At 36.4% G+C, this 144,179-nt stretch overlaps 1 protein-coding gene across 2 annotated transcripts; it reads left to right on the forward strand.

The window, feature by feature from the left end:
- Positions 1 to 18,837: 18,837 nt before the first annotated feature.
- On the forward strand, positions 18,838 to 95,650 carry LOC131061667 (uncharacterized). Of its 2 annotated transcripts, none has more exons than XM_057995482.2 (5): positions 18,838 to 19,351; positions 26,043 to 26,976; positions 94,592 to 94,687; positions 94,898 to 95,034; positions 95,187 to 95,650. In XM_057995482.2, the coding sequence occupies exons 1-5, from the start codon at positions 19,152 to 19,154 to the stop codon at positions 95,218 to 95,220; spliced, it is 1,401 nt and encodes a 466-aa protein (XP_057851465.1). In that variant the 5' UTR covers positions 18,838 to 19,151; the 3' UTR covers positions 95,221 to 95,650. The 2 variants fall into 2 exon arrangements, with proteins under 2 accessions (XP_057851465.1, XP_057851464.1); XM_057995481.2 differs by having other exon boundaries at positions 18,841 to 19,351; positions 95,224 to 95,650.
- The last annotated feature ends 48,529 nt before the right edge of the window (positions 95,651 to 144,179 follow it).

A 144,179-nucleotide genomic window follows, 5' to 3' on the forward strand; every position in this document is an offset into this window, starting at 1 on the left:
CTAAAATGATACATCCGCAGAGGTAAAATCATGAGGAGGAGCCCGAAATAATTTTGAACAGAGAAGCAATCGCATACTCTACAATCAAGATCTCTGACAGCTCATAATTATTAAGACAACAGGGGGATCTTGCCACATTTTAATATTATTTAATTCATAATTTTGGGTTGATTGATCCTTAATCTAGGGTACCTCGCCTGCCCCAATAATGATCGGTCGCATTTTAAGTTATGGACTGATTATTCCCGTGACAGAGATCTTCTAGAATTTAAATGCAGGGCCATAATCATCAATGGTGACCGATACTATCTTTGTTATTTATTGTGGCAAAGATAGAGATCAGATTAATTATTGCTATTTGCTTTGGGTAATGATCTCAATTATTATTTGATAAGAGTTTTTTTCCCTTCTTCTTTTTCCTTTTATTTTTAAAAAAAATCTAAAGTCTCTTCTTTGTTATATGATTGTCTGAAGATATTTGAGGAAATCTTTATAATTGGTCGGGGTTGGTTTTATTCCTAATTTTGGATATTTAAGTTTATAAAGGTGGTGAATATATTTGTTTTTAAATGGATGGATTATATAGATACTTGTGTATATACATAACCTTCCCCTTATATTTACACACAGGTATCTTTATATACCCAATGCATGATTTTTAGATGGATTACTTGATTCACTATGTAGTGAATAGATTTTATACCAGTATACGAATTTATATATATATATGTATATCTATATATATATGTCCGAAAAGTGTATATATATATACTGATATATATGTGTTATATATCAATATGTATATATACATATATTCTTATGTATATGTATATACCTATATATATTTGTAAATGTATATAGTTATGTATAAGCATATTTAAGGTGATAATTGTGTATGGATACAAGAATATAGGGTTTTAATTATGTATCTGAAGTATTAGTGATTCTATATGAAATGAGGCAGAAATAGGAGAGTTTTGAAGATTCGGTTTAGTTATAGAGGTTTATATACAGAGACATCTGTTGTAACAGCTTATTGTTTAAGGGTTGCTTTTGGGAACAACGTGAGTCAATGTCTTACCATCTGCTCCCAAATTGGCAAGGAAGTCATCTCTCCTATTGCCCTCCCTGTAAATGTGGTTAAAGATGGTCCTATCAAATGTTTTCATGTTTTTCAGGATTTTTTCCAAAGAGGCATTAAGTTTCCAGTCAGGCATAGACCCCTTTCTGAGGGCATTGATGATAATAGCCGAATCCCCTTCAATGACAATCTTCTTAATATTGAGTAAAATGCTTAAGTTAATCCCTGCATCCAATGCTTGCATTTCGGCCATATTATTGGTACTAGAACCATAGGGTAGAGCCATGAAGGCCACCTCTTCCCCATTTGAATTGTGGATGCTACAGCCTAGACCCGCCCGTCTAGGGTTACCTCGCGAGGCACCATCAAAGTTCAATTTAAACCATCCCTTGATAGGAGGGACCCATTTACAATTCTTACGAGATAGCTCATTTTCTAGGGAACCCCTACCCATGAAGGGGGGGATTATTAGGCCTTTCCATCCGAGTCTCATTTTTTCATCCTAGTAAGACATATTGATGTCTCTCTCGAGATTTAGGGTTTGGTTATTTACTAATTCAACTACTGAGGCTTCAATTTTATTGACCAGTTGATTCCATTGCATTTTGCTATTTTTGAAAATCCTCCTATTTCTCTCTTTCCATATTTCCCAAATCATGATAGATGGGGTTATGATCCATGAATGTTCAAACATGCTGCCAATATTCCTGATTGGCCAGGCATAAAAAAGATCCAAAATGCTATTAGGGATGGGGGAATACCAAATCAACTATTTTCTTAACCAACCCCAACAATTATGAGCATAATCACAAGTCACCAGAAGATGATTAGAAGATTCTTCTGCCTTTTCACATAAAGGGCATCTACTTGGCCCTTCATATCCAAATTTCTTAAAAGTTTCAGAAGTGAGGATTCGGTTTTGAATAGCCAGCCAAGCAAACAGACCTGCTTTCAGAAGGCACCTTTTATCCCAACATAACGATAAAGGTAGGTTGGAGTGAGGGATATGTTTTTTGTTAAGAATATGTTTGTATCCCTCCTTCGATTCATATCTTCCCTTTTTAGAGCCAGCCCATATCAATTTGTCAGAATCATGAGTCAGGGCAATATTTCTTGAGGCCAGAATCTGGGATAAGGAGGAACTTTCCATGGCCGGAATATCAGGAAGCATTACCGATTTCCATCTCCATTTTTTCAAATGTCCAATGCTAAATTCTTCAATGTAGTCTTTTACATGAGATCCCCACAGTCCTTCCAGGGTGGGAATAATTGACTTTAGGTTAGGAAGAGTGATGAGGGGAGGGAAAGCACCCCATGAGTCTCTCCAAAACAGGGCATCCTGTTCATTGCCAATGGACCAAGTTAATTTATCAGAAATGATGCTTCTACAATCTAGCATAAAGTTCCAAATTTTGGAACCCTTAGGAGGGTGGGTAGTTCTGAAGATGCTTATTGGGTCTGGGATGTGCAAATACTTGTTGAAAAGGGTACAGGCCCATTTAGCATTGGGGTTAGAAAACATTTGCCATACTAACTTGGCCCCTAACGCTTTGCTCTGAATAAGAAGGTCTTTGATGCCTAAACCACCCATTTCCTTGGGTAAGCAAATCTTGTCCCAGGCAATCAGCGGAAGTCTGGCTTTATCTTCCGAACCTTGCCAAAAAAAGGTCCTGATATGACTAGTTATTTCCTTCCTCTTGGAAGCAGGTAGGTCCATACATGACAGTTGATAAATAGGCATGGCTGAGAGGACCGCCTTGATCAAAGTGGCCTTTCCAGTAGATGAAAGCCATTTGCCTTTCCAAGAGGATATTCTGTTTGTAATCTTGGTCACAACCTAGTTCCAAAGACTGGAGGATCTAGTACCTTTGTCTAAAGGGAGACCCAAATATTTACAAGGCAATTCTCCTTCATTAAATTTAAGGATTTTTAGAATGCTTGTCCAAAGTTATTTGTTTGTGTTAAAGAAAGTTATATTAGACTTAATAGTGTTGATTTCTTGACCGGAGATATTAGTGTAGTTATTCAGAATTTTTTTAATTCCATAAGCCTCCATATGGCTACTTGATCCAAACAACATGGTGTCATCCACAAATTGCTGATGGGTGATAGGCTCCATGTTAGAGATACCAACGAGCAGAGCCTTTTCTCTGGCCTTGTTGATCAACCTCCCAAGAGATTCAGCCATTATAATGAAGAGGAAGGGGGAGAGGGGGTCCCCTTGTCAGAGGCCTCTGGAAATTTCGAAGAAGCCCTCCGAGGCCCCATTGACAAGGATTGATATCCTTGGAGTTGCGATACATTCGAATACTAAATTGATCCATTGCTTATTAAACCCAAAAGCATCCAAACATTTACATGGAAAGTGCCAATCCACTTTGTCATATGCTTTCTTGATGTCAAGTTTTATCAGCATGCTCGGAGATTTGCTGTTTTGTATCGAGTGAATAGCCTCCTGGGCGATGATTATACCATCATAAATGGATCTATTTGGCACAAATCCTGTCTATTCCTCACTGATAATAATGGGGAGGAGGGTTAGTAATCTATTTGCCATTATTTTAGTGAGAAATTTATATAGAGTATTACATAAAGCTATTGGGTGGAAGTCCTCAAAACTTTCCACGACCTCCTTCTTGGGGATAAGGGCGATGAAGGTATTATTAAGTTCTCTGAGGATTTTCCCAGAGTTTCTCATCCCCTCCAAGGCCTCAGTGATTTCCCCACCCATGAAGCTCCAGCATTTTTGATAGAAGTGAGTCGGGAACCCATCGGGGCTAGGGGCCTTGTCTGGACCCATTTGAAATAAGGCTAATTCTACTTCTTCTTTTGTTAATTTTTTGTTGAGCATTAAATTGTTTTCTTCTGATATTAATTTTGGAATATTTTTTAAGAAATCACTCTCCTTGGTCCATTTAGAGCCCTCCCAATTATTAAGGATAGTCTCAAAATACCCTACAACAGTTTTAGCAATGATTTCCAGGTTGTCAGTAAAGTCCCCTGATGCCAATTTGATTTTGTTGATTCTGTTTAATGCTCTGCGATGTTTAGTGCTATTGTGAAAGAAACTCGTGTTTCTATCACTAGCATCAAGCCAGTTATCCCTAGATTTTTGTTTCCAGAAGATCTCTTCACGAGCTAAAATCTCCTCATAACGAGCCAGATTGCTTTTTTCCTGCTGATATAAGAGGTCATTCATCCCATACTTTATCACTTCCTCATTAATAATCTCCATCTCCTTTTCAATCTCTGTTTTTTGTGAAAAGATATTTCCAAAGTGCTCCCTGTTCCACCTTGTTAATTGTTGCTTGATCTTCTTAAGTTTAGTTACTATTTTGAAGGTTTTGGAGCCAATGACGTTGGTGTCATTCCACCATTTTTCAATGAGTTGTAATAGATTTTCATCTTTGAGCCACATTTTTTCAAAGCGAAAGGGGGTTTTAGTCTGTTTAAGAGCTTCTGTTATAGTTAATTGGACCGGGAAATGGTCTGATCCGGAGATGGGAAGGACACTGGTATCAAAGGATTGTGACAGATTACCAAATAGAAAAAATCTATCTAGTTTTTCTGCAATATTGCAGAAACCTCATCTTCTGTTATTCCAGGTAAAGACCTCACATTTGGCTGTTAAATCTAACAAGTTGCAATTATGCATCCAGTTCCTGAAGTCTAAGCATGTTTGAGTCATCTTGTTGATACCCCCCCATTTTTCCTTGGGGTCCAGAATTGCATTGAAATCTCCACCAATGAGGCATGTTTGATCACATTCATTAAGAAGGAAATTCTCAATTTCCTCCCAGACTCCCTTTTTTGCATGGGTTTGTGTAGGACCATAAACATTAATTAATGTGAAATTTAAGTTGCTTTTGAGGCTCACAACTCTACCACACATCCAATTCGGGGTCTTACTTATTATGCTGAAGGAGACTAGCCTCGGATCCCAAATGATGGCTAGTCCACCAGATGCTCCAGAGGCAAATTGCCCTTCAAGTTCTCTGATACCTATTTTTTTCTTTAAGTTTGTTAATTCACTGCTATTAAGTTTGGTTTCTTGTATTAAGAATAATTCTGGATTGTATTTGGCAATGCATCGTTTTACGATACACTATTCCTAACATTCCATGTAAGGAGTTTCATGGTTCATTGCGAAGGATCTTCCCCTTCCCTGCCTCAAAAATATTAGTGATTTTAGTCTGGCTAGCTGCACACCCAGCCTGAGAGAGTAATTTAGTCATAGTTTTCCTACCCCTCTTCTTATGGTTGGTGGCAAAGTCAGGGGGGGAACAATGCTCAATAGTGTTAGCTATTCCTAGGCCGTCCACGATATCAATTGCCGCATCACTAGAGGGAGGGGTGATCATAACCTCAGAGAAGGGCGTACACAATTCTCTGTCTAGTAGAGATTTCTGTAGTGCAAGTTCTTCCTCATCAGCGATTTCATTAATAAATAGCTCCATAAGATCATCTGTAACAGAGTTGCCCACATAATCAAGTATGCACTTATCTTCAAGGGCTCTTCTATTATCATCATCATCCTTCATGATGGTGCTCTCGTCTGTTAATTGATTTTTTTCCTTTTTATTCTTTCATTTTTTGTTTCTATCTTTGCTTTTTTTGTTCTTTTTCTTCCTCTTTTCTTTTTTCTTTTTGTTTTTATCCCTATTTTCTAAATTTAGGGTCAGATCACTTGGAGAGTCATTCTGCCCCAAAGTATTCATAATATGAGCTGATAGAGCTTCCTGGTGACTGGGGGTGGTTTCCAGAATAAGGGGGCCTTTAGATACGCCTGTCGTGTTCAGGTCATTAATAATTTTGTTGGTTGTAGGTATAAGGATCGACGAGAGACTCTGTTCGTTCGCAGGGTTTCTCCTCCTAATTTCCACTACAGGATCTTTGAGTGAAGTTTCTTTTCCCTTGCATTCTAACAACCTCAATGTGTTATTTGAAACCACTGATCCCAAATTTTGTCTATTTAACATGAAACCTCCCTTAGAGTTGAATTTAATGTCCAAAACCTCCCCCTTTGGAGCTTTAATGCATGTTATTTTTGACCCATAATCAGAGGAGAAGCAAGTCTTAGGAATGAAATCATTCGCATTGATCTCTGGTTTGATTTCATAGATTGAGTGATTTGTAATAATTTTAATGGGAACAAATTTTGATTTACCTATCTCTATATTAGCTAAAATATTGATATCAGAGGATTCCAGGTAGTTATCTTCTAGACCCTCGAATCCTTCTAAAAATTCTCCTAGTTTTTTAAGGATCTCTTTATGGATTAATTCAACTGGCATGTTAGGGAGTCGAATCCACTTTGGAACCCTAATTTTCTTGACATCTTTAGGGGAGAAATTAGGTTTCCAATTGAAAAATTTAAAACAGTAACCCTTAAAAAATCTTAGATTATTTTTAAGTAGATTTTCTTTAAGATCCGCCGTGTTGCAATTGATAAATAAAAAATTGTTTTCTAACTTCATGATACTTATCTGGTTCCCCGTGAGGGATTTAAGCCATTGTTGAATCTCCGAGGATGGGACGCCATAACTAAACCATTTGCCAAAGGGCCCGCGAGCGTTGTAACAATCCCATAATTCCTCAGTATGATTATTACTTATAATCATAATATTATCTGTATTGAAGACCAGTGACTTTTGAAAGTTAGAAGGGCCATACTTGGGAAAGATCTCCTCCCCTGTTCTGGTAACAGAAACTGGATTAAATGAAGAGGGTTTCCTGACCCCAAGTGTGGTTTTGTTAGCCTCCGAAGCCATGTTTCCCTGGAACTTCAACAGAGTCATGGGTCGTAAGACGAGAACTTTTTTTGTAAGGGCAACCCACAATTGATCTATATCTTGAGAGAAAGAGGGGCGCATGCTTATTCTGAGCAAAAGTAGATTTCTGATTTATACAGGGCGACCCTGCCCTACTCATAGGATAAGGCCGAGAGTTCTTTGCCGAAGAAGCTGAGGGGGCTTCTGAAAAAGGTAGCTGGTCGGACAACGCCCCCAGGGCTCGTCTGCTGATATTATTGAGATTTAAAGAAGTTAGGTTAGCCCCTGTAGCTTCAGGGATTAGGGCATTTAGACCATTCTCCAAGCGTGTGTCAATAAATTGTTCTTCCAGAGGAGCAAAACTGTTCTTCCATCGCCCCAGATGCCTCCCGGACCCTGGAAAAAACCTCTGAGGTTTCGCAAGGGGGTTTCTGCTTTTCGCAGTTTTATTTGATATTTTCATTTTTTTTTAATAACTCTAACAACAACTTTATTTGAGAGGAAAAAATGGATTACTTATTGTAGATAAGAGCATAAAGACATCTTTTATTTTTAGATCTATGTAGCTATATTTTATAAACCAAACTTGCTTGGAAAAATGGATTATTAATTGTAGATAAGAGCATAAAGATATCTTTCATTTTTAGATCTATGTAACTATATTTTATAAACCAAACTTGCTTGGAAAAATGGATTATTTATTGCAGATAATAGCATAAAGACATCTTTTATTTTTAGATCTGTGTAACTATATTTTATAAACCAAACTTGCCTGGAAAAATGAATTATTTATTATAGATAAGAGCATAAAGACATGTGGAATAATTTCTTTTATTTTAGGAGAAATCTGTATATTGTTAGGATAATCGATGAACAACTGAGAGGGGGGGGGGTGTGAATCATTTGTTAATAGATTATGAAACTTTAAGCACACAAAACCTTTTACCGAAATGCATAAACCAAATACTAGAATAGCAGATATACCATGCATCCAAAACACATAACACCAAGATTTGTACGTGGAAAACTCGATAAAGGGAAAAAACATGGTGGGAAGCCTACCCACAGTCAGATAATACTTCTGCAGTAAGTATGTGATTACAATAAGGGGCCTCCACATGCAAGAAGGCCAACAACCTAGAGCACAATGCTCATCACAAAGGAGCCTCACTAACTACAAAATAAATCCAGACTACAATCCAGAAATAAGAGTGAACTGCAAGAATAATATCTCCTATGCCTAAGTACAATTCCGGTTAAGCTCAATACCGGAGGTCTAAAACCTCTTACACAAACCCAATTCGATCACCTCTGATCAACCAAACCTCTACATATGATTACAACTTTATTCGCACACAGATAATCCATAATCCCATACCACAATCTACAAAGAGATCTTACATCATATTTATACTAGCCCGAAACCTAAACAATTAGGTCGGCCACCTAAGAGATAATACAATAAATCCATTACATAAACCCGCAAACCAATCCAAAACATAGCATAATAAGAACGAACCTAAAATAGGTCGCCATAAGCCAAATGAAATGCCACCAATCAACTAGAACGCAAACACGATAACCATCAACATCCTGAAAACCTTCTAGAAGCCTCACCAACACCACTTATCGAATCCATCAAAAGATCTTCAATGAAGCACTGCTGGTAAAACCCTTACTGGTAGCCAAAAGACTTACTAGAACATATGATAGCTTCCAGATCACCATATCCCGAACCAACTGAATGTGACAAGCATCTGAACCACATTAATGAGCGAACCAAACCAATTCCACCAATAAGAATATACCAGAGACAAATCTCCTAATCATCATCAATGTCCAATCACTCTACCAAAATCTGGTAGACAACCAAATAAGCTAGTGTTTGATGAATACTAAAAGGGGGGGTGAATTAGTATACAAAAAAATATTATAATCAATCTTTTAAACAGTTTAGCAGATAACCAGTGCAACAAATTCACTAATAAACTGGTTAAGATAAGTGCAAACCAAATAGAAAACAAAGCATTCACCCACAAAATCACAATCACCATAACACAAGATATTTGACATGGAAACCCAAATGGGAAAAACCACGATGAGCAGAAACTCACAAGTAACTATCTGTAGAATAGTAACCAGACCAGTTAAGGTCATACAATGTTCTTCACCAGAACAGATCCAGTTAGATCTCTGCTAGGAGGTAAGTCCTATTAAAGACTACCTTGTTAAAGGATTTTAGATCCACATTTGTGAACCACCTTGTTAGAGGATTTACAAAGTCTTTGCTGGGCCTACCCGGTTAAGGGTTTCAGACTTGTCGAAGATATCAGTAATCAACAAGTGAATGATCTAGATAATAGCACAGTATTCTTAATTAGATCCTCGGCAACTCATTGTTAATGCATTTCAGCATTACTTCAGTTTTCTATATCTCCACACTCTATCTCTTCACACAGACCTAATCTTCTCTTCAATGATCGCACATAATAACCTTTTCTTCTCTATCTCATACATGCAAACCCTAGACATGATGTCCTTATAAAGGAATCCGATTTCATGTCGATCCAATATAATTAGACTACAAGTTCCTAGGTTTAGTGCATCTACACACATTTGGTAACACGACACAAAAATCACTGTCAAAGTGTCGGTGGATGATAACTCATCACACATTACAGAAATACCGGTTGGTAACTCATCACAGATATATACCGGTTAATACAATATATCGATTACCGGTTGTCAAAAATGAAGACTCGAATATCGTACCGCTTGGGTCCTTCGTACCGCTTGAGATCCTCGAACTGCTTGGGGTCTTCATACTGCTTGGGATCTTCATACTACTTGGGATCTTCAGTCAATCTATGACCAGTAAACCATCTTCTGCAAAATACCGATAGTCTAAAGACTATACATTCAATAATACACAATACCGGTTGGAACAATTACCTATTGAGCATAACTCATACATCAAGAAAGTGTGTGTCCATCAATGACAATCAAAACATCACCAAAATGCCAAAAATCTCCCCCTTTGGCATTGATGACAACACTTAGGAAATTTTTGACATCTAAGTGTTTTTACAACAATAACACAAAAGATGCTACAATCAAAATTACTCCCCTAGCATATACACTACCCCCTTTTGCAAAAAATACATGTAAGTGCACGAAATGGTAACATTCACCAAAATTTTAATGTACACTACTCCCCCTTTGCCAACAATGACAAAGTAATGCAAAACTATCCTTTTTATAAAACAACATAGAGTAGATGTTCATGACAATAAGGAATGAAATTTCTCAAAAACAGATTTAAAGTTCTGCACAAAAGTTTTCATGTCCAATGTCCATGACTCAAGTAATGAGGTAGCAACCTCACTTTCAGTCTTCATCTTGAATGTCGGTTCTTCCATTGCATCGATGGTACTCAGCTCTTGAGTTACCGTGATGGCTTCCAAGTTGAGAAAACATCTCTGAAGAACCTGCAGTTTAGGTAATAGGAGCAGTTGAAGCTCCTGCAAATCTCGAGTCTGGTTGCTGATCTCTAAGTCCATCTTGGCAATTTGACACTGAAAATGATGAACAAATTGTCCATAGGCAGTGAATAAATCATAGGGCATCTTGAAGTTGTTGATATATTCCTGTAACTTCGATTGGAGTTGAGCTTTCTATTTGAGCACATCTTCACAAAACAGATGGGGTTGGCAGATTTTACTCAGAAGTAATTTACCTTCACCCATAGCAACACTGATATCATTCTGCTGCTTCAGTAGTTGTGTCTTGAGTTCATTTATTTGCTTGACTAAGGCAATATTAAGTGCCTTTTCACAGTTCTTACTTCCAGTTGCTTGAGTAACATCCTCCAAGCATTGTACCCGGTCCTCTACTACGGTACAAAGAAGTTTGAGCTTGGATAGAGAGGAGTCGGTATTGGGGGGTTAGTACTGGGAATTAGACTGGTAAGGGTGTCAACTGCAATTTGTATGACATCTCGTTCTTTCTTCTTCCACAATTCTTCCAGTCTCTCCTGTGCAAGTTTGATGCCTCAAAGTAGCTCAAACTCATCTGTTGATTGAGTCAGACATGCAAGAGTTAGATCAATAGGACTGGTGGAATCAACCTACTTGGTTTGATCACCAGTTGCCTTAGGAGTCTACCCTCCTTCTTTGGTCTTGATCTCCTCTTGTTTTCTCTTCTCTGCTTCCTTCTCCTCTTCCACTCTTTTCTTTTGTTCTTCTTTCTTCTTCTCCGACTCTTTCTTTTTCTCCACTTTTTCTCTTCTTCTTTTCTCTTTTTTCTTCTCTCTTCTTCTCTTCTTCTTTTCTCGTATCTTATTCTTGCTTTTTATTTTCCTCTTTTCTCTTGTTTTCTTCTTGCCTTGCTTTTTCCTCTTGTTCTTTCTCTGCTTTCTCTTTGTCTTGTTTCTCTTTCTCATCCTTTTCTTTGTCAGGAGTGACATCCTCATTATCTAATGCATCAACATAAATAGGGTCAATTTGTTTTGTCACTCTTTCACCTTGACTATCAAATACTTCATCCAGTTTGTCTGAGGATAGGTCAGGTGCTTGATTAGGCTGCCTAGCGGCTTCAGATACTCGGTGCATATTGACAGCAACTTTAACATGTATGTGTGTATCCTTTTCTACTTCAGAAGTTTTACCTTCTAATAACCCGAGTCGCCTCCTTCTCATAAAGAAGATGCCTTTGTTCTTATCCATAATTTCAAATAACTCAGAATTTGAAGCATCAAGAAAGTATTGTGCAAAAAATTTCTCCCTGATCTCTTGTTCTCTTTCAATGGCAATGCACCATTTATTATCCAAAGAATTTGGAGTAACAAATTTAATCTTAGAAGGTGACCGATCATTAACACATAAATATTTAATGACCTCCTGTTCTACCTCCTCTTTCTCACTATCATTAAAGTCATCAAAATATTCCTTTAAATCATTAAGCACTTCCCTCCTAATATTCTTTATTGTCCTCTGACAATGTGTCATTGGTTTATAAGAAGAAATATCTATATTTACCGGTGTAGAAGTTGCTGGTACATTATTAGTAGACTTCGACTTTTTGCTTGATTGCCTTGTCTTCTTTGTTCGAATCTCCGGTTTAGTGTCTTCTACCTCCAGTGAGTGATTCTTGGATTTCTGCTTCCTCTCGAATACCTTTGCCGGAATAATCTCAGGTTTCTTTTTGGTTGGTGACCGCTTGGTCACTTTCAGACTGGCAGATGTAACTGGTGCAGATACCGATGGCACTGCTTTGCCCTTTTTCTGCTTCGGTTCTTCAATTGGTGTAACCCTCTCCAAGTAGGTACCGATTCTTTTCTTCTTTGCATCTAGTAGTGAGGCAAGTAGGGTAGAGGCATACTCGATCAACATGTCATTTACCACTTCATATCCCATAGGGCCAACTACTTCCTTTCTCGGTTCCATCAGTTCCATTATGCAGTCATCTGTCCTTATTGTGAAGCAAATGTCATCTTCATACTTCTTCACAATATCATCAGATATCCTTATTCTATGGCTCATCTTTTGTTTGAATTCATCAAAATACTTATTTAGAACCTCAGGATATGCAGTTCCCACTACTTGTAGACTCTCCTTAATCTGTCTGGAAACCGGTAGGTCAATAGACCATTGAACATCACCTACTCCAGGGAAATAACCTTGAAAATAGAATAATAGACCGACCAGAAGTTGTTCAAACTTGAACCTCAGAGATTTATCCTGTTTGATGGATTTCAGATTCACCAACAATTGCTTCTGTAAGCAGGTACATAGGTCATATTTGGTGTCTTCCTTGATCATCCTGTAAACAATATTCACCGCAGCAGCAGGGACATAATTCATTCCGTTGGCATAAAATATCTTGTAACCAATCACCATGCAAGCATATTTTACCGGATCATCAAAAATGGTGTTGACGGTCATTGCCCGTTGGTCACTCACAGAACCGGTGAGCTGTGTCATTTGAGTTTTGGTGACCTTCCATAGAACTAGTACTTCTCTAACATTGCAGAATCTGGTGATCGCATGAATTGCTTCTGGTGTGATGTCATGTGTCTGCTCAAGATACATCTTGTCACCATGCACTCTGATGAGGATAATGCGAATATGTTATTCTATAAATTCTTCCAGAAAGTATACTGCATTGTGTAGTTTCATCTTCTTGAGGATGCTATACTTTGGTTTGATCTTCTTGTCATCTCCACAGAACAAACTTAGTTGAGAGTGAATTACTAGGGATCCTAGGTCTTCCAACTTACAGTCTATATACCCTGAAATATCTCCCTCGACAATAACTCTGGTGGGAATTTGAGATAGGGCATTGCATCTCATTTTCTTTTGAAGAAACTCAGGTGTATCTTCAGGTGCATTAGAACTAGAATGTGATGCATAAGCCATAACCAAATGATAAGAAAGAATTTCAAAAAATACCTTCACAATCTGAAATTTAGGTTTTCCAATATCGCGCACGGTACACCACTTCGGTTGCTAGTTCACCGCTTAGTGTTCTTCACTGATTGCTTGAAGATGATTGCAAGATTTCACACAAGATTTCTTCAACTGCTAAACAAATCGCTCTGGTTTCTCTGCTCTTGAAAATTCTTCTTTCAAAAATAGATAAGTGAGAATGACGATGAAAACCCTTTTAAACAAACTCTTACCTACCATAATAAATGCATCACAAACCCTAATTTTGCCTTTTACCGCTTCAAATCTTCTCCAGACTGATAGGTAACATACAGCGGTAAAGGTCTTTACCGATATAAACCAGGGGTTTGAAGTATTTCACTGATATGTTCCCCCTAAGATTTTTTGAAGCTCAGTTTGTCGGTTCAGAGACTTCCATACTAGGTGCAGAAACAGGTTCATCCTTTGACTCTTCTTCTGATTTCTTTTTCTAGGTTTTATTCATTTTCGTTTGAATGGTTTCAACATCAATCTTCCCTTCTGGAGTGATCGGTATATCACCCGATAGGTTCTTTCTCAGTCTACAAGTTCTGGCAGTGTGTCCCGATTTGTTGCAATGATAGCATACCATTCCAGGTGTTCTCCATGGTCCGCTATTCATACTTCCATTCTTCCTTCTGCATGTTGCAATAGTGTGATTGCTACCAGGACAAATCAAACAAGTTGCTCTCCAATTAGTTGCCGCTTGATAACCACCTGACCGATGGTCATAGGTATTGTACTAGTTGGGATTCTAGTTCACAGAAAGTTTCGGGATAACTCCTTGAGTCATTGGAGGATATCTCCCAATGTTGTGCAAAACCGACCTGCATTCAAATGCTTTATGCCCAAACTTGTTGCATGCATAACAGTTTCCATTGAATTTATTGGATCTAGGCATATTGTTCTGAAAATAAGGAAAATTGTTGTAGGCCTTGCTTCTACACACATCGGCAGTATGTCCTTCTTTGAGACAATTAAAGCAAACAGGTTTAAATTTTTGCTTACCTTTATCCTTGGATGTCGGTTGCTTCTTTGATGCTTCAAATTTTGTTCCAGAGGTCTCACCTTCCTCATATCCAGAGAAGCCAAGTCCAGTGGTATTCTTTCTTGGCTTTGCCGATTCTAGCTTTTGCTCTAGCTTAGTAGTACTCTGATTGAATTTGGCAAGTATCTCCTTTGAATTAGTAAGTTCCTTGGAAATAACAGTATTGGATTCCATCAAGGTTGCATTCTTAGAAATGGCCATGTTTAGTTCACCTTGCATTTCTTCTTTTTCCACTTTACTTTCTTGGAGATGAGTAGTAAGGGTACTGATTTCTTGCTTCAGCTTGGAGATCTCATGATCTTTGTCTTTTACCGAATCTTCAGCTTTCCTTCTGTTCTCAAGCTCTTGACATATTCTGATAGTCAGTCCTTCCAACTCCCTTCTCAGGTTGGCTTTAGATTCATTCAGTTTTTCAACTTCTTCAACTAGGGCATCCATGTCAGCTTCATCAAAAGAGCCATTTTTAGTAAGTTCCATCAGTTTTTTAGCATGCTCTCTTCTCTTGGCCAAAGAGGCTTTATACTTGACTTTGAGTTCATCATAGGCTCTCTCGGGCTGAGTGAGACGATGAGTAAGTTCCCTCACACTGTATTCCCCCATATCTCCTTCCAAGTGGTTAGACTTATAGAAAGTTTGGCTTTGATACCAATTGATGAATACTAAGAGGGGGGGGGGGGTGAATTAGTATACAAAAAAATACTGTAATCAATCTTTTAAACAATTTAGCAGATAACCGGTGCAACGGATTCACTAATAATCCGGTTAAGATAAGTGCAAACCAAATAGCAAACAAAGCATTCACCCACAAAAGCACAATCACCATAACACAAGATATTTGACATGGAAACCCAAATGGGGAAAACCATGATGAGCAGAAACTCACAAGTAACTATCTGCAGAATAGTAACCAGACCAGTTAAGGTCAGATTGGTTAAGGTCATACAATTTTCTTCACCAGAACAGATCCTGTTAGGAATCTAGATCTATGTTAGGAGATAAGTCCTGTTAAAGACTACCTTGTTAAAGGATTTCAGATCCACATTTGTGAACCACCTTGTTAGAGGATTTACAAAGGCTTTGCCGGGCCTAGCCGGTTAAGGGTTTCAGACTTGTCGAAGATATTAGTAATCAACAAGTGAGTGATCTAGATAATAGCACAGTATGCTTAATTAGATCCTTGACAACTCATTGTTAATGCATTTCAACATTACTTCAGTCTTCTATATCTCCACACTCTATCTCTTCACACAAACCTAATCTTCTCTTCAATGATGGCACATAATAACCTTTTCTTCTCTATCTCATACATGCAAACCCTAGACATGGTGTCCTTATAAAGGAATCTGATTTCATGTCGATCCAATAGAATTAGACTACAAGTTCCTAGGTTCAGTGCATCTAGACACATTTGGTAACACGACACAAAAATCACGGTCAAAGTGTCGGTGGATGATAACTCATCACACATTATAGAAATACCGGTTGGTAACTCATCACAGATATATACCGGTTAATATAATATACCGATTACCGGTTGTCAAAAATGAAGACTGGAATATCGTAGTGTTCCGATCAAAAGTTAACTACCGCTTGGGTCCTTCATATTGCTTGAGATCCTCGAACCGCTTGGGGTCTTCATACCACTTGGGATCTTCATACCGCTTGGGATCTTCACTCAATCTGTGATCGGTAAACCATCTTCTGCAAAATACCGATAGTCTAAAGACTATACATTCAATAATACACAATACCGGTTGGAACAATTACCTATTGAGCATAACTCATACATCAAGAAAGTGTGTGTCCATCAATGACAATCAAAACATCATCAAAATGCCAACATTGTTGACATCAATGCCAAACATCAATGCAACACATAATCAATTCCTCCAAATTGCCAACATATATATATATATATATATATATATATATATATATATATATATATATATATATATATATATATATATATATATATATATATACATACATACACACATAACCATATATATGCATATTGTTGTTTTACAGTTGAATTTTTTTTCAATAGGTATAAAAATTAACATGCATGTATTAATGGGATTTGATTGACGTGTGTATATAAGGATGGATAAATTAAGCTATTCTTATAAATGATAAAATGCATACAATCATGTAGATTTTTTAAAAGCATGAAAGATAGATAGTTGAGTTTATCCTCTTATGCATGAAAAGAGGTATTCATTTAAGAAATTGTGCATGATTCACAATAGGAAAAATGATGCATGTAGATTTATAATCTCGTCAAAAGGAGAGATAGCTCTCCATCACATGCATGTCTGTTAACTATATCATTATTGAATAAATGAATTTATGCAAAATACATGTTTGCTTAAGTGTTTCCTTTAAGGAGAGGAGCTTTCTTTTTCTTTGTGAGTTATGAGTTTATGCTTTTGGGAATGGGTGTCGAATATGGAATAACAAAGAAGGCTGATCCTCTTTTCGAGATCTTGCCTGAAATATTAAAGTACTTTGGCCAAAGTCATGTATTCATTGAAATATATGAATTAGCCTAACAAAATTTATTAATATATATTTCTCTACCATATCTTGACAGTAAAACATTGCATTTCAGACAAACAAATGCATGTAGGTATATCAAGTTGCACAGGGTTTCCCTCTTGCCTATTCTTTCGAGAAAGCTAGGCATTTTGTGCAGGGTCAGTGGTTCTTCATGTCAGGAAGAACTCAGGGGAAGCGTAAATGCTTCATGGTTGGGCTGAAAAACGCTTGAGCCATGTTCTCGATTCTCAAGTTGCGGATGACAAATATGGTTGATGACACTTAGAGGCACATGATTACTTTTCATATCTTTATTATTTTTTGTATATGCTAGTACAATGTATAATATTTTTGTATTGAGTTATCTCTTAGGCATGTGGGCCTATGATGTAATTATTATTCATATATTGTACATGTTCTTACACCAGGATTAAGCACTACTTAATGGAGATGTATTGACATTAATTGTGTACATTGAGATATTATCTTTTATTTTTTATATTTTTGTAATTATGAGTAATTATTTAATTGTGAGATTTAGTTTAAGGACTGTGTTTCTTACATATATATGTATATACATATACATACACATATATGTATATATGTATATTTATACATAATACGTATGGAATAATAATACTAGTTCTTGGCAACTAGAATGAAACAAATTTTAGCGATTTGAAAAAATATAATGAAAAACACACAATTTGTTTATAACTGGAATATTCTTTGAGTTAGTGGAATTATTTGTTGTCTATTATTTTTTTCTAGCTGTAATAACGTATCATTGTGAATAAGATGAAGTGTATCGAGTAAACTTTTTAACGTGACCAATGATGTTGACACAACACTCCCTTTGGTACCACATGGGCTAGGGGGAGACTGGACCTCATGACCTCATGCCTACCACGAGAAGCTCTCACCAATTGAGCTAGGCCCCCAACCCATCCCATTCTAATGACAAGTTTGAGAAAGAGGCGTGTGAACAATTATTCATATATTTGTATAAAAATGCAATTTTATATTTCAAAACTTTGGTCAAAGTAATGCAAATGCTGCTTGCATCATCAATTCAATGTGTTCAATAGGTTGCATTTTAGTTGGAGTTGTCATACTTAGCTAGAGGGTTGCATGCGACAAAGTCAATGCACTACACTAGTTCTTAGATGGCATGATATGGTTACTAATTTCTTTATCTTTGCCCTCGTGAAAGGTAAGACCACTTCTAATTGGAAGGTGTGTGTGGGACCACTAGTTTATAGTTGGAGACAAAACACCTTGATAATGCTTTCCCTATTGTAGTTGAAAATTGTTGAAGACCCGCTTATTAAAGGATTCATTGTATTCCCATTTATATTTGTTGAAATGCAAATTTTATGCAATTAAAAGTGTAGATTTGATTGACAAGGAAATATATGTACATGTCAAATGAATTATAGTTAAATTTAAAATATAAAATGATTTTATTATTGAGTTATAACAATGTATATTTATTGATATGTATTTTATTATTATTAGTTTGAATATGTCTTTACTCATATCTTTTTATGTGTTAATTTGATAGTTTTGTTTTTAATAAATGATATTTAATCACATAAAGATTAAAATTAATCATTTAAAAATTAAATCCAAACTACTTGAAAACAAGAATTCAAAATTTAATACAAATTAAATGCTAATTATTACACATTAATACACTAAAAACACTAAATCATCCCATAAAAGTAAAAAAATCAAAATACAAGTAAAACAAATATATACATCACAACTGACAACATGTTATAAATTTGACCTCATTTATGTTGTTACCATTGAAGAAGCCGATTTCACCAATACCTAAACTCGACGATTATTTAACAGTGAAAACACTAAACTATTACACTAGAGAGTCTAAAACAAAAATATAGACTACAAAAAGGTAACATCCTATAAATTTGACCTCGTTGTGTTGTCACCATTTAAGGGGACGTTTATCACCAGAACCTAGGCTTTACCATGATCACAATTCCTTCCCGCTCGCCTTGAAATAATCCTGAATTTCGCTGCGCAGGAGATTAGTCAACACTCTTCCTTTCCATGTCACACATACGATACGGGGGAGGCCGAGGTCAATACCAGGCCAAGGAATACAAAAATCTATTCACACCCATTGGCGGCCCCGCCGGATTACCGAGATATGTGAGATCAATTTTAGGAAATTGAATTGAATTGGGTTGAATTGAATCGAATCGAATCGAATCGATGCGATGTCGATAGAGAGGGTCGTGGGATTATTAATTATAGCGTTTTTGCTTGGGGCGAAGGTGGATGCTTCTATTCATGCGTATAACAATGGCAGATTTTCTGCGCAGGGGAACTCCTTTTTCTTCTACGGTGGAAGTGAGGGGCTCTACGCCGCCCCTCAAACTGGCAAAGATGGAGAAGCAAAGGGCAAGTCATTCATCAAGTATTTTCTTACATCTTCTTTTCCAATTATGTTACCGTGCTCTTGCCGTTTTACGAGAAGTGTTTTCTCTCTTGGTTGCTTCTTTGAATTATTGCAGTTGACGGAATTGAAAGCAAATTGTTTTTGCTTGAACATGGAATAGGTAAATTAGGATAAATATTCGATTACATTCATTCCAAACGGTACGGCAGTTTCTGAATTATTTCTGTTACGGGCAACATCACATTCAAATTTATTGATTTTGATCACATGAAACTGATGGTTTCATGCCAAACCTAATGTGACTAGTTAGTCTGAAACAACATGTGTAAGACGGTACGCCGGGTGACCTGTCAGGATAAATCAGATCAGAAATCTCTCTGGAAATCAATAAAATGTTTTTGCTGGGCCTTTGTTGAATGCGTTGTACAAATATGAGTTTTAAAGATAAAATTGGATCTTCCCAGTTTTAAGCTGGTCTAACAGGGCAAATACCTGACCCCTATTCTTAAGGGTTTTGAACATATTCTACATGCGTCGGTAAATTAGCAAGATTTAAATATTATTTACTTAAATATAGAATTATCTGTTCAAATTAGAAACAGCAGGAGCGGATTTTATATCTTTCCATGGTTTAGTTAACGGAATCCAAGGATTGCTTTAGAAAACGGTTTAGATTTCCACTTTTGTTAAGTTGCTTATATTTGATGTTTCATTATTATAAAACAAAGTCATTGTACGAGTCTTGACGTCCTCAAATTTTTTAGGTTGGCTGTCGAGTATCATCTTACTTCTGTAGTAAGCGATGCATATCGCCAAATATTATTTACAGAGCACTCAACTTGGGCATTTTTAAACAGCAAGTGAATTAAAAAAATTGAATGCAACAATGCTTGGTTTACTTTATCCTTAAATAAAGGATGTGAAAAAAATTCCGAGCAAACAATTAAAAAAGATGCATCTATAACTCATCTTTATTAACAAGACTCTATGTCATTATCCTTTACACACAAAAATAAGGTATTGATCATCCAGTTCTGCTGCTTCAAAGTGATCCTCTCAAGGAATCTAGTTAATATAAACTTAAAGTGAATAGAATATAAATTATATAATTTCTATATATTATAGCCTTGTTAGTAAGTAAACAGGTTGCTGCAGTTTCTTAGGTCATTTCCTTGATGCACCCAACAGGCAGCCACATATACTTAAAATTGTGGGAGAAACCACCATATGATGTGTGATTTTCTTTTTCGTTGAGAGGGAAAGTTCCCTTTTATGATAAAGGTTTTGTGGTTTTTTTGAGTACTTTTAACTTGAAAATATAAAAAGGAAACAAAATAGGAAAAATGACAGAAGGAGACAATTGAAGAAACTAGGGATGGATTAAATACAGAGAGCCATCTAGATTACTCAATAACAAAAGGGAAAATGGGAAAAGTTCCCCCACACACCATAAATAAATCAGCTGCATCTTTCACAAGTTGTAATATCTACCTCATTTTCTACCTTGATACTGACTTTAAATTCTTCTTCAAGGGCAATCACTATCTCCATCTCATCAAGAGAGTCAATCACTCAAATCTGTAAATTTGGACCCATGAGTTGAAGTTTTATCATTTGACAATGCTAAGTGGCACTTCACAATTTCACATGCTAATCGATGGTTTCCTGACTTGCCCAAACTTAGAACTTAAATCAAAGTTGCTAAGAAAATACTATGCATGCACCTGTAGCATTGTAAGATTTTCTAGACAGTAGCTAATACAAGTGCAAACAAACTATGCTCCTAAAGCTGAAATAGGACACACAATCATTTCTCTTATTAACATTTGAAGGAGATAATCAGATCAATCAAATCTACAAAGATTTTAGTAGTGTTCCGGCATGTAAATTAATAAAATTCCAATTACGATAACTAATTTTCTAATGTGTAAATAAACAATAATTTAATCACACGGATTATTGAAGTTCAAACTGGGGAAATGAACACAAGGATGCAACAATTTGCAACTTAAAATCTGCTTTCCATTCCTTCAAAAGCTTAAAGAAATCTCCACAGCTATCAACTACAAGTACATGGAACTGTACTAAGTTATTGAACTTCTATTTTGCATCTATCTTTATACCAGTCAGCAAAAAAATTTGATCGTCCAAAATAGAAATCTTATCTCACACAGAGGATGGCTTGGAATATAAGTCTAAATCATTAGCAATTATCTACACTTTATTAGACTTAAATTAATAAAATAAATGATTTTCACTTTAATCACCAAAGTGAATTACAAAATAGAAATAACTAGAACTACTTACATGTTCACATTGAATCTGTGTACAAATTTTGAATTGAGCTAAAAACTCAAAACTCTCTCTTAGTGAGGAAGGAATTTTCCACCACTCTAATTTTGTCTCTGCATGCGACTACTCCAAAAATTAGCGGATCAACAATTAGCTGATATATATTTTATTAGTTTTACCATACAATTTTTGCAAGAGTGAATTGATCCATGTTAGGTGTTTTACAACTTTCAGAATGAAATGGCAAATTAGGAGACACAAAATGCAAAGATAAGCAAGAGCTATAACATGAATGTCTTCTCACTCCTTTGCACTAGCATCAGTATATTTAGGTTTTGTTCCATCTATATACTTAGAATAAGAAAGACACTTGAGATAATTCCATGCTGATGTTTTCTATGAGGAATCTTTATATGGAGTTAGGAGAGGAACTATAAAAAGAACTATAAGAAAATACAAATATAAGAGCACCCCCAAAAGCAAACACAAATACAAGAGTACCTCCCAAATTCACTAATTCAAGAGATTCCCCCAACAAAATACGATGATGACACTTCTTACTTAAGTATGTTCGTAGTTGCCACTTGCTAAATAGGCAATAGTGGACTTGATCTCAGTGAATCCAAATGCCTTAAGAGACTGAAATATCGAAACTACAATTCTGATACAAACTGGAAACTAATAAAGGACACCATTTGAAAGTAAGCGAAAAACATTTTCTTTCAAAAAATAATACCCAAAAAAGAGTCATATGAGCCCAAACAAAACCTTAGAAGTTCCCAAAACAAGTACGAGGCAAAACCTCTGAGAAACTATAATTTTTGGAATGTCCAGACATCAAATTCACAAACGGTTTGCACCACTACAAAGCTCTTAGAAATTACCAAAAATAAAAAAATTACTTGAAAATTGGAGTTTGTTGTATGGCTGAGAATGGAGCTTTCAAAGTTGGAGTGCAAAAACCAAATTGCCAATGGAGAGGGGTCAAGAGTGGAGGAGTGATGATTTCATGCTGATGTTAATTGTTGCCAACAAATGAAATATGCCCTACAGACGGAATATTCCCATGTAACCACAAAACCATCATTAGAATCTTGCAAAACTGCCTTCAGCACAGAGGTTGGTTTTGGTGTTACTAATTAATATGCATGGAGCAGCCTTGCCTGCAGCGTTGGAGATTTGGCATTGTGGCTGGCTATAATTACCAGTGGTGGCAAGGCCAAAGGCCACCAATGGCAGGTGGTGTGATCCCCATGGTAGGCTGGTCATGTGGAGCCCTATGGGGTTCATTCCAATTGGGAGGCTAGCAGGGTGGGAATTGGACCCTGCATGTAGACTCAATTTTTTACTTTTTTTAAAATATGAAACATATAAAAATTAAATTTATGTTTTACCTCTTGTACACCAATTACACAAACACTTGCACAAAGAATATTTTACAAACAGTATTCTACGGGCCATATGAATGATGAAGTGGTGAATTTTGTTTAGGCCTTCAGACAAAGTTGTTGAAGATTGACGAATTGACAAATGATCCTATCGTTTTTGGTGTTTTAGAACACCATGGTAGGGTCAGATTTGGCCCATAATGCTCCAAAGGTCGAGTCATCTATGAATGCTTAATATAAAGATTAAAGCCCTTACTTAAAAACCTTACAAGAACAATAATTTCAGATCCTTTGGACACAATGATGTTCTCTATGAGCTGCTCCACCATTCACTAGATGCATCTTCAAAACAATGCTACAAATAGGAAACTTAGGATCCCAATCTCTTTTTCAAACTTTTTTGATTCTCTAGATCATCTGAGGATGCAAGAGAAGAGCATTCTAGGTTCTTAGAGAGATGAGCCATCCTCAATGGAGATGGGCAAGATTAGAATCACCAACCATTTTGATACCATGTGAGATTTGTTGAGGAGGCAAACTTCTCAGAATTTGATGATAAGAGGAAGCTACAAAAACAAATGCACAATTGAAAATTGCAGAATGCTATATGTTTGTTATTTGAAAATAGAGAGGATGCAATACAATGAGATGAGATGGTCATATGAGAGCGAGAGGTGGTATATAGAGGACACACCACCAATAGATGTGAATCTACAACCAATGTGGGATGAAAGACAATGTACAATGTGTAGTACAAGTCTTCACCAAACAAGGAAAGAACAAGTGATGATGCAAGTACAATCTACCCAAGTAGATAACTACCTAAGTAATCTTATCCTATCCTAGGTGCATGTAATGCAATATTGTAATAAACTAAATACAAGAAAAATAAAATGCACCAACAAATGGAAGTGCAGACTGTAAATAGGACTGAAGTAGGAGTTATAAATAAGTGGTTGAATAAAGCAAGAATCTTTTATGGTTTAAGAAATGAGTAAAGCCTAACGGCTCTAGCATTTGGAGGCGAGTTTCCGTTTTTGTTGGAGAATGAAGCTGTTCCGTACTGTGATGCCAATGTTTATCGTGTCCATTGGAATGGGTATGTTAATGTTATTCATGAAAAAGTCTTGGGACAGGGAAGAAAAGTTTATGGTATCCATTGTTTCCAGGTTTTGTGTATCATCTTGTCACAAGATGGCTGTTCCATTTGGAGTTGTTAGCTATAAGGGTGTTTCTAGAAATAATTTCACAAGTGATTTAGAATTTTTGTCATGATTTGTTGCTTGCACATGTGCTGACATAAGAATATTGATTGAGAGGTGGAAAGGTTCAAGCTTGTCCTAGATTCTCAAGTTGAAAATGTCATTTACAAAACTGTTCTGTTGAATCCAAATAGTAAACTTGGCATTTGCACATAAATTCTTGCCATCTCATTGGAAATTGTATCCACCATGATAAAGGGAGCAATTGGTGGTTATCTGGAAAATTGGTAATTTTTCCTTCTAGATGATGGAATCAATTAGAGAGAAAATTTCCAATTGAAATGGTGCTCATAGTCACCTTGACTTTCGTAACTTGCCTTTGAAGGCTTTACATATTTTTTAGAGTAAAGCATCCATTGTTTCCAATTTTTGTTGCAACAAGAAATTTTGGCTTTCTGATTAAAAAATAATTGTCATGATTATTATCAAGTCACTTATGTTGTCTATTTTTGAATTGAGTTAGGGTGGATTCTTCTTAACATAAAATCGTTTCTTATTGATTCACAAGTCACTTAAATTTGGAGGGTCGGTTGGTTATTAGTTAGCTAATAAAAGGGTGGATAGTTAGTTAGAAGTTAGTTACAAAAATAGTTATATTCATAATTACTTGGGATTTTTATAAAAGGAGATTGTATCTTTCATCAGAGAAGCTTGAAACCACCTAATGTTGTGAGGCTAATGCTTTGAAGTTACATCAATTTTGAGAAGAAATTGTATGGAATATCTTTGATTGAAGTAATGATAGATGCTTTCCAGGTTTACTTGTAATTGAAAGAAACCTGTTATAGTGTGTTGTCCCTTGGATTACCCTCAGGCTCTGGATTGAACAACTACTTATAGCAATATTAGTTTCTCCAACATGTCCCTGATAGTATTTGTTGACACTGGAGAACACTAGAGTAGATCAACCAGGTGCAATTATACAAGTTTGCTTTTGATCTTTTTATTTCATTTCTGCTGTTTGCAACTCAGTTAAGTCTACATTGCTGCATAATTTGAGCAAAAACATTGTGGCATTAAACATATGTAACTTATTTATTCGTTGAAGTATTTCTATTTCAATGTTCAAAACGACCACTATTTCAGTCTATATTGCTGTATCCAATTTTGTTGGTGTACTAAGTAACACTATAACTGCAAAAACACAAGGAAAGTTTCACTTTGTGCATTTTTTAACACCTTGTAGGTGTAGATCTTACCATACAGCTTCTCTGAATAGAGACATGGTTGTGGATAATAAATATCGATTCTGTTGGGGATGATCTGTGCAGTAAAAGTACTCCTTAAATAAAAGATTAATTTTTAACATTTTCTTAATGTTAGCTATATTTTTGTTTCCAATCTATTTATTGCTTATTCTTATTTGTTTTGGTCCCTACGATCATAGAACAGAATGGGTTTATAGAAAATTTTTGCTAAAACAAGAGGCTGTGGTCTATTACAGTCCTTTTATTTGGGCTTTTGGCAATGATAAGAGATAAGAGATCAAATCAACTGTAGGTTCTTTCATGTAGCTTATCTTATGCTGGTTTGGAAAACATTGAAGAGTATTTCTTCCCTAGTCAGACAGTCTTGTCTTTGTTTTGGTCTAGCTCTTCTGAGCATGGTGAGCATACCTGAAATTTGTATGTCTTTGGGTTAAGTGACTTATACTGTTGTCTATTTGCTGCTTTCCTTTGACATCTTTTGTGGCTTGTGTGCTGATGTTTGTTATGAATTTTGTCCATTATGTTTATTATGTAACGTACAGTGTAACTTTTATGGCAGATTTGAATCAATCATTTTCACGAGAACTAAGGATTCTGCTCTTCGTCACCAAGAAATGGAGCATAACACAGGACTTATTGAAGCAATAGTGTTCGAAATAAAAGACAGGGATAAGATTGGGGGATCCATTTCTGTGGGTTCCACTGCCCTTTGCTGTACCCATGATCTTGCCAAAGCAGATGGTTGCACACAGGGGGAAATTATTGTGCACCAATCTGAGGAAGGAGGTTGGCCTAAACGCATATCCATTGTTTTTAGGGGAAATGATGTGACTGCAGTGATGCCACCAAATTCTATCACAATCAATAAAACTGGCATGTACAACCTGTATTTTATGTTTTGTGATCCAAAACTTAAAGGCACTGTAATCAATGGTAAAACTATCTGGAAGAATCCCATGGGCTATTTGCCAGGGAGAATGGCACCCTTCCTGAAATTTTATGGCTTCATGTCATTGTCTTACCTTATACTTGGACTCATTTGGTTTGTTCAGTATGTTCGTTGTTGGAAAGATATATTGCAGCTTCAGAACTGTATTACTATAGTGATTGCTCTTGGCATGTGTGAGATGGCTATGTGGTATTTTGAATATTCCAACTTCAATGCAACTGGACACAGACCTATTGACATCACTATCTGGGCAGTCACATTTGGGTCTATTAAGAAGACTGTGTCTCGTCTTCTTCTTCTTGTGGTGTCCATGGGCTATGGTGTCGTAAGGCCAACACTTGGTGGGCTTACATCAAAAGTGGTTTTTCTTGGAGCAGTTTACTTTGTTGCTTCGGAAGCACTGGAGCTTGTAGAAAATGTTGGGAACATTAATGATCTTTCTGGAAAAGCAAGATTATTTCTTGTTCTACCAGTTGCTGTTTTGGATGCTTTCTTTATTCTATGGATCTTCACTTCATTATCGAAAACTTTGGAAAAGTTGCAGGTATTTTATTTGCTACACTCTTCTGTCTATGTGCATAATACTAAAAAGCAAAATCGTAACAAGAAAAGATAATAATGAAGAATTACAGGTGCCACATCAAAATTTTTAGTGATTAAATGTGGAAGGATGTTGGATTTGGCCTCATTTTATGTTAATACTTTGTTTTGAGTTCTTTTAGGACAAGTATACTCATGGCAATGATACTGGATTTGTTTTATTTTATCTGGTTCCATGGTTGAGATACAAAATTTCAGCAAAAGTTTTTGAAATGCTGTGTATGTGTAGTTCATGAGTGTTAACTCCAAGATATCAAATTTTTGTTTCTTGATAATATCAGAAAATATGCCCCGGAAAATAGAGATGTTATCAATTTCAAATACTCTGAAGCACTCAAAAATAGATGGACGGATTGTCCCATGTTATAATGATTTCCAGATTTTTAACTCTTTCCTAGGTAGTCAAACTACATTATGTTGAGTTTTGCTTGGATAGAAAGTTCCACACAGGTTAAATGTGAACATGCAGGGAAAAGTTCAAGTTATTAAAGTGAAAGTCTTTTATTCAGCTAAATAAGTCTAAATAAAGTGTAGATGAATATTTAGAATTATCTTCCATCTTGTCCTTGGAAGTTGGAAGTGATAAGGATGCTTTTGTAATTAAAGCTGATTTTTGAAAGATTATATTTTCAGCTGAATTAGTATAAAGATAGAGCAAGTTAGAAGATTGTAAGCAACCCTACAGATTGTCTTTCGAAGGAATGAGAGACTAAGTTTTCTGAAGGACTGGAAAATTGAATGTAAGATACAATTGATATCCGTGCATCTGTGAGTTGCATCAGTTGCTGAGGTTTCCTTTGTAAGTTTTTGAAGGAATGAAAAACAGATTTCAAGGTCTAATTATCTGTGTATGTTTATGCACTTTGAAGTTTTCATTATTATTGTGTGATTTATGAAATGTTATTTAGCATTAGGACATAATCATCAGATATTTTGAATAATTTCTTCACATTGGAAGAGAAGTCCCATGAATTCTCCATAAGTGAATGCTATCAACGTAGTTATTTGATTGGATTTATGGTTTCCAATCAAAACTTTAATCAAAGGTAGAAGGATGTGATTGCAATAGATTGCATGCCAAGGTGTAATTGGTGGGCAAAAGTTGCCTTTAGATATCCATCGCTACAAAGAGTTTTATTGAGGAACCATGTAAGATCTCTAGGATGTGTGTCAGTGGGCCATACACGATCCCTTCCACCACTCATTTGTTATGTTTAGGGGAATTTCTATTGATAGCTATAAACGAATATTTATTGGTGGTACAAAGTGTGTAATGGCCCTTTTTGGGATATTGCTGATTTTTGCCTTTAAAATAATAATATTTACTCAAAATGATAATAGCTTTATAAAAGATGAAGAATTTATAATAATATTCAGATCAATAAATCATGGGTCAATTCTCAAAATCAATCATATCGTGAATTCTTTGGAAATACTTACAACTGTAGAATTAGAGGTTTTCGTCGTTCCAACGCTTAGTCCACCTTGGAGGGTTTTCATTGTCCTTGATTAAGATTTGGGTTTTCGTTCAAACCTGATAAGAGCAATAAGAGTTTTTGTCCAAACTGGATAAGAGCAATAAGGGTTTCGTCCTTGTCCTCTTGTGAAATTGAAAGGGATTTCGTCCTTCCTATTTGCATGACATTTCCGCAAGTTCAAAACTGATTCCTTGATGTATTTGCTAGATTATTGCTGATTGCTTTGGCTGATTGACATTTCTTGATGGATTGGCAAGTCAATGTTTGAATGATGCTTGAATTGCTTTCATGGAATGATCTCCATATATATATATATATATCTTCTTTAGGGAAGAGTCACACCCTTTCACATACAATCACTACTCTTGAAAACATAATTTAATTTACTTGCAAAGTCACATAAGGTTCTATTCTCAATTGATTGATTGAGTGCTTGTTTCCTTTAGGAATTGATGATTTATTCAATGAATTCTTTTGCCCTTTATATCCATTTCTTGAAGGAGTCACCACCCTTTACAAGAAATGAGTTACCACCCTTCATTGCTGCCTTTTGAAAATAATCATTTATTTCCAAATTGATTGATTGCTTCCTTCATTACCAATTGATGATTGATGCAATGATGATGATCCATGGATGTCCTTCTTAAATGAAATGATCTCCCTTTTATATCTTATGTTTGTTGGAGTTACAACTCTTCATTTCATGCCTTTTGACCATTCATTAAACTTTATAAAATTTTAATTATATTATATTTTATTTTTTATTTTTTTATATTTTAATTTATTTATTATCAAATCCCATTTGAAAAAAGGGACATTACAGTGTGGTGTTAGAGAATGAGACAAAATATCTGAATGAAGTCACTAACCATACATTGACAGTGTTTTTAAGAGAGATCAAGCAAAATAGTTGAATATGTGTTGGTTGAAAATTTTGTACACTTGGGGAAATATACAAAATTGTGGTTTCAACCTGTTGTGACCATTTCACACATCGCCCCATTAGAATGGGGACCCCCTCTTTTTGCTTTAGGTTTTGCTTTCCTTTTGCTTGTTTTTCTCTCTGCTTTCTAGGTTTTTTGAGTGAGTGAGTGGTTTGCCTGGGTTGGCTAGATTAGGGCTAATCCTTAGAAGCTCATTTTAGGGTTTCTTTCAAGCTGAGTCTAGCCTAGTTTTGGGAAGTTGTTGGTCGTCTGCCTGAAACCTCAAGTTTGCCATAATGAAGCATGCCTTTCAGGGGAGTCAAGTGGGTTAGATCGAGGAACAGGGTGAATAGGTCTCAGGTCAGGTCTAGATTGAAAGAAGGTTTTCTTGTCAGGGTCTTGTTTGTTTCCGGGTCTGAGTCAGTTGAGCAGAGTCAGTGAAGAAAGGAAGTTGATTTGATCAAGTTTGATGGAGAATGAAGTGAACCAAGGTAAGATTTGGCCTGAGATGTCAATTTCGCTCCTGACCCTTCCAAAGGGTCTAGAGTGAAATTTTTGAAAGCTCTCATTTTTACCTAGTTAAAAGTAGGATCTCGATGGAAACGTGTGAAGGAAAATCTGTGTTTGCCTTTCAAGGAAAAATGGAGTTCAAAACGTCCAGAATCAAGCTTAAAACAAGATTTTCGCTCCTGACCCTTCCAAAGGGTCCAGGGCGAAAATCCTTATAGACCTCCTTTTTCTTCTCATTTTTGACTAAGTAGGGCGTGTTTGAAGGTGAATTGATATGTTCTTGCCTGAGGAAGGAGTTGGTGGATTTTGAGGAGCAAGATTGATGCCTGAAGGGGAATTTCGCTCCTGACCCTTCCAAAGGGTCCAGAGTGAAATTCATCATAAACCCTATTTCTTGCCTTGGATAGACTTGCAGCCTTGTTCCTAGCCTGGAAAATGACCTAACTTTGCCTTATGAGGTAGTTTGAAACATGAAAAGTGAACGATCTGGCCTAGAATGGAGATTTCGCTCCTGACCCTTCCAAAGGGTCCAAAGCGAAAATCTTATTAAACCTCATTTCTTCCTAACTTTGGCTAAATTTTGATGTGCAGGGTATCTTGGAGGGAGGATTGAACATTAGGGAGGATTGAACATTCTTGTCACCTTTGAAGATTTGGAAGCATGAGTAAATGAGGAATTTTGGACAAAAAGGGAAATTTCGCTCCTGACCCTTCCAAAGGGTCCAGAGCTAAATTCCCAAAAGCTCTTATTGTGCAGTGAAGAAGGTCAAATTTTTTGGCATGAATGGAAGGGAGATAGCTTGTTTTGCCTCTTGAAGATGTTTTGAATTGAAAAAATGAAGGATTTTGCCCAAAAGGGAGAATTTCCTTCCAAAGGGTCCAGGGCGAAAATTCTTCAATCACTTGTTTTTCTTGCAAAATCAAGTCAAGCTTGGGTTTTTATGGCTTGGATGAGAGAGGACTAGTGTCTTCTTTCCTTGAGAGGTGAATTCAACTTGAAATGATGGTGGAATAAGCCTAAATTAAGAAATTCGCTCCTGACCCTTCCAAAGGGTCCAGAGCGAAAATCTCTATAGGAGACATTTCTTGCCTTGTTTGGTCAAATTGAGGTGTCCAAGACACAATGAAAGGAAGAATGAACATATTGAAACCCTTGGGCATGTTTAGAAGTTGTGAAAATGAAGGATTCTGGCCAGGAAAGGAAATTTCGCTCCTGACCCTTCCAAAGGGTCCAGAGCGAAATTCCTTATAAACCTATTTTTTAGTCTTTCTTGGACATGAAACTTTATTCCTAGCACAATGAAACATGAAATCCTACCTTGCAAAGAAGTTTCAAGTTTAGAAAATGATGATTTTTGGTCAAGATTGAGAATTTCGCTCTTGACCCTTCCAAAGGGTCTAGAGCGAATTTTCTCAAAAACACTCTTTGCTATCAAGTTCTGCAAGGTCAAGTGTGGGATAAGGTAAAACCAAGAAGGAATTGCCCCTGGGAGTGACTTGAAGTGCTAAGAAATCATTGAAAAGTGAAGGAATTGAGCTAAATAGTGAATTTCGCTCCTGACCCTTCCAAAGGGTCCAGAGCGAAATTCCTAAAAACACCTATTTTTCTTGCAAGGTCAAGACAACTTTTTGGTTTTTATGGCTTGAATGGGTGTGAGGAGGTGTGTTTTTGCCTTTTGAAGATGATTGAGGTTGAAAAGATGAAGGAATTGAGCCTAAGAGAGATTTTCGCTCCTGACCCTTCCAAAGGGTCTAGAGTGAAAATCCTAAAAACTATCCTTTCTTCCAAATTTTGGACAAAACTAAGCTTAGACATGGGTATGAGAAGGCATTTGGATTGCCAAGAATGCAAGTTTTGAAGCCAAGAGAGAATTTCGCTCCTGACCCTTCCAAAGGGTCCAAAGCGAAATTTCCAAATTCTCCTTTTTCCTTGCAATTTAAGACAAGATTTTGATTTTCATGACTTGGAAAGGAGTGAGGCAAGATGTTCTATGCCTTGGAGGTGATTTGAAGATGAAAGGATTGGAAAATTGCCCTAAAATCTGATTTTCGCTCCTGACCCTTCCAAAGGGTCCAGAGCAAAAATCCTAAAACCAATGTGTTCCTTTTAAGTTTGTGCTAAGACAAGACTAGACCAAGGTAGAAATTGCCCTGAGACCACCTTTCAGTTGATGTTGGCTTCCAAAAGTGATGATTCTAGGTCAGAGGAAAATTTTCGCTCCTGACCCTTCCAAAGGGTCCAAGGCGAAAATCCTAAAATCCCCTATTTTGCCTTGCAAGGACAAATCAAACTTGGATGGAGTGAATGAAGAAGACTATTTCCTAACCTTGTGAGGTGGATTGAAGTTAAAATGATGGAGGAGTAAGCCTAAGCAAGGAAAATCGCTCCTGACCCTTCCAAAGGGTCCAGGGCAAAAAACATCAAAGTCACCTTTTCCTCCAAGATCTGAGTAAAACTAGGCCTAGACTATAGTGAAAAAAGCCATTTGGAATGCCTTGGAGAGATTTGGACCTTCAAAAAGTGAGAATTTTGAGCTCAAGAGAGAATTTCGCTCCTGACCCTTCCAAAGGGTCCAGAGTGAAATTCCCAAAAAAGCAGTATTTCCTTCAAAATATTGATGAGTCAACTCAGTGATTGAGATGAATATACCTTGGAGATTGCCTTGAAGGAGGTTAATGATCAAGCTAAGGTAAATTGTGACCTAAAAAGAGAAAATCGCTCCTGACCCTTCCAAAGGGTCCAGGCCGAAATTCACATTATCATCTAATTTGCTCATGTGAAATGCTAAAATTTGAAATGCAAGACTTTGATTAGGTCAAAACAAATGTGAGCTTGCCTTCCGGAAGATTTTGGAGTCAAGAAAACAAGGTATTCAAGTCCTAATTTGAAAAATCGCTCCTGACCCTTCCAAAGGGTCCAGGGCGAAATCATCAAAAAGCCTATATTTCAACCTTGTTAGAGTGAGTCAAGGGTAAATTGCGAGATTGTAAAGACAAGGGCATGGGAATTTGCAAATCTAGGTTGTGAAAATTTTGACTCATGAAGTGTGCAAGTTTGGATGTAAGGTTCAAACAAGCTTTGAAAGTAATTTAGACCTTCATCGCTTTGGATATTTCAATGCCTAAGAAGGAAAGAAGCTTCATTAAGCCTTGATCAAACCTTAATATTCCTCAATTTTCACTAAATTTGCCAAATTCAAGACATTTGGCGAGGCTAAAGCAAGTTCGCTTGAATTAAGGCATTTGCAATTGAATTAATTAATTTCAAGCCTTAAAATAAATATAAAATTCACCTTGGAAGCCTTATATTTAATTTTAAAATTAGAAAAAATTAAGGTGAGCGCTCAAGCCTTTTATTTTGTCTTTTTAGGCAAGTCGGCCTCCTTTTAAGTGGGATTTTATTGTATTTTATTGCTAATTGACCTAAGTCGGTCTCATGAGGAATTAGGGTGAGCGCCCTATATAAGGGAGGTGTATTGTGGACAAAATGCAAATCATTCATTCATTATTCACATGCGAATTTGAGGAGCAGATTAGAGGAGCAAATTTTTATTAAGTTGGAGGCTAATTTCCAGAATTTGCTAAATGTTTGGAGGCTGGTGGAAAGCTAAGTTGTTTTGAAGGCTGATTAAGGCATAAGTTATCCAAAGGAGGACCAGAAATTCAGTCCTTATCCAGCAAATTTTGATCTCCTTTTCTTCATTTTCCAAGGTTGATAGTTAAGCTTTCAAAGAAGAGGTATGAAGAATCAATTTTTTCGAAGTTCTTATTCAAGACTTATTTTGATTTCATAGCAATCTTTTAAAATTCAAGTCTTGTAAAATCTGATTTCCATTCATAATTAATTTGAAAATTTATAATTCTTGGATTTATCTTGTTGTTTTCAAATTAATATCTAAATTATTCCCATGAAAGGTCTTAGATTCTATACTTTAAGATATTATGCTCAAAGACTAATTTTAAGTTTTGTGCAGGCATCAAATGACGACCCCCAAAGCCGGAGGATCTACTACTCAACAGGCTCTCATCAAAGAAGATCAGAGGAATGATGAATTGGAGACCAGGATCGTGTCCAAGTGGAGTAATATCGGAGACACCAACCTAGGAAACTTCAATGTGAGGAAGTTTCGAGAGGCTCCTTACATTGGAAAGCCATCACCTGTTGCAAAGAAGATAATTGAGAGTGGCATCATCAAAGCTGCAGGTTTCCCTCCCGTAGTCAAGTGTCATGAGTTGATGATTGAGTGCGCCCGGCACTATGATTCACACTCAAGAACGATCGTGGCCGATGATGGAACTATCTTAGCCTATCTTTCAGAGGAAGCTATAAGTGAGATTTTTCATCTCCCGGAACATAGAGACATGGTCTACAAAAGTCTAGAAGGAGCTAGGTCGATCTATGAGGATGATCCTGATTCCTGCCTGAACTTCATCAACAAGAATTGGCTACTCAAGAGCAGACCTCGCCTGAACAAGATTCCAAATACACCGCACAGAATCGACTTCCAAGAAGAGTTCAAGGATTTGATAACCTTGCTTAATCAGGTCATAGGTGCTTCTCAAGCTTTCTTCTTTGATAAATGGATGTTCTTCTTCATACAACTGATTGTCCAAGGAAAGGCAATGCTCAATTGGGCTAGAATCATTAGCAATAGTCTGGACGTGCAGTTGAGAAGACTAAGGCCTACCAAGTCATTCCACATGAGTTCATATGTTGTATATGCCTTGATCAGAGGTTTTGAGTATGCAGGACTACCTCACAGAGGAGTTGTTGAAAGAGGACCCGGAGAAATAAGAGTTTGTGATTCTTATGTTCAACTGCATCATCCGCCTAGAAGTGACTACAAGTTAGTCAATGATACCTTCACGATGAATATTACCAGGATATTGCAAGGTGGGATTCACAATCGACTGTCTAAGGACGCACAAGAGCTCGTGAAGAAGCATGGTGCATGGTTCATTCAGTTTCCAAAATTCACATACATCAGAGTCCATGGGTGTCCTTCACCTCCCTACATGTTGCCAAGATATCCAACAGACAGGATAGTATTACTTGAGGTGACTAGACATTTGGCAGCTTATGCGAAGACATCCAGACACAAGCATGGAAATGGAATTTCCGTGCCCATCATACTAGGGAACTCAGTTGAAGTGTGTCCTAATACTCAAGCCGCGGAAGATGCAAAGAAGGAATTATCTCTATACTCATTCACATCCTTTGCCTCGAGAGAGAATTTTGACCCTCATGGTCATATAGAAGAAACAGTTGGGAAGAAGTACAGGCATGAATCTCAGGTGGAGGACTTTTCGATGAATGTCCAAGATGATGTCGAGGTCAAAAGAAAGATGCATTCCAGGTTGCCTTTGGATCTCATCAGGAAATGCAAAATTTATAGAGTAGCCGATCAAGCTCAGGATAATGGTAGATACCTCCAGTCATCCTATGAGAAGGAAGACAAAGAAGTGAAGATAGATTGGAATGAGATCGAGGTTTTAGACTTGAGAGCTTTGATGGCTCCCGTTTTATCCTGCACTCGCAGATGGGTGGATGTACAACATCAAAAGTTGAAGGAGCAGAATGTATCTATGACATTCACCTTGGAAGCAAGACCAGAAGAAGGAGAAGCAAGTGTGAGTGAGAATACTTCTCATTCAAAAGGCTCAAAGAGGAAAGAAGGACCTGAGAAGAGAGAACCTTCCAAGAAGAAGTGGAAAACGAATCCTGATCGCCCACCAAGCACATCTTCTAGGCATGAAAAGGAAGCAAGTCAAGGGGAAGATCAAAGGCAGATAGTATATGAAATTGATGAGTCTATGGAATCCATGGTACAAAATGATAAACAAGGGAAAGGACAGACACCCTAGCTTTCATCAAGTCAATCTCCCCAAGTTGGTGCTAATGAGCAACATGAAGAAAAGAATGATGATGAAGCAACATCTCCTTTCCGGGAAGATAGACCTCTATCTAAAGAAATACAAGTGAGGGAAACAAGATCTGCTATTCCTGATTGGTCGAAAGAGAGGTTGACGAGGGTAGTTGTGGTCGAAGAGGAAGAAGATGTATTTGACTTGGAAAGCCTTATAGGAAATTCTCATGAAGTAATAGAGAAGAAGAAGGCCACGAAGATGTCTAAGGTAATTAGAGATGAGACAGGATCCAGAAAAGTGCAGATAGCTACACCAGTAGTGGACAAATATGAGGATGAGATTCTAGCGGAAGAATACGATCTAGAAACATTTGATCTTGGTCCACTTACCATCGAGCAGGCTATGGAAGAAGCAATTGATTCACTGAAAACACTCAAAGACAAACTCAAAGAGGAAGTGGAAAAGAATAAGAAGCTTGAAAAGGAGGTCAGTGCTTGGAGGAATTATTTTAGCCATCTTAACCAGCCTTTGAGACGACAGGATCCAGCAATATCTCCTTTACATGCACTTCCTCTTGAATCAATAAGTGAGGCAGAAAGGGCGAAGAACCTAGTTCAACTCATGAGTTCTTGGATTGATGAATCTCACAAGGTAGCCGTTGAATTTGCAACAAGAATGATGAAGACAGTTCATCGAGCTATCCAGGTCCTTGAGATTATCCATAATCTAATGATAACTGTAGCTGCATTCACCCACACTAGAAATGTTATCATCTCGGTCTTACAAGTGATAAGAGAAACACCAAGACGGATTCTGATGCAAGAAAAGATAACGGATGGAGGAACCCATAGCCTCTTGCAGTGGTCAATTCTGCTCCAGATGAAGGAAGTCCTTTTTGAAGATGTCAACACCAGATGCAGCCGAGTTGAAGGCATCATCCATCCAATTCAAGACAAGGTGTTCAAGGTGTTGTGTACCATCCTTGACAGGTGGATCGAGATCGAGACAGATGTGGACATACAAGAGTTGGAGGATAGAATCAAGGTCATCTTTTGCAAGGAAGAGAACATCATCATAGAAAAGCAACGAGATCAAATGTATACTACTATGTTTCTGATTGAGAAGACCAAAGAACTTGAACCTGGATGGGAGACGACTCTTCTCACTGCTTTTGATCAAGTCCTTCACTTGGAAGAACGAATGAAGAATTTTCCTGAGATTCCCATTGCTGAGATTGAGGGAATTGTGTCCAGATTCATTGAATATGCTAAGAAAGAGCATAGGAAAGGGAACAAAGTTCTAGATGAAAAGTTGTTATAGGATGATGTGGCAACTTAATTCCTATTGGTCTATGTCTCCTCGGTATTTGTGCCAATTTTTTATTGGCTATGGATTAGTAATGTTTATCTAAATGGGGACTTTTTTGTAACAAACCCTAATTAGGGTTTAGGTGTCAAAATCTCAGCCGTTGATCTTCTTTTGATCCGGGCCATTCATTGTATTTGAGGATGCTATATAAGCACTCACTCATTTCATTTTTAGCGGTTAGAGAGTTTAGAGTGAAGAAAGTTAGAAAGTTGGAGAGAAATAAGTTAATGTTGTAGCAAAATTGAGTAGTGAAGAGAGAAATTTGAACAATTGTTGTCCATTTGGTTATGAGATCAATAAAATATTGAAGTTATGGTATTTTATTGCAATACTTGTGGCTATCTTCATGATTGTTTATCTTCTTGAATCACTTTCAATTGAAATAGCATTTAAATTTTAAGTTTGAAGGACGAATTGTTGTGCTTGATTTTAGATAAGATTCACATTCCAAACCACCAGCTTCTTACTGATTGTAAGAACGCCTTGTGTGGTGAACTGGAAACACTGAGATTGATTAAGAATTCAATCATCATTAGAAGTATTGATATGTATCTCCTTGATAATATCTATATCCTTGATGATTTGAAAGTTATTGAATCCCCTTAGAAGATCGCATCAATTCCAATAGAGTTGTAATCTCTTGGCGATACTGAAATTGGTAGAATCTTATCAAGTCTAGCCTTCATTGAGTCATTCTTAGGATTAGTTTAAGTATCTCTTCTTTGATTCCTTATCTTTTGATATATTTGAAAATCTGTCAGCATTAGGAAAATCTTGTTCCCTCATTTGAAATGAAGTAGTATGGACAAGCTTTCTCTGAAAGTACGTAAGGCCCCTTGAAGAAACAACAAACACAACGACCACTGTTGCTTATCCACAAGTAGAGATCCTACAAAGCAGAACCTTGAAGTCATCCCGATTGATCATTTTGCGACATCTTCAGCATTCGGAGACTTTATTCAAGAGAGGATAAGATACCTCTGGGTATTTTATTCTGTGTTTGGTCGTGTACAAAATACACATCAACACAACCACAACACACGAGTAAAAACTCTCCTAATTAAGGGAAGGCTCCCCCTATCTAACTAAAACTGAAATAAAAAATAGGATGGTATAGCAGTCTTCCTTCTTTCTTCAAGAAAGACAATATCCTTTTCTCTTCACAGAAAAGGATAGCGATTGAATATGAACAACAGTAACTACTTTCAAGTGAAATGAGAGAAAGGAAATGAAGTTTCCTGAAAGCGCAAAGACTTCCGTCACTTCCTTCGGGACGAGACGATAATATCAAGCTCAAAGACTTGACTATTGGAAATCCTATCTACCCTTTGCTATACTAAATTTTACAATGAATAAAAGACAACAGCTCAAAGACTGGAATAATCTATTCTTTCAACATAAAGACAAGAACTAATGCAAACTCAAAGACTTGCTGATATTTCTTATCAAACAGTACTTTTTCCTCAAAAATAGACGCAATCTCAAAGACTTGCTGCTCCTTCAAGAGATTTTCCTATTTTAATTAATCTTCTCTACTTGCAGCTCAAAGATTTCAAATCAGATTGGACTAAGCTCCTTTAGAAACACTTTGCATAGAAGAAATAAAAAGATTAAAACTCAAACATGTAGCTCAAAGACTAAAAACTTGAGTAATCCTTCTTTATTATTCTTCAAAACCTTCAATTCACATACATAAGCTCAAAGACTTCTTGCTATAAATTTGGTAGAGTTTTTGCTTGCTTTCCAAAAGATAAAAATTACAATAGGCCCCTCAAGTATTTATAGAAGAGGAGCCTTGAGAAAAAGGTGGGAGGATCTTAGCTAACTTGAGAGATTCTCTCAACCACCAAGACTCATTCAATAACTAACTGAGACTTCATTAACTAACTAAGAGTTATTCCAACTAACTAAGACTTATTCCAACTACAGTCCTAATCAGACACAACTTGTAGTTGCCTTACATGTAATTACAAAAGTGCAAGTAATGTGTAACTTGCTTTTTACAAAAAATACTTTTACATGTAACTTGTCAAAACAAAATTACAAATGCATAATTAAAACTATTCCATGTGTCTAAAGACACGACTCTAACTGCATCATCCTTTGTCTGTGATGATCTTCATGTCACTTCAGGATGCTAGAAGTTAAAGTATTCTGGATTGGTAAAGACATCTTGAACCGGAACGGGAACTTGCATCCTTATCTTCTTACTTGGGGTAGTATTGGTTTTTCAAGAGGGAAAGGGCGGCCTTCCTCTTTTTATGTCATGACCATCTTTGTCTTGAAAGCATTATATGTTCTCAACCATGGATTCTTATCGTATCTCTTCTTTGTATCATCCTTCATTCTTGAAATCTTCTTGCAAAATAAGGCCCATGCCTTAATCCATTTATTTGGTAGATCGTGTGTGCAAACCGGATTGACAAGGGAAGAGATAAATTGATGCAAAAATGGGCTCACAAGTGAATTTCGGGTTTTGGAAGTTGCATTACATGTGTGGGGAAAACAAGAGCATTAACTTGCAATTGCGGGGAACAAAAATGCAACTTCATATGTTTAATGGGTAAATACAAGTTTGCTCTTGTAATTGGACCTTTAAAACTCATTATCAAGTGTTTTTTGAGTGCATTTTGGACCAATTTCGGGTTCTGGATGGCTGACTGCAGGTAGACTTTAAATGGGGAAAATGAATGAAGGTGTGAAATGAGTGGATGAAATGGTATGTACAGATGATGGACATGAATATGAAAAGATTTTAGGAAGATCATCTTCAAGAAAATGGGAAGAACTTTCAACATGTAGTCGAGTTCTAAAAACTCGATTTTGAAAGGATGGGTATTTCTCATCTTTGCAACTTGGAATTTCAACAAAAGATGGTTAAATCTTTTATCCGTAAGGGAAGAACAATGATTTTCATCCAACTTGAATCGGGATTTAAAATCCCGAATACAAGTAAAGTGGGAAAATGGGGAAGAACAACGCAATTCACAAATTGCTATCAAAGGGGAAAATCTCTCTCACCAAAACCGATTTTTGGGGAAGAACCAACCATTTACAAATTTACATCTAGAAAGGAAAAACAAGAAAACAAGAAAACAAGAAAAATGAAACAAGAAGAAAATAAATCTTACCTTGCTCCAATCTGAAAATGACTTTCCAAAAGATAAATAATCTTTGAAAAAAGGAAGGAGAACTCTTAAAAAGAAATTAACTGCATTCCAAAACCCTAGCCACGTTTTTGAAAAAATGCCCAAAACTGAAAAACGTGGCAGCAAATGCATGAGAAATGGCATGGAAAATGGCCAAGACTCTTTCTAACCTCAACGCCTTAGCATACCAAGCCAAAACGATTCATAACATTGCTGATTCGTGGCATCCCAAATGGCAAAAAAACGTGGCTGCTGTTATAAAGCTAAAAACCAGCAATCTTAACCTCCATGTGGCGTGAAAGGTGTTTGAAAATGCATAAAAATAGGGAGGAATCCAAAACGCCTTCTATCTCCCAAAAAATCTCAACAAAAATTTGCCTAAAATCCTCAAAAAAAACATTTTTCTTTGCAATTTGGGTTTTTTGGAACAAATAGCAAGTTTAAAATGCATGAAACAATGAAAATCGGGTTTTTTGGAGGATATAACAAGTTTAAAATTTCACTTTTTCAACATGTTAGGCAAAATCGGGATTTTTTTGGCCAAATAGCAAGTTTAAAATGTCAAAAATGCACTTTATGAGCAAAATCGGGTTTTTTAGACCAAAGTGCAAGTTTTAAATTGTCACTTTTTCACTAACAAGGCAAAATCAGGATTTTTGGAGAGAGATGCAAGTTTTATGCACTTGTAAAAGGGAAATAAAACCCCTACAAGAAGTTATAACTTATTTGCACATATGTAATAGGGGTTTAAAATCCCTATTACATGTAAAAACCATTAAAGTAAGGGTTTTTGGAGAGAACTACAAGTTTACTTGTAATTTAGCCAAAAAATCCCTATTTTAACTAAACAAGACCAAAAACAATAAAAATAAGAAAAACAACAAAGGAGAAATTTAAAATAAATTACAAGTAACATCTTTTAAATAAAAATGCACATGTAATAAGCCAAAAATTCCCCTACAAAGACCAAAACAATGGAAATCATTAAATTTGCAGTTCAAAAAAAATTCTCCACCTGCAGTTGGGATTTTAAAACCCGATTGAAGGAAAGACATAGCAAACGAACCCAGAATTTGACGAAATTCGAAACATAGTTCGAGGATGGACTGAGGATTAAAACAGTCCAAGGATTAGTCGAAATTTTGCCTCGGGAAGCGTGCCACAGAGTAATTTTTTTTCATTTTTTCACAAAAAAATCATGTAATGGTCCTTCATTTTTGAAAACAAAAATGAGGACAACAATATGCATTCATCAAGTATGGCTTACAGTTCTTCACTGGCTGGTGGTTCTACTGTCTTAAGAAAAAAGGGCATCTTGCTCCCCTAAAAGTGAGTTACTCATGATTGCTTGATTGGTAAACATTGCGGTGAATTTTGTATTGAAGTAGTTTGCCACAATTGCATTCTAACTTCCTTGATAATCCATTGCAAGGGGTACCTTTCTTGGCATTTGAAAGTCTTCAACTGAAACTTCTTGACCAATGCATCAGGGATTAAATCTTTTTGGCTGCATAAGTAAAGATTGTAGTGACATTCATCTCCCTGATTTAGATTACCACACGAAATAACTACTAAACCTCTTTTGTTGGTGATTCTAGATTAGTGTCTAGGTCAGCTACCTTCAGCACATATTTCTTGAGTTGAATGGACTCAACCTTGTTTAGTGTGGTCCTGTTTAAGCATGATTTTATTTGGCACAAATTTGTTTGATGCAACTTTTGTAATGCATTTGATGTTGGGATGACTTTTGCGGGCATGTCTTCTATCTCTGCTAGAGTATACATGGTTTTTGGTTGTGCTAAAAAAATGACCTTTTGTAATATGCTGCTCTGTTTGCCTTGCTTTTTTTTTATGTTTTTGATTTGTTTGTAATAGTTTTGGAATGGCGAGTAAAGTGCACATAAAAGAAATACTTGTAGAAAACTAACAACTTAGAAAATCGACAATATACAGAAAATAGCCAAGCTGAAAATATTGTCTTATTTGAATATACAATATTTCTCCAAAGGAAGAGCAACTTAATTCATAAAATAGCATTACATATTTATTTCCAACATACCCCAAAATACAACAATGCCTTGAGCTGTTCAAAATATATGCAAACTAGCACTGTAGAAATAGACACTAAACTTCAAGAAATCCTCCCAAGGTTGTGTGGTGGATAGGAATAGCTGAGAACACTCCAAACGCCACCCAAGAAGTTATTAAACCAGCTTCAAACCCTAGCACCCTCCTCTTCTAGCAAACACTTTCCTCCTTGAATGGTACGACCAGCCTTAGAAGGTATGGCTATGTAATGTCCCCTACTTGATTAACATAATTAATCTATTTTAATATACTAAAATTGATTGAGAAACTAATCATGAAGCCAATCATTGATATTCTTCAACTTATTAGTTACTAAAAAGTGCTTATTTATTTTTCTCATTAGATGATTAATTTTATTTTTTCATAGTTCTTAATATAAATATCAGACCCTGCTACTACTTCAGTTCAAGGGAGAAGGGTCTATGTATGTTGCCAAAGCGCTTAGAGACCAAATACAATAGGTTCCCTCAAAGTTTATAGATCCAAGCCCTTATCTATCTTGGGTCTATACCCTCAAGGCTTATGGGTCGCTGATCCCCACCCTATCTTGGGACTTAACCATTGCTTGGATTTAGACTGCCCCTCTTTGGAACATCTCATGCCCATCTTCTTAAATAGTGACAATAATAACATGATTTAGACTATAAGTATACTAATTTCTTATGTATTATGAATATATGAAATTAAGTATGACTGTCATACATATTGTAGTCCATATTAATATTACTATTAATTTTGCATAAGAACGTTATCGGGCTTCATATATTAAGCATGTTGGTATTTTGGTATGGTTTTGTCATTGATGTCAACACCTACTAAAACACTAGCACTTTGGAGATCCAGAAGCATTCACCGGCAAGCAAGTAACTATTGCACAATTACTGGTATATGGTTCACCGGCAGGATATAATGATCACCGGCACTCGGAATTATGTGGAAGACACTTGGTAATGTCGAAGACATCTTTTGGACATCTTGTCTTGGAGTTTTGTTCATTGGTATATTCATATTTGCATATTTGCTTTCACCGGCAAATAAGTCCAGGGTTACCTAGGGTTACACTGGCAGGTTTATCTTTTCCAGATCAGCATGGCACGCTAAGGAAATGATTAATTATTGTTGTAAATGCATTAAGCCGACATGTTCAATCGGTTATTGCATCGGACATTATATTGTTTCTAAAATGTTTTTATTGTAATATCTTGTAGAGCCAACCTACTAAAATTGGTCTTAGGTTATGGTATAAATGTAAGATCTTAATTGTAAGATCGAATGTGGAATGCGAAAAAGAGTTGTGTGAAGGTATATGCGAGATTAAGCAGAGCTATACACGAAGACATCATTTGAAGGTGAAGCCAGGTTTTTGTGAAAGCATATCAGCATTACATCGGTACTGAATCCAGCATATGAAGATGCTATTTTGTGCAGTACATTCTTATTGGATATAACCATCCAACTGTAGTCAGTGTGACTCCCATTTTGTGATTGAGCAGTGAGCTCTAGGCTGGTGGCCTTTCTGCATGTGCAGACCCCATTTATGTACACTTACTATCTACAGTGATTGTGGGTAAGGTTTCCCACCGTGGTTTTTCCCCTTATAGGGTTTCCACATACAAATATTGGTGTCATGTGTTGTGGATGACTTTGTGTTTATGTTTCATGCATTAATCTTTACTGGTATAGCTATTAACTGTTAAAACTGGTTACCGACATACTTAACTGGTTTACCGGTATTAAGCATCAAGTTGGTTAAGTTGTTTTTGGTTTGAAATTTGTTGACAACTGATTCCACCAAGAACAAGGATGTTACTGCCCGTAACTGAATAACAGTTTTGATCTGATCCAATCCATGGTGATGTTACTGGATGCTTTGATTCCTTTCCTTTATATTTCTCAATATGAGGGAGAGGTCACACCTCTTCATCATACATGCCCTTTGGCAAGAGACACACCCTTTCACCATTAGGACCTTTTGAAAGAGTGCAACTCCTCATTATTTCTGCCCTTTGAAAGGTACATAACCTTTCATAATCATAGCTGCAACTCTTATTTAAATCAGATTTGCACTTCTGATTTCCAAATTATTCCCCTCTCAAATGAGGTTCTCTTCTCCCTTTTATATCTCATTGTTGAGGGAGTCACAACTTTTCCTTCGATGTTTTTTGACCATTCATTAACTTAATTAAATTTTGATTAATTATATTTACTTATATTATAATTTATTTTTAATATTTTAATTTATTATTATTATTTTTTATTAAATTCTATTCCAAATTAGGGACATTACAGGCTAGCAGAAATCAGACCCAAACATATGCAATAAGCTCTGAAAATCCTCTTAATCAGCCGTTATGAATAATCCTTGAAGATATGAAGCTCTAAGAATTGAAGAAGAAGATTTCAAAACATCATTATGGCTCAGCTGTGATCTCTATGTTAAATCACCAAGATATTCTATAGATTGTATCTTTCAACAACTTAGAGAATGTTGCTTGTAAGGGATTTTGTCCTCATAGACCTTGAGAAGAGCAGTCTCCTCCATAAACAAGAACAATATCAAATATCAAATCCAACATATGAAATGAACTCCACAAATTTTCCTTTGTAGCTATTCAATGTTGAGACATGGAACAGCTAGGACTCGAACCTAGGAGCTTCCATACGCTGCTGGAGTGCTCTACCACTAAGCTACTGGCCCCTCTTGGACCAGTCCATCGTCGGTCCGGGTGTGGCTTATTTCCAACATCAACACCCCCCCTTAAGCCACACCTCTCGTGTGCTTGGGGCTCCTAGCCTGGACCTGGCTCTGATACCATGTTGAGACATGGACCAGCTAGGACTCGAACCTAGGACCTTCCATACGCTGCTGGAGTGCTCTACCACTGAGCTACTGGCCCCTCTTGGACCAGTCCGTCGTCGGTTCGGGTGTGGCTTATTTCCAACACCAACATTCAAAAGGTTCGACCATTTTCACTTTGTCTTTTTAATTTAATTAAAAGTCACTTTTATTCTTCCAATGTGGCGTCCAAGTCTAGAAAGGCCCCATTCATTTAAAATAAAACATTTTCACACTATAAAACATTTTCACACTATAACTGGCACCATATAGTTCTTTTATTTAATAAATTAAAATAACAGTAAAGAAACTTTATTGATTTTTAACTCATTGTTATTTTATTTAAAACCACACAACTATATTAAATGTAGGGAACACCAAAAATTGAATCCATCGACAATACTAAAAATAGTAACCTTGCGAACTGACTTACTAAAAATAGTAAGTATTGGAGAACTCACTCAAAAACACTTCAGAATAGGGCATTATGCTCATAATATCTACTTGAGCTCAACTAAACATCTGATATTGCCATCCTGCTAGATAAACTATCTCCAAAGCTCCCTAAATCTAACACATTATCCTACGAGAACCAACTGGATGGGCTAACTATCCGCTCTATTGAGTTGGTTAGGAAGGGGACATTACAATCTGCCCTTCCCAAAATTGCTTGTCCTCAAGCAATTTGAACTCTGGGTGCTGCAAAATCTGCTCATTCTCCCACGTTGCATCCTCCACTGGCAAGTTCTTCCATTTGATCAAAAACTTCTTAATGACCCCCCTTTGAAGAGTTTGTTCTTTGGTGGCTGTAATGGTCTTTGGAATTAGTATCGACTTCCCCTCATCTAATGGTGGCAACTCAGATGAGGGAACCACATCATGCCCAAGTGCGTTCTTGAGCTTTGATACATTAAAGACATTGTGGACTCTAAGATGTTAATTCAAGCTCATAGGCAACCTCTCCAACCCTCTTGGACACTTTGAATGGACCATAGAATCTGGGCTTAAGCTTCTTTGCTACACTCTTCTTGAGAGTAGATTGTTTGTATGGCTAAAGCCTCAAATAAATCATGTCCTCACCCTCGAAATTGCGCTCTACTTGGTACTGATCAGCATATAACTTATGCTGACTTTGTGCTTGCTGCAAATTCTCCTTCAGTGATTTCATGATGTCCTTACTCTCCTATAATAAATCCTTTGTCTTAGGCACTCGGCTATTCCCAAGTTGTAAATCAATGAAGTTGGGTGCATCATATCCATACAAAACCATGACTGGCAACATCCTGATGGACACATGATGAGTAATATTATAGAAATGCTCACCAAGGTGCAGCGATTTGATCCAATGTAATGTCCCTAAATTTTATAAAGTGACTTAATAAAATTAATTGATTAAGTTGTCAAAAAAAAAAATTTATATTTTTGAAGGATGACATTAATTAAGTAATTTGATTAAAAATAAAGTGAAAATAATAAAATAATAAAATAAGTCACTTTATTTAAATTTCTCCAGCTGTGACAAAAATGGAACGTAGCCTAATATGGAGAGTATTTAAATTTCTCCAGCTGTGACAAAAAATGAAATGTAACCTAATGTGGAAAGTATTTAAATTTTTCTAGCTGTGACAAAAATGCAATGTAACCTAATATGGAAAGTAACCTAATCTTCTAGATGTTTCCTAGTCGTTAGAAGTTTCCTGGAGTTCTTTATAAGGAGGTTAGCTGAGTGAAGTAAGGGGCTCATGGACTTGATATGATTAGATTTATGAAGCTTTGAAGCAGATTTGTAAGGACGAAAACCTTCAGAAGATTGATAGAAGGATTGGACGAAAACCTAGCTCTTCCTAAAAGGTGGATTCATGACGGAGTTCACATTTGGGCAAATTTGTGAAGTCTCCATTGGAGACAAATTTGTAAGGTTTAGGGTTTGTTTCAGAAGCAAGGATATTTGCATCTATTTCTTATTTAGAAACAAGTTTATTATATTCTGAATATTGTAAGGTGTATCAAAATTATATTTTGGAAGTGGAAATATTATTATATTCAGAGAATGATAGTGTGTTTGAAACTTCAGCTTGAGTGTTTTCCTTTTGGACCAGCGACCTCGCTACTGTGAGGAATTAATTTATATCTCAATCTGATATTCAGTGGTGAATACCTGTAGCAATGATGCGAGGAGTGATAAAGGCAGCACAGAACTTGGACTTATATTTCTGCAGCATTTTTCACGTCAGAAGTTTGCATAGTATTTTTGTAGCATTTCCAAGTCAGAAGTTTGCAAGGATTTATATTAATCATTTTCACATAGTACTGTAGATTGGTCAATATTTATATCAAACTCAGATTTATGAAAGTCTCTTTCAAAGTTATTTCTGCAAATCTATCCAATAATAGCTGCTCATTTATAATAATTTAGTTGCTATTCAGTGTGCAAATATCTCTATTTAGTTGATTAAGATTGAATGTTGAAGATACAGCTAATAAGGTGCACCATGTTGTAATACTTTCAGTTATAAAATGTGAAGCTGTTACGATCCAAATATGTTTTACAAATATTTTTTTCTGAGCATTAGACATTTTGCAACTGTTTGTCAAAATTGTTTGGAAAATATTACAAGGATTTGGGGTGAAATTAGTAAGGCTATCTCACATCCAAGCTTTTTGCTGTCCAGAAATATAGTTTCTAAGATACCCTTCCACCCATTTGTTTTTACTATTTTAGTCTCTCCATCTGTCTGTGGGTTGTACCTCCCACCCATTTGTTTACTATTTCAGTCTCTCCATTTGTCTGTGGGTTGTACCTTCCACCCATTTGTTTACTATTTTAGTTTCTCCATCTGTCTATGGGTTGTAGCTTGTACTAGGAGTGAGTTCAGTCCCACTCAATCTGAAAAGCTTCTGCCAATAGATACTTAGGAACTTGCTGTCCCTATCAGTCACAATGCTCTTGGGCATCCTATGCAATATGAAAATCTCCCTAAAGAACAATTTAGCTATTTGTGTTGCTATATATGTTGCTGAAATGCAAAGAAATGTGCAAATTTGGTCAACCTGTTGGCTACAACATAGTTCCTTGTACTTTAAGTAGCCCCGTAATGAAATCCGTGGAGATGCATTCCCATTTATGATTAGAAATGGGCAAGGGCTGAAGTAGACCAGCTGAATGAGTGCGCTCATTCTTATTCTATTGGCAAGTGTAACACTCTCTGATATACGTTTTTTAAGTCCTTTCCAAGTGAATCTCTCCCTAGTCTGCCTACAGGTCTTGTAGAAACCTAGGTGACCAGCCATAAGTGCATCATGAAAAGTCTTCAATATCTTCACCTTAAGTTGTGAAGAAGACACCAAATAATCTCTCCTTATACATAATCAACTCTTTAGTCATCGCGTATCTATTATCATGAATTATGCCCTCTGTTACTCTTTATTTTCATGAATCTTTAGCATACTCTGCTGCAATTAACCCCCTCCAATCAGCAGAAATCTGTAATGTCCCTTTTGGGGATATTACTATATTTTGACCTAAAATTACAAGGTCAATTAAAATAAGAGATATGATACAGTTAAGAGTATACATTTACCATTTGAAATGTCTTTAACAAGATTAATCTTGGTTTAGGTCCTGCAATTATGTTAGTCAACACCTGAAACGTAATTCATGAGACCAACTATTTTCACATGGGTTGGAAATCCAATAACATATAATTACTTATATAATCAATAGCATTAATAATTATCCAAGCATATTCCTATAGTAACTGTATTAGGAATTAGATAGAAACTTCACAAGCCCCAATCTCAAGGATAGTTATCCTTGTATTGTGAGAGCATGGGTGGAAAATGGTCCACTCCATCCCTTAGTCCACCTTGGAGGTGCTCCATTGTAAGAACCTCAAAAGGCCCTCAACTGAGACAACTAACGTTTTGCTGAACCTGTTGCGTTTCAAGTGTGTTCCTTACAAATAATGACAACAAATAGAATTTTGACAATCTTAAGCGCAAAAAGCAACTAATGGTATTTGCTGGAAATCAATTTATATTCGACAACACTGATCAAACCCTCATTACATCCGTTCATCATTTATTTAATACTCAAATAAAAATAACAAGAAGCTAGAGAAGAACTGATAAATACCAGTATATTCTGTTAAAACCCTTATTTTCCTATTGCTGGTCATGCACAGATTTTATGACAGCAAGCTGCAATTTATTTTAAACTGACCCGAAATACTCGCATGTTAGCCCGATGGAAAGACATTGGCAAGGCGTCCCTTCTGGCATTTGTTTCGGAATTTTTGGACGACTCCTCAGCAAAAATCGTACCCTTTCAAGGAAGAAAGGTATGGCAGATCAGCAAGCTGTACATGCACAAAACCCCCATCTGTCACACACTTATTCCTGCCTCTGTTCTGACTCTGCGGCTGCAATCAATCTTTTGCATAAAAATTAATAAACCCCTTTCCAATCTGTCCGATCTTGGTTTCTGGATAAAACCAACTGAGAGAGCAAGATCAGCTGATATTTCACAACCTCTGATGCTGTTGCACAAGAATCCCACGTTTTCCTGTACCGATACCTCTGATCACTGCAGAAGAATCTTCTGCTGAAACCCTAGGCCAAAACTCCTCTCAGAGCTCCAAACAAAAATATCAAAACTTAGCATAATGAAAAGAAGACCTAAAATCTTCTTTAATCTTTTCCATTTAGGGTTGGTGCGATTCCCAAGAAAGGTGCGACTTGGCCTTTAATGATGTTTTAACTTTTATTATTTATTTTTGACTATTGAAGTGTCAAAAATAAATCATCTTCCATTTAATATAAAAAACTGGCCCCATCTGATGAGAAATAGACCCTCACTTAAGTTATAACTTAAAGTGACTTTTTAAAACATTAAAACATTAAAGTTCGCCATTTAATATTTAATTAAAAATAATTAAATATTAATATCTCTCTAAGTATTCATCAGAAATGCCTGTCGTCTGAACTGGAGACTGCCAAACCATAATCTGTCCTTGCCCAACCTACTAGCTATAAATAGCAAGACTGCTAAAAATAGAAAGTATCTCAAACAGAGTCCTGGAGACCTCAAACGAAGACCAGACCTGGAGTGCTTGCTCTGAAGGTGGTGAATCAAACTGTGGAGGACCCTCTACCCAACCTCATCAGCCTACGAGGGTCAGTGATAGGCTAATCTACTCAGCTGACTGATGTCAACTAGAAGGGGACATCACATCCATCCTCCTTGATACAACCTAGGAGCACTAATCATCCTCCCAAACCACGAGCACTCCATCTCAGGGTGGCATACTTGGTGAAAGTTAGGTCGGGTCCTGTTGTGACGTTTTCACACATCGTCCCATTGCAAATGGGGACCCCTGCTTTTTGTTTTCTAGGGTTTGTTTTCTAGGTCTTTTAGGGTTTTGTCAGTTAGCCTTTGCATTTTGAGTGTCGCCAAGGGGATCACCTGGATAGCAGGTCTTGCTGGAGTGATGTCCTGATCCTGAAATTTGGCTAAGTCTGGAATGTCCTGATCCTGAAATTTGACGAAGTCTGGAAAACTGAAAAACCTCCAAGAACTAGATTTTGCAATATAGCTCCTGGAGGTCTGAAACCACTCTCAAACATCCTGAAAGTATATTGAATATAACTTAAAGTATAAGAAAGAAGAAGGATAGAAGGAAATGTCACTTATACTTCGAAAAAACTTATGGAGGTCATTTCTAGCCTTATTTGGTCGATTTGAGATGTCAAAGGCATGGTGGAGGATAGAATGAGCATAATGAAGTATCCAGACTTGATCAAAGATGATAAATTGAAGGAGTTTTGCCCAGGAAAGGTAAAATCGCTCCTGACCCTCAGAGAGGGTCCAGAGCGATTTTCTTTGTGTGCACATTTTTGGACCTCTCTTGGACATGAATCTTTATTCATAGCATGAAACAAGATGACATCTTCCTTAGCAAAACAATTTTTAGATGAAAAGTGAAGCATTTTGGTCTAGGTAGCAAAAATCGCTCCTGACCCTCAGAGAGGGTCCAGAGCAAGATTTTCAAAAATGCATTATTCTTACAAGATCAAAGTATGTTTTATGATTGGAAGGGATGAAGGAAAGCATGTTCTATCCGTTGAGTATAATTTGGAGGATCAACACAAGATGAAATCAACCCAAAATCAAAAAATCGCTCCTGACCCTCAGAGAGGGCCCACAGCGAGAAACCTAAAATGGGAATTTTTCATCCAAGTTTGAGGAAGGCTAAGGTTAGGCATGGGTTTGAAATGATGTTTGAAAAGCCTTGGAGTGAAAAGAAATCGTTGAGAATCAAAATTTTGAAGGCAATTACAAAAATCGCTCCGAACCCTCAGAGAGGGCCCATAGCGATTTTCTAGGTTTCTCTCCTTTGTTTGAAGAATTGAGACAAAATCTTGCTTGGACAGGAGGAGGACGTGATATGTTATGCCTTGGAGGTGGTTTGAAGATTAAAAGATAAAGGAATTTGCCTAAAACCAAAAAGTCGCTCCTGACCCTCACTGAAGGTCCACCACAACGAGATTTTCAAAAAATGCATGTTTTCTTCAAAATGGTGCTAAGGCAAGGTTAGGATAAGGAGAAGAGACCTCCAAAAACATGATGAATATTGTTTTGCCTTTGAAACTTGATGATTTTGGTCAGAAAATGAAAAATCGCTCCTGACCCTCAGAGAGGGCCCAGAGCGAAATTATTGAAAATCCTCATTTTACCTTGCAACAACAAAGCGAGTTTGGATGAGATGGATAAAGGAAGGATGTTGCTTAATGACGAATGAAGTTTCAATGAAAAATGATGATGAATCAAGCCTAAAATCAAAAAGTCGCTCCTGACCCTCAGAGAGGGCCCATAGCGATTTTTCAGGATCCTCTCCTTTGTTTGAGGAATTGAGACCAGATCTTGTGTGGATAGGAAGAAGAGATGATATTTTATGTCTTGGAAGCAATTTGGAATCCAAAAGATGAAGGATTGAGAGCAAGATTGAAAAATCGCTCCTGACCTTCACTGAAGGTCCAGGGCGAAATTGGTGATATCCTTCATTTTTACATTATTGAGCGTTGATATTCCTTAAAATCCTCAAAATTGCTCACTTCGAGGCCTTTGGAAAGATTAAATCAAATTCGCATTAAATTAAAGGCATTTTAATTTAATAAATTAATTTTTAGGCCTTGAAATAATCAAAAATCCACTTTGGAGGCATTAAAATTAATTTTCAAATTTTAAATGAAGGTGAGCGCTCAAATACATTTATTTGCTTTTACAAGCAAGTCGGCCTTCTTTTGAGGGGGATTTTATTTCATTTTCATTTCCTTTTTGGCAAGTTGGCCTTGGAGGGAATCAAGGTGAGCGCTCTATATATGGGTGATGCTTTGTTCAAGTTTAATCATTCATTCATCCTTTCCTAAGTGCGAAATTGGAGAGCTATTTGAGGGGCGAAATCCAGAGGTTGAAGTGCAATTTGGAGGAGCGAAATCTAGCTAGAGTGGAGCGAATTTCTACTAAGTGTTGAAGATCAAAGAGGGTGGAGTCTATTCTTTTGAAGCAAGAGGAGGCACAATTCATCCAGGGGAGAATTTTGATTTAAATTTTGCCTAGCAAAATCCATTTTTCCTGCATCATTTCTTAGAGTTTAATACTCAAGAGGAGGTATGGCAAAATCATCTTGACACCCTTGTTCAAGGTTTGATTTTTAGACACATTTTTAGAAAAGTCTAAGAATTGCATGGTTAATTAGGAAATGATAACTCTAGATTTATCATGAAGTTTCCTAATTAAAATCTTAAATCTTCCTTTTAAGTCTAAATTTCTACACTTCAACATATAATGCTCAAGGACTAATTTTGAAATGTTGTGTAGGTGTCAAGATGGCGACTCCAAAGCCCGAAGGATCTACAAGTCAACAGGTTCTCATCAAAGAAGATCAGGTCCAGGACAAAGATGATCTCCTCCAGCTCAGTGTCATCAAAGAAGATCAAGCCTTCTTCGGTCAAGCATCATCAGTAATAACTTCTTCCAATCCAACATTCCAAGGCGAGGTACATCAATCATCCTGCACATCAAAGAAAAAAGAAGTCAGAGCAAGGGGTCGTTGAAGAAGCAGATAGTTTCAGAAGAGTTAATTAAAGCTAGCTTCTCAGCAACATCAAATTGGCATCAACCAAGTGTCAGACGAGGTGGCATCTCAGTCATCACTCCTCCAGTCGGATTGGTCCACCTCAGCATGTCCAGATTCAATGTACCTAACTCATGGGAGGTGGCACAAACTTCTATGTGCCTACCCCAGCTATCTATTGGTCGAATTTTCCAGAGAAGACATGTGTTCCTAAAGATGTAATTTTATCATTGGTCAAGCATTGAATGTTATGTAATGGTTGTAACAAACCCTAATTAGGGTTTTCATTATTGAATCTTGGCCATTGATCTCAAATGGATCTGAGCCATCGAATTGTATTATGGGCACTATATAAGCCCCGACTCTTCATTTTGTAAAGGCAGTTGGAAGCAGTTAGAAGGTAGGGAGTGAATAGTTAGAATAGTGAATTAGTCAGTTGATAGAATAGCAATTAGAGTAGAGTAGGGAGAGAAGGCAAAGATTGTTGCCAAGGTGTTGTTGTAAAAGACTTGTAAAACTTCATTGAAGAAATGGTGAAATTCATGGGTCGATTCAACAATTTGCATGGTCTCTATACTTCTCATATTTGATTTCATGTTATTAGATGAGTGGAAGAAATGTGCTTGATTGATGGTGAAATTCGTATATCCATACTACTAGCAGTTTGTTGATTGCAGACTTGCCTTGTGTAGTCAACTGGAATCATTCAGCTTAAGCTTAACTTCAATTGTCGCTTCTTCATTGATATGCATCAGCCTGATGGTGTCTATGCCTGTAGTGATGATTTGAACATCATAAAGCTTTCCTTCAAAGATCGCACTAACCTTGTGGAGATGGTCCTGGGATGTCAAAACAAGACTTAGTTAGAATTTCATCAAAGATCATTCATTGCTCTTACATTCTTAGTATCAGAATTAGATCCTTTCCTTGCCCTCGTCCTTTTTCCTTTTTTTTCAAATCTAAGCAAGTAAAATCCTGTGATTCTAGCAAATCAGACGTTCAGGTCATCAAGTGTAGGTCCCCTTGTGATTCCAGCAAAATCACATCATACCACAAAGAGCTTATCCACACGTAGAGATCCTACAGCAAAGAACCTTGAAGTCACCCTGATTGATCCTTTTCGCGATATCTTCAGCATTCAGAGGCTTTACTCAAGAGAGGATAAGGTACCCTTGGGTATTTTATTCTGTGTTTGATAGTGTACAAAATACATGTCAACAGGTCCTCATCTCTCCTGAACTGGAAAGGCTGATTGACCTTCCTGTTTTGTAGCCATTTTTATTCAATTCAAAATAGATTAACCATATGAATATATTATAACATATTTATCAAATAGAAATATAATTAATTTTACTTAAATTGGGAAACAATACTCAAATTAGAAAATAATGCAAACACTTACAATTATTCCTATATAGTTTCAGCAAAGAATAAATATTGTATTCAGACACTCATATCATATTTTGACACATGACTTTCTAATTTTAGCCTGATAATAATAAATCAGATTCCTGCTCTTTGTTGGCTGTTTTCTGATTGCAAGTCAAATGTCTATTTAATTACAGGTCAGATTGTTTATTTTCTGATCTCTTTTTCTCATTCCATTCATGCCCTTCAAGTGAGGCTTCAACTCCCCTTTTAAATCTTTCATTTCAGGAAAGCTTACATCTCTTACTTTGAAGGAGACACCCCTCTTCTTGTGCAACTGTTGCCTTCTCACCTACACTTGTTGCCTTTTCATTACCACCCAATGACCCTCTTGTTAAGGATGATAATAAACAATTAAGGGAAGTGCTGATCAAGGGTGACAATTAGTATGTCTTCAAGCGAGGCCGCTCAGTAATGTTTGATCTCTACTTATGAGAGACTCAAGATAAATCGCTGACCTGATGGTTTAAGTTGGCAACTTGTGTTCAATTTTTTTTGTATAATTCATATGCGATGGGGCATGACAGTCCGCTCTTCCCAAGATTGCTTGTCGTCAAGCAAATTGGGATGATTAAGTTGACTTCCCAAAAGGAAAATGGCTTGATCTTTACAACTTTCAACCTTTTTGGGAATCAATTCATCTTTTGCTGTGCTTCTCTGATATTATCAGAAGTTGCAGTTTCGAACTGAGACATATTTTTTTACTTTTAATTCGAATGGTGGGTTATAACCAATTATTGGAAATTGGCAAGGTTTGTGATTTAAGACAAGTTTTCTTTCATCTTTCTGAGAGAAGGAACAAGGCCATCTTGTAATAGCATCAATTATATTTGTAAGAACTGATTTGGTTGGCCCTATGTTTGCACAATGGATATCCTTTGTGTGTTGAAGTAAGAGTTAGTTTTCCACATATTAAGATGAGGATTAGAAGTATGACACACATCTACATAATGTTCTTTGTCAAGAAGGTTTTGGGAGCTGACTTTTTGTTTCAAAATCTTGCTTGTTTTGTGTGACTAAATTGGATTGATAAGGGGTGTGATAGTTCTTGTATTATGTTAGATTAGACATGTAACCTGGTAGGGTAATCTCGACTGAAACTTCTCATTAATTTGAAAAATCCAAAGTTCATGACCTAGTTACATATGGGGTAAGTCTGATTCGGTTTGGTGTTTGTCTTTCCGATTCTATTTGATTTCTAAGTGAGTTTCCCTTTACAGGAATGTTAGGGCTAGATTGCAAGTTGATACCTTTCAGAATTTGATGTTGAGATCAATCTTATTGATTGGATAGAGTTTTCCTAGATCTTGAGGAATTGATTTCATTATGATATGAGTAAATTTAATTAGTTTGTGGTATATAACATTGAGCTCTATATCATTGAATTTTGCAGGAGCCATCAGATACAAATTTTGGTGATATTCAAATATATGCTTGTGTATATCCTACACTATCAGTTTAGAGATAGATTTGACAACTTGTTTTTGGCTTGTATGCTTCAATGGATTTTTACAAGATCTAAGTGATTTGGGGTTGGTTTTCCATTAGACCATATTTCTTCCAATGATTGTTGTTTGCAAAAATGTGGTTAAAAGATATCCTTATAACATATTTGTAGATGGGCAGCTGTTATTGGATATTGCTTCTGATATTGAGAGGATATTTATTTTAGATGCAATTTTAACTTTAGCTTTGTTCTGAATAGACTTGTGAATGTATTGGAGGTAAATGCTTCAGTGTGTTAAAAACCTTGGTAGCTAAGTTCTGCAAAAATAAGGGAGAATCAGTGGAGTTTGTTTTGGTGGCTTCTAACCTTCAGATTGAATAATTCCAGTTTCAGTTTTACCATGTATCTCATCTTTGATCGGTTTATCAATTAATGGTATACTTAGCTCAAATGAGTTAGTCTTGTTTGAGGTGAGGGAATATAAATAAGATGTGAAGACTAAGAGTCAACAGACATGTTCCCACAGTTAGGACACAACTCTTCCTAACTAAGTATGTTGGGATCCTTAGATTCTTATTTTATTTTAACTTCAAGAATATGGAAGAGGGAGAAACTGAAGGTAAGTATTTCAAAGATAAGACAGCCATGTAACTTGTTTGGCATTGTAAATATTAAATGCAATGTGAGCTAAGTTGCCGGGTTCGTGGGTTTTAGGCCCCTAACATGGACCGGGTCCGTGTGGTTTCAGGTTCGTGCTGGGTTCATGCTTGGTCTGGCCAGGGTTCACCTGAGGGGCCCTGGGTTCCTTGGGGTGAACCCTGGTCAGACCTGAGTGAACCCAAGTGCGAACCCAGGGGACCAGCTGGGTTTAAGTCACATCAAAGTGACTTTTAGCATAAAAAAATTAATGAATCTAACTTGGACATATATGAATCTATGATACATTGATATATATTATATGGCATATGAGTATATGACATAATATGATATTATTGAAATTTTGAACTATCAATTGAATTGTTATTTGGCATTGATCAATGATGAAGTAGCATACTATTAAATGTATTTAGATATGTAATTTTGTGTATTTCTTTAAATTTTTGCAATATATATACACCAAAGAAACGAGACTCGGACTCGGCAAGGCCGAATCGTCTCAGGACTCGGGACTCGGAGTCAAAGCTCGGTTCAGACTCGGCTGGATTCGGCAAAGCGAAAAACTCAAGAAATTTAGAGATTTTTAGAGATTTAAAACTTGTTTCATGCACCCTTTATTAAATACACCTTAAAGACACAATAACATCATCAAACAGAAGCTATTTTGATTACATACACAAGTATGCATCAATCACATAAGCATAAACGCAAATTGTAGCTGAGTTGCTGAAGGAAATAACAAACATAGATATATAAATATTGTCAAATGTATACAATATTACAAAACTCATGGAATAAAAAATCCATGTCATCATATGATCAAATCTTCCATACAAATACCAAAAGTAAAAACAACTACAAGCCTATGGCTCAGAGGAGCCTGCATCCTGTTGTGATGTATTCAGACATCGCCCCATTGCAAATGGGGACCCCCACTTTTTTCGCTTTCTAGGTTAGTTGTCTTAGCTTAGTTGGTTGTTGTCGAGTCTTTGCAATTAACCTTTTGTTTGTAGTTGCTGAGGAGCTGGCCAAGTCTTTCTCTTTGAGATGAAGTGAGGTTTAACATTCCCTTTGCCTAGCCAAGGCATAATCCCTTCCACTTCTCCCGATACTGTCAGTGGGTGCCCAAACCCAATCACTCCCATTTCCTTTTCCTTCCATTTCCACCTCCCCTAACACTCTTCACTTCCATTTACCATACCTTCTAACTCACCTACTTCCCTATCCTCTATCCTCTATCCTCTATCCTCCATCCACCTTTCATACCCCATACCTTAACCTCCTTCACATCTCTACATAACCTACCACTTCCATGTCCCTTACCTTACATCCCATCTTCTAACCTATACCTTTACCTACCTAACCCTCTCCCCATCCTAGTATACTCATCCACTACCCTTCATCTACATTTACACCTACCTTGCCCACCCTCCTATCTCTATACCCCTTAGCCTACCACATCCTAACCTCCCTACCTACTTAATTATTCCCATTTCCCACCTTTATTCCTAATTACCTTCTTCCTACCCACACCTTTCCACTTTATCACCTACCCCCATTCTAGCCTACCCATATCCTAGCCTACCCATATCCTGTCCCTATCCTAACCTACCACCCTACCCCCTTACCCTTTTTCCTTGCCTCTTATAACTCCCATTATAACCTACATCCCCTTTACCCTTTCATTACCCCCTTATACCTCCCACTCCACTTTATTCCCCAACATATCCTAACTCCCTCCACCCACTCTTACCTCCCACATCCTAAACCTCATTCCCCTCCACGTATCTCCTACTTCCATCATTTATATCCCTTATGTCCCCCTTTCCTCCAACATCCCATTCCCCCTTCTTTCTCCACGTAGCAGCTACCCTTAACATTTCCTACCACTCCCCCCTCATATTTCTCTCCACCGTATCATATCATCCTTTTGGGCCCCACACACTCCACAATGAAGAATTAAATAAGTTTTTTTTTTGAAGGACCATCCTGCTGGCCCCACAAAATCTGAGATGGAAATTTTAAAAGTTTTCACATACCTTTTCCACATCATTGCAATTTTGGAAAGAGGAAAAAGTTTTTAAGGCATATTTAATAAGAAAAGAGCCACCTTATCATTTTATTTGGCTCCTAATATTCCCAACACATGCCACGATGAAACACAATGTAAGGTGTGGCACTTAGGAAATAAACAAGCTGGCCTTTGAAGGGAAAGATGTGTCACATGAACAAAACCATTTGGGGGATTTAAATTCAAAATCAGATCATAAGGAGAGCATAAGTAAATGACAAGGCAAAGATACGAATTCATATTTGAATTGAGGTAATCAGATTTTAAGGAGAATTCAAGAGGTGCAGATTTAAGTGAATAATCTGACAGACATGGATTTCAATCTACATCGGATTCTGGAAACAAGTATATGCAGTCCTGATATGAATTCAAGCAGAGATTAATGCAATCTAGTGAAGAAGATCAAACTTAAGCCAAATCAGAGAAGAAGGGAAGTAATTCTTGAAGACAAACAAGCTGTTCATATTCAAATCCAGGTGTTTTCCTCCCTAATTTTGTACAGGTCCAGATCTGATATGTCATTGATAGGTCTAAAAATGCAATTGCAGATTTGAATTATTATGTGCAGAGCCCATTGATGCTATTTCCAGATATTGAAGAATTTCATGAAGTGAATCCCGTGAATTATCTCACATTTACTTAACCGGGTGTTTGTTCACAATTTTGATTCGAGTGTTTTCTTGGTCTTTCAGGTTTGATGGAAAGATGAGCATTCAAGGAAGCATAGAAGACCAGTCACGTGGAGAAGTCAAGAAGATCAAATTCACAATAAGCAACTCATAGTTCAAGACAACATCAAGCTGGAAGATAGCTATCCAAAGATGACTTCTGTTGCCACTCCAAAAAAACCTGGAGAATTTGAACAATATTGTCAAATTTGCTCCTGTCCCTTCCAAAGGTACAGGAGCGAATTTTTCCTAGAGCCCTCTATTGCTTCTAACTTGGATCAAAACCTTGCTCCTATGGCGTGATTGAAGAGGAAATGATGTATGCATGCCTTGAAAGTGAATTGAAACAAGTTTGAATAGCAAAACATGAGGAATTTGAGCCAAGAAGCAAAATTCGCTCCTGACCCTTCCAAAGGTACAAGAGCAATATCCTTAGAAAGGCCTAATTTCTCACCAAAAGCATTGAATGGACATCACTTTGAGCAATAACGGAAGCTAATCCACTTGATTATGATGGAAGAAGCATTCAAAAGTTGAGTTCAAGGTGAAGTAATAAAGAATGGTGAACGAATTGAATGAAAAGAAAAATTTCGCTCCTGACCCTTCCAAAGGTACAGGAGCGAAATCCTCAAAAGGCCTTAATTGCTCACTCAAACAATTAAATGGATCCTATCTTGAGCTAGGTTGAGGGCAAATGGACTTGATCGAGGTGGAAGAAGGACCCAAAAGCTAAGTTTAAGAGCAAAGTTGAAGGAATATGAAGTGTTTGAATCAAAAAGAAGAATTTCGTTCCCGACCCTTCCAAAGGTACAGGAGCGAAATCCTTGAAAGGACCTCCTATCTCACCTAAAGCACTAAGAGGCTCTTATTTTAAGCAAATTTGGGAGGAAATTGACTTGAGCACGATGAAAAGAGAATCTGGAAAAGTCAAGTCTAAGGCAAACTGAAAAGAATTGAGTGTGAATGGAGCAAAGAGAGGAATTTTGCTCCTGACCCTTCCAAAGGTACAAGAGCGAATTATCCTAAGGGTCCTGTCCCTCTCTAAGGTACTAGAGCGAAATTGTTTTCAAGGACATGTACCTCTTGAAGGTACAAGATGTTGGTGTTAAGCCACACTTGGACTGACGATGGACTGGTCCAAGAGGGGCCAGTAGCTCAGTGGTAGAGCACTCCAGCAGCGTATGGAAGGTCCTAGGTTCGAGTCCTAGCTGGTCCATGTCTCAACATGGTATCAGAGCCAGGTCCAGGCTAGGAGCCCCAAGCACACGAGAGGTGTGGCTTAAGGGGGGCTGTTGGTGTTAAGCCACACCTGGATTGACGATGGACTGGTCCAAGAGGGGCCAGTAGCTTAGTGGTAGAGCACTCCAGCAGCGTATGGAAGGTCCTAGGTTCGAGTCCTAGCTGGTCCATGTCTCAACACAAGAGTGAAGTTTGTTGAGAGTAAAGTGCTTTGTGATAAACCAAAAAGATCAAGAGAAGACTAAGTGCAAGTCAACCTAGAAACATTTGATGCATTAATAAACCAATCTCACTTTGGCGGCAAAAGCAAATTCGAATTTTCAAATAGAAGTCAGCCAGCTGAAGGGAAATACAATTGATTTATTCATCCAAACAAAGTCCGATTTCATCAAATAGGTGCATTCTCCCATAAAGGCGCCTATATAAGGGAGGTTGATTCATAAATTATTCATCATTCATTTCAAACATTCTTCTTCAAGGAGCGAACCTAAAACAGATTTAAGAAGCGAATTTCAAGTATTGAAAGTGAATTCCAAATCTTATGAAGGTGAGATAATAATCTTCACTAGACATTTTTCAAGCCTAGACCTAGTTCAATGAGAGCGAACTTGAAGAGTGAAATGCTTCAGCAGTAAAGAAGCAAATTCCAAATTTGTCAACAATCTTCACAAGCTGAAATCAACAAGAGCGAATTTGAGGAGCAACTGAATTCATCAAGGCGAATTTCAAAAGCAGATTTCATTAGACAGATTGGTGATTGAGGAGGCAAATTTCAGGTCTTATAGAGGCAGGTCAAGACAAAATCAACACTTTTAATCTCAGACTTGATTCTCTAAAGGGCAAGTTTGAAGATCAGTGATCCTCCTAAGATTTTTTTTTTAATATACTCAAAGCAGATCAGTCACTTTAAGGGGCGGAGTACATCCTAACAGCAGCAAAATTCAACAAAGGAAGGACTGAATTCATCATAGCAAGAGAAAATTTGCTCAAGCAAAGGACAATCTCCCCTAAACCTGCACCTATCAGACCTGCAAATCACATAAAACCAGAGATTATATCAAATTAAGAGATTGTATAAGCTATATATCATATGTGCTTGATGTTCATTTGTTTGTTTTGCAGCAGGAAAAGAAAGAGATCAGAAGAACCAGGTTGGAGGGAGATTGGAATGAGGACCTCAAGAAGAATATTTCAACATCAAGGTCAAAGGAAGACCTCTTCAAGAGGATCTCATAGGCAAACACAAGGGAGTCAAGGAAAGGTACACCATTCATCAAGTATATCAAGGATGAAGGAGGATCAACCAAGGTCAATGCAAGGGTACGTTGAAGAAGCAGATATTTTCAGAAGAGTTAATCGAAGTCCTCTTCTCATCATCATCACTTTGAGTATCAAGAGATATTGCTCAATGTTCCTTAACCAAGCACAAGTGCCAAACAAGGTGGCATCCTAGTCACTATTCCTCCAGTCAGAAAGGTCCACATCAACATGCCTAGATTCGGTGAACCATGCTCATGCATGAAGGCACAAACTCCGATGTACCTACCCTTGTTTCCTTTTGGTTCTCATGCATTGAATGTAATTTTCTCATTGGCTAAAGGAGTTTGTTGTAACAAACCCTAATTAGGGTTTTCATCTTGTAATCCTAGCCATTGATTGTAAATCAATCTGAGCCATTGAAATGTAAAGAGCTCTCTATATAAGGCTCTGGCTCTTCATTTGTAAAGGTTAATAGTTGGTTAATAGTTAATAGTGAATAGCTAATAGCAGTAGTTAATAGATAGTCTAAAAATAATAGAATAGCAATTAGAGTAGAGTAGGAGAAGGCAAGAGATTGTTGCCCAAAATTGTAAATAAACTTCATTTTTCATTGAAGTTATGGTGAAATGTGTTGTTTCTTGCAATACGCATGGTTTCTTGTTGGATCTTCATGTTAAATGGTAAATAATTAGATTGAATGGAGAAAATTGTTGAATGCACTCGTGTGGAATCCGCCTAGTCCATACCACTAGCCTCTTACTAATTGTAAGTGCGCCCTGCGTGGTCAACTGGTATTGAATGAGCTTAACTTCAAATTGTTATGCATTAACTTGAATGGTGATCGGTGTTTGATGGTGATGATTTGAACATCTTTAAAACGGCCTTAGAAGATTGCACTGAGCTGGTGTCGAATTGTTCGGTCTGATGGTGAGACCTAGCCCAGTAGGACTCCACCTAGTCATTCATCTATCTTCTTGCATTCTAGGTCTTGGAGTAGACTTCCTGAACCCTCAATCTTTTGCCATTTCTTTATCTCCCAGTGAGTAGTTAGGACTCAAGTTCTAGCTAATTAAGCGTTCAGGCATTCAAATGTAAGTCCCCTTGTGAATCCAGCAAAATCACATCACACCAACAGAGCTTATCCACATGTAGAGACCCTACATATAAGAGCCTTGGAGTTATTTCAATTGATCCTTAGGCAAATCTTCAGCATTCGAATAACTTTGTTCAAGAGAGGATAAGATACCTTGGTATTTTATTCTTTGTTCGCATGTGCATAAAAAACACATAAACAAAATTGGCGCTAGGAGGGTATGATCGCGATGATTGTTTGAACAATTGAAATTCAATTCATATTTACAAGGAGCAATCTTAAGGATTCACATCCTTCTCTTCACACTCAACAAAATTGAGGTAGGAGAGAGGCGTCAAAGCAATTGCGAACTCTTGAATCCAAGGAAGATCAGTGGAGAGCCTTTTCTCAACGCTCAGCAGAAGTGGTACAAAGAAAGGAGGCGATCGATGGGTCGTCAGTTGGACTTGCGGAAAGAAGCACTTCATGTAGCTGGAACCAATTGAGCTTTCAAGTTGAATTTGAGATATGCAAGATCTCTCTCTATTCCAAAAATCCAAAAAAGAAAAAAGTAAAAACCAAAAAATCCAAAAAAATTAGAAAATCAAACAAAAAAAAGAAGAAAGATTTCGCGATGGAGCAACAACAGTCTTACGATGGGCAACAAGTTGATATTCTTCAACTTTGGTGGAGATTGAATGCACAACTTTACCCACGCTGATTGTCCGAGTTTGCAAGGCCGGGGCAGTGTCGAATCCGTGAGACAAATGAACATGATGAGATGCATTGTTTGACATACCTATCAAGGTTGGAATTGGCAGCGCAAGGAAAGATCTTCTTTTGGGATGTTCCTAGACCAGAAACGGAAGAAAGCAATTTCAGTGTCCTAGAGAGAAGAGATCCTCTTTCAAGCTTTTTGTGGATGATTGAAAATCAGCTTGTTTTGAATGGTGAAATGCGTTTAGAAGACATATTGCTACCGTTGTGGTGTAGGATTCATAACACACCCCACTCCAAATTTACTTGCCCGTTGTGTGAGATGGTTATCAACCAAGTCAGATATCAGTTTGAATTGTCAGCCTTATTCGAAGAAGAATGTATCGCGAATAGATCTTGGAGTGCATACCTTGCATCTAAATTCAGAACAACATATGAACAAGGCATTGCTACATCACCTGAAAGTGAAAGAAGACAGTTGCAAGTTGATGATACAATGTATTGCAATGGATAGCTCACCATGCCTTGCACCTAAAGAAGAAGACAATGGAATGAAAGTTGAAGAAGCAGTTGAGAATGCTCAAGTAGTGATAAGGGAAGATCAAAGTGTTGAGCAAGCAATTGAGGGAGAAGATGAATCATTCCTTGAAGAATTTTCATTACTACTACAAAAGGAGATCCTTGAAAGCGAATTGCAAGAGGTTTCAAATAGCATTCGTAAAGAGGACAATCAAATTGAGATATTGAACGAAGAGCTACAAATCATCGTATGTGAACCCAAATATGAATAACAACTTGAAGAGTCACTCAAAGACATCCTCACTCTCATATTATTTGAGGGGGCGCTGAAAGATCTCATGGAAGAAGTACAAATAGAATCATCGCGAATTTTTTTTCAAGACAAACAAGTTATGGTGAGTGATGTGATTCATCATCAACTCGGCCTCCCAAAACAATGCTTGAAGATGAAATGCTACCAGAGATTGTATTTGATCAACTAGAGGAAATGTTTGAAGCTCAATCTATCAAGAAGTCCCTAATTTTTGAAGATATGCTCACAAAATTTCATGAGGATGCATGGTTTATGCAAGATGTCACTATGAAAGAAAAGAATGTTGAGCTATTCGAAGGGGCGCTAAGCTTGTTTCAAGAGGAGCTTCCAAATCAAGATCAACATGTTGTGAATGCTCGTGGAATGGTACATCACCAATGGCGACCTCTTGAAGCAGCTGATGATCTCACTTCTAACAATGCATTGAATTGCGAGCAAATACTTCCATTCGAGCAAGCACTTCCATTTGAGCCTGAAATATGCCAGGTTGCCTCTTTCCTTAATCCTAGCTTTGAAAGTTATTTTGATTTTGATTATGGGGATTTCGGAAAAAAAACTTGCATTTGGATAGATCATTGTCCTAATGAGTTGCCCCAATTGATTATCTTACATGAAACCTTGCCTGAATATGAGAGATGCATGGTGAGAGCTTGCTTTTCTGTATTTAAGGATGAATTTGCTAGGCTGAGAACCATCACCTTTGCCATGCTCCTGTTGCATATCTTGAGAAATCATGTAAAGTCATGTGTATATTTCGCTTCTTCGAGTCGTATTAAGTTTGGGAGTCTTGTATATTGTTTTTAGAGTAGGTTTTCTTTTCGTGTGTTTTTAGTTAGAGGTCTTTTGAGCCTTGTTCTTAATTTGCCTTGAGTAATTTGACTCATGATCCTGAATGGCTCAAGTAGTTAGTTGCTTGCTTTCTTTCGTTTGCTTTTGGTTTGCCTTTGTTTGGTTTGTTCTTGTGTGCTTTAGCTTAGTTTGCTTTGGGTTTGTTTGCTTTTGAGTCGGTCATTTGCTTAGATTAGGTGTCCTAAGTGGGAACCTTCATTTGTGAGAAAGGCGTTTGTGTTGTTTTCTCACCCACTAGCAACATTTTGGATCTTATATTTTGTCCATTTCTTAGGTATCTTTTCATGAAGTGCTTTGAATCTGAGGTTATTCCTCTCTGACTTTATCATTTGGTTAGGACTTGTATTTGACTTGGAAGAGAATCACTTTCTATGTCTCGATACCAACATCTTTTGGTTATTATATCTTAACACACTAATAAACTCCGAGTCATTATGTTTTTTAGGCGAAGCCGTGATTAGTGAAAAATCCAAAGTCTAGCTTCAACGCCATTGTAATTGTCAAGGGGAGTTCTATTTCTCATATCCGTCCAACCATCAGTCATGATGGTGCAACCTGTCCTACTCCATATGTGGCGTTGATCCTCTAATTCCCTCTTCACATCACGCACTAAATCAATCAAAATTGGTCCCCTTAAATCAGATTCAGAAGGGGCTTTGAACCCCGCCTCGCATATGGTAAGGGCATCAACCATGTCTTGCCAATAAGGAGACCTGTCACAAATAAATTAAATGAGATAAGTTAAGTATGTACTATGTAGTTGTATGACAAAAAATCGAACAAAGAATATATTAAAACAATCAAACAAAAAATATTCACCTGGCTGCAAAGAATGGAACACGACAGTAGACCCAATACTTGCCAACTGCCATTTTAGTGGCATCATGGACCTCCTTGTTCCAACCCATGCTCTCAAGTGACTGTTGGGACCCAGGAGTAGTGCGAGGCTCAAAGAAGGAATCCAGCCTAGATTTACGAATTCTAGAACCAATGCTAACACTCTTACTACCACTGGCAGTGCTAGGAACATGAGCAGTAGCACTAGCAAAAGTAGAAGCGCTAGCACTGTGAGTGCGAGGATATGGAGGCATGGAAGAAGGCCCTCCAACACAACCTAAACCAATGGCCACGAAATCATCCTTCGTCTTCTTTGCCATTTCTTTTTTTTGTTCAAGTGCTTCAATTGCCACATAGCACTCACGTGTAGCCTCAGTAGTTGCTCCAGGGCATGGGTCGACATCATGGCCACGTACGCCAACAATATGGTATTTCGATCTATATATGCCTGTTGGTTGAAAATTTTGTACACTTGGGGAAATATACAAAATTGTGGTTTCAACCACAGCGTGTGAGTAAAACTCTCCTAATTAAGGGAAGGCTCCCCCTATCTAACTACAACTTTGAAAATAAAATAGGATGGGACAACAATCTTTATTCTTCTTTCAAGAAAGACAATATCCTTTTCTCTTCACATAAAAGGATAGCGATTGAATATAAACAGCAGTAACCACTTTCAAATGAAGTGAGAGAAAGGAAATAAAGTTTCTTGAAAGTGCAAAGACTTCCGTCACTTCCTTCGGGACGGGACAGCAATATCAAGCTCAAAGACTTGATTATATGAAGTCCTATCTACCCTTTTCTATACTAATGCTATAAAGGACAAGTTATAACAGCTCAAAGACTGAAATTTCTTATTCTTTTCTTCTTAAAACAATGAGAAGTAGTGTAAGCTCAAAGACTCACAGCTATTTCTCACAAAATCTACTTCTAAATTCTGTTAAGAACAAGTGTAAGAACAAAGTCTTACAGTTTTTTCCAATAGAACTTCTACTTTAACTAAATTAATCTTCAATACTTGCAGCTCAAAGACTGCAAATCAAATTCGATTAAGCTCTCAAAGAAACACTTGCAAGGAAGGAGATATGGAACACCAACTAAAAAATATATCACAAAGACTCAAAGCTTGAGTAATTTTCTTCTATTTCTTTCAATCTTTCAATTTACACATAAAAGTTCAAAAGCTTCTTTGCTGCAAATTTGACAGAGTTTTTGCTTGCTTTCCAAAAGATAAAAATTACAATAGACCCCTCAAGTATTTATAGGAGATGAGTCATGAGAAAAAGGTGGGAGGATCCTAACCAACTTAAGAAATTCTCTCAACCACCAAGACTTATTCAATAACTAACTAAGACTTATTCCATCTACAGTTCTAACTGAATACAACTTGTAGTTGCCTTACATGTAATTACAAAAGTGCAAGTAATGAGTTAACTTGCATTTTACAAAAAATGCTTTTACATGTAACTTGTCGAAAGGAAAACTACAACTAAAGATTGCAAAAGTGGAAAAATACAATTAAGTGTTGAAAAACACTTAAGTTGCAGCACGTGAAGACATGAATCCTTTAAACTTTTGGATGATCATTTGTAGCTCCTCAGGATCCGGTTCATGGCTGTTCTTGGCAACAACCATGGTCTTCACAATAGTATCATGACATCGGAGGAGCGCAAAGCTGTTTTTATCTAGGATGGACTGCATTTCATGCAAAAAGACTTGATGTTTCATCAACATTTGAATTGAAGCAGCCGAGAATTGTTTACTCTTCCATTCATTATGAATCCTCATCTGTAAATCAGCAAGAACTTCTTCTTTTGGAATCAGCTCTTCATCCTGACTTAATATGTTGCAAGGGGCCCTTTCACAATGTGAAACAATATCTCGGAAAACTTCACCTCGGAATCTCGTTGCATCACCGATCTCCTCAATGAGGGATTTAAGAACAAGGGCCTTGTTTTCTAGAAACTCTTCAAATTCCAAGTACATACCCTGGAAGAGATGATGGCATGCTCCTGTAGAACACTCAATTGTTGTTGGGGCATGGTACGCCAGATTGTCAAACTCTCTTCAACACTTTCCAGATTCTTTTTGAAAGTATTGGAAGTCTGATCCAGTTTTTCCTCAATGGTCTCCAACTTAGACATCATCTGAAAAATGTCTTTTATCACTTGTGCACATAGATCATGAAGCTGATCAACCCAGGAATCCAGTGCTTGTACCTTCTGAGCAGCCCTTTCCACTCCACGAATTGATTCTTGGGAACCAGAAGAACCTATGGAGTTACTCCCTTCAGCAACAGGTTTTGTGATTTTATGAACAACTGCCGTAAGTTGTCGGTTTTCCTCTTCTAGCTTGTCTTTCTTTCCTAGAAGTTCATCACACCGTTGTACTAGCAAGGCTATAGAAAATTGAGCATCATGTTTAATCACCTCATGCATTTGTTTACCCAATTCTATCCTCGTAACCTTGTAATCAACAATTGACATTTCTTCAATTGGCTTATCCGCAATGGGTTCAACAATTTCAGCTACCTTCATCTTGTTACTGTCAACAGTTACTCTGGAGATAGTCTTGGCCTTCTTAGCAACCTTGGATCTAGACTGTTTTAGTTGCTGATAATCAAAGGTATCAGGTGAGATTTCTTGCTTCTTCCGTTTTTGAGTAAAAGAGCTAAGTCATGGAGGCAAAGTCATTAACTCCCCTTCAGTAGCAGTTGTAGGCAAAGGAGAAGCAGTTTCTGTTTGAATCACCGTGGTCATCCTTGGAGGAATATTTGTTTGGACAACAACCACAGTTTGCTCAGTTACCAATGGGCATGAAGATTGCCTCATAAACTCTTCAAAATCAGAAGTGGAAGTATCAATTTCTGACAACTGGATGCAAGTAGGAATATCCTCAGGAACTTCCAACACACTCTTTTGTTGATGATCAGGAGGTGGCTTGTATGCTGAAATGGGAATAGCATTCTGAGGAGATTCATCCACAAGCAAATCAGGAGGAGAAAGAGGCGTCTCAATGGAAACTGGGGGAATGATCTCATGAGGCGAGTCTGAAACTGGAGACTTAGGAGCATCATCAGATTGTTGCCCTTCTTCAGGATTATCTAGATCAACCACCTGAACATGAAATCGTGATTTTTCCTTCCCACGAACTGTCGTTTCCTTAGGAGGAAGCACTACTACCCGACTAACTCGCAACTTGATCCTTGTGCCCAAAGATGATGCACCTTCCTTGTGGTAAACCTGAATCTCAGACTTACGCTCAAGAGGCCTCGTGGAATCATCTTATTTTCCAATCTTGATTTTTATGAGTCTAACAACATTATTTTTTAGCCATGCGTTGGTGTTAGCCAAGATAGGCTGAAATCTCTCAAGAATGGATATGCACTCTTTGTGTGACCATTGGATCAAAGGAAGTGGAGCTTCCTCAACCCTTCGTGAAATATATTCAGGATCAAGTACGTGCCCATCGTCAATCATTCCTTGTGGGATATCCACCAAGTTCAAATCAACAATTTTTTCAACAGTGAGCCTGTAGTAATCCATCTTTAGAACCTCGACCTCTGTGCGGAGATCTACCCAGATGTCTTCAATGCGATGCACGTGCACAAAAGATTTCTTGATCTTCTCCTTCATACCCTGGTAATCAAAATCAGCTCTAGGTTTAAACCTTTTGAGCTTAATTTCCTGCATTTCAGTCTCCATGGCCTTAGCTTTAACGGATGTGACAAGAGAATATCGGCTAATTTTTAATGGGTTTGTTGTAGAGATCCCCATTCCAACCTTGTGTCTAGCAGACTGATGAGTGTGGACAGCCATGATTTGTCTTCCTAACTCCATAAGAATGATCCTATTAGTTGGGTATCTAGGAAGCATATATGGTTGACCAATATAGCATCCGATTCTCATATAGGTAAAGGTGGGGAACTGTAGAAACAAGCATCCATACTTGCTCACCCTTTCCCATGCCTCATCAGATACCCTTTTGTTCCTCAGAGTTTTGTCAAATTGACACATGAAGTAACCGAATAATGCATCTTGGAGTCTTCTGAAATGCAGTCTGCTGGGTCTCAAAGGCAACTGATCATAATATTCTCAAACTGGTATAAGTGAGCTTTCACCTTTGGTAGAAAGACCTGGAAAGTGTCTAAGTGATGCTGCCAAGTATACCAAATATGAGTTCATGTAGAAAGTCATGATGGAAGGGACTGCTGCAAGTTGTTCACACAAGGCATCGCTGATGACTTCTCCCCATGATATATGATGAGACTGCCTTATGAACATGATGAACTGGTACATTCAGGGCTCAAAAACATTAGAATGTTCAAGGCCCATCATCCTGCTGAGAAGGGTTATGGTGTCTCCTATCTCCCATTTGAAATCATAGCGGTACAACTTAGCCCACCTTGAGAAGGAGGCTCATGGCTCTTGGATCCACCTGTTGATATGTCGTTTACAATCTTTTTCTCTCTTCACGTAATACTGTTGACGTGTATTTTGTACACAATCATACACAGAATAAAATACCCAAGGGTACCTTATCCTCTCTTGAATAAAATCTCTAACTGCTGAAGATATCGCAAGAAGGATCAGTTAGGGTGACTTCAATGTTCTTTTAAGTAGGGTCTCTACGTGTGGATAAGCACCAGTGGCCGTTGTGATTGCTGTTTCATCAAGGGGTCTTACGCCAAATCCAAACTGCAGGAACAGGGTTTCCTAATACTAACAAGCTCTCAAAAAAAAGATCAAAAGAGTAGGGCTTGCAAGAGATAAAGTCTAATCTAATCCTAAGAATGACTCAATGTGGACGAGACTTGGCAAGATTCTACCAACTTCAATATTGCCATAAAGTAACAACTCAATTGAAATTGATGCGATCTTCTAAGGTAACAAATGATTTTTCAATTCATCAAGGATCATAAACACTACCACAAAGGCACATGTCCAAGATACAACAATGATTGAAAGTTTAAGTGATTCAAGTTGATCCAGTTGACCACGCAAGGCGTTCCTACAATCAGCAAGAAGCTAGTGGTTTGGAAAGTGAACCCCACCGATGATCAAGTCCAACACTTTGTCCTTCAAATTAAAACGCTATTTTGATTGAGAATGATTCAAGAAAACGAACAACCATGAAGATAACCACAAGAATTGCAATAAAACACCATAACTTCAATATTTTATTGATCTCAAAGCCATCATGAACAACAATTGTTTGAAATTCCTTCTTCAAACCTCAATCTTGCTACAAAATACTTGCTTCTATCAAATTGCTAATCTCTAATCACTAATGCTGATATCTAATCTCTAGTTTCTAGTTACAAAATGAAAAGAAATGAGGGTATATATAGCATCCTCAATTACAATGAACGGTCTAGATCAAAAAGAAGATCAATGGCCAAGATTATGACACCTAAACCCTAATTAGGGTTTATTACAAATAGCCCCCTTTTTACTGAACAATATTAAATGCATAGCCAAATATTAAATTTGGCACGAAAATCTAGGAGACATAGACCAATGACAATTAAGGTGCCACATCATCTATAACAACCTCTCATCTAGAATCTTATTCCCTTTCCAATGCTCCTTTTTAGCATATGCAATGAATCTAGACACGATTCCTTCAATCTCAGCAATTGGAATCTCGGGAAGATTCTTGATTCGTTCTTCTAAGTGGATGACCTGATCGAAAGCCCTGAGAAGGGCAGCGTCCCATTCAGGTTCAAGTTCTTTGATCTTCTCAATCAGGAGCATGGTAGCAAACATCTGGTCTCGTTGCTCATCTGTAATAATATTCTCATCTTTGCAAAAGTTGACCTTGACTCTATCTTCTAATTCTTGCAAATCCACATCTGTCTCAACTTCGATCCTCCTGCCAAGAATAGTACGTAGTACCTCAAATACTCTGTCCTGGATCGGGTGGATAACCTCCTCAACATGATTGCATCTAGTACTGATGTCCTCGAAGAGAACTTCCTTCATCTGGAGTAAAGTCGACCACTGAAGTAAACTATGAGGTCCTCCATCCATTATCTTTTCTTGCACTAGGACCTTCCTTGATGTTTGCCTAATTACTTGCAAGACAGGAATGATAACATCTTTAGTATGAGCAAAGGTAGCTACAGTTATCATTAGGTTATGGATGACCTCAAGAACCTGAATAGCTCGGTGAATGGTCTGCATCATCCTTGTTGCAAATTCAATAGCAATTGTATGGGATTTGTCAATCCATGAGCTCATAAGCTGAACCAAACTCCTGACTCTCTCTGCCTCGCCAACTGATTCGAGGGGAAGTGCCTGCGCAGGAGATACTGCTGGATCCTGACGCCTCAAAGGCTGATTGAGATGGCTAAAGTAGCCTCTCCAAGCATTGACCTCTCGCTCAAGCTTCCTATTCTTTTCCATTTCTTCTCTAAGCTTGTCCTTAAGTGCCTCAAATGAATCAGTGGCATCATCCAACGTCTGCTCGGCTGTGAGTGGACCAAGCTCAAATGTCTCTACATCATATTCCTCTGCGAGGATTTCACCTTCATACTTGTCCACTGCTGGTGTAGCTATCTGTAATTTCCTGGATCCTGTCTCATCTCTGATCATCTTGGACATCTTAGTGGCTTTCCTCTTTTCTGTCACTCCCTGAGAATTTCCAACAAGGCTCTCTAAATCAATCACATTATCTTCGTCCTCGATCACAATCACCCTTGTTAGTCTCTCTTTTAACCAATTTGGAATGGCAGATCTTGTTTCTCTAACCTGTATCTCATTAGGCAATGTTTCTTCTTCTCTGAGAGGAGATGTTACTTCATTATCTTCCTTATCTTCATGTAGCTCATTAGCTTGGAGAGAGCCACTTGGTGACCTTCGAGGTGCCTGTCCTTCTTTATCGTTCTGTACCATTGATTCCATAGACTCCTCTATCTCAAATGTCCTCTTCTCAGGTCGAGAAGATGTGCCGGATGAACGATCTCGGTTGGCCTCTTGCTTCTTCTTGAAGGATTCTCTTTTCTCAGGTCTCTCTTTCCTCTTCGAGCCCCTTGAATGGGGATTGCCCTCACTTACACTTCGAAGGTTGCTTTCGCTTGCATTTCTGGGATTAGGATTACCCTCACTTACACTTGCTCCTCCTTCAACTGGTCTCTCTTCCAAAGTGAAAGTCATAGATATGCCTTGCTCTCTCAACTTCTGATGCTGCACATCAACCCATCTGCGAGTACAAGACAAGACTGGAGCCATCAAAGCATCTAGATCCACAACCTCGGGTTCATTCCAATCTAGCCTTACTGATTTGCTTTCTCGATCATAAGATGATTGGAGATGTCTGCCACTGTCCTGAGCTTGGTCGGCCACTCTGTAAATTTTGCATTTCCTGATGAAGTCTAAAGGCAATCTGGAATGCATCTTTCTTTTTACTTCAAGATCATCTGAGAGATTCATCACAAAGTCCTCTATCTGAAACTCATGCTTGTATTTTCTTCCGACTGTCTCCTCTATATACCCATAAGGATCAAAACTCTCTCTCAAGGCAAAGAATGAAAATGAATATAAAGCTAACTCCTTTTCTGCATCATCCATGGCTAGAGCATTAGGACATACCTCAACTGAATTTCCTAGTATGATAGGCACAGGAACTCCATTTCCATGCCTGTGTCTGAATGCCTTCGCATAAGCTGCCAACTGTCTAGTTACCTCAAGTAACACTATTCTGTCTGTCGGATATCTTGGCAACATATAGGGAGGTGAAGGTCATCCATGAACTCTAATATATGTAAACTTCTGGAATTGGATGAACCAAGCACCGTACCTCTTTACAAGCTCTTGTGCATCTTGAGATAGCCGATTGTGAATCCCGCCTTGCAATATCCTGGTGATGTTCATCGTGAATGTATCATTGACTAACTTGTAGTTACTTCCTGGCGGATGATGCAAGTGAACATAGGAATCACAAACTCTGACTTCCCCGGGCCCTCTTCCAATCACTCCCCTGTGAGGTAGTCCTGCATACTCAAAGCTCCTGATCAAGGCATATATGATGTATGAACTCATGTGGAAAGACTTGGTAGCCTTCAATCTCCTTAACTGTACGTCCAAGCAATGGCTAATCATTCTAGCCCAATGGATTGTTCCTTTTCCCTGAACTATCACTTGGATGAAGTAGAACATCCACTTCTCAAAATAGAAGGCTTGAGGAGCCCCTGTAACTCGGTCGAGTAATGTTATCAAATCTCTGTACTCCTCCTGGAAGTCGATCCTATGTGGTGTGTTCGGGATCTTGCTCAGGCGAGGACGACTCTTGAGTAACCAGTTCTTATTGATGATGCTTAGGCAAGTGTTTGGATCATCTTCGTACATGGACCTGGCTCCTTCTAAGCTTTTATAAATCATATCTTTATGTTCTGGCAAGTGAAGAGCTTCACTGATAGCTTCCTCTGAAAGATAAGCAAAAGTGTCTCCTTCCTTGGATACTATCGATCTGGACTGTGGATCATAATGGCGAGCACACTCGATCATCAACTCATGGCACTGGATTGCTGGAGGGAAGCCGGCCGCCTTAATGATACCACTTTCAATTATTCTCCTTGCGACAGGTGACGGCTTGCCAATGTAAGGGACCTCTCGAAACTTCTTCGTACTGAAGTTCCCCAAGTTGGTATCTCCAATGTTGCTCCACTTCGACACGATCTTGGTCTCCAATTCTTCGTTCTTTTGATCTTCCTTCATGAGAGCTGGACGACTGGTGGATGCTCCCGCCTTCGGGGTCGCCATCGTAACACCTACACAACATTTCATAATAAGAAATAGATTTTGCAATGTAAAAATATAGATTAGATTAAAGATTGAATTTAGGAAACTTCATGATAAGTCTTTGAGTTATCATTTCCTAAATATGATTGAGCTACTGGAAATTTCAAAATTTCAAAATTCAAAATTTAAGATCAATATTCAAAATTCAAGACAAGGGAAGACTTCGCCATACCTCACTTGAGAGCTAACTCTAAAAATGCAAAATAAGGAAATCGCCTAGGCAAAAAAAATCGAAAATTGAAGTATCAATGCGATCCTCCTCTAGCAAAGGCGCCTTCCTTGTGAACTTCGCCAACTTGTGGGGTCTTCAACGACTTGATGGCAAATTCGCTCCACTTGAACACAAACCAAGTTCGCACTCCCCTTTGAATGGAAATTTCGCACCTCTCCTTGATGAAATTCGCACCTTGTAATTGTCTTCTCCAAATTGCATGCAAAGGATGATTGAATGATGTTTTAAAATGCCATATCACACCCCCTTTATATAAGCGCTTACCTCTTCAATTACCTCTAGGCCGACTTTTGGAAATAAGGCAAAATAAAAACAAATTTTAAATAAAAATCAAGGCCGACCTTTTTAAAATGTGGAAAATAAAACCCAAGCGCCCCAATTTATTTATTTAAAATAATAATTAATTAATTTAATGCCTTCGTATTTAATAGTTTCGATTTAAAAGACAAAATTAATTAATTAAATGCCTTGTGCGCATATATTAAATGCCCATTTTATCGAAATTTAGCATTTGAAATAATTTGAAAATGATGTTAGCGCCAAAACATGGGAGATGTAAGGGGTACAAACCATATCGCTCTGGTCCTTGGGAGAGGGACAGGAGCGATCTAGCATTTTGCTCTTGAATTTCTCGCCTTTTACGTTCAAAATCACTTCCTCCACGTTGAAACTGGCATCTACATTGGGAATCTCGAGCTTGATCTATTCAATTTTGTAGATGAATGCCTCTTAAGATCATTATCGCCCTGGTCCCTGACTGAGGGACAGGAGCGATCTTGCATTTACTCCTTGGTCTTTGCCTCCTTAATCACTAATTTATGTCACAAGGCAAGTAACAACTTTATTCTTTCATTCCACTCATACTTACTTGTCCTTTACAAAGCAAATTTGATATTTGAGTGAATATCGCCCTGGTCCCTTGGTGAGGGACAGGAGCGAGCTTGACATTCTAGCTCAAATTTGTCATCTTTTAACCTTAACTCCTTGTTCATCACCTTTCAAATGACATTTTCAACCTTGTGTAACTTTGCTTTGATGTGATCTTTGGAAGAAAATGATTGATTTTATGAATATCGCCCTGGTCCTTGACTGAAGGACAGGAGCGAACTTGCCTCTTTGCTCAAGTTGGTCACCTTTTGATGTTTGGCTCCTTGCTTATCATCTTCTCAAAAACATTTTCGACCTTGTGCGACCTCGCCTTGACGCGGTTTTTGAAAGAAATGACCAGTCTAGTGAATATCGCCCTGGTCCTTGACTGAAGGACAGGAGCGAACTTTAGTCTATGGCGCAAATCCTCCATCATATTGATATCAAATTGTCTTCAAGGCGTAAAATGATGTCCTTTATTCCTTCTTGAACGTATGAAATGAGAGTGACATTCAACATTTAAGCACATTTGACTATTTCGCTCTGGTCCCTTAGCGAGGGACAGGAGCGAACTTTCACTTGTAGGCTTGTTCGTGCTTTGCCAACCTTCAAACTTGTTTTCAACGGACTCATTATGCTCCCCTTCATTCATCTTCGACATGAAACTCACTTTAACTTCGTGGGAAATTTGCATAAGGAAGAAATCGCTCTGGTCCCTGGGAGAGGGACAGGAGCGAACTTGGGCATTTCTATCACTTTTGCGGTCTTTGACACTTTACTTTCTCTTCGAGGCGTTCCAAACATCATTGCCCCCTTGTACCTTGGTCTGGATTCATCAAAAATCGGAAGGGAAGGCAAAATAACTAAGATTTTGCCTTGGTCCTTGACTGAAGGACAGGAGCGAACTTGCATTTGTAGGCTCAATCATTCTTTGCCAATACTTAAAATTATCTTCAACGGATCCGCCATGCTCCCCTTCACTCATCTTCGACATGAAACTCACTTCATCTTGGCGAGAAACTTGTCTAAGGAAGAAATCGCTCTGGTCCCTGGGAGAGGGACAGGAGCGCCTAGGACAAAATAGGCTTCACTGGCGTCTTGCAATCTTCAAATTATCTTCAATGGGTTTGTTACGCCTCCTTTGCTTGCCTCAAACTTAACACTCACTTGATCTTTGCCCAAAACTTGTTTTATAAGGAAAATCGCTCTAGTCCCTGGGAGAGGGACGGGAGCTATCACTAAAATTCGCCCTGGTCCCTGGCAGAGGGACAGGAGCGATTTTGCTTCTAGGGCCAATTTTCCTCATTATGGTACTTTCAAGTTATATTCAACGGATAAGATGTACTTCCTTTGTTCTTCTCAAATCGCGAAATCATTCAAATCTTTCAAGGACAAGGCAATTTTGGATTTCAAGCTCCGGTGCTTCAGTGAGGGACAGGAGCGATTTTTGTTCCTGGCACATTTTCTTCTTTGCAAATTTCCTCAAATTATATTCAATGGACAGAACATGCCCTCCTTTATATTTTCCAATCCAAAAATCGTCTTGATCCTGCAAGGACAGTGAAATTTTGAGAAACAAGCTCCGGTCCTTCAGTGAGGGACAGGAGCGATTTTTGTCCTTGAGGGCAAAAGTTCAACTTCTTATTGCAAACGACTCAATCCTGGCGCTCTATCATGTTGATTTCACCTTCCATTACGTCCTTGACGCTTCAATTTGATCAAAATGAGGTCAAAATGGTCTAGGTAAGTCATTTCGCCCTGGTCCCTGACTGAGGGACAGGAGCGATTTGACTTTAAACTTCAAAAATTTGCCATTTTGAGTCTCAAAAATCTTTCAAAACCTCCAATTCGTGTTCAACTGCATCTCCTGGCGACCCTGCACAAGACAAATGAAATAAATTAATAACCAAGATGCATAAAATATCATTTTCGCCCTGGTCCTTGACTGAGGGACAGGAGCGAACTTGCTTCCACAGGCCAAAATATCAAGTTTTTAGGACCTCAGTCACTTCACAAGGCAAAATTAGGTTATTTCCAATGCCTGGGATCAATTATCAAAATTCCCAAAATTTGGCCAAAATCACTCAAACAAAATTTCAAAATTCCATCATCAACACTTAGGCAAAAATTCGGACTTGCATCCAAAAAAACTGATTGAACCTAGACAAACTCTCAAAATTGGACTGGACTCTGGCTCAAAATCATCGAAACGGAAACCCTAAGGCTTAACCCTGGTCTAGACGACTGACTCACCTACTCAAAACCCTAAAAGTAGAGAGAGAAACAGGCAAAACCGAGCAAAAAGAGGGGGTCCCCATTTTAATGGGGCGATGTGTGAAATGGTCACAACAAATACTCAACTGCACTTTCTTTGGAGATTTCCATGTAAACAGGTGCGGGAGGTATTCTGAAGACCTTCTCGATTGTGTCTGCATCAAGGCGGATTATTGCTTCACCATCATCATTTTTGATGACTCTTGTCTCTTTGTCAAAATGATGGGCGCAAGCGAGAACAAATTCAGGTTCTAGGGCAGCCACCGAGAAGGAAGATGCATGATGGATATGGCTGTCCAACAACCGCTGCATATTGTTATCTTGTGGATCTTCCACCCTCTTGACATTCTTTGACATATCCACATGCCCTATTTCTGTATCTCTGATACGATCCAAAGGGGAAGAAACTTGGGAAGGTGCAACTTCGTTCTGATACTTGTCATATTTGTACTTCATCTTTTTTGGAATTGGAGATGACGGCAAGTCTGACATTGATTGAAAACCTGGAATACTGTAATGCAGACTTAAAAGTGTTAAGGCAACATCATATTCAATTGCAAGTAACATTCTTCCTTCTTCAAATGGGAAAAACTTCGACTCTTGAACTTCACGATTTTGTGAGAGAGAGGGGAAATAAATGGAAATGGGAAAATCTTGACTTTGACCAATTTCGGATCTTGGGGAAATTTTTGTAAGTATACAAGTTGGAAAGAACATACATGCAATTGGATTTTTAAAACCCGAATGCAAGTACATTTGTAAATTTGCAAATGGAGAAATGGATGGAAAATGAGAATTAGACTTGCGAAAAATGACGAAAATGGGAAGTACGGATATGGGAAACATGAATGAATAGAAAGGGGAAATCCGGGAATGTCATTTTCATGAAAATGGGAAGAACTTTTCAACATGTAATCCGGTTTTTAAAACCCGAATTTGAAAGGGAGGGTATTTCACATCTTTTCAACTTGGAATTTCAACCAAAAATGGTTAAATTCTTTAACCGTAAGGGAAGAACAAAGATTTCCAGCCAACTTGTAATCGGGATTTAAAATCCCGAATACAAGTAAAGAGGAAAAATGGGGAAGAACATTGCAATTCAAGGGGAAAATCTCTCCCACAAAACTGATTTTTGGGAGAAGAACAACATATTTACAAAATTACAACTAGAAAAGAAAACTAAGAAAACAAGAAAATAAGAAAATGAGAGAAAGAAAGAAAAGAAAACATACCTTGATTCAAACTGAAAATGCCTCTCCAAAAAATAAATAGGGAGAATCCACAATGACAAACCCTAGCCACGTTTTTGCAAAAACGCCTTATGTATAAAAATGTGGCAGCAAATGCAAAGGAAATGGTGTGAAAGATGTTTGAATCTCCTTCAACCCTCAATGCCTTATCATTCCAAGCAAAAACGATTTATAAGATTGCTGATTCGTGGCATTTCAAATGGCAAAAAACGTGTTTGCTGTTATAAAGCAAGAAACCAGCAAACGTAACCTCGATGTGGCATGAAAAGTGTCTACAAATGCATGAAAATAGGAAGGAATCCTAAACGCCTTACTCCAAAAAATTCTCCACAAAATTTGCTAAAAATCCTCAAAAACGTTTTTCCCTTGCAAAACGGGTTTTTGGAGACAAAGTGCAAGTTCGAATTGCATAAAACAATGAAAATCGGGTTTTTTGGAGGATATAACAAGTTTAAAATTTCACTTTTTCAACATGTTAGGCAAAATCGGGATTTTTTGACCAAATAGCATGTTTAAAATGTCAAAAATGCACTTTATAAGCAAAATCGGGTTTTTGGAGACAAAGTGCAAGTTTAAAATTGTCACTTTTTCATTCACAAGGCAAAATCAGGATTTTTAGAGAGAGTTGCAAGTTTAAAATCACTTGTAAAGGGGAAATAAAATCCCTATAACAAGTTATAATTTACTTGCACACATGTAATAGGGGTTTAAAATCCCTATTACATGTAAAAACCATTAAAGTAGGGGTTTTTGGAAAGAGTTACAAGTTTACTTGTAACTTAACCAAAAAATCCCTATTTTAACTGAAAAAGCCAAAAAACAACAAAAACAACAAAGGGGAAATAAAAAGCAAATTACAAGTTTTTATTTTTCAATAAAGTGCACATGTAATAAGCTAAAAATTTCCCTAGAAAGACCAAAACAATGGAAATCATAAAAACTTGTAGTTCAAAGAAAATTCTCCACCTGCAGTCAGGGAGAAAAAACCCGAAATTGAAGGAAAGACATAGCAAATGAATCCAGAATGCGACAAAATTCGAAACGTAGTTCGAGGATGGACTGAGGATTAAGCCAGTCCAAGGATTAGTCAAAATTCTGCCTTGGGAAGTGTGCCATAGAGTAATTTTTTTTTCATTTTTTCATAAATTTTTTATGTAATGGTCCTTCATTTTTGAAAAAAAAATGAGGACAACAATGCCTCCATGGAATATTGTTTTGCAAAATTTACACTTTGTCTGCCCTCTTTTTTGCTTAGGAAAATCTTCATGAAATTTCCAAGCGGGGTCCTTTCTAAGTGGGGGTCTAGAACCAAACATTGTATGATAGTTTTGTGAAAATTGAGGCAAATAAGAAAGTCAAGGTTGCTACAACAAGACATTATTACAAATACAAAAAAAAAATAATATTTGAGAATTTGTGCATTCATTGTACATTTTTTTTCAAAAAAACTAAGGTAGGGTTTGTAAATTTTTTTAAATAGAAATGTAGAGTTTGATCAAAATTTCAAACCCTACTTTTTTTTTAAAAGAAATTTACAAACCCTACATACATTAGATTTTGGAAGAAAATGTAAAACTTTTAAATGAAATGAATAGAAAATGAAATTTTTGCTTACAAGAAACAAAAAAACTCAAAAAATCAATCTTACCTCTTACAACAAGCTTGAAATGAGCTGCAAATTCTTCCTTTCCAACTCTTGATGCACCAAATCAAAGTATAATGCAACCCCAATGTGATGAATGGATGAAATCTTGAGCTTCCTCCTTGTTGGTTTTTCTTCGATCAACCCTTGTTTCTCTTCACAACTCACTTTTCTCCTCCTATTTTGCCAAATGAATGAAATGAAGTTCACTTTTAGGGGTATGGCAAAATATAACAAAAAAAAAATGATATAAAAACCTTTTTAAACATGTTTTTTTTGTCACTTTTATTGCCTTACGCTAGTCGAGTCTGGGTGTCGGGACCCGCTCAAACTTGGCAAGTCTAGGCGATTTTGGGCGAGTTTGGGGTCTGGACTCGGCCGAGTCCGAGCCTGCCAAACTCGGCGACCACCACTCGGCTCGGGAATCGCCCAAACTCTGCGACTTTGGGCGATTCTCGTTTCTCTGATACACACACACACACATGTATTGACGAACCCAACCCACGAAACCAAAAGGCAAATTTTTTTTGCCCCAACCCACAAACCGGCTTTACGTCATCAAACCCGCTCCCGAACCCAAATCGGTAACTTAGAATATGAGTGATATCAAAGCCTTTCATTGGCTTGTATAAGTAATCACGAGGGTTGATGTGTCTAGCTTAAGTTAATTGCTATAACTAGTACAACTTATCATATCAGGTATTAATATTGTCACCTTATATTAACACAAAGATCTTAGAAGCAAGGGTAAATTTTAATTCAATAACAATCTTGTCACAAAAATAGTTTTAAGGAGAGAAATAGTTTCATGATTTTTTTCTCAAAAATTATTTGTAGGTTTTCACGATTTTTTCTTGAAAAATTGTCTGAGGGTTCTCACGATTTTTTCCTGAAAATTTGTCTGTGGGATTTCATGATTTTTTCCTCAAAAATTGTTTGTTGGGTTTTTACGATTTTTTCCTCAAAAATTGTTTTTTGGGTTTTCATGATTTTTTCCTTAAAAATTGTTTGCTGGGTGATTTTTTTTCTCAAAAATTGATCGTTGGTTTATAATTTTTTCCTTAAAAATTATTATTTGTAATTCGCGAAGTTTGTGTGGGATTTTTTGGTTATCTGGGTTTTACTTTGTTTTTTCCACAAAAACGATGATTCGTAAATCCAACTTTCAGGGTTTGATGGTTTTTTCCACAAAATCGTGGTTTGTTGCAGTTTGTTTTCGGTCGCACCTGGCGTTGTTGGGGCAAACATTTGCAGCCGTGGTATCTTGCAGTCTATTTTGGAGTTGTTGGAGCAAACAGTTCTTAGTGCTCTTCTGCAAAAGTTTTTGCAGTTTTTGTCAAAATCATATTTGTTGCTCATTGGAGGGTTGTCTATTTTTCCTCAAAATCGTGGTTTCAAGCTTCTGAGGATTACACTAGTTTGGACAGCTTCTGCTACTCTTGGTCATTAGGGTCTCCATAATAGCAGTGTTCTTTGCATTGCATTTGTGATCATAAGACCTGCAGTGTCTTCTGTAGGGTATTGAGTATGATGACCATTAGGGAGGGTATTAAAATAATATTATATCTATTCTATAATGGTCATCTTAGTTGTCGACTTAGTTGGCTTTTTTAGTTTGTTTAGTGTAACTACTACTTTTATTAGAAGGTGTAGTTAGCTTTTTAGCTTCGTGTTGAAGCTTTAGTTTAATGGTTCGTTCTTTTTAGAACACTGTCTTGTAATTCCTTTTTATACGTTGTATATTCATAATTAATTCATTCAATTATTTTTCAGTTTTGGCATTTAGTAGTTTGGCTAGCCTATCAATGCTGATCAATAAGGAATAAAATCCTATGCCCAAAGGTATTGTGACACCTTTGAGATTGAATGTCCTAGAAATCTATAGAGAAATAGAGGGGGTCCATAGAAGATGGGCTTGTGAGAGTGCATAGCAATATTGTGATTCACATAGCAGCTCATAACCATCGATGGAGAGAGAATGAGATCCATCCTCGGTATTTTGTTGATTTCTTGGATCACTTGTCAATTCTTTCCACACAAGGGGTATCGGGTAGTTTAGCATCGATTATCATCTCTAGACTTGGCCACGTTTCCATACCTCTTGATAAAACCATATATATATATATATATATATATATATAAGGGTCATTACATTGGCAGATTTACCATCATTTATTATCCATGAGAGATGATTAGTTATAAAGTGCTTGCATTTCATCATAAAATTCTGCTTATGTGATTTAGAAGGCAAATTTGCTAGAGTTAGGATTCTTTTTGGATCACTATTGAGATATGTGTTCTTCAAAATTTTGCTTGATAACACTGTGGGATTCTTGAACATTCTACATGTCGGATTTACCCATAAAGCCATATTGTGTGCTGTTGTGACCTAATCACACATCACCCCATTCCAAATGGGGACCCCCTACATTTTTGGTCCACCCGGTCTTTTGGTTGTGGTCTTTTGGGTTGTTTGGTAGCAGTTTCTTTGATCTCCCCAAGTTCCCAAGAGTTTTGGCAAATTTTGGCCTAGTCTGCAAGTGTTTTGAGTAAATTTGGCTAAGTCTGGAGTTTGTATTTTCTATTTTAGGGGTTTTACCCTTTAGACTTAGAATTGAGGTCTGTAGCTTAAGGTTTTGAGAAATCTAAACGAAGCAATGAAGTGAGAACCCTAAGGAAGCTACCAGTGAAATTTGAGCGAATTCTAAGGACTTACCATTTTTAGTAATTTTCACTGTGTCCCGGATTAGCCTAATTTTGTGTTTAAACAAACTATTTTTAGCAGTGTCTTTTTTTAGTAAGTCTATTTTTAGTGTGTGTCATTGTGCCCCGATTTGCCCTAATTTGATGTTTGGAAGTACTTACTATTTTTAGTAAGTCTATTTTTGGCAGTTGGCAAGACACTAATGGTAGAACATTCTTGAAAATCCAAGTTCTAAATCCAGAAAAGTCGAAAAAGCAGGTAGATGATCATGAATTTGGCTAAGTCTGGAGTTCTTCTTGAAATGGCAAAAGCATGAGAATCTATTCTAAGGCATGAAGGGGTTTTCCTTCATTGAGAAGTCTTCCTCTATCCCAAAATGGCACTTAAGATTGGAAAGTTGACACATTTCACAAGGCAAGAAGGATTTTCCAAAATCCTTGAAATTCTTGCATCACCACCAAAATGCACTCCAAGACAAGGATGGGTGCTAAAACTCAGTCAAGGAGGAAATTCCTCCATCATCACCAAAGTGCGCTCTAGATAGGGTGGTGGGTGCCAAAACTAAGCTAAGGAGGAATTTTCCTTTAATTCCTCCACCTCCTCTAAAATGTGCTCTAGGCAGGTGGTTGAGTGCTAGAAACATGACAAGGAGGAATTTTCCTCAACAAAATTCCTCTTCCATAGGCAAAATGGGCCAAGTCAAGCTCTAGGGCGCAAAATCAAGGTCAAGGAGGAAAGTTCAATTTTCAAAAAGTTCCTTTCCTATAGCAAAAATGCACCTAGGGTAGAGGAGAGAGCGTGGAAATCATGACATGGAGGAATTTTCCTCAACAAAATTCCTCTCCCATAAGCAAAATGTGCCCAAGTTGGTAGAATATCCAGGACAAGAAAAATTGACTAAGTGTTTAGAATTTCTCTCACATGGAAAAAAATGATTAATTGTCAGAGAAAATCTCCCTTCAGGACAGAGTATTCATGAACATCTAAAAAATTCCTTCAAGGCAAAATCTCTCTAGGAAAGAATTTTCTCTCTCAAGGATTTCCAAACGTTCAAGAATTCTTTAAAAATGGAAAAGATTATTTAAAGATCCTTCTAAAATCTTCTAAAATCTTCCTTGTACACCCAAGATGGAAAGATCCTTGTAAGTGATGAGTTGGCGACATGCAAAAAGAATATTCCATATTAATAAGCACAACTCGAAAAATTATAGTTCCTATTTTTGAACTGAGATGATGGCAGAGTCCACTTGCATGGCGAGTTGTCTAAGGAAACATTAGGCATGAATGAAGTGAATTAATACAACAGCCAAAATTATTCCCTCGCCAACTTAGTAGGTTAGTGGGTGACTTCTATTTAAACAAAGATTTGGAATTCATTCTACACAACGATTTCTGATGGAATTTGAAGCAAGAGTGAAGTGAAGAAAGTCAGAGCGAGGTTTTTATTGTTTTCTAGATGTTCTCATTTTGGAGGTTTTTATTTATTCCAAGTCTGGAATTATTAGCCTGGATTTCCTTCCTCAATGGATTTATAGAATTCTTTTGTCACAAATTTAATGTTAATTATTTAACTTTGCAGAAATAGCTGAATCCAGCAAGGCAGCAAATACCTCCCGACAGGCACAAATCAAGAACGAGCAAAGAGGATTTCTCCCAGAATAAAAAAAAAATTTCAAAATGGAGAGAAGTCAGTCAGTGACACCAACCTGGGAACTTTCAGGCTGGGAGAGTTAAAAAAAAGAGTATATGGAACAGCCGGACGTCGTCCATTAGCCATTGCCACCAAGATAGTCAAAAGTGGAATTGTAGTAGTTGTCGGCTTCCCTTCTGCCATTCAATGCTTAGAGCTGATTATGGAATGTGCGAAGCATTACAATGCTGAAAGAGGGGTGATTTTGGCACTTGATGGCAAACTCTTGGCCAATCTTACAGCTGAAGCAATCGGGGAAACGTTTGGGATTCCTGCATACCAGTCCATGACATACAAGACCAAGGAAAGAGCAACATTGATTTACGATTCTAGTTTTGAGAGATGCGTTGGAATAATCAATAAGGTGTGGATGCAGAAGCTGAAGCCTAATATTTCAAAGTTACCCAAGCAGATCACCAACATGGATTTCAAGCAAGAATACGCCGATCTTGTGTTGATGATGATTAGAGTCATGGGGTCTCCTCAGGCCTTCATGTTTGAATCTTGGATGTTTTACTTCATTGGCAAAGTAATGGAAGGCAATAGGGTGATAGATTGGGCAAAAATAATCAGCAACAACTTGGACGAGCAGTTGAAGAATTTAAAGCAATTTCAATCTTTCTATATGAGTTCGTATGTTATCTACTTGTTGGTTAGAATGGGCAAGTTCAACAGATTGCCAGGCAAAGGATCCATGGGATGCGGACCAGGACAACTGAAAGTCCATGAGTGCTATCCACAATTGCAGTTATATGATCCTACTCTTTCAAGAAAGCAAGCGACACCTTCACTATGCACATTACCAGATCTTTGCAAGGAGGACTTCATACAAGGTTGTCACAGGGAGCAAGGAAGTTGGTAAAGCAGTATGGAGCCTGGTTATATTCATTTTTCAAAATTCACTTATATCCGAGTCCAAGGATATGCTGCCCAACCATATAAACTTTCAAGGTATCCAACAGTCAAGATGGTGCTACTAGAGGTTACCAGACAGTTGACTGCCTATGACAAAATTTAGGAGTTGGGGCTTGAATTTCCAGTTGTCATGGGAGATTACGAGGAAATGTGTTTGTCATTGGCAGTGGTAGAAAAGTCAGTTGATGAATTATTATTCTACCATCTAGCATCTCATACCACAAGGACATTCTTTGATCCATATGAGAAAAATTGGATGGTTGCCGACGTAAAGCACAAACGCAAGTTTCAGCTGGAGGATTATTGGGCTAATGCCAAGGACGTCTTTGAAGTCAGGACGATGTTTTCTAGATTGTCGCTCAGGCTGATAAGAATCTTTGAAGTTATATAGGTGCTAGATCAAATTGAAGAGGATGAAAATACTATTAAGCCGAAGTATGAAAAAGAGAAGGATAAGCCTATTCAGGTGCCAAACTGGTCAGAACCGGAAGTTGATGATTTAAATGTCTTAAGTAGACGGGTCCTAAAGTTCACTAGGCACTAGGTTGAACGACACATAGCAAAATTGAAAGAAAAGAATACTCGCCTAACTTACAATTTGATGGGAGACTTGGAACCCATGATGAGGCAACAAAAGGGTCATCTGGAGCCCAGGCCAGGGAAGAGGAAATTCCATAGGAAAGAGTAGAACGTGGAAAGGAGAAAAATATTCCTGGGACTTCTGAATCAAGGAAAAGAAAGGAAGTCTAGAGGAAGAGCTATAGAAAAGGCCAAGGGTAGAAGAATCACAATCACTCGTTAGCTCTCTTGTGTGCATGAAGTTGAAATGTTTACAGAGGAAGTCGTAGGTAATCAGCCTTAGGAGGATGATCATGACATTGCACAAGCACAAGATATCCTCAGTATTAGTGCCTCCCATAGGCCTGTTCAGTGGAGAAGTCAAAGACAGGAACTTTCCGAATCCAGAACAACAGGTGTAGGATTGTTTCATGGAGACGAACATTGGAGACTTAGAAACTTTTGAGGAAGTTTCACAGGAATAGGTACAATTGGGAATGCAGAATCAACAAGCAGCCGCTCCAGATTGGCTAAAGGAAAGAATGAGAAAAGAGCTCAATGCTCTAAGGAATGGGTAGAGGACATCTTCACTTCAGCTTGTAAATTTATTGAAGACTTGGCTCATTTCTACTGGAGGACGCTATCTATCCTGAGCAAGCTAGAAATTGTGGACAATTCATGGGAGGATGTGCACATTTACCGAGACTTGACAATTCGACGCCTTGAAGAACTAATGGGGACTTCCAGACAAACATTGATTGATGGGAAGGTCATCAGTGAAAATGAGGTATATGATTTCCCTTGACGGTTTTATGCAGTCAACACTAGAAAGGAATTCTTTGAGAGGTTCAACAAGGAATCAACATTTTTGAGGGAATCAGTCAAAGGGGTTCAGGAAGAAATCCTCAATGCAATGGAGGCACTATTTGCAAGAAGGTTGACTAATGAGGAGTTGACAGTGGACCACCTGAAGGATAGGTTGCATGAATTCTTCTTCGTGGAATCCTTCTCGAAGGAACATTTGGAAAATGTTTCCTTGTTCTCCAACACAATGTGCAAGACTCAGGAAGTTGTGCCAAGATGGGAGGAATTTTTCTCCAAGTGCGAAAGGGACACTTCTATGCTTGAATTCAAACTGGAGATTGTGCCAAGTGTCTCTGTAGGAGAGCTGGAGGCCATTGTGACCAGATTTGTTGTATTCGCCCTCAATGCAAGAGATAATGGTCGTCTTATTTTGGATGAGAATCTATTGAATACATGACGACATGATGGGTTATTAATTGTTGGTAGACGTTTTGAACAAGTGGTGGCTCATTCATTGCATGACGACTGCCATGTTTAGGGAGTTAGCGGGTCATTAATGCATAGTGGGCAATTTGAAAATGTAATGGGCATCTAATGCATCATGGATGCCCTTTTTTAGGAACAAAGGGCAATTAATATGTAGTGGGCGAGATTCTTCATTAATGACTATCCCCACTACTTGGTGACACATTTTGGGAATCTTTGGTCAAACCCTAATTAGGGTTTTGCATGGTGAATCTTAGCTATTGATTTGAATGTAATCTTGGCCATCCATTTTCTTTTTGGGGCCTAGAAAAGGGGTTCAACCCTTGATTTGTAAAAGGGGAGAATTGTATGAGATTGTTGCTATAAGTTATTGAGATAATAAGAGTGACACATTGGATTTTGCTGTTCACTTGTGTTATTTTGAAGCTTGCATGGTTTCATCTTCCTTACTTAGATTAGAATTTTATTTTCCAAGCAATTAGATGAATGAAATGGATAGCATTACTTTATGGTGAGATCATTCGCTCATACCTTTTGTAGATAGATGATTTCTGTCCGTAGTGTAAGGTTGGACTGAGCTTTTATGTGTGTTCTTAATTTGGATTGTCGAATGAGCATTGTTCTTTGATGGTGTTCATAGATGGTTTAAAATCTTACAAGTACAACCTTTGAAGATTGCACCCACTTTATGTAGTTGTCTGAAAGTGGCGAAGCAAAGTGTGGTCAATCTTGCCTAAGTTTTTGTTGTCTGTTGAATTCCTAGGATTAGATTAGAACCTTTCTAAACCCTTATCTCTTTACTTTCCACATATTCTATTGAGAAAAGTTCCAAAAAAGAGCTATCTGCTGCCAAATCATTCACAAAGCCTCCTTGAAGTTAAAAAATTTGTCTAAGTCTTCTTCACTGCACATAAGTCCCCTTGGATTACCAGCAACATCAAACCAAACGAGCCTATATCCATCATAAAGTTGCAAGTACGCTGTTGGAACCTTGGAATCACAGTATGATCGTTCTGCAATCTTAGCATACATGGGATTTTGATCGAGGATAGAGTGACCTTTGGAAACTTTATTCTGTGTTGGTGTGGTCATAAAACACCTGTCAACATGTTCCTGCATGACTTGATTCCTATTCCATCCATGTCTTTCCTTTTTCTTCCTACATCCCAAGTAATCAGTTGGACATTCTACATGTCAGCTTCACTCATAAAGCCATATTGTGTTCTTGCACGACTTGATTCCTATTCCATCCACGTCTTTCCTTTTCCTTCCTACAACCCAAGCAATCAGTGGGATTCTTTTTTTCAATTTTCGTCATTGGACACTTCCCACAAGAACTCCATAAGATTCCATCAAAATCTTTGGAAGTATTTTTTGTTAGTTCCAGACAAGACATCATATAGATCGATATTGCACACAACACTACCTTTATCATCATAATGCTGCCAGCTAACATTAACCAAGGTACCTTTCAAGCCTTTGCTTTCAGTTTGCAAGCATCACTAGTATCTGCCCACAGACCAGAACAAAGAGTTTCCTTAAACAAAGATACCCCCAAATATATGCATGGAATGTTATCTAAACTATACTCGAGGAGCTCCACAATTCTCCTTTGAGCAGCTTTTCTGGTGTTGAAGAATTTTTTTGATTTTTCCTTTATCAGTTGACCATAACAGTTGATGTAGTCATAGAGTTTTGGTTTAATTGTAGTAGCTTTCTCCATTTGAGCATTTCCATACAATATTGTATCATTTCCAAGAATTTGATGAGTAATGGGAGCGATGTATCGAGCAATCTGGATGTTGAAGCAATTCCCTGTTGCTGCTTTTTTGGAGATTGCTCTACCCAACGCCTCCGCCATTAGAACAAAATGGAAATGGGATAGAGGATCCTCTTGTTTGATGCCCTGAGCAGCATATAAAAAACCCCATGGATTCCTGTTGACAAGGATCTAGTATCTAGGAGTCGAGATGCAATTGAATATCCAGTTAATCCTTTTTCGCCCAAAATTGAATTTTTTAAAAGCTCTCATTAAGAACAACCAACTCACTTAATTGTAAGCTTTATTAACATCTAATTTAATTACCATACTTTTCTGATTCGCCTTCATAATAGAATGAATGGCCTCTTGATGTTCAGGAGAAATCAAGGTAGAAAGTAAAACCTTTAACCTACCACCACCTTAGAAATGATTTAATAAAAATGATATTGCATAGGGAGATGGGGCAGTAATTTGAGAACGATGGATAATCCCGCTTCTTGGGTATTATTACAATGTTGGTGTTGTTTAGATCCTTTAGAAGCTTGCCCGAGTTCCTAGTGTCTTCCACTAATCTCCACACATTCATGCCAAAAATGTCCCAAAATTTCTGGTAGAAGAGGGTAGGGAAACTATTCAGCCCTGGAGCTTTATTTGAATGTAGCTGAAAAACTGCAATTTTCACCTCTTCCACTGAGATTGGTGCTATTAGTATCACATTGTAATTATCCATAATCAAATTGGGTTCTGGGTACACCAATTATATCTGTACCCATACTCATACGTGGTGAAAAAAAATAGGCCAATTGGTGTACCAGGAACCCATACCTGATCCAGTGTCCAAACTGGCAACTTAGATTTTCGACAATTTTATGTGTCTTCTGCATTAAATACATGGTCACTTGGAGGCTTGTATTGTGATGCTTGACCCTTGTCACCTATTTGAGATGCCTCTGACAATAGGGGACTTAAGCTAATGCCTCTAGACATCTCCCAAAATGTTTCTTAAACCCCCTATAGAATATTTTTAAATTATGTAGTTTTCAATTTCAAGGGGTGACCTTTCTGCTGTTTCTGGTGCAAAAAAATGGGCCATAGAAAGGCAATGTGTCTGTGCAAGTCGCCTATTGTTTCTTTCTTGCTTTAGATGCAGAAGTGGGTCCTTAAAGAGGGCAGAATGAACACTGATTTGATTGAGAGGAATCATGGGTTTTCCCCACCTGGCTGCCACTCCCCTTCTCATGGTTCTAGCGTGGATGTGGGCTTCTGACAGGGCAGAAGCCCAGCGAAGAAGTCTTTAGTTCCAGCTTTAAACAATTTTTTTCTCTTTTGATGAAGACTGTGGAAATTGATTTTCATGATTTGGAAGTTACAGAATTTACAGGCTGTGGAGTTGTAGAAGGAATAAGAAATTCATTTGGCTTTTTTAGAAATTCTTAGCATTTCTTAAATGGAATCCAAACAGTTCAAGGAAAAATATGGATATTCAGTTAAATACCATAGAAGGTGGTCAGAATATGAAAATAGTGTTTGGAAACTATGAATTTTGTTTGGGATGGTTCACAGTGGACAGTGGAGGTCCTTTCTCTTTAAAGGGTAGAAAAGCACCTTTGGCAAAAGGATGATTGTGTATAGGATCCATTACAGTTTTTGTTTGGTGTTGAGCCTGATTGACTATTCAGTCATTTGGATTTGTTTTATTGGGTGGATTTCTCTTTTATTGTTTTAGGCTTTCAGGTAGGCTGAGTACCCTTCGTTCTTTTATGTCTGGATGTACTTCAGTTCTCTTGTTTTGGGTGAGGGCCCCAAATTCCGAATATATTCCCACTTACAGATTAAAAATTGTTTGAAGTGAGTTTTAAGAGAAAAATACGGGTATTTTTTTCTTGAAAATATATTGGCATGTTTTCCAACAGAGAAATTTATCATCCGAGTCCAAAATGGTACTAGAAAGAAGAGAACATGTTCTTGTTTAGAATTCTTATTGATTGATTGATGTGCAAGAGAACCCTACTCCATTTTAGGAGCTTGTCCTATTCAATAGTATGATGTTCCCTGATTCTCATATGTAATTTTTATTTTTAAAATAACAAAATACATGATAAAGGAGTACTATGTAGTTATCAGCTTCTTATAAAAAGCATATATCAATTGTTAAGGCATTAAATATTATCCATTCCTTGTTGACAATATTAGTTAAGTAGGACTGCCCTAAACAATGAAGTATAGGATCATATATTAAATAATTATTTTGAACCATCCAAGACATATGATCTCAAAGCAATGTATTAGAGTTGTGTCTCCAAGTACCTTATAGAATCCAAGGCTTTTTTAATCTGATCTTGTTTGAAAGTCATTAGAATCAGTTAGTTTGTTAATGTCTCTTGACCATTTGAACAATATTATCAATCCATTGTTGACAATATTGGTTAAGTAGGACTGTCCCAAACAATGAAGTATGGGAGCAAATACTATATAATTTTTTTGGATCATCCAAGACATGATCTCATCGCTATGTATTAGAGTTGTGTCTCCAAGTACCTTAATGGAATCCACAATTTTTTTTAATCTGGTCTTGTTTGAAGGTTTTTAAAATCAGATGGTTTATATCTCTTGACCATTCAAAGAATATTACCCATCCTTTGTTGACAATATTGGTTAAGTAGTACTATCCCAAACAATGAAGTATCGGAGTAAATATGAAATAATATCCCGAGCACAAGCTTTATCTAATCTTGTTTGAAAGTTGTTAGAATCAGTTAGTTTGTTTATGTCTCTCGATCATTCATATATTTGGCTTTCTGATTTGTAAGTTATTTTAATTTTGCCAAACTTTCATTCATATATCTTGTAATATTTTAATTTATGAAATCTATATGCAATTAAGAGTTTTGAATCATGATGCTTCCCCATATCCTTGTATTCTATTTTTTGGAAACTGACATATCTGTTTTGTCTCCCGCTCCAAGTGACTATGCTTAAATTATAATATCAGAAGCTAATTTTTGAACATTACCTGTCTTTATTTAGTAATTAATTTATGCTCAACTATTAACATACACGGAACTTGTTTTCCAATTTATATGGATTTCAACTTTCATTTAGAAATAAGTTATTTTCCCTGCATGCCCTGGAACTGTAGAAGCTTTCCTCTATGTGAGAACTGGGGATATGATTCTGTAAATGGAGTTTGCCATAATATGTATTTTGCATGTTACACATTCATCTTTCTGTAAATCTTTCTCCTTGGTATATGGATTTGTGATTTTGTAAATATCACATATTTCCTTGCTCTGTGCTCTATCTAGTCTTGTATTACATGGCAATCCGTTTCTAATTCAAGTAGCAATAACTTTGGCTGTTTCAGAAAATTCTTCTCTTTGGTCCTTAGTCTATGGTTTAGTTTTCCACATTTTTGTAAACCGAGGTTTGAAGTGGGGCTTTCTTTTACAAGACAGTTTGCCTCCACTTGTTCCTTTGCCACTGCTTTTTTTGAACATATATATGCAGATCAGATTTACATGATAAACTGGCCAAGGCGAAGATTTTAAATAGAGCCGTCGTGAAAGAGTCAAAGCCGCTTTCCAATCCTGCCTACTTCGAGGTGGATGGATGCCAGATTGTAAGCTCAAACATGGCTTTAATATAGTTCTAAAGTGTGTTCTTTTCTTTATTCATAAAGATGTCACTGCTATTTTCAGTTTGTAATTAACAATATTGGGCTGTTTGAAACAACCAGACAAAGCTCTAAAATATTTGTTTGTAAACCTTGACTTTGCAACTAATGTCTTAATGTGGATGCTCTTTAAATCATACAAAGTTGACATTGGCTTTCGGTCAAACATAATATATCAAGCACTTTGAATCTGACACAATTTTTTAGGTTGGTCTATATCTCTGGTTTATATAATTGGAGTCAATACCTGTGTATGACGCAATGTTTTAGATTGATCTATATTTCTGATAGTTAGTGTAGGATTAGCAGAAAGGAATGTACTGTGGATTAGCAGAAAGGAATGTACTGTTCTTTAGCACTGGCTTTTTAGCCTCTTAAATCTATGTAAAAGTGGGTTTCATTCTATTATATGGTAAGGAAGGAGTTGCAGTTTTTGCCAATCTGCTAAGCCGCTCTTATATTGCTGTAGGCACGGAGAAGCTTTGCAAAGCTTGAGCTTTATAGAAAGTTTACAAACTTATTGGCAGTGGCAGTTGTTCTTTCTGTTGCTTGGATTGGCTATGAGGTAATCAACATGCTGGTCTCTGAGTTTCTGGACAGATTGTTTTTTTATACTTCCATGAAGTATCAAATAGTTAATATGATGGTTTTCAAGGTTTTATAAGATTGAATTGCTTTATGATTTCAACAGGCATCGAATAAATTAGAGTTATGAGCAGATGTGCATATCTTTGGTGACATTTTTCATGAGTGGGTTTTTGACTTTTGATTGCAGTTATATTTCAAGGCAACAGATCCCTTCACGGAACGTTGGCAAAATGCCTGGATTATTTCTGCATTTTGGACATTTCTTGCATTTGTACTACTGTGTGTCATCTGTGCCTTGTGGGCTCCATCTCATAATGCAACACGGTGAGTTAGTTGCCACACCTGTGTATTTGCTCTTTACTAGATACCACAATTACAATATCAGGTTGGAGAGAAGATACATTCCTGTGGTCTTTATGTGGGAGTGGTTATATATATAGGCTTTTGGCTGTGCTGATTTTCTGATTGAATTTCAGGAAAGTTATTTTTGAGCCATTGTCAATTTCTTGACAGATACGCATACTCGGAAGAAACTGGGGAGGATTTTGATGATGATGAAGCAGTTGCTCTGACAGCTGGAGATGTGAAATCCACTCTTGATGTTGCAAGCAGAATAGACAGGAAAGGAAGGGTTGTTAATACTGATGTTTTTAATCTTGCAGAGGATCTTGAAGAAGATAAAAGAGAATAATTCTTATTTGTCACACCGTATGGGCGTTCAAAATTGGTCTTCAACAATTGTAACCCACTCAACTATTTTTCCCTGAATTAATGTTCACATAGATTTTACAGACAACTCTTTACTTTTTTGTAAATTACCATGGATAAGGAACATGCAAAGTTTTGTCCTGTTGGGAATGCTAAATTGGCATTTCAATTTAGTAACGGTTTGTATTGGTAGACAAGTTTTTGTTAAATGCTAAGTGGGGTTTCACTTTAACTGGAAAGGGTTCACACATAGGTTATTAAAAATATTTACATCATATGATTTCCATGAACAGGGCCACACAGGCTACTACGCTGATAATGTTAGGCCCTGCCTTCTCACTTTCTACTTTCATTGTAATGCAAAGGGACTGTCCTGCTCCTAGCCTACCTTTGAGGCTGCTATGTGCCACTGACCTAATAAAAGGGGGCTGCGAAAGCAGCAACTGGTTGATAACATCCCAAATATACTGCTCTTTAAGAGATAAAGCTTGAAGAAGATGCATTCTTATAGGCAATGAAATCAATATGGGAAAATAGCTCAACGGTCATCTCAAATAACACATCAGGAGGAATTGCAATTCACAGAACTATAGAGGTTGGAAAGATACACCTTTACACCAGTTTAAATCAAATGGCTGTACATTTTAAAAATCTCACATATGAGATGGAATTCATTGTTTCTATTGTACACGGGCCTAATTCAATTGATGGCAGGAAATTATGCTGGCAGATGAAAATGTTGGATGATGATGGGAATTTTAATGTAAGATGGGATTTGTGGGTCTTTTATCTAAACTCCATCTTTGTTACATTTGTACCTTCTGCCCAAGAATTGGCTATTAGTTTAAGTGAAAAGTGGACCTAGTGGTGGAGGCTTATTACAGAAAAAAACTAAATTGATGTCTAATGGGGCAGTGGATGATTGCTTAACGAAATTAGAAAATTTGTAGTAAGGGTCCGAGGGTCCAATAATTGGCCATTAGTTTGGAGTGTAAAGTGGACTTAGTCGAAAGTGCCATTTTAGGGTTGAACTAATGTAGATAAAAGATTTTTGTCTCAAAAAAAAGATTAAACGAGGGTTTGTTACAACCTAAGAAATTGAGGTGCATGAAAATAAGAAATTGGAAACAGAATAATTAAGAGCTGGACATATCTCTGGAGAAAAAACTCAAGAAACTGTTGGAGGAGAAATTTCAAACATCAAAATAACATAAGAACCTAGCTAGATTTGGATGAAATTTGTTGGAAGAAGTACAGAAACACATAGCTCATTTGAAATAGAAACGACAAAATTCTGCTACACATGAGGATCCATAGAATGTCAGAACCCCTAAGACATTATTGGAGAAGAGGTTCCAAAAATAAAAATAATATGAGGTTTTAGAGTTGGAGAATATCCAATTGAAGTAGAACGTAGAAATAAATGGCTAAAAGGATGTAGAAAGATAAAATTCTTTACTGTTTCCCCAAAACCTGGACAAATCTTTAACACTGTAATTTAACTACTCATGAAGGTCCTGGTTTACTGAAAAGAAAAAAGGAGTGCATGTTGTATTTTTCTAATAATAGTTTGGGGAAGAAGAGGGGAATGCATTCTAAGTCTTTTTGAAATTGCATATCTAGGTTGATAAATAATGCAAATAATGCAATACTAATGGATTTCATTATAGAAGAAGAAATACACTGTATGATCAAGATGTGTACCTTCATATTATGATATCACCGAGCTGTCCCTTGCTACCATGGATTTTAAGGAGGCATCCTCCAAACACCTCTTGATGAGGCCGTATGTTTTGAGGACTTCTAGGAATGCATGTGATATTCCTCCACTTTCTTTTTTAATCTCTTATATATGTATGTATATATTTGTGACGAGGATGGTATATGTATGTATTGTCCATCCATCCATATATAGATATATATCATGGGACCTTAGAAATAAGAGAATTAGTCTTTTCGTTTGCTAATGATTCCTTAGATATGTTTTCGATGGAATTTAAGAAAATTCTTTGAAATATTATTAGAGAATGCAGTGTCAATTATACACATCATGATAGAGAAATGATTTTCAAGGAATTATAAATTATATACTAACTTCTTAGTTCCTATCCCTAAGCAGAAAGTTAAGTATCTTGATTCTTGCATACCAATATTTCCACACAATGTCTTATAAACTCATATTCAAGATTATGGAAATCAAGGTGATTAGAAGTGCTAGTAGACACATTCTTTGAGAAACAAGGCCCATTTCTATGGGTAGAAAAGTATTGGATGATATTATCATAGCAAATGAAGCTTTGCATGTTTAGAAGATTAGGGGAAACATTTAAAACGATTGATAGTTGGTTAAGAAAGCCACCCAGAGGTTGTATTTTAGTAGAGAGTAGAATCAAAGCAGCTAGCAGGCGAGAAACACCTTGAAACTAACAAAGGTGGAGGTTGAGAATTAGGATAACTAGGGTCTATACAGCTCCATATCAACCCGTCTAATATGGTCTTTATAGTTTTATGTCTAGGAGTTAATGGGAAAGTGGAGACTAAATAATCTAGAGGTGAAAGAACATGCGAAAGATACCAAATTTCAAGAGATCATAATATTTGTATACAATTACTTAAAAGATCAAATACAAAAAATTGCAAAACACCATGAAAACAAGGCATTAAGAGATTTTAGCACTAGAGCATGAATTAAGCCAAGCCAAGAGTGGAAGCATAGCCCAAACAAGTGAAGAAAGATATGTTCTACGTATCAAATAGGCGTACTTAGCAATAGAAAACATGGGGGTCAAATAAACTAAAGTAGTGGAGAAATTAGAACAAGCCAAGTCACGAGCACAAGTTATTATATAGCCAATAGAGACAGAGCTTATAAAGAAGGAAATTAGTTTGCAAATGTGGGAGGAAAAAGATCGAGATGACATAGCAATAAATATACTAATTAAAAGGGATGAAAGAGCATGGGCAAGGAGAAGATAATAGTATGCTAGTAAGAGGCTTCATAAATTCCAATGGGAGAAGAGGGGTTAAATACCTCAATAGGGAAGAGGGGTTGAATAGCAATCCACTATGATGAGAGGAAGAAGATAATCATAAGTGGAAGGGTCTCATAGAGAAAAATGGAGATATTTAATAGTATGGAGTTGAATTGAAAGGGATATGCAATTTTCATAATTTGATCATATGTAATGGCATAAGGAAAATGCTAAGCCCTAGGAACATCACATGTTAAACTTAAGATGGGAAAGTGTAATGGATTATGACATTTGTTCGTAGAATGTTATGCCAAAGTTAATTGACACCAAAATTGGAAGTTGCACCATAGAAAAGAAAGATGATCTTAGTCCTACTTATCTAAATCTTGGTATGTAAAATGATGACCAACAAAGGACTAGTCTTTAGCTACGTGAAGAAGTGGACTTTAAAGACAATCCTTATGATTTGTGAGAATCAAGATATTTTAAAAGCAATGCTTAAAAAATAGCTATAGGAAATAAAAGATACTGACAACTCTACAAAATAAGAGAATAAAACAATGATAACCTAATGACAACAATTCCTAAGGGACTCATAGCATGTAAAAGAACTAGTTAGAAAAAGTATCAAAAATAGTTTTTTGGCAAATTCGTGGTATGGTGAAGAGTATAAGGTAGCAAAAAGTGATTAAAATCTCAAGAAGGGAAAAAGCAAGTAAAAAAATGAAAAAATGGTGATAACTAAATAAGAAGAATACGTGAGAGTAAGTAGGAAGGAGCTAATTTCTCTACGGAAGTATAGTTTGAGAGAATTTTGGAGAGAATTGCAACAACATAGAACAAATGTTGAAATTAATATCATAAATGCCCAATGGCTAGATTATGCAAAAAAATTGTATGAAAGAGACCAAAACGAAGACCCTTAATTAACACCAAGGCCATATTCTTCTCTAAAAACAATATAAAGGAACACATTAAAAAGTTGGTGGTGGGAAAATCTCGAGACAAATGGATTATAGGTTGAATTCTTTAAATGAAGCTTGGAAGCTCAATTATTGCACATCAAAAGGTTATTTAACAAGGTAATTTAGTATGGTTTCTTGACAAATTGGACAACTGGTGTTGTCATCATTCTCCACAAAAAGTGGGGATGTCAATGACCAAACAAACTATTGCACTATAATGATTAATTATACTTTTGGAACTTTTTTGGAAGTATGGAGAGTATATTAGACTTTGGGCTTAGGAGGGTGAGAGGGTGAAAGGGCAATTAGCTTTTAGGCCTAAGCATTTTGCAATTGACCACTACATCACAATACATTTGATTGAAGAAGTTTGGGAAAAATATTTGGAAAATATTTTTTGTTGTTTTGTTGATTTCAAAAAGGTTTGACATGGTGCCTAGAAGTTAACTTTGGGGCAAAATGGAAGAGTTGGGGACATCGAAAAAATATAGGGTAGCATTCCCTTAGGCTTTATGATTGGGTCCAAGCCAAAATTAAAACAAAGGGTGGTTTATTAGAATGTATTGGGAGAAACACCAAAGTCAAATGAGGGTTCCCATTGTCTCTCACTTTGTTTGGGCTATACATAGACAAAATAGATGAGTAGATAAACGAGTTAGGCAGTAAGGGTGTTCAACTAGCCACATATGTGGTAAAGTTGTTCCTATATGCAGATTGCCTTATCTTAATGGGAAAGACAACATAGCTTGCAAGAACACTTGAGAGCTCTAGAACTATTCTATTAGGAGGCGAGAACACAAGTGCACATTGGCAAAAGCAAGGTCACTATCTTTATCTTGAGAAGAAAAAATAATCAAATAAATTTTGAGTTCAAAGGAAGCCCCTTGCAAGTGGTAAACAAATACAAATACCTGAGCCTTGATTTTCATAGCAACCTCAGTTGGGAGGTTGTTGGAGAAAAATAATACAAGGGGATTGAAATGCTTATACATACTTTAAAATAGATGTAAATAAATTGTTTGGGAAAAAACAATGAACACTTTAATTGGGTTGTTTGTTATGCTTGTGGTACTGTATAAATGCAAAGTTTGGGACAAAAAATGTTAACATTGAAATTGAGACAAATAGAAAGGATACAAAGACATTTATTTACAAGAATTTTCAAAATAAAGTCAAGGTTTCATACGAGATAGTCTTGGTCAGGGATAACTTTAAGAAAACTCCCTTGAAAGAAGATAAAATCCTGGCAAATCTTCCATTATTTTGGGAAAATCTATTAATTATGTTGACAAATATTTCTTTTTTTGGAAAAAATATCTAATTTTAGTTGCAAATTTTGTGTTACTAGAAATTTGTAGAAAATCTCGTCGAATTATACTTCTATTCAAGCAAATAAAATAATGTTGTTGGAAAATTATACTTGAACCAAAAAAAAAGTTTCATTGAAAAATTATGCTTGTATCAAAAAATAATTAAATTTGTTTGTGAATTAGACTTGCATTCAAATAAATAGAATACGTTTAGTGACAAATTATAGAGATATTCAAAACTATAAAATTAATTATTTGGCAAATGTGCTGGTAAGTTTTTGAAAAATCATAATGTGGATGGTGAAAACATCAAATGCTAAATTGTAATGATTAAGTTACTTGATGAATTTATAGCTTTAAATAGACTAAGATATACATCATTGATTGACTGCATATTTAGGGAATTTCTAGTCATACTATGATAATTTCTACATAACCCATATAGAGAAATTTATGCAAACAAGTATTTAGAATCTATGAATTCATTTGCAAAAGAATAAACAACATATCATAAAAGATAACACAAAATATACCTTGGGAAGACCTTTAAGATGTAAAAACCCAATCTTTAAAAGCATTTATTGCTCATGTATTACTCAATAATGAAAACATTACAATACATTATGTAATGTGTACACCACCTCATATCCTAACAATCAATGCCATTGTATTGGGGATGACGTGTCTGTAGAATGCATAAGCACAAATTTGAATGAATTTTCCTTTTAAAACTTACACTAAATTGAAGACATGCATTGCAATAAGGATCCAACATGTGGTGCTTACTTGTGTGTCAATACGCTTGCCATAAAAACACAAAAAATCAAAGATTTTAGGCACACTCCACGTCAATGCTACATCGTTGTCAAGAAAGTCTAAGGATATATGACATGTGGATGCTAGGTTGCCAACATTGGCGATGATGATCAAAATTACCATCCAAGCATGCTACATAAATGAAATGACTTAAAATATTATTTTTCACCTGAGACTTTAATTCTATTGGCCAACTTGATGATCTTAATTTAATGTGTCTATGGGAGATATTTGAAAAATAACAACAATCTCCTCTTTGATTGAGCACAAGCAAAAATTATAAAGAATTGAAATCGAAAAGACTTATCAATGTAGGTGAGTGATTAGTGCATAAAGGTTCATATGACAGACTTATTTTAAAGACGCCATATCATAAACAATCAATGTTGAATACTAGCATGGTTGGGTTTCTTCCTCACTTGTACTTGTTGCCATGGATTCTACCATTGATATTTTTTTGAATAGGTTGCAACTTGCTTTCAGGGGGGCAATAAGGGGGCAATAACTGCTATCAAGCTTTATTTTTTTTTTCAAATATGCATCTCCTATTGTTTTGCATGCAATTAGAATGGTGTTGAGAGATATTTTCCTTGTGGCATCTCACATATATCATGTAAACACAAACATCGATTTTATGTTTGTGGTTGTTATATTGGATCTTCAAGAGAGAAAATTTGTTATCATAAGGGTTATGGAGGTTTTGGTCTTTTCAAACTGGCGTGGTGGGTTCCATGAGGGTTTGGGAAGATTGGGCTTTCACATTGGCAATGGTTTGTGATTAGTTATGTTACAACCATATAATGAGCCCTTTATTGCCTTTATGGTAGAATCCTTTGGCTACGACATGGAGGCTCATAGGAGAAAAGCGTCTACAAGTCTCAGGTTTTTGAAAATGGTGGCTAGGGTGTCTAATGACGTTTTTGTGGACTTGCCTTTCTATTTCTTTGAGGATGGTGCATCTAGGTCTTGTGTTGGTAGATGATGTAATATCGCTTATAAATATGATAATATAAAAATGATTTTACATTTTCTAGAGTAGTTTGTGGGACTTTGTGTTTGTATCAAGCTTTTATAGAGCAATTTGCTAAGTACAATAAAGCTTTTGTAAGCATCTCAAGGGCCTATGTAAAAGTGTAATTCAAGCCATGAAAAGACCTTTTGTAAATTGTATACTATTATTTTAATATATATTTCAAGTGCCTTTCATCTTTCACCTTAAGGATTTTTTTTTTTGATTGTAAAAGTGTTATCATGGCCATCAAAAGATATTTTGTAATTTGCATGCTTTTATATTAAATTGAGTAAAATTAAAATGAATATTTAGTCAAATTTACTAATATTCATTTGAATAATTACCTTAAATTATTTTAAATAAATTATTATAGTTGAATTATTTAACTTTTAAAAAAATATTTAATAATTTGTCAAAGTTATTTTATTAAAGTTAAATTATTTATTGGAACGCGAGATTAAAATTATTCATTTGTTTTAAGTTGCGTTCTTGTACTCTAATGCGATGTCTACTTTCTCGATGACCTGTGTTGACATCTTTAGCCATGGGGCCACCATATTATAGGAGGTGGTCTCTTATTGTAGCGCAACATCTCTTCACAACTTAGTTTCATGATATTCATGCAAATCAAGCTAGCACTAATGTGCTATTATGACATTTGCAATATTCGTGGTTTAGGTTTGGGTGTTTTCCTTGGTTCTTATCAAGTATGATTAATGATATTGATTGTAAATTTTAGTGAAGCATTGTGAAATATTTTTGAGCATGTGTGCTAGAATTTTGAGGTTCCGCGAGAATCCAGACCACATAGATTTTTGATTTGTAGTGATAAACTACAATTAATGATCGAGTGCTAGGCTAACCTCATATTTTTTCTATAAAGAGGGTTGGTGAGTTCAACTAAAATTATTCTTAAATCTACAAAATCATTTTGAGAATAATTTTGTAATAAGTATTTTTGGAGGTTAGTAAGTATGATGCCATCATATAATTGGGGATACTATAAATTCTCTTGGCTTGAGTTATGTAGTTTTAGAGTAAAAGAGAGACCAATTTAACTTAGAGTTAGAATGGGTGGACTATGGGTGGTGACAATGGGGAGAGCCTCTTTCCAGTGGACTATGATGTTCTTTGAGTAATGTTGGTGGGTATGAATGGTGTGATGGTTGGGAAGGTATTTCTTTTGAAAATTGTTAACAAAAATAATAGAATTGCTCCAATAGAGAGCAACAAAGATGCTGAAAGGAGCTACACCAATTTTTATTAAAGATATGATAAACCATTTAGTAAAAAAATACCAAACCAACTAAGATTAGCTTGTGCATAAAGACATTGGACATTGTGAAAAGTAAATACCTGTTGATCTACAAGGAAGGATACAGGTGAACCAAACACTACTACACCTTATAATGACATTCTTGAGGATTAAAAATTTAACAAATTTTGGAATATAAAGCATCCCATTTACTGTGAAGAAAATAGTGATGATGATGGAGAAAGCGAACCCTTAGATCCTAATCCTAAGGTAGACTATTCATACAAACTTGCTTTGAGTGAGACCATAAAACAAAGAATACTTTAGGGGAAGCTATAGTGAAAAATTGAGTTATGAAGATGGTGGTTTGGGATCCATAAGACAAGGTACTTGGGTTGTAACAAAGTAACCCCTAGAAACATGGTGATTTTTGAGGCCTTGGAGTTGATGAAAATGATAAAGAGAAAACATTGATAGATGATACGATTTAATTTGTTTTAGCCAATCTTCATTTTCAAATATTCACTCACATAGTAAAATAAATAAAAAATAGTGCCACAACAATAAGTTCATCACAGGAAGCCAATACTACACGAGACAAAAAAAGTAAAAGAACTCAATGATCAAAGCATTTTGAAGAAGCAAAAGATTATGGTAGCTCAAAGTCCAACTACCTCCATTTTCACCTCAAAGGAATTGTTTCACGAAACACCCCTCCAAATTGCTAGTGTGATTGGGATAGGCATGGTTAATCTACAACCTTAAATAAATAGAGACGCCCCCAAGATTTCAAGTACTTTTTCTCTAGTCAACTAATTGATTGTGTCAACAATCTTAAGTTTTGATTATGAAACAAAGTTTAAAAAGATAATAGAAAAGTATAACGAACACAATAAATAAGTGCTAGAGGAAATTATTGCAACTTTAGAGCATACAACAACTAGGGCATTTCCCACATATGATTCAAATATAGAAACTGTAGAGTACATTTTTATTGTGCCCAAAATAAAAAATAAACTAGAGCATTAGATGCATCACTCTTAACTATGAGATGATTACTATCCAAATAGATTTTTGTAGAATGAAAAGTTATTGCAAGATTGATGTATCAAGAAGGAAAAACCAAGTGGTGTACACATTATTACTGAAGAAAGAGAGAGATAAATAGTTTGGAGATTCAAATAAAAAAGTTACAAGAAGACCTAGCATAGCAAATTAGAAAGCATAGATGAAAGCAAAATATAACAAGAGGAAGGGTTTAAAGAAAATGATAAAAAAATTGATTCTACATCTATAGACAAAGGGAATGAATAGATAGAGGTGGAACTAAATGAATTGAAGAAAAAAAAGATGAAAGCATAAAGAATATGATACTGCAAGAGCCAATTCAAAAAAATACAACAAAACTTGGCGACAACCAATGCCTTAGTAAATATAGCAAAAGTCCAACTAGACCAATAGAAAGAATTTTTTTTTTGGAAATTTAGATATAGGAAAAGAGAAAATACAATGAAACAATGATTACAAAATTGAAGGAAGTACAAAATAAAATATAGTCTTCCTAAAATAGAGTATTTGAATTTTGTACGAAAATAGTAAGGCATATAAAATAAATGATTTGAGATAAAATAATGTAGATGAATGATCAGTTGTGTCAATTGTTTTGAATTGATTGATGGTCTAATACATATTAGGAAGCTAAAAAAAAGTTGATGTTGACAACATTAAGTTGAAATCAAAAGTGAAAATGGCATTATCAAAATTTGCACACTCTACAAAGCTAGTGGTAATGAATTGACATTCAAAGGAATTCAGGACTAGATTGCTGCATTGATAAAGGTATTATATATCATTTAGAAATATTCCAATCTAGGTGAAGTAGAGGAATTTATATATCAATTTGCAAAAAATATGCAATAGTTGTATCAAAAGGTAAAATATTTTAAGGAGCCTGGTTTGCTATTGACTTTTGACACAATAGAGCAATATATTAGTGATGTTTCTTTCAATAGGAAAATAGAGGAGAGAATGAAGCTTGATTTGGAATAATTTCCTCAAAAGCTAGATGAGGATTTTTTTTAGATTCTATCAAACCATTGATATCCTTGAATGCAACTTTACTGTCAATTATAAATTGTTAATAAATTTGCAAGTTGGATACCATATCTTACAAAAATTTGCACTTCCATCAATAGAATATTGGAACATATTACATATGGTAATATGAGTTTCCAACCCAATATTGTGCAAATTATTTTTGAGCAAGATATTGTGAATTTGTACTAATTCTATGTATTCCTTCAATGAAATACCAATAAATTGAAATCCATTTGTGTTTAAATTATCAATTCATCTATATTATTTAATTTCTTAACTGAAGAAATTTAACACAATTCAATGGGCAATTGAATACTAATACTTTGCAATATTTTGAACTTTGACCTACTAATGACTATCAATGTAATCCTACTTAATAATCCAATTGTAAGAAAAAAATTCTCCTAGCATTCTCATGAAAGAAATTAATCTACCCAGTAAAAAAGAGTAATCAATATGTTGGACATTTTTAGGGTTTATTAAGTATTCAATGGCCCTTTATAAACTCATGCACAAATAAATCAATTAAGCTCCTTATATATGCACACATTTAAGTTGTCCCTACCATGTCTCCGACAACTCATTCATGACCACATGTTGCATTCTTATTGCATCACACTTAAATATTTGTATCTGTAGTGTCATAAAATTGCGACCCTAGCAATTTACGACTGCATTAGGGTCCTCATGCATGCGAACTCGAATCCTCTAGCCTGATTGGAGATTGGAGAGCGCTCGACTTGCGAAAAAAGCTTCTTCCTTGGCCTTTGCATCACCTCGACTGCATTCTGTAGTGGAGAAAGGGGCAGGACAGGGGCGTTGCGCCCTTGTCCCTACCCTATTTTAGGGAAAGACCCTTCCTAGAGCATGTCTTGTGGGTTGTGCCTCGTGCAGGCAACCTCCCCGATGTTGGCCCATGACGAAATTCAAAACCTTCAAATATGTATTTAAGGGGGCCTTTGTCCTCTCATTTGCATAAGTTGGAGTTGGATAAGATTGGAGTATGCACAAGTGATCAAGTATTCAAGAGCATTCAAGAGCATTCAAGCATTCTTTTCCAGCATTGAGCATTCTGAAGTCTCCCTTCAAGGCTAGGTGTTGTGTTCAAGTCAAGGATTCAACCACTGAAGAGGAGATTGATTTCAACATACAATTCCATACAAGCATTTTTATCAACATTGCTACTATAACCTCCCTTGAGGTGATTTACAATTCAGTCTTTCATTTACATCTACTTGCAAGTACTTTCTTTCATTACTTGGTTAATTCCAAAACTAGGGTTTGACCTAAAGGCAAACCCCTAATCCCAACACATTTCCCTCTCTTTTTTGTGTGTAGGTTGCAGGTGCATAGATGTACTTTCAAATTTAGGCTTCATTTGCAGAGGTAGAAAAACCCTTTTCGTTTGGTGTATTTTTCGAAGGACCATGTACATTCCCACCACGATCTGAACAACTTTTTGTCAAATTTGCAGGGCGACTTCGTCTTGACATTTTACTGCCAAATCCAGGTGCACAACTTCATCCCATATTCAGATGTCAAGTTATAATCGATTCTTTGTCACTTTTGCACTACACAATTCAATCAATTTCCTTTCCAAATCAAACAAGGAAGAAGGGATCATCCTAACATTCTTAATTCATTCAGAATTCAATCTATCACCCTTGTGTGGAGATTGAATCTAGCGAATTATCCCTTATCTTCCAAATGTAATAATGAAAAGTGCTTGAAGGATAATCAATAGTGAAACTCTCATCTCTCTTTGAGGGAAAGGGTTAGTTTTCCTCTTGATCGATCACTCATCATTTCTCCACCATTAAATTTTGGTGAACCCGACATCTTGCATGCTTTCCTTTGAACAACATTGCATATTTTTCATTTACAAGTTTCAAATTTCTGCAAACTTAGTGGTTAAATCATTCAAAACCCTACTTTTTAAAATTAAAATTGAACTTGTGATTTGTAAAAATTGCTTGTGGTTATCTTAGATTTGAAAATTGCTTTGTTTGTCAAATTCAATTTCCTCATTGTCTTATTCAATTTGCAATTAAAATTTACAAAATTAAGAGGTTACTTGTTAAAAACCTAATTTTCAAAAATCATCTTGAACTCGTGCAAAAATTGGATTTCCATTTAATTTTCAGATTTGTTTTCAATCCTACAATTTAAATTTTTAATTTCCCCCTTTCTCCCAAAATTCAAATTTCAAAATTAAGTGGTTAGGTCATTAAACCCTAATTTTTAAAATTAATTGGATTTTGTGTGAATTTCAAATCAATTTCATTTACATTTAGATCTCTAAACATTTTCCAAGGTGTCCCTATCCATTTGGTTTGACCCTTTTCAAAATTGCAATTCAATTCCTCTTTTTCTTCAAAACCTTAATAGGGTCCTATTTTCACATTTGCGCCTTCATTTCGCCCATCTAGAGATCGCGAAATTCTCCAATTTTTTGGGGTTAGCTTTAAAATCATCGTAATATCCATCCCTGAAAATTTTGAAAAAAGTTGGTCAGACCATGTGCGTTCCCGTCACGGTCCTCAGCTTTTTTCTCGAAATTTTGGGAGACTATTATGAGTACATTTACTAGCCTAAATCTAGAAGATTGGGTGGTTTTATAGTTTTTTGATCCCTCTAGAATCGGAAATACCTTCAAAATTCAACATTTCAACTTTCAAGAAATTTTTTAAAATTAAGAAGTTAATTATAGTCTGCCCTGATTTTAAAAATTCTGATTTTAAAATTAAGTGGTATTCCTTGGCCCTAATTTTAAAATTCCAATTTCCTTTCATTTTTGGAAATTGTGTCATCCTCTTCCCCCAACAAAGTTCAAATTGTGTAATCATTATTTTCTTAAATTTTGCATTACTCAATTTTTGCAAGCTTTGTCCTACAATTCAAAATTCAAAATTTTCCTCTAGTGCATGAGTTTTACCATTATTATTATTCCTACCTATCCTATCCCTGTTAGACGAAGCATTAGAATTAAGGCTTCCCAAGGTTTAATTACCAAGGAGATGGAGCCTAATTTGGGTGACTTCTTTAATGAGGATCATGCTAATTCTTCCCATCCTAATCATGTGCCTATTGAGGGATCTCATGATGAAGAAGAGGCTTTAACTAGGGTTTCTTTAGATCAAATTTCTACATTGGACAATCAATTTGATAGCTTTCAACAATGGATGTCCCAAGATTACCCTAATAGTGAAGCTCTTCCATTAATTGAAGGTCTTAAGCACATGCTTCAAAGTGATAAGAATGGAATTGATATATTGTGTGGCATTGCACATATTGTTGATTCTAATATCATACCCATCAAGAGTTGTGTCGAAACCCTAGGTTACTCACAACCTTCAACACAAGTTAGTTCCTCTGTTCTTTTGACCAATCCTATTACCAGTATTCCTACTTTCACATCCAACATCATGGCTACTTCAACTCAATGTCATTCCTACAACCATAGGTCATGGGGGAAATCCCTCTTCTTCATTTAATCCTCCATCGCTACCTATGTCTTCCATGAGTATTCCTAGTATTCCTCAACCAATTAGTGTGACACAAGGGGGCAATTCCTTCAACAACTTTATTCCTCCTTTAAGTGTCCCTTTTCCCACCCAATCATCACCAATGCCCACTTATCATAGTGTCCCACCACCTTATTCTCAGTCCATGCATTCTTTCAACAACATAACACCACCTTCTCAACCACCGATGTCTAACATGAGTTCTTCCACTGAAATGACAATCAACAATCTGGCCCAAACTATGTCTTCCTTACAACAACAAATTGCTTCCATGAGTCAATCCAAGTTAAGTGTGCCCACTTTCTCTTGATATTGTTAAAGTCACGCCACCTAAACATGATGAGATATCTCAATTGGAACTTTATAATGGAAAAGGTGATCCTATTACGCATGTCAAAACATTTCAAACCTTGTGTACTGATTTTTCTTATAATCAACGATTGCTTGCAAATCTGTTTACAAGAACACTAAGAGATAAGGCCTTACAATGGTGTTTCTCTCTGCCTTCTTATTCTATCACTTTTTTTCAACAACTAGCAAATGCTTTCAGCCAACAATTTCAAAACAACATTGGTCCTAAAATTACGTTGACTGATTTAATGCATTGTAAACAAGGTGTCAAGGAAAAAGTGACTGGTTTTATTGGTAGATATAAGAATTTGTGTGCTCAAATTTATTTTCATGTTCCTGATAATGATATTCAAAGAATTTTCATTTCTGATTTACAAAAAGATATCGGGGAAAAGCTTCTTTTGTTTGAGTTTACTTCCTTTCCATAGTTGTGTGCAACACTCCACAATTATCAACTGGCTGTGAGTCAAATGAAGCAATCGACTCCTTGGCTCTGAGTGATAAGGGGGAGCCAACAACCGTTTGCAAAGTTCAAACCAACAAAAAGTTTCATCAAGTTCAATGATCCAATAAACAACAACCATGTGAATGCTACAATAGGTGTGCCTCCTATTTCTAATTTTTTCCAAGAAGAAAGATAGTTTAGTCCTTTGAATAAATCTTTGCATAGTATTATGTCTCGGTTATTGCATAGAAATGTTATCAAATTTCCTCCTATAAAAAAAATTGATCCTTCCAAACTTTCATCTCCTTATTTTGATAACAATTCCTTTTGCCAATTTCATCGTCAACCTGGTCATGATACTGAGAAATGTTTTGCATTGAAAAATAAGGTTCAAGACTTGATTGATAATAATACTATATCTGTGGCATGTGTGAATGATAAAGGGAATAAATTAGTTGCTCCTCCTAATCAAAATCTTAATATTTTCATTGATCCCTTGCCATCTCATACCTCTAATGTTATTGAGATTGTGCCTAATTCTCTCACTTTTGAAGCATTCATCTATATGGATCCAAATTTGGTTAATATGGAAGAAACACAAGATACACCTAAGAATACTTTTATTACATTTGACCATACTGAGACCATTAGAGCACCCGATGGCCTTTTATACATAGTGGCGAAGGTTAAGGATATCCCTTGCCATGGTGCCCTGATTGATCCCTCTTGCATGGTTAATGTCATAACTGAAGAGTATCTTTTCAATGTATGATTGCATAAGCCAATCTATGATGCTTCTAATGTGGTTGTGAAGTTATTTGATGACTTCTCTTGTCCTACCATTGGCACTATCACCCTTCCTGTTGAAGCCTATACTAAATCCATGGATGTTGAATTTGTTATCACACCTTCCTCTGAGCAATTTCGTGCAAAGTTGGGCTATCCTTGGCTATCTTCCATGAAGGCTATTGCTTCTCCAATCCACAAGTGTCTTAAATTTCTTCACAATGGAGAAATCATAACCGTGAACCATAGCTTATTTTTTCCATCCAAAAGAAGCCCTGGTGTTCCTATTGATCTCTTTTGGCTTAAACAATTTCATTCTCTTCCATCAAGGAGCGATGCTATTTTTCAATCTTATAAAAAATGGAAGAATGATACGATATTATCCTCAAGTCAACTTAGATCGCCAACACTTGACATTCCTATTATTCTTGAAGATGAGGTTCTTCCCCTCTCAGATAGAAATAATCTCCCTCCTAAGGAAAATTGTCCACCTACTCCTATGGATGTGACTTTACCTTCTCTTAAGGAGAACACCAATATTATTCCTAAGGTTAGACATATCCCTCCTCCCCATGATGGACTTGGTCTCCTCCCTACACCTAATATTCATCCTTTTTATGGCAAATTCCACCTCTTTCCTCTTATCGAGAGAAGAGGCCTGCCTCTCCTATTGTTCAACCAAAAAGACCTCAACCTAAACCTTCCACTATCAAGGAGAGAAGCGTTACTACTTCTTCAAAGGTTCCTCCTCCTTCTCAGACTTCTACTAAGACTCAATGAAATCATTGTGCGAGAGGATGCCGACGAAGACACTGTGTTCAAGCTTGCAAAACTATCCCTCAAAATACTCAACCTCCTCAAACTCCAACAGTTGACATGATTCCCTTTTCTCATAAGCAAGATGTTCAACCAACATCTACAAATCATAAGTTGCATAAAACATGCGATGGTTTTACTCCTATTCGTGTTCTTGCTCCTCTTGCTTTAAAATTTGATGAAGAAATAGGTGAAAATGTTATTCATAATGGCAATACAACTCCTAATGCTTCTGACAGTGAGCATGAATATATTGATGTGGACAAACATTTATCGGATGAGTTTTCACAAACTTTAATCCTAGCTCCTAAAATCAAACAAAGTGACTTACAACATGAGCATAGTCCTTGTTTGGATCTTGTGATAGCTCCATCTTTTGTGCTTGATATCTCTCATCTGGCATGTTGCTCGCCTTCCCGAAATAGTGATCAGCAAGATCAGGAGGCGTATGTCATGCTAGATTAGCAATGTTAGCACTGCAGATCTTTCTCCCTCTCCTTTCTTTCTCTCTTGTGACCATTTTTCTATTGTTCCCTTAATGTCTACTTGGGGACGATGCAAAGCATTGAGATTTTCTCTTGGTCTCTTTTTTGTTGACTCAAAAGACATCCTCTCTTCCCTTTCTTCTAAGGTAGTGTCTTTCTTTGGCGAATGAAGATTATTATATGCATATACATACATGATATACATGAGTTATCATACAACATATTGACCCCAAGGAAAGCGATACTACCTCGTGTTTTTTGTTCATTATTCTTGGGTTTATTCCTTGATTGGGGGCTAAATCCTTGCGATAACGTGCTCCCTCCCTTTTCTTTCTCTTGGGTGTATCCTACATGAGTTATCATATCGCATACTGACCCCGAGGAAAGAGACATTACCTTGTGTTTTGTGTTCATTATCCTTGGATTTATACCTCAATTGGGGCTAAATCCTTGTGATAACGTGCTCCCTCCTTCTCTTGGGTGTATCCTACCTTAAAGTAATCACTCCCGATAAGGCGTGTGCAATCGCTTTAATGTGGGGGCATACACTGCACTCATACTTTCCTTCTTGTGATACTTAGAATTACTTAGTGAACTTTGCTTTGCTTTGTAATCTTTTGTATCATTGCTTTCATGACTCATAGTGAAGGGAAATTTTCTACTTGCAATCATGGTTCTCCCCTTCTCGATCTTCCCTTTTACTTTGTCAATCGAAGTCGTAAGATCTTAAGTCCACTGGGGGCTTGGCACATCTTGCCTCCTTGACATGGTGAAAGTCTTTCAATCTTGTTTTCTTGTACTTTATCGACAGTATTGGCATATGCTTATACTCCCGCTAAAGTGGGGGATAAATGTAGTGTCATAAAATTGTGACCCTAGCAATTTATGACTGGATTAGGGTCCTCACACATGCGAACTCGAATCCTCTAGCCTGATTGTAGACTAGAGAGTGCCCGACTTGCGAAAACAACTTCTTCCTTGGCCTTTGCATCACCTTGACTGCATTTTTCCTTGGAGAAAGGGGTAGGATAGGGGCGTGGAGCCCTTGTCCTCCCAGGACAGGGGCGTGGTGCCCTAGTCCCTACCCTATTTTAGGGCAGGACCCTTCCTAGAGCATGTCTTTTGGGTTGTGCATAGGGCAGGAAACCTCCCCAATGTTGGCCCGTGATGAAATTCAAGTACTTCAAACATGTATTTAAGGGGTATTCATCCTCTCTTTTTCATAAGTTGGAGTTGGGTAAGATTGGAGTATGCACAAGTGATCAAGTATTCAAGAGAATTCAAGAGCATTCAAGCATTCTTTTCCAGCATTGACAATTCTCAAGTCTCCCTTCAAGGCTAGGTTTTGCGTTCAAGTCAAGGATTCAACCACTGAAGAGGAGATTGATTTCAAAATACAATTCCATACAAGCATTTCTATCAACATTGCTACTACAACCTCCCTTGAGATGATTTACAATTCAGTCTTTCATTTACATCTACTTGCAAGTACTTTCTTTTATTACTTGGTTAATTCCAAAACTGGGGTTTGACCTAAAGGCAAAGCCCCAATCCCAACACATTTCCATCTCTTTTTTGTGTGTAGGTTGCAGGTGCACAACTGTACTTTTAGATTTGGGCTTCATTTGCAGAGGCGAAAAAACCCTTTTCATTTCGCGGATTTTTTCAGAGGACCGTGTACATTTCCGCCGCGGTCTGAACAACTTTTTGTCAAATTTGCAGGGCAATTTTGTCTCGACATTTTACTGCCAAATCCAGGTGCATAGCTTCATCCCATATTCAGATCTCAAGTTATAATTGATTCTTTGTCACTTTTGCACTACATAATTGAATCGTTTTCCTTTCTAAATCAAACAAGGAAGAAGGGATCATCCTAACATTCTTAATTCATTCAGAATTCAATCTATCATCCTTGTGTGGAGATTGAATCTAGTGAATTATCCCTTATCTTCCTAATGTAATGATGACAAGTGCATGAAGGATAATCAATAGTGAAACTCTCATCTCTCTTTGAGGGAAAGGGTTAGTTTTCCTCTTGATCTATCACTCATCATTTTTCCACCATTACAGTATCATAGGTAACTAAACTATATGCAATCAATATGTCACATCAATCTTGTGTAGCGAGTTCCTATTCATGTCACAAGGCTTTAGCTCATCAAACTTTTTTGAAAAATGCAAAGGCTAAAATTGTGATGGTGTGCTTCACGACAAGTGGTGTTAACGTAGCATGGGTTTAAGATCTTTCTCCAATACTATCAAATGTGATGATAAATGAATAGGGTCTAGAAGACAAAATATAATTGCATCATGCTTTTTCTTCACATTGTAGGTTCACATTTTGCAAATTCTTCTAAAATGTGCACAATGTTGAATTGTGTATTGTTAGTGCCACGAAGTGATGACTTAGATGCTTCATCCAAGTCTACTTATAGATGTAGGACCATCATGCTAACTTATAAATAAGAGATCTCTAAAATTCTGATGTGCAATTGCAACACTTGTTCCTATCAGTTCCAGGAGGAATCATATGCATGTCCCTGCCCAAAGACCTTGCATTTAATCTAGGCCCACTTGAATGACTTCTAAAGTGATCTCATAATTGACATGCTTTAATTTTATTGATTGTTTAATGGATTAAAACTTCAATGGAATTCAAATATATAAGGGGTCACGATTGCCATCAACCTATCAAACATCAACCAGGATCAATGGTCAAAGTTCAATTTTGAGAAACAATTATCTATGAAAACCTTGTTTGGATGTATGCGCATTATTGGAAAAAATCAATTGATATAAACCGAAATTTCTTAGTTATTTACATTAGGTGCATTCATTCTAGTTCTCAAGTGCCTTCATAAGTGATTATTGTAGCGACTTTGTGTAGTTTGACATTGTTCAATGCATTAAATATGAACTAGGGTTTCAAAATAGAACACACTATTTTATCATTTCTTACCCTAAATTGTATAAGCTATTGTCAAAATTTACACATTTTCACATCATTGCGGTTCCATTATTGACTTGAAAGTATGACAGAGCCTTGCATTGTTTTTAGTTACATAATCCTTGTCACATACAAAACCCTAGTCATGCTGAAACCCTAAAGAAGAGTCAAATGAGTTCAAAACAAACTAAAAGTAGGAGATGGTTGGATGATGATATTATGGACCAAACCCCAAGTTCATTTAATTTGATAAGAACTACACTTTCTTAGAGGATATGCACTCTATTGGACCATCTAAGCGATAAAGCATGAAGTTTGAGGGATGCAATAATCCTCATTAATAGGTGGACTATATTTGAGTTCTATTATAAAATATTTTCTATGAAAAGACCCATCTCAAATATGTGGAGTTTGCATCTTCATATGTTGGTGGTTCCAAATGTCTTTGTGAATGTGAATTTTGTTAGAGAAATAGAAAGAAAATATGATTAAGAGAATAGGGTAACTTTGAATTAGAAGGGTGATGTTTTGGTAAGATTGAACACATAATATGTGTTGAGGTATTCAATTTGAACATATGAACCAATTTTCAATTCCATGTGCAACATGAACATACAAAATATAAGATTAGTTATAGGGTTTACTTTCTACCTCATGATTAGATTAGAGGAAAGGATAGGTGCTTGAAAAAGTTTTTTCTAAATGAGATTTAGCCTTTCAATGTTGATATCTTTGAAGATTAATTTGTTAAGACATATAATGATTTATGCCTAGTATTGGGAGCTTATGTGAAACATTATGTGCCTATACATAATGGTTCTAACAATAGATATACAAAACTTTGAGATGAGTAGGGAATCTGATTGTGCTACTTACAACACATAAGAGATGCACAAGCAATTGATGGCCATCAAAATTGACAAAAATGTTTTATCCTTTAGATAGTATTCCCCTCCATGTCACATTTTATTGTATAGTGGGAGGAGCATTGTCCAAATTATAATTATGTTGTGTTCGAAGAAATTTTTCTGCAACCAGTCCTAAGATACTTAGTAATCAAAACAAGAAGGCTTCTAGAATTAGTGATGAAATTTCCAAGGCCTCAGAAGAGATTTTAAGATGGGAATTGAACACAATTGAAGAGATTGTTATCTCAACTCCAATTCAACTATGATAAGAGTATATTTTTGACCTAAACAACCTCATAGTTTGCCAAGAAGTATGTCAAGCAAGATTGCCTTCCTTGAAATTATTTGGCAACTAAATGAGATAGATAAGACTCATTTGAGGAACCATAATATGAGGTCCTTTTTACCTACCTCTATTATCTTAGATTTCTTAGTCAAATAAAAGGAGGGATTAGAGCTACTAGAACCTATCTTGCAAAAATATGGGATGAATTTGGGTAATCAAAGAAATTATGATCTTGAAAAATTTCATCAATCAAGTTAGGATGAATGCTAAATGATCAAAATTCTATCAAAAATCCATTTTGATGGAATATTTCATGAGAAATTTCATATCAAATGAGGAGGTACACATCAAAAAAACAAAAAGAAGAAAGATCCAAATTATCGAGGAGCCTATCATGAAGTTGGGGACCCTAGAGGCAGACTGGAATTTGGAATTCCATCTACATCCCAACATATGCAAGTTGAAATTATATTATTAGTTGCTCCCTCTTCAATGCAACCTAAGAAGAAGAATTTTTTTATGCAACCTTTAGTTGCATATTTTGTTGACATAGATGTGGTGGGTGAGAAATTTATAGGAGAAAAAGAAGTGAGTCAACTTATGATTTATCTCAAAGAGTACATATATATATGATGTGATCCACGACACATTGAATATCAATATTAGGATGAGAGGAGATGAGGCAAATCATGTAAGAGACTTAGCCTACACTCAATTTATTTCAGATGGTCAGTTTGTCAAGTCCAAGGAATTTAAGAAATTTTTGTTGAGAGTAAATAGAGAAGAGTTCCAAATGAAGATGAATAAAGCTAGAGGAGAAGTAGATCCCAAGGAGATGAAAGAAGTAACAAATAAAATCTTGCAAGAGGCTAACTTCCAAACAAAATGTATCACTCTACAACAAGGGAAATAATGGTACAAGAAAGTGAATTACTTTTGTTTTGATTAAGTAAAAATAGGTTTTTGAAAGGAACCCGAACCTTTTACATATCAGGAGACAGATTAAAGCATTAAAGCAGAAAAGAACCGAGCCTGATCACCCCAACAAAAAATAGATCCCATCCAAACCAAAAAGGGATCTCAAAACACATGGACCCACTCAAAGACAACAAAAAGATAGCAAAAGGACAACACAAAGAGAAAGACAGAGACTGAGATAGCTAAATATTTTTCATGATATCTTCTGCATGAACCACCATTTGTTTCATGTTGTCCGCAAAGGTCTTCAAATCATCCAGCTCTCGTCCCTTGATGTCACCTTGATTCCTGGTGTTGGCTCTAGTTCTCTTCTCATGAACTTTTTTCTCCATTTGGTCCTTGTCGCCCTCTTTATCTTTAATGTTATCAAATCTGTTAATTAGAATATTCATATTGTCCACAAAGGCTTTAAGAATCTGGAAATTCTGTTCAGCTATCCTCTTCACGGTTAGCTCCATCTTGTCGACTCTATTGCCCAGATTATTCATGGTAGTTTCCAGCCCACTTGCATCTCTATTCTCCTCAATTTCCTTATCCTTCTTTTCAGTTGCCATAATTTTACCAACCATGTTTTCAATAGCTTCAACATTTTTGATTGCCACTGCTAATTCTTTGACATTTTCAGAAAGAGGCTTGTCACCTATCATGGCATTTTTGATAACATTCATATCATTCTTCAGGTTGCCGATATCTTTCACAATTCTGCTAACAGTATCACAAAATTCCTTAATACTATAATTATCCCCATGACAATCACTAGGATTTACCCTTTTATTTTCTTGGCTATCATTCTACAATCCTTGAGTACTCAAATCCTCATCACGACCCACATTCGGAATCTCATCCCCCTCCTTACCCTTCACATTGTCATTTTTTTCCTCCTCTGCATCCTCATCAGAAGCTATCAAAATATGTTTTTTTATCTTTGTTAACTCACCTACTGATGTTCTTGTTCCTCTGGGATTGTTTTCCAACTCCCTTACCTTTCTTGCTTTTGATGAATTTTTCCTCAAAGGACTTATCCTCAGTGTCCGAGATATCAGAATCAACCACAATCCTCTTTCTTTTCCCCTTTTTCCTCCCCTTTTTGCTAAGCTCCTCCGACTCACCTTTAGTTTCTGAGTCAAAGTTGAAACCACTATACTCACTTTTCGTGTCATCATCTTTGGTATTTTTACCTCTAATTGGTTTCTCTATGCATTTCCCTTTCAGCAATTTGTACACTAAAACCATAAGACCCTGATGAAGAGCATGGTCACCCTGAGGGTCTTTCTACATTTCTTTAATGGTGTGCTCCATGGAACATGCTAAATAATAGGGAAAGCTTACCTTTTCACCTTGGTGAAAGTGGTTGAGCAACACGAAATGGTGCCCATAAGCTCTCGTAAATCTTCCATCCAGCGTAATGTAGGTTATGGTAGCAAACAACATGAACCTCCATGGCCTGCAAATGCATTTTGAGGAGTGATAGGAGTTATCCACCTTCACCATTTTCTTCTTTTTGCCATCCGTAATTGGAAATACATCCACTACCTTATCAGAGACGCTATGATCTCTATAGAACTTAATACCCTCTGTCACCATCCCCGTAGCCTCTGCAATAATATCTTCATCCACCGTCATCATCTGGGTGCCCACCAAAACTTTGCCATTCTTCCAATTCTTTATAAAGTTCCTGGTGACTGTTGGGTCTTTACCACAGAGCCTCTCCATGAACACACTTAAGCCCCCCTCCTGTAGAATCTCCCAAACCTCTCTGTTCTTCTTCCAATCTGAACTTGAGGTTGGTTCAAACCTTTTTTTATTCCCTCCCATTTTTCCTTCACAATCCATGGAATTCCTAATCTCTGCTCTGATCTTTCTTCTCTGGTTTCTATTATTGTTTTGAAAAACAACCCAGAATCTGTTCCCTGTTAATATGATAAGACTATTAAATAAATGCTCATCACCACCACTGTAAGCCTTCATCGAAAAAAGTGGGAAAAGCATTAGGAATTATGATTGATGATGCCATGTTGCCTCATCTGGATACCGTTCAGATCAAACAAGGATTTTGCCTCACACACAAGTTTACCCTCCCTATTAATAGTAATGATTTCCTCAGTTCGGCAAGCTAGGTTGGCTGCCCAGTCAACACACGAGTTAGCTTCCCTGTACACATGTCTGAAAACACACATATCAAAGGTTTCACTTATTTTCTTCTCTGCTTTAATAGCATTGTCTATTGACCAAGAAGGCGAGAACACCTTATTCAAACAATTTATGATATTCAAAGAGTCACCTTCACACCACACTCTGGTACATTTGGCATCCTTTGCTAGCACCATCCCATGATAAGCCGCCATAGCCTCAACAACATTATTAGTTTGACTTCCAATAGGAATAAATTTAATGATTTTGCATTTTCCCCATTCATCCCTTAAAACTACTCCACACCCTGCGTTGCCAAGGTTACCTTTTGAAGCGCCATTAAAGTTGATTTTCATCCAGCCATGAGGAGGGCTTTTCCATTTCACACCTTCTCTAGGATTATCCTGAAAGATGTCTCTTCCCTTTAATATCCAATTCTTGAAGATAATATGATCATCCTGATCTTGGGGATTGGCTATTCCACCTATGATGTTAATATTCTCCACTATATTTCGTTTAATTTTCTCAAAAGTTATTTGAGCCTTAGATGCCTTCTCTCTGAACGCTCTTTCATTTCTCTCTTTTATTACTTTTGCTATCCAATCAGGACATTGCCTTTGCTATAGCATTTGATACAATAAGAAAGAAAGACGATGAAGCATTTAGCATGGAGGAGCATGCAAAGCAAACATATTTTGGGTGAATTTTTAGTAGTAAATATGAAACCCTTTCTATTTGGGGTTGTTCCCTAGAAATAAATAAACCACAAGTGGAAGGAAACACAAAAGAACTGATAGGAAACTTGACTCTAAAGAGCCTTGCTGATAATTTATCCCCTCATGCACCTTACTTGATAAGCCGAGGAGCTGCTACCAAGAAGCTCCAAGCTAATTTTAATAAGTTGCAAGGAAACCATACCAAGTTGCTACAAGAATACAATAAGGTCAAATATTTAGTACCACCTTTACAAAATGATGTTACTTTACCTATTAGTCCACCAAGATCAGTGGATAATTGGGTCCAAGATAGCAAAGAATTATCCCTAAAAATAAAAGAGCTTGATGAACAATTGAAGGATGCAAAGGAGGATGAAAATAAAAAGGTTGTCAATTTGTGAGAATAAAAATATTTAGAACTTGGTGGATGAGCTAATTTTCCACAGGGTGTCCAAAATAAATGACAAGATTTAGTATACCTAGGAAGGGTGTAATAATTTGAAGAATTTCTACATTCAATATCTATGATATCAGTAAATTTTGAAAGATACTTTAGGCACATGGATTTCCAAGGCTTTAACAATACGTGAAGTTTACAAGTGTGTTAGTTTTGATCCCATCATTCTTGAGGGGTTAGCAACTACAAATGAAGTAATTTATTTGTTAGGAGAAATTTGCAAATCCCAATCTAGGCTTCGGTATCACCTAAAGAGTAAATTGAAGTTATTTGAGACTCAAGAGGAGAATATTATTCTCAAAATTTTGGATAATAATGCTACCATCAAGCCATTTAATCAATGGAGGGGCAAGTTTGGCACTGCCATCCCTTCATTGTGTTCATTCATATGTGCAAGTGGAGATCTAGACTCAACATTGGTGAACAATACAATGGATGAACTAATGGCCATCATAGGAGGTTTAATCTTCTTGATTGGAAAAACATAATGAATAGGTGAAAATCATAATTTCAATTAGGTTTCCAACCTAGTCTTTTGATTACTATTATGGAATGTCAAGAATCAATTTTGGTCTACATCAACATTTTGGAGCGCATCAAGTTGTTAGTTGCAAGTTTTGTATTCCTCAACTATCTTGGCTTCAAGTTTGGAATTCAAATGGTCTCAGCCAACTTTTGGTTCAAACTCCAAAAGAGGAATGATATTTTGTAATTGGTTTATTAAACCATCCCGTTCGAGCTAAAAAGTGTAATATCAAATGCAAAATGAGACACGTGTCATGTGACTTGACTTAGGAGCCTGCATGCCATCTTTCCCATTTAAGGGGATATATGCTTAATTTTAAGAATTATGGAAAATTATAATTTGGGCAAGATTTAGTCTTTAGTTGTTAATTTTTGTTAGGATATAAAGTAAGGAGTTTTCCAATTTAGTTTTCTTGTAATGATAATGTATAATTCAAAGGATTAAAAAAAACATGCTTTGACATAATTGTCTCCAACTTGTAATACTTTAGTCCTTTTGATTACAATGATCAAGGGTTATTGAATTATTTAGTGTATATTTTTGCATTGAGTATTTTCTTGATTGCTTATATTTAGTGAATGGATTAATTGTTTTCATTTAAGTAGTAAGAATTGTTGCTAGGGATAACTAAGTAAAATTACATTGAATACCATTGGTGGGACACATTTTGCAATGCAATAATGTTTGATAGTCCATTGAATTTGTGTTAGATTGAAATGAAAATAGGGAATTAGTGTGATTCTATAATAAATTGTACAAATCAGTATCACACAATAGCAATTTAAAATTATTAATAATATGTAGATAAAAAAATGAAAATTAAAAAAATGTGTTTAATAAATCAAATTTGAAAACAATGTTTAAGATTAAAATTTGACGATGGAACAATGGAAAATAGCAGTAAATTAATTTATTAATTGAGAATTAAAAATGCGATTTCATATCAACATTCAATGATAGAAATATTAAATATCGTAATGATAGTTTGGTTTTTTTAATATTGAATTAGGGAATATAGTAATAAGTATAAAAACCTACTGATGATTAAATCTCTTCCATTTTCCAATTTATCTCTTCTCTGACCACTCGTCGTGATCTTCGTTTTCTTCATTATTCATGTCTTCTTAACTGCATCTCAAAACTACCACTACATGTATTATTCATTGTATCATTGTCATTTGTGCCATTGCCACAAAGTTTTGAAGTGTTGAACAATACTCTTCTTTCATAAATGGACCTCCAAATTGTCAGTTCCTTTTCAAAAGGAAAACTTTAGATATCATACCTAGTTGTATACATCCTCATGTGATTTTTCATTTTATGTCTAGTTTGTTTCTTATCTTTGATTTCAAGAACCCCAATACATTGAAAATTCTATCATCCTACATCAATCCCAATATCATGGTTTGACATAAATTAATTCTTTTGAATTCTTTTGATATTGAATTACCCAATATTTCACTATCTAACTTAAGTTTGCCCAAAGATTTGTTATTGATCCCTCTTTGAAGGGAATCTCCATGGCCTTATATAGTTCCCTAATTTTTGTAGGAATATTGGTAGCTTTCTCTACAAACTTATTTTTATTTATAATTCCTTCTATTTCATATCCACTGAATCATGAACTTATGAACAAATTCTCAATCAAGATCCTTAACCTCTTATGAAAATCATTTACTTCAACATTGACCTAATAATTAGGATACACAACAGATATAGATTTTAGTAATTATTCTTGAGGGAATCATTTTATAGTCTATAAGGAAGAAAAAAACATAATTTTCTTTAAAGTATTACATACATAATTAACAATTTCGTTAAAATATTCTCTTGTAATAATTACTTTTCTCACTTTGGAAAAACATCTGATTGTGGTACTAGTAAAATAATACATTTGTATCTCAAATCCACATACAAAGACATATAACTGATCACTTTCATTAAATTATAAAACATAGCGAGATTTTTCAAATCCATCATTGATTGCTAACTACTAAATTTTGGACTTAAATGATTACTTTGATAAATATTAATTTTGAGGGCCATGCATGTGATTATATGTAGTTTACTATATTAAAAAATATACATAGTTATTCCTTTGGTTTTTTCTCAAAAATGTTCATTTCATCTAGCATGAGGAGAATACAAGAAGTTAAGAGTTCTCTATATCACTTATGTAAGAGGTTAGGAGCTTTGTCTACTATTTTGTGATGTTCGTACATTACTCCAATAAAGGAATTGATATTCATACAACAAGATCCATCTAGTATTGACATCTTTAAGAAGCTTATTTCCTACGATTATTCTTTCAACAAAATGTTGAAATTTTGCAGATTTTTTGGGGATTCAAGATAAGTATTAGTAGAGCTTTTGGACTATATTTTCAACTTTTCTATTGAAGGAAACCTTCTCACAATTTTAAATGCTAAATTTATTATGTGTGTCATTCAATGAATGGTCATCATGTATGGTAAGTAGTTTGTAGCTTTACACAAAGACCATTCCTATTACCCCGTCATCATATACATACACCAACTTCTTGTCTATTATGAAGCCATACATACCTATTATTTCATTCAAAAATTTCTTTACTAGTTCAAATATATTTTGTGATGTTGAAGTCTCCTTCATTTTATCAACACACAACATATGAGGTTGGAAGACATGTTTGTCTACAATATACACACAAAAATATACCCAAGAAGTATTATCTACCACTTTAACTTCTAAAGATAATACAATAAACGTTGAATCTTTTTTTTCCCAACTTGAAGCAAGAAAAGTACCCATTCCCATCCAACATTTATTAAACAATGTATTTGAAGAAAGTTAGGAATGCCCCCAAAAGATATCTTTTTATATTCTGAGTAGTCTATCATATGACACTCTCTAGTCAAAATATGAAAAACACTTGAGTGAACAATTTTTGACTTTTATGCTTATTCCATCATCTTTCCAAATTGAGCTTCAATTGAACCTCCACATTCAACAATTTTCATCTTTCTTTGCATATGCTCATCATATTCGAGGGCATGCTTAATTAACGTGAAGAAATTGTTCATTTCTTTTCCATCTTATCACTGATTTTTTTGTTCCTTCTATGATTTTTTTAAATAAAACTTATCGATATGATTTTTTATAATGTAAAGTTTTAGTTGTAACTTTTTGTCCCTTATATATTTCCAACTACAAATATTACACTTGCATTCTATTAGTGTCTCATCTTTGTTTGTAATCTCCATAGGTTCAATGAATAGGTAATTTGATACCATATCAATTTAAATATTCTTTGTCATATCCTACTCACGTCTTATTTTTTATTTGGCTTTTATTTTCTCCTTCTATGCAACAACATCATTTGTGGTATTACCATCCAAGTCAACTAACTCAATCTATCTACCCTAGGTATCCCTTGGAAAATGAATTGTGATATTGCTATCTAACTCAATTAACTCATTGTGAACTTACTCTAAGGTATTATCTTCTTCATTAATATTTGGTGCAAGCGCTAATGCTATAGCTCCACTTGATGAAGCACAAACATTGCCAAAGTACAACATTATGGTTCTACATTTTTATGACCTCTCACAAATTTTAGGAGTCTTTGTTCTTACTCTACATCACAAAAAAAAGCTACAAAAAATCTATTTTTATTATAAAGAAATTATAGAATATAGATCCTTGAATCCTTGGGACCTATACGTCTCCCTACTTGATATCATATGTAAGAATGACACAAAGATACATAATCTTATAATAGTATACATAAATGATCACTTACCTTTAGGTTTTATCTAAATTGCTAATATAGCAATGCATGTAGTTGTAACTTGTCTATGATCCAAATCGAGATCTAAAATTGAACAAAATATGTAAAGGTAAATCAAAGTTTCAATTGTATTATATCAATACATATATGGTGAATTTAATAGGATTTTTAAATGGTATAATGACGCTTTGGCAAATCTCGCATGATTATAAAATATTACATGTAAATGTTGGGCAAACCATACCTCAACAAAACACACACATCATAATTTTTAATTATGGGTTGAGGGCTAGCATGAGATTATAATAGAATTGATGTAATGGGTCCTCTACATTTAATTTTTAATGTTATTGGAAAAAGGGTCCACCAATGTAATGAACTTTTAATATTTTGACAAAATGGGTCCTCATAGATATTAAATTTTTAATGCTATTTGTAAATATGTGGGTGAATTAATATGTACATCCCAAATTCTAGGTGAAAATATTAGTTAGAACATTGTAAAAATATAGTTGTTATTGGTGAAAATATTAATTACATATGTATCATAAAATAAATAGATAGTGAATCAAAATGTATTTGATTGATAATTTATTAAATCTTAGTGATGTGGCCACCCTGTTGGTTGCAATGTATATACCAATTTCAAATTGGCTGATACAAACTATTCACTAATTGGTGAAGATTCAACACTAAAATAATTCTTGGTCTTTGTTGAGGTTTGAGCTTTTCCAATATAAGGAATGACATTGATTTAGCTATTAATATTTGAAGATAAAAGAGGACACAAAAGGTAATAGTTGGTATGAAATAACAATGAAGGAAAAATTAAAAAGATGAAAGAACATGTGGATGATGGAATATAGAATTAACATGTGATTTTCCCAAATACCAATGTGAAAATAAAAAATGAAGTGAGAGAAAGTCAAAATAGTCATGTGGACAAGAAAAATTGAACAAAAAAGAATATTATGTGAAGTAATTCAATCCCACTTGTGACCATGAGCAATTACACTATAGAGGAGTAGGATTAAACTGGAAAGATAAAATGTTAATAACCCAACTAAGAACTAGATCACACCATCTTAGGTACAAGATTGGGAGGTGGAAAAAATCCAAAGAGGAATGAGTAGAGTGGGTTTGTCATCTTTGCATACTAGGATCAATAAAAATACAATGACATTACATCATGAAGTATCTGGCATAAGAAGAAATCCATATCAAATACTCATATGTTTTAAAAGGTGAATCTTTAAGAAATTTGATTGAAGAGGAGCATATAGAAAATAGAAAATTGTTTGATTGAAATTCATAATAGAGGATCCATAATCAACAAGGAAATAGAGGACAATCAAAATTAGGTGTTTTGTGTTGTTGGTTGGGACTTTTTTATTTTGCTGAACAATTCAATTCTTGGGTCCCACAAACTGCTTGGACTCATGGACATCTTTACAAACTTTCATTTCATTTCATTAGAATTTAAAATTTAGAACATTTTAAGTTTGGCTATTTAGATTTGTGAGTCATTAATTAATTCTCTTTAATGTTCATTTTGTCTATATGAAAAATTGGATAATTGTCCAATTAGTAATTACACGAGTGGCTTCAATCCCTCTATGTTTTTGAGCATTTTACTAGAGATTGGTATTTTTTGATGGTGGATGGAATGTATTTGTCTTCACAAATAGTAATGGAAGGAGGCATGGAGATGCTAAGGATCTCTATTTTTCTTCTTGGATCAACTTTTCAGATCAGATTTATTTTGCAATTTTATCCCCATGTATTTGGGCTGTAATGTATTATCTTCCCTTCATATAGTGGAAGATTTAGTAGCTTAAGGGTTAGATGTTTCTAGCATCCTAGATGGAGGGTCTCCTTTTTTTATTTCTAGTCTATTCCATATATATTGTAATCTCTTTTATATTATATTTAATATATTATAGGCCTTGGCCTTTTGCTTAAAAAAATAAAAATTACACGAGATACACAATTATTAGATGGTTCATCTTTTAGGATTTATTAAGGAAAAGAAAGGAGTCATGGATGAAGAAAAAATATAGGTGGATGAACAAATGACACATTCACTTGAATGCTTACATTAATAATGAAATTCAAACAAATATATTTGTTGCAATAATTTTCACAAGTTTGTTGGAAAAGATGCTAGAGGGAGAAGAAATATTACCTTGAGGAATTTAACCCCTCTTTGTACCATAAAAAATTCCTATTTAGAGGCCAATATACTTTGGAGAGAAAAGATTCTCATTGTTTAGTTGAGCATTCTCTCTCATAGTCTTCAGTGTGAAATAGGTAGATGGAGAAGGTTAAAAGAAGTATGGGTAGAAAGAGTTTACATTTTTTGCACAACTAAGAGATGATTGAGAGAATGAGAGAGTTCATTATCAATTTGAAATTAGATCAACACTTCAAAAACAAAAAAATATGATAGTGTCAACTATCCTTTAGTCTATCTTTAGCCTTGTGGATATTGCATATCTTCTATTCTGTTCTTTGATCCAATGATCATACATATAAAAAGGGAACCTTCTATTAGTTCTCTAATATATTGTTTGTCATTCATCTATAAACACATCACATGAATAAATAATGTATCCAATCAAACTTCACAATAATTCTAAGTACAAATATGAAAGAGAAAACAATATTGATTTGAAATCTATTGGATATTAAATAGACAACTACAAGCAAAATTAATGCATCCACCATTAATGTGTTTCTTTTTTAAGTGAGTGGATTAATGAAATTAAAGAAGATTGTAACTTGAATTTCACATTGAAAATTCTTTATGCAATTATTTGCAATTATAGGCGATTATTAGTGAGTGAATTAGTGTATTTTGCATAAAGAACTAGTGAGAATAAAAAAATGGTTGCAACCTTTGATTGTGCGTAAACTATAAAGCCAAGTTGCTAATCCTTGTATTAGTATGAGTTTGGGGTTTGGGTATGTTAAAATATTATCATTTATTATCTAGGTATAGTTACAAGTTCATGTATATAAGTATATGATTCTATAAAATTATAATTATTAAGATAGTGGTATCCATAACTGATAATAAACAAAGTGTTAAATACCTTATAATTTGTAAAAAAAGGAAACTAATAAATTTATAATTCAATGATTTTATGAAATTTCACTGCAATCAATATTCAATAAATTTCATGATTCTCTTCATAAAGAGCGTCAAAGTCAACATTTGGTTTAATTTCATTTGAACCACAAGAAATTACAATGCCACTTTCACTAGTCATGTCATATGTAGAAGTTGGCTCATTCGTATAGATTTTTCCAAGATGTGCTACACTAATGCCTAATTTGGCACACTACGAAGTTATATCCCAATTAATTGTCACCCCTCATTGTAATTGGGTTTCTTATGTGAGAAGCAATGCAAGTTGGAGAGCACAAAGATTAAATTCTTATGTGTTTTTTATCCAATTGTTTTCACTTGACTAATTAGATAAATAACTATGTGCTCTATTTTCTCAGATTTGAAAAATAAATCACAATTTGTAGAATTTTTTGAATTCGAAAAAAAAAACTTGTATTCTATAAAGCCTATAGATGAGGGGATAGTGGTATGCAGGAATAGATATTAAGAATAGTGGGACCAAGAGACTAGATTTATGGATGTCAACTAGTGGTGGTTTGTGTTATATTATGTGATAAGCAAGAATTGAGCCAAGACTGGATGTCAGTCATAGATCACATGCAACACTACTTGACAGCTGGTCGAAGAACAAAATAGAAGAATGAAGATAAAATCTGAAATGAGAGAAACTAGTGACATTGCTAGCTCGAATTTTGAGAATACTCTTGATACTCTCACCAAGTTATCAATGAACTCGTGAAGGCGACTGGAGAGTTTTGTATATATATAAAAATAAGGGTATATACATCCAAGAGAAACATTATCTCCAACAACCCATAAATGGTGGGAGGTTTTAAGTACATGGTAAATAAAATAACATGTGTCATAACCTCCTTATATAAGGACATAAAAAGAGTTATGACAGGTGGCACAAAAATCCAAAAGAGGGAGAGAAACCCATCTACCCCATAACCTACCTAGGTAAGGACAAAATAGTGGTTATGTGAGGTGGCATAATTGTTGGAAACCAAGAACACTAAGAGGGGGGGGGGGGGGTGAATTAGTGTTCTACCAGAATGGAGAATTTTAATCTTATCAATACAACAACTTATCAATCGGTAAACATAAAATCATATAACAATAAGAAATAATGTAATCACAAAGATGAACACCATAACACCATAGATTTATACATGGAAAACCTCAAATAGGAAAAACCACGGTGGGATTGGAGACCCACAGTATCTATCCACTGATTAGATGAATAACTATTACAATAAGGGGCCTGCACATGCAGGAAGGCCAACAACCTAGAGCACACTACTCATCACAAAAGGAGTCTCACTGACTACATAAAACATCAAACAACAATCTATAATGAAGATTGAATTGCAAGTGTAGCATCTCCTATGCCTAAATACAATTCCGGTTAGGCTCAATACCGAAGGACTAAATCCTCTTCCACAAACCTAATTCAATCACCTATTATCAACCTAATCCTTTGCAACAATGATTATTACATTATTCGCTCCTCAACATCTTTTTCATCTTCACACATATTCCCATGATCTTACAATGAGATCTTACATTATATTTATACCAACTCAGGACCTAAACAATTAGGTCAGCCACCTAAAAGATAATACAATAAATTAATAACTTAAACCCATAATCAAATGATCAACCAAGTTGGCTCAGGCCGAAAACAATGTAAGCTAATCCTTAAATCCCGTCGGTAACACATTGGGAACATCCTCCAACATGTTACAAAAACCAGTCCATAAACTTAGACAATATCGAGACTCAATTTAGGTCCACACACACTAAAGAAATGATCCCAATCAACCATGTCTTGAACATGATCACCATCAACATCTTGAATCTCCACTAGAAGCCACACTGACACCACTTATGCATATCATCAAAGATCTTCATCAAAGCTATGTTGGTGAAACCCCCGCTGAAACAACAAATCAATCTTGCTAGCATACAAGATAGCATCTAATCACCAGATCAAAACCAACTAACTGTGATTCACATCAGCAACACATGAATGACCAATCCAAACCAATTCCTTAGACCAAGGCATACTGGAGCATATGCGATCATGATGATCCAATCTAACCAGAAACCAAACAACCTACCGGGACCAACCAGATACTGGTAAACTGCCAAAGCAGCTAGCACAACCAGTGTTGATAGTGTTGCCATCAATGACAAATATTAATACAACACATAATCAATTCCTCCAAATTTCCAACAACAATAAGGCAAAAGAGGGTGCATAAATCAAATATCCATGTATGGGAGATAGAGACACATGTAGCTAAAGTATTTCACCACTTGTCCTTATATTAACCACTCCTAATAAGCCTAATAAAACTTAAATAATATGCATAGGAAAAAAAAACCTCTAACATAAGGAAAAAAATCCTATAGGATCAAGCCCCCTTTTGCCTAGCTTAAGTGGGTGAAAAGATGGGTGCCGAGAAATGAAACCATGTTAAGTACCTATAGGCTCTGATAAGAGGAATAACCCCCCTAAATGGAGAGAGAAAATGTCACCCTAAAAAGTAGAGAGAGAGAAATGAAGGATTGAGTGTTCCCCCCATGAGTGTTGTCAATGGTAAATGTTCCAAATTAGATGTAGAAGATGGTCCACAATTGTTGAACAATATTCCTCCCCTTAGGAAGAAATAAAACCAAAGGTGTATGCAAGATATCTTCCCATTCTAGAAAGTAATATGTAGGAAGAAAGCTCAAAATGAATGATGTATTTGAGCTCTATTTAGTGGTCTCCATGTTGATGTTGAAAGTTATCATGATTAAATCAAGCATTTCAGGCCACTCCACTAAAGATGAAATATTTGAATATCCTAGAAACTGGTATAGAACACAATCCAAAGAATTAAGTATCTCCATTGAAGACAACAAGACCTCCAAATATTTTGCCAAAGTATCCACACTTATATCAAACTATGAGGAATAATCATGTAGAGAATGAAGAAGAGGGTTAGAGTGTTCCATCACAACAACTAAAGAAGAATCATCCTCATCAAAGAGAAGATGTATCCAATCAATAGTGTCTCACAAATCTAAAATATGAGATTTCAAAAACAAGTCCGAAACACCTGTCAAAAATTTATCCCACAAAGCCATATCTAAAAGATAATGTATGTCTTGTTGCAAAGAATCACTGGAAGCTTTCGATGAATCAACTTTAAACTCTAAAGAAGCAATAGATGTAGATGGGGTAAGAATAAAATTATCATCCCAAGAGGATGTGTCTACATATGCTGGGGTAGAAAAAGTATCAATATCATCCACAAGTGCCAAATCATCCAAGGAAACATCACTTTTAGATGAAGGCCCACTGTCTCCATACAATTGTTGGATGATGGTCCAAGAAATGAAAGGGCATTCAATGTGTTGTATGTGATATAGATCATCCTTAATAATTGTAGACACCCAAAAGTGTCCAGTCTAATTAAATAAATATTTTATTTATTTAATTATCTTTAGCCTAATTCTTCTATTAATTAAATAAATATTTATTTATTTAATTAATTCATTTATCCTCTTCTAGCCTTATTTCTCATTTAAATAAATATATTTATTTATTTAAATTATCCTTTTCCTAAATTAAATAAATATTTTATTTATTTAATTGATCTCACCCCTTCTATTAATTATATAAATCTTTATTTATTTAATTAATTCATTAACCTTTTCTACCCATGACACATGTCATTCGTCTCTTAATTCATACACTACCTACCCTTTCATTATTTTATTATTTCTTTTACCTACCCTCTAATCATAGCCGACCTCCTTTTACACCTCTCAATCTTATCCCTCCATTTCATATAGTGTCTTCTATATAAGGAGATGCTTCCTTCATTATCAAACCCTAATCAATCATTCTAACTACTTGATCAATTGACTACTTGGCATATGCGATCCTACTTGCAACCACATTCCGTTCTTTGTTGAGATCTTGTGCACATAAAATCTGAGAGCAAATATATCAAGCAAGATCAATGGAGATAGGAAGAAAGGAGATCCAAACCCTATTGGACATGTGATGGTATAATCTTTGTGATTTCATTTGATTTGCATTGTCTTAGGTAATCTTCATATGTTATGGTGGATCTTTGTTGTTGTTAGGCTAGGGTTTTGTGGTTGAATTCATTTAGCCTTTCAATATCGTTATTATTGTTATCCATTTTCACCATATACAATAATATTTAGGCATATTAGTACATAGAAGAGGTTATTTTATCTTCTTTTGAAGTAGTAGATTTTTTATCTTTCTTCTTCTCTCCTTGACTTTTTTGTTTCTGATCATGTTTGCTCTTACAGTTCTTTTGTGTCTTGATTGACATCTAAGACGTGACCTAAAGGTTTACTTATACTAATTAGATCTAATTTGTCCTTCTTCCTAGTGAATCTTGTAGAAATTTCTTCTAGTGAAGGAATTTTGTATATGGAACCTAGGGCACATTTTGTGTCATAAAATATAGACATAAACACTAAATATTTAAGACCAATCTTAGAAAGAATACTTAAGATCTGTTGTTTGTCATTTTTCTTGATTCCACATTGTTCCAATTAAAATCTTACAAACTTGAATTATGTGAAGAGGTCATGTATGGTATCAAAATTTGTAGGACTCAACCCTACGAATTCATTCTCCAATTGATGAACCCTTAGCTCATATTACTTATAAAAGAGGATTTCCAAAGTGGTCCACACTTTCTTTGGTGTGGTGATATATTCAATGTAGAAAAGAAGGTTAGGAGAGACTAATATACACAAAATACCAAAGCGTTCATCACATTTGTTAAACCATTTTTTTTTTTCTAGCAACACCTTGAGGTTCAATTTCAAGTCCCATTATTACTCTATGATATCCATATATTTTTAGATATCATCTTAGGTTTTCATTTAAAATAGTTATGGTTTTAAAACAAGAATGGTATGTGCATCCATGAGAATAGAAAAAATATTTCAAATAAGAAAGGAAAGTGCAAAAAAAGACAGACACATGAGATACATCTCCTTTGTGATAGTCTCAAAATTCACCCCACTAGATATTACATGGTTGGCACTTATAATGTGTTTGCAAGGCCTTTATTAGATTACAATGCTTTCTACGTCTCCAATGGCCAAAAATACAATTTTTTAAACGAAATAAATATGAATCAAAGAAAAAATAATAACCTTGTAGCTGCGAATTAATCTTCAATACCTATTCATTTTTGAAAAAATGGATCTCAGAGGCGAAAGATATGTCTTGTTGAAGAAAAAATTCCAAAAACTTTAATTTGAAATATCTAATAAAAAGGATCATTTTTTCATCAAAACCTTTGTGGATGGAAACTTCTCATTCCTAAATTTTTGTCAAGTATTTTCTTGCAAAAAGTTGATACTCTAGGCAAAAGTTTTGCATTTTTGAAAAAAAAAATGTTGAATTTGCTTGTCAGGAATGACATCTAGTTTTTATTTACTTTCTAGAAAAATATTTATTATATGAAAAAATTAATAGATGCCTAAATGGTTTTTAGACGTTTACAACAAAACCCAAAAATTATTTGTCTTGCCAATAAGTGGAAGCTGGATTTATGAAGCAAAAATAAAAATGGCTCCAGTAAAAATTTTAAAATTTTAAAATCTATTTTTTTTATTGTGTCCTCTAATATTTAATTTTGGTGAAATAAAAGTCAATCTTAATTTTCTCAGACATTCTAGATGCTTTGAAAATGTTGAAAATGCCTCCAATATTACCAAAATGCTCCAATCACCCAAATCTCACAAGAACACATATGCAAATTAGATTAAATAGATGATTATTTTTTCTTCAAACCATTCTAATTTTCAAGATTATACAAGGATGTAGCAGAAGAACATACTAGGTTTTTGAGGAAAATATTAGCTATCTAATAATTTTAAATCTCTCAAAAAGTTAGAAAATATAATGAGCTATACCAGACAACACAAATCTAATACCATGTTATATTCTATGAGAAGTGATAAATGAGAAAATATATGATGTTGGTTGTAGATCACATGTCACTCCAATCCATAGATGATCAAAGATCAAAATAGTAGAATGAAGGGAAAATTTGAAATCAGAGAAAATAGAGATAATGCAAGAGAATTTTGAGAATACTCTCGATATTCTCACCGAACTATTGCCAAACTTGTGAAGGTGAGACGAGAGTGTTCTATATATAACAAAATAAGAGCATATGCATACAAGAGTTGCATTAACTCTTATTTCTTATAAAAGGTGGGAGGTTTTACCTACTTGGTAAATGCCAATACATGTGGCATACTCATTAGGTGAAGAAAAAAAAGGAGTTATAAACCAACTACCATAAGCTACTTAAGTAAGGATAAAATAGTGGATATGAGAGGTGACACAACAAGCCAAAAGATGGTTTTAAACTCAACTAAACATGTATGGGAGAGAGTGACACATGTAGTTGAAGTATTTCACTACGTTTCCTCATATTAATCACTCTTAATAAACCTAAGAAGCTTATTAATATGCATAGGAAAAAAGAAATACTCCCTAACATAAAGAAAATTAAAAACCTACACTAATAGTTTGGAATGCATACCTATTGCCTTGAGTTTTTTATTTACCTTTTTAATTCCCATATTAACCATTCATAAAATTCAATCATTAGTTTTTCTTCAAATTTTATCTAAGTATTGTATCATTAGCAAAATCATTGAGTTTCCAAATATTTGTTATCCCATGAATAGGTTCTAACAACCCCATTAGTCTCTAGCAAGGTTTTCATAACCTTTTTGTAGTGCAATTAACTTGTTGCAACCCCTTTTGTTTGAAAATAAAGTTGTGTCAAAATTTGTTTAGGTCTCAAGGATTGTGTCAAAATTAAATGAAGTGATCCCCATTTGAAAAAGAAAGATATTCAAAGTAAATGTTAGTGATTCCATATAGTCCCACAACCATGTTGAAGTCCAACAAGTTTTTCATAGCCCTTTCAGAGCTCGATGAAGTTTCCACAACAATGGTAAAATTCGAAGCACTATTCAAATAATATAAGAATAAAGCCCAAGTGAATATTTAAAGGCTCAAGTTTGATCATGAAAACACATTAATTTTCTTCTTTGCTTGAAGAATGAAGATAAGCATTTTCCAAAGTTATCTCTAAGCTTGTTGAAGTTTTTAAAAGCTATGTTAGAGCTTGATAAGGTTGTCACAACCCTGTTAGAGATTGATGAACAATTCACAATCATGATCAAGAAATAATATTTTTAAAGATAACCCATCAAAAGACTATTTTGTAAATAAAAATTACCCCTTGCAACCTCGACATATGTTTTCAAAACCATAATCAATGGTTGATAATTTTTCAAATATCCCTCAAACCTCCAATGTTGAATTCAAAAGGAATAATAGTTATTAGTTTGGCATGAGTAGACCCTTGCCAACATTAAAAGCACCATTAATTTGCTCATTAAGGTTGAGAACAATAAATTCAAGCTGATATAAAGATAATTTGAAGCTTGGAGAAGGCATTCTAAAATGCAAATTGCCAAGGACAAATGAAGGAGTGCAAAGGAGAAATTGTAGTGTGTCTAGCAATTCAAGTAGAAATAATTCCAAGAGAGTACAAATGAGAACAGATTTCAAACATAAAGTTACATAATTATTCCTCACTCTCATAGCTTGTAGAGGGATAAAATTGATTTATTATTAGATTCAATTTCATGAAAACTTTCCCTATACAAAATTATCCACTAAATTTCAAAGTTCTGCATGAGTTCTACCTGTGTTATCAAATGCAATTTTACTCCTATATAATTTTATTATGATAAAAATATATATAAATATATTGGATATGAACATATATCTAATTTGCAGAGCATCATCATGAAATTGGGGATACAAAACTAGGGCACATCAATCTTGAGGAATTTTGGAGAAAAATGAATGCTGAGAATAAGTCCCAATTACACAAAAAATGGTAGATAATGGGTTGGTGCAAGCTGTTGGCTTTCTTGTAGGTATATAGAACACATAGCTAGTTCTAGAATGTATCAACCACTATGGGGAATGTTTCAGTGCACTCCTCTATTTGATCTAAAGGGAGGGTTTGTAGACCTTGGTACTACAATTAATTACCAACACTTAAATTATAAAAAATAGTGCATGCCATAATACAGTCACAAGGAGTTGGTTGGCGTACCTAAAAAGGGAAAAAAATAATAGCCAAATAAAATACATGTCACATTTCACAAATGAGATTTAGACATTATTGTGCTCCTCCATAGGTTGGTGGGTATAGAAGATGAACACCACTTTAAGCAATGGATGTGCATTTTAATTATGGTAATTACTCAAAGAATAACTCATAGATTGGTGTGCCATAATCACTCATAAATTTCATAAGAAAATAAGCCAACGTTAGCTAGATAAGCCTTTCTAATGTATTCCTATTTATTTTATGCTATTGTTGGCATAAGGCCTTGGTTATGATTAGTTGTAGTTGATAATTTTGATGATGCAACTCAAATATTTAATTATTAACCATAACTCCAATCAAAGAACAACTATAGAAGTTCTAGGATGAAAATTTTACAGGGATACAATTTACAACGTTACATTTAGCCCTCACTTTAGTGGGAGTGTTAGCCTAGACTCATACTCTTAGTAAAGTACAAAGTAGCATTGAAAAGCCTTCATCAAGATATTAAAGAGGCAATACACACCAAGCCCCTAGGGACTTAGGATCTTATCAATATAATATCAAGATAAAAGGATCAACATATGAAGAGAAGAGAGAGCATGAATATGTTGGCCTAGGAAGGTGTTGACTCTTAATTTTACCTCAAACGTGAACAACCTTATGGGAAATTTAGTGATGGGGGACCTGTTACGCGAAACTCATTGAATGACTTCCAGGTTTAAGAAGTCGGCTCTTCATACAATTGGGGGAGAAAAGGGGAAGGAGAAAAATTAAAACAAAATGGTCTACACTATTTAGGCGATACACCAGAGTATTTTAGAAAATCATTAACAACATATAAAACCTAGAAACATATGGTTTTAAAGCTCATTCAACAATCTACATGCTCAGAACCCTTCGAGAGAATAATTAACACTCATTCAATATAAAATGATATTAACTATTCATCCAACAGATAACAAGTCTCAAAACATAGTTTAATCCACAGAGTCTCACAACAAATATCATAGGAGTCATTGAACTTGAAAACATCACAACAGTCAATATATTAAGCTTCAAATAAAACCATCACAAAGGCCATAGGCACAATCTGATATCTCTATCATTCACTAAATTAAATCAACATAAAGGCTTATTCAAATGAGCCAAAGTCTAAAATCTCTTTGAAAGTCTGAACCCCTCTAAGAAAGAAAAAAAACATAAATAGAGCCCATGACTCCTAACTAACAGCTTGCAACATCAACAACATCCTAGCAAATGCTTTTGACAAGAAAACCTGGCGTGGCACATAGTGAGACACTACCCAAAAAAACAACCTTAAAAGTTGTCATCTCCACCGCATCGTGGTGATCCTTGCACCTTCCCAACAAGAAAACCATGATGCAAACCACATCCTGATTCATGAACTACCATGGAAGACACACGACAGCTCGGGGGACACCCGAAATCAAGCGCAGAAAGAGAACCAAATCGAGTAGCACAGAGACACCAAGTGTCTTTACCTCTGCATGATGAAAGGTGGGGTCAAGAAGCGTACCATGCTATACAAACCCATCCATGTGGCAGCTCCGCATTCTCTCAACTTTGAACAAAAAACTAAGCACCTAGAGGCAGTGTCGAGACGCCACCTGGCTCATACGCTGGCGAATGGGAAAAAGGACGAAGATAAAAAGAAATGTTGCCACTTGATCAAAATGTCACCTGTGAGAAATCCTAAAATAATATTAACATTTATTGGGGACTAAATTGGGAATTCTGCCTGTGGAATGCTAGAACCCAAAATTGTTGGTTCGGAGACTAGACTTCATGCTAGAATGGGCCAAAGCAAATCGAAGACCTGTTGCAATGGAAACCATTCATCCTCAGAGGGTAGCACCTGTTCTTCCAGATTCTGGTAGTGTTGATCTAAACAAATTACTTTGTCAAATGACAAGTTCGTTGGTTCATCATGGACCAGTTTCAAGAGTGCGTAGAGTTGGGCCAGGGGATGCAGGAGATGCTCGACCTCCTTCACCGAGATAGAATTGTTTAGGCATTGTAGGAAGGTCCTATCTTGCTGCAATTTCTCTAGATGGTTCAACACTTGTTCAATCCCTAACACGGAACCATCTGTAGGAAAAAGAGAAGGCAGACCCAAGGAAACAAACCTCTCTATGCGCTGCTTGATATTTGGAACCAAAATATGCAAAGGATCAAGCGCTGCTGATACATGCATGATCACTCTATGTTGGTTGATGAAGACATTAGTCTTCCTGATTAATTGCTTGCAATTTGTAACCCCTTTTCCCTCAACTCTTCATCTTGGGTAGCATACAACATCTGAATTAAACCTTGGGCTACGGGGAGCTTAAGACCAATAAAAAAATGGAGTTGTTAATGAGAGCACCCGCTTCAGCACAGAGAGACTGTGCTTCTCTTAGAAATCTCAGCATGGGTTGCAGTGAAGGGAAATACTGCTTAATTCTTTCCCAATGGGAAACATACAACTCCATCAAAAATAGAGAAAATCATGACGAACCTCCCCTGGGGGAGGAACGATTGACAACTGTGATATTTATTCATCCTTTGTTGTTATCTCATATTGCAGCTCCTTGCACTTGTTTTGTTCAAGGACCACTTGACTTTCCAGAGTGAGGATTTTGATGCTTCCATCTTCACAGCTTGTTGAAGTTGCGACACAAGATCTAGTTCTTGCTGCAATAAACCTTTAATATCTAGGAATTTCTTCTCAGCTTTCTCTAGGTTACTCCCTTTTTCTCTCAACTCTATTTTAAACCTTTCCTTCTCTTCCGAAAGAAAAACCTGTGCATCACTCAGTTGCCGAGCATACTCTTCTTTTAGGTGGATCTCCTCACGTAGTTGTGTATGCATTTGGGTGGCATCTTTGGAAGTTGCCTTTAGTTGTTGTTTTTCTTGCTTCTTCTCCTGCAATTATTTCAAGGCTCCATTCATCATTGCCTCCTTCACTTTCAACTGAGAACTCACATTATTCAGGGCAGACAACAACTTTCCTTTTTTAGAGTTAGCTTGTGTCAACAATCCCTGCAAGTGATTGATTTCAACATTCCTAGCTTTGTCTTCTTTTCTTTGTTGGTCCAAATATTTTCGGAGATTCACATTCTCTGCTTGCATTTTCTCTAGGTGATAACTCTTTTTGATCAAATCCGAAGACACAACCTTCAAAGTTTCTTCCATCATCTCAACTTTATCAGATGTCGTAGCATTCAAAAGGTTGACCCTGACAACATGCAAAGTGTAATCGTTGGGTCTCATTTGGGCCTCCGGCTTGTCGAACTTGGGGAACATGGTTGCAAATAAAAGACTATCCTTTTCCTCACTAAAATGTGTCTGTATGTGCAGACAGGCTGTCCTGGCACCATCCTTCTCCTTTCTTTTACCAATTTTGCCAATACGTGCAGTATTGGAATAGGTAACCTGTTGTTCATAAGTATCCAGGTTTGCAATAGCTTGGCTTGCAAATGTTGCACCGGGAGGCATTGCAAACGGAAATTGGGAAATAGGGCCAATAAAAGAGGTCTGAATGGGATGTGCAAGTGTGGTTGGAGAAAACAACGAGACGAAAGGAGAGGCTCCTGAGGAAAATGGATTAGTGGGCACTGCACCAATATTTGGGGGAGGAGTGGACTCTGCAAAACCAAGCCTACGCGAGATAGTGGCTGCATCAGGAATATGTGAGGAAAACACTGCAGGGATAAAATAGAGGGTGGAGAGCGAAACAAATACTTGTGAAAATGCTACTTGAGGGTTGGTCGAAGCCTTGGTAGGCGCTAATGTGAGAGTAGTGGGAATTTGGGTAGGAATAGATGCGAGATGGGGAGCAACATATACAACTTGAGTAGAGAGAAAGGGCAAAGAAGGGCATACTTGAACCGTGGAAGTCACCGACCATTGCGAGACTGAGGGAACCTCTAGGACCCGAGAAGAAGAGCCTTTATTTGCATAACCCATATATTGCTTCTTACTGGAAGGGGAGTCAAGTGCCTGCTTCTTAGCCGATCTCTTGGTAATTTGGGAACAAGGTCTTTGGATTGAATCAGCGAGAGGAAGAAGAATATTGGGGTTGGTCTCTTGCTCTTCTATACTTATAACCTCTACTTCTTTCTACTAGGCCACCTCGGGAGATGAGTCACCACGTGGGAATTTATTGCCTGTCTCTTCATCTGACTTGTTGTGTTGACACCATTCAATCTCAAAACGCTCATCAAAAGGAGCATTCCCAATATTAGCTCTAGGCTGATTCACTTCTTGACGGTAGATATTGAAATCTTCCCTCTTTTTCCTAGGCCATGAATCCAACGTCATTGCTTCTAGCATACTCTGGGGAATGGGCTTCGCTGGATTGTACTTTTGCACGATAGAGTAAAACCTCAACCATGAGGGTCGTTTTAAAATAGGAATATCATTGAGACCCAAATAGAGATTTGGGTCATCCACTTGCGGGTTAGTGTTCTCTTCCCATGAGCTTCATGGTTCATGCTTACTGCATTCTTCCTCTTAGATAGGCACCCATCTGGGTCGTAACTCCACATATCATCAATTACTAAGCCAAGTTGCACCAGCTTGGATGTCAGGACATTTTTGGTGATGCTTCTCCGGACGAGAGTAATGGGGCCAATGGCTTTATGGTCCTCTATAATGGATGTATCATGCTTTCCCGCCCCTATAGCTCTATCAATCCGCACCAACTATCCTGAAATTTCAAGGGAAAGGGTTCTTTCTGTGACATAGGTAGGTAAGTGGAAGGGCTCTTCAGAGAAGCCATGCACTCAGACAAAGGAAAAGTCCCTACCTATAAACCAGTCACAAGGAGGGCACTCATTATAGATCCAATTCATCTGTATCCGAGAAAAGAAGGCAAGAGGCTCCTCGGGGATTAAACCAAGATCTCTAAGGACATGAGTCAAGAAATAGTCTGAAAAACATGTAGGCATCAAAAGAAGCCAACAAGATGGGTGTCTAGGCTGATACAGGCATTTTGTTCCCTGACTCGTCATAAGTAGCCAATTGCATGAATTTGCTAAAAAAAGCTTCATTTTGGTGCAAGAAAAGGTGAGCTAGGACTGAGGCGAACTTGAACCATCGAAAATGATGGAATTCAGCTAGTTGCTTTACCATCTCTGGCTATAAAGACAAAGAAGTCAAAATGAAATGGCCCTTTCTATTTTCGGCATTTGAACAGGAAGCCCATCATAGGAGCAATGATCTCCCGGTCGTTGTCGCGACCGCATAGCCATTCAAGATTTGAGGAAATATACTTGAGGTCATCATGCCTCAAGTCACTTAAGACAGAGGGAGTCTTGGAGGTCTAGAAGATGGACTTCGAATTAGCGTCCTGTGACAGAAAGAGACAATATCTCTTCTGGTGCTCCAATATTCCTTCATGGCACTTTTAGAGAATACCTCCATCCCATCAAAAATGGGACAACACATCATGTCCCTCACAACCTCTAGGGTTATAACTACTTTCAAAAAGGAGCCCTTAACCTATTAGCGCACACAACCGCTAACTCTGGATAGTGTGGGACCATGGGAACCACGAACTGAGGAGCGCCACTCTTCCATAAATTAATTTCTGTAGATTGTGGCTCTATTCTTTGGTTTATCATTTTATTGCAAGCGACCTCTCTGAGGTTCTTAGGCTGCTTGTTAAGTTCTGGCTCAATAACATTCCCTAGAGAATCTATCACTGCAGCCGGGTTGCGGATGGCCATCTTTGATTTAGCTTTATTCCTTTGGTACTCTGGCTTTGGGGGAATGACGTGAGAATAATATGAGAGCACCCCAAATACATCCACCCATAATCTTCCTTGGATGGAACTTGAGGGGGCTGCTTCCATCTCCATCTTCTACAGGAGAAATTCTCTTTCTGACACTTCTAAAACTTTTTGACGCTCTAGGTTGTAAGATGAACAATATGATGCGCACTAGGTGACCTTCTTCCTTAAATGCATCACATGCCTAGATCTTTGTGAAAGAAGGCGTTTAATGATGAGTGCCCATTTGCACGTATGCTTGTCCATTTCCCAACTGCAATTAATTTTTAAAAAGGATAAGCGCCGACATCTGCGATTCCCAAGAGAATACCTATTCAACCCATTGTTAATTAGATCCACTTGAAACGATTTGCTTGTCTGGACAAATCTCCCCATTAAGGAGAGTATCAACAACCAGTAGGGCTCACACAAGTTATAGCAAACCTACAGGCATTATGGCTTAAACATGATGTACCAATACATACGCATGGTATCTGAGGACATCGCTGCTCTTTTCGAGGTACAGGGCAGGATGTTTGCCACCTTTGAACCAAACTTCGCCTACTTGTGCGAATTGATGAGGGAAGATAGATGCATCAAAAATTGGGAGGACTGGCTTTTACTTCAATTATCATCTGAAGTTGAAAATCCAATATATATGTCTTTTCAGATATTCCTTTTGCACAGTATCCAACTTCAACGATAGTTTTTCTTGAAGAAATGGATACTCCTGTCAGGCTCACCAGCAGTAAGGTGCAGGTCGCTTTCTTAGGTAAGATTTCAGACCAAAGGCTACAAAGGATGAAATGATGCAAAAATCCCTTGATCATTACTACCATCAAATGGGTGCTCGACAAGGATTTTATCGATGACATGGATAAATACCATGTGAACACGGATATCTCCTCGCATTTTATAGCTTCGTTACTAGATACCATGATGATTGGATACCTGATCTCAGAGCTAACCAAAGCACTCTTCTCCCTAAATTATTTGAGTGGCTTGGAAGAGATGGTGGCACATTATGTCCCTTTTAGAGGCTTTCTTCTAGCCTCATATTTATGACATTTCATCACCTCTAGAGAGGAAGTGACATGGCACCCGCTTATCGGTGGTCTGAAGACTATGTCGTTGTCATCTCATTTCTCTCGAGCAGAGCTTGCTACGGAGTTCCTCCTCCAATTCTATCTGATAGTGCCCGTCTCAGCTAGCACTGAATGGTATACTGAGTTTTGAGACTACGTATTTCCGTGGATCTTGACGTCGCATGTCCAACCCAATTTGGTGCTTGTATCAATAACTCAGGAGTCTGGCGACAATTTTGACCATGAGTGGTCAAAGGGAGAAGATGCCAAAGATGAAGTTGATGACTCTGATTTCCAGATGGATGAGGATGAAGATGAAGAAGATGCTTGAAAAAGCACCACCCTGTCTTCAGAGAACTTTGTCTTTTTCATCTTCTTGAAAACTAGGCTGCAGGCCTCATGTATATATTGTAACAAGATACCTATAATATAATAATTTCTTTTTGTTTAATCAAGGAGTATCTTGTGATTCATTTTTTCTTCAGGAATGCATGAAGAAACATAGAAAAGATGCTAGTGAAAAGGTTTAAGGTAGAACCTGTTGACCGGAATCCTGAGAGAATCTCCTTGCATATCTTCAAGATTAAAAGAATTGAAATATTTGCAATTTATAATGCAGAAGGGTCCCTCCCATAACCCATCAAATTTGGCATGCTGACTGGGCTTGGCCGCCCTTTCATTGTATTACAAAATAAAGTCACCATGTTTGAATCCTGGGTCAAAACTTTTCTTATTGTCAAATCACTTCTTGATGGTTTGCTGACAATTTTGAAGAGACGCAAATGCTACTACCCTTGCCTCCTCTAGTTCCATAATTTCCGCCAATCTCACCTCCATGGGACCATTCTCTGCCACCTCAATAGACTTGAGTAATTGTAAGGTGGGGATTTCCAAAGACATAGGGAACAATGCATCTTTGTAGTAGACCAACTTGTATGGAGAATTATTTAAGACTTGTTTGGGTGTTATCTGGTCTGCCCATAATGTGCTCCTCAAGTGGTGATGCCACTCCTT

Source organism: Cryptomeria japonica, chromosome 7 (genome assembly GCF_030272615.1).
Source record: "Cryptomeria japonica chromosome 7, Sugi_1.0, whole genome shotgun sequence".
Taxonomy (NCBI): Eukaryota; Viridiplantae; Streptophyta; class Pinopsida; order Cupressales; family Cupressaceae; genus Cryptomeria; species Cryptomeria japonica.

What these genes read in the sequence shown, in the direction of transcription:
- LOC131061667 (XM_057995481.2), top strand. Translation starts at nt 19,152, where the DNA reads ATGTCGATAGAGAGGGTCGTGGGATTATTAATTATAGCGTTTTTGCTT. An exon ending in AAACTTTGGAAAAGTTGCAG is followed by an intron (nt 26,977 to 94,591) that starts GTATTTTATTTG and finishes ATATTGCTGTAG; the next exon opens with GCACGGAGAAGCTTTGCAAA. An exon ending in CCATCTCATAATGCAACACG is followed by an intron (nt 95,035 to 95,223) that starts GTGAGTTAGTTG and finishes ATTTCTTGACAG; the next exon opens with ATACGCATACTCGGAAGAAA.